At 39.0% G+C, this 144,179-nt stretch overlaps 3 protein-coding genes and 1 non-coding gene across 9 annotated transcripts; 1 reads left to right on the top strand and 3 right to left on the bottom strand.

The window, feature by feature from the left end:
* Positions 1 to 4,869: 4,869 nt before the first annotated feature.
* Positions 4,870 to 38,377, bottom strand: crispld2 (cysteine-rich secretory protein LCCL domain containing 2). The gene is made up of 15 exons (XM_061882397.1): positions 38,219 to 38,377; positions 33,177 to 33,490; positions 30,319 to 30,437; positions 27,299 to 27,431; positions 23,867 to 23,982; positions 23,433 to 23,533; positions 20,305 to 20,484; positions 20,155 to 20,215; positions 18,675 to 18,741; positions 18,464 to 18,597; positions 18,341 to 18,384; positions 18,189 to 18,261; positions 18,013 to 18,088; positions 11,715 to 11,845; positions 4,870 to 6,337 (listed from the first exon to the last, which is right to left on the bottom strand). Exons 2-15 carry the CDS (start codon positions 33,426 to 33,428, stop codon positions 6,286 to 6,288), a joined length of 1,539 nt encoding a protein of 512 aa, XP_061738381.1. The 5' UTR covers positions 33,429 to 33,490; positions 38,219 to 38,377; the 3' UTR covers positions 4,870 to 6,285.
* Positions 38,378 to 69,501: 31,124 nt separating this feature from the next.
* On the bottom strand, positions 69,502 to 121,915 carry usp10 (ubiquitin specific peptidase 10). Of its 4 annotated transcripts, none has more exons than XM_061882363.1 (15): positions 121,640 to 121,915; positions 97,275 to 97,343; positions 91,500 to 91,545; positions 91,130 to 91,189; positions 88,022 to 89,221; positions 86,799 to 86,890; positions 84,030 to 84,139; positions 83,898 to 83,953; positions 83,722 to 83,825; positions 83,353 to 83,473; positions 83,055 to 83,235; positions 80,347 to 80,512; positions 79,706 to 79,850; positions 78,173 to 78,238; positions 69,502 to 71,601 (listed from the first exon to the last, which is right to left on the bottom strand). In XM_061882363.1, exons 1-15 carry the CDS (start codon positions 121,658 to 121,660, stop codon positions 71,414 to 71,416), a joined length of 2,625 nt encoding a protein of 874 aa, XP_061738347.1. In that variant the 5' UTR covers positions 121,661 to 121,915; the 3' UTR covers positions 69,502 to 71,413. The 4 variants fall into 4 exon arrangements, with proteins under 4 accessions (XP_061738347.1, XP_061738353.1, XP_061738364.1 ...); XM_061882369.1 differs by having other exon boundaries at positions 83,353 to 83,452; positions 121,640 to 121,914; XM_061882380.1 differs by lacking the exon at positions 91,130 to 91,189.
* Positions 86,985 to 87,112, bottom strand: LOC133548371 (small nucleolar RNA SNORA24). Its single transcript, XR_009805902.1, has one exon. It is a non-coding gene; the product is annotated as a small nucleolar RNA SNORA24 (small nucleolar RNA).
* A 598-nt stretch (positions 121,916 to 122,513) lies between the features above and the next one.
* marveld3 (MARVEL domain containing 3) lies at positions 122,514 to 142,573 on the top strand. Of its 3 annotated transcripts, XM_061882331.1 has the most exons (5): positions 122,514 to 122,618; positions 123,976 to 124,122; positions 132,585 to 132,834; positions 141,513 to 141,610; positions 141,761 to 142,573. In XM_061882331.1, exons 3-5 carry the CDS (start codon positions 132,599 to 132,601, stop codon positions 142,369 to 142,371), a joined length of 945 nt encoding a protein of 314 aa, XP_061738315.1. In that variant the 5' UTR covers positions 122,514 to 122,618; positions 123,976 to 124,122; positions 132,585 to 132,598; the 3' UTR covers positions 142,372 to 142,573. The 3 variants fall into 3 exon arrangements, with proteins under 3 accessions (XP_061738315.1, XP_061738334.1, XP_061738323.1); XM_061882350.1 differs by lacking the exon at positions 123,976 to 124,122 and having other exon boundaries at positions 132,664 to 132,834; XM_061882339.1 differs by lacking the exon at positions 123,976 to 124,122 and having other exon boundaries at positions 141,761 to 142,489.
* Positions 142,574 to 144,179: the final 1,606 nt, after the last annotated feature.

Below are 144,179 nucleotides of genomic sequence, written 5' to 3'. Positions count from 1 at the left end.
CAGATCTTCTCTTTCAGATCAATTAATCATTGGCTTAGCTGTTCTCTCATCCCCAATTTCGTTTGGAGATGATAATGAATGACATTGAACTGGCATCCTAATTTTAGGTACACTATCCCTCAAAAGTGAATACAGCTTTCGTATGTCAGCAAACATGTTATTACATTTCTCATGTGGCAATTGAAACACACACTTTGCAACCCGAGAGGTAATCATAACCTGCGTCAAAATGTCACAGTACAGGTTGAAAAACATGTTTTCCTTAATAATCCACTGCTGCCAGGTGCCGGCAGCACTTTTGCAGCCCTACACCATGCTTGACCCTATAATCATTCATTCTTGACTGCAGACAAGACACAATTATTGTAGTGCAGACTTGTGTTGCCAGCTGTCTTGACAAAAATGGCAATTTGTTGAGTCATTTTCTTAGGCTATAGCTGTGAATGCTGTACACTGACTAATCTTAAGTACTGTATGTCCATGTCCTCAAATGGGGTGGTGCAATTTCCTAGTGGGTAGCTGGTTGGCTGCAGTGTCTGGAGATCAAGTGTTTGAATCTTTATTTGGTCATCTCCGTGTGGAGTTTGCATGCTCTTCTCAGTCAATCACTTAACGTTTACTGCAAAGGGCTGCACAAGCCACAACAACATCCTTGGCTCAGATCTCAAATCAGGGCAAGAAAAAACTCAACTCAATAGGAATAACGAGAAAAAAGGCCGTTTTAGTAACATTCTTAATGTGTAACTCAAACGAGAGAATTGTGTCGAAGATAATACTGAGATTTTTTACCGAGTTGTTTTGTGTAATTGTTTTGTTGTCAAATGTTAAGGAGGTATTATCTAATAGGTGCCCGTGTCGAGCACGACCGATAATCAGAATTTATTTGTTCTTAGCGTTAAGATGCCAAAACTTGCTGGTCATCCATTGTTGGACTTAATTTCGACACGCCTCCAGCTGACTACGAACCGGCGTGTTGGTCAGCTTTAGGAGAAGTAAAATTGGGTGTCATCAGCATAACGAAAGCTAACACATATTTGCGTATGATGTCACCTTGCGGCAGCATGTAGATGCTGAAGAGTGCGGGGTCAAAAATCCAACCCTGTGAAACTCTGCATGTTACCTTAACATACTCCAAGGTCACATTTTTATGAGAGACACACTGCATCCTGTCAGTAAGATAAGAGTTAAACCAAGGAAAGGCTAAGTCTGACATACCAATATGTGTTTTGATGTGTTCTACTAAAATGTTATAATTGACGGAATCAAAAGCAGCGCTAACATCAATTAGCAGCATCATGGATGACGCATCAGCATCTATAGTTAGCAAATTATCATTAGTCATTTTTGCGAGGGCTGTCTCCGTAGAATGATTCGCCCTGAAACCGGACTGAAAGGGTTCACAGAGATTGTTAGACGCTAAGTGTTCAATTAGCTGCTGTGCAACAATTTTTTCAAGGATTTTCGAGATAAAGGGAAGGTGGGACACCAGCCGGTTGTTTACCAGGGCAGCAGGTCAGAATCAAGGTTAGGTCTTTTGAGCAGAGGATGAATAATCACTTTTTTTAATGCCAGGGGAACAGTACCAGAGGAAAGTGATACAAATATTTAGCACTGTTGGATCTTAATATTGGGCAGCATGGTGGAAAAGGGGTTACTGCGAATTCAAAGGCCCTGGATTCGATCCCCAAGCTCGGGTCTTTCTGTGTGGAGTTTGCATATTCTCCCCGTGACTTCGTGGGTTTCCTCCTGGTACTTCGGCTTGCTCCCACGTCCAAAGCATGCACCTGGAGATAGGTTAATTGGCAACACTATAATTGGCCCTAGTGTGTGAAAGTGAGTGTGAATGTTGTCTGTCTATCTGTGTTGGCCCTGCAATGAGGTGGTGACTTGTCCAGGGTGTACACCGCCTACAGCCAGAATGTAGCTGAGATTGGCTCCAGCAACCCCCGCGACCCTGATAGGGACAAGTGGTAGGAAATGGATGGATCTTGATAAATGACACAGCTCCATGATAAGTTTTCCAGGAAGTGGGTCAAGTAAACATGTTGTTTGTTTTGTCTTTTTTTTTTTTTTTCTTTTTTGTCATGAAAAAGGGACGTTTTTGTCAGGAAAAAGGGAGGTTTTTGTGGTTGGTGCACTAATTGTAAGTGTATATTGTGTTTTTTTATGTTGATTTAATAAAAAATATAAAGTTACTGTTACTGAGTAGCTTGTAATGTAGCTAGCTACAATTCTCCGGGGATAGCTCCGCGACATTTAATGGAGAGTGACTTGTAGCTCAGCTTATTACATTTTCCAAGTATCTTGCCGATCCCTGCTAATTATGATTACACATGTGTTTTAAATCTACAAACCCCGTTTCCATATGAGTTGGGAAATTGTGTTAGATGTAAATATAAACGGAATACAATGATTTGCAAATCATTTTCAACCCATATTCAGTTGAATATGCTACAAAGACAACATATTTGATGTTAAAACTCATAAACATTTTTTCTTTTGCAAATAATCATTAACTTTAGAATTTGATGCCAGCAACACGTGACAAAGAAGTTGGGAAAGGTGGCAATAAATACTGATAAAGTTGAGGAATGCTCATCAAACACTTATTTGGACCATCCCACAGGTGTGCAGGCTAATTGGGAACAGTTGGGTGCCATGATTGGGTATAAAAGCAGCTTCCATGAAATGCTAAGTCATTCACAAACAAGGATGGGGCGAGGGTCACCAATTTGTAGGCAAATTGTCAAACTGTTTTAGAACAAAATTTCTCAACGAGCTATTGCAAGGAATTTAGGGATTTTACCATCTACGGTCCGTAAAATCATCAAAAGGTTCAGAGAATCTGGAGAAATCACTGCACGTAAGCGATGATATTACAGACCTTTGACCCCTCAGGTGCTATTGCATCAAAAACCGACATCAGTGTGTAAAGGATATCACCACATGGGCTCAGGAACACTTCATAAAACCAATGTCAGTAACTACAGTTGGTTGTTACATCTGTAAGTGCAAGTTAAAACTCTACGATGCAAAGCCACAGACATTTATCAACAACACCCAGGAACGCCGCCGGCTTCACTGGGCCCGAGCTCATCTAAGATGGACTGATGCAAAGTGGAAAAGTGTTTTGTGGTCTGACGAGTCCACATTTCAAATTATATTTGGAAACAGTGGAAGTGGTGTCCTCCAGAACAAAGAGGAAAATAACCATCCGGATTGTTATTGGCGCAAAGTTCAAAAGCCAGCATCTGTGATGGTATGGGGGTGTATTAGTGCCCAAGGCATGGGTAACTTACACATCTGTGAAGGCACCATTAATGCTGAATGGTCCAATTAGGTTTTGGAGCAACATATGTTGTCATCCAACCAATGTGACTTTGTAGTAAAATAGTGCGGGTACTTTCCTGGCCCGCCTGCAGTCCAGACATGTCTCCCATCAAAAATGTCTGGCATATTATGAAGCGTAAAATATTACAGCGGAGACCCCGGACTGTTCAACGACTGAAGCTCTACATAAAACAAGAATGGGAAAGAATTCCACTTTCAAAGCTTCAACAATTAGTTTCCTCAGTTCCCAAACATTTATTGAGTGTTGTTAAAAGAAAATGTGATTTAACACAGTGGTGAACATGCCCTTTCCCAACTACTTTGGCACGTGTTGCAGCCATCAAATTTTAAGTTAATTATTATTTACAAAAAAAATAAAGTTTATGAGTTTGAACATCAATTATCTTGTCTTTGTGGTGCATTCAATTGAATATGGGTTGAAAAGGAATTGCAAATCATTGTATTCCGTTTATATTTACATCTAACACAATTTCCAAAGTCATATGGAAACAGGGTTTGTACATTACCTTTTAAAAATATATAAAATGTACAGTACCTTTACCATGTTTGCATCAATCGGTGTCAGCATCATGAAAGGGGGTGAGGGACTTCCATTGGACCAACACAAGCTGTTTTTCAACGCATTCTTGGAGTTGTAATATTTGTGGTACATGTGTCAAATGGTAAATTCTCAGATAGTTTCTTGTAACATACTTCTCGCAGCACAAGCAATTCATATTGCTTTTGTCCATCACTATGAAGACAAGAGAGAGGAAAGTGCATTTATTATTATCTTTATCAAGCATAATGCTTAGCAATTTTTGTATTGGATTGGACAATGTGGCTGGTGATTATTTTTCCTCGCATACTTATTTCACAGTCCATATCAACTGCTATAAAAATATCATCACATCGCATCATCTGGATTTGATGATGAATCTGGAATCGCTATTGCATATTTCTGCCTGTGCCAAGAGGTCGTGTCTTGATTATAGAGGCACAGTGCTACCGCTCTTCAATGTGTTCACAATTTTAGTTGTACAAAAAAGCTCTTAGTATAAGGCAGTCCAATAGTATACCACCTGACCCTAAAACTACATAAATAATCAAAGCTGTGATTGAGAGAATGATAATATTGATAAAGGCAGATGTTATGATGGATTTGTCATGATCTCACATGTTAGTTTTGAACTGATGCATTCGCTCATTTCCTGTCCTGGTGTTCCTATTCTGGTTCTACTTCCTGTTGGATTCCACTTTCTGCTCTTAACCTCTTTTCCATTAATTAATGTAATCTTTTTTTGTTTCACCTGTTGCTCCTCCCTGGTGCTGGATCATTGTGCTTTGTACCTCCACAAGTGTGTGTCTTCTATGCCCTTTCATACTGCACTAGATCTGTTTTGCAATGTTTTTATATTACCCTAAATAAACAGACTTCTAGCCTGCACATCCCCTTCCTTGCTCTGCAGACCAGAGATATGAAAAAAATTGGAGTACCTAATTTTCTGGCTGATATAAAAACAAATAGGAAACACTGACTGTTGTTTAAATGTACATTTTATTTTCAAATTGTGCAAAAACAAAATAGAGAAACCGTTTATACATGCCTGCATATAAGTAACACGTAACCATGACTTTGCTCCAAAAAATACACATTGATATTATTAACAGTTCCCGTAACTTTACAAAAGCCACCATACTTGCTATTACAACTGCTATATGTTAAAGACCTAAAGGCCAAGCATAGCGATAGGACTGAGGTAGAATACGGATATAAGCTTTACTTAGTGGATTTAGCGATTGTGTCCAATTTTCTAATAAGGATACAAATCCAAGCACACACAAGACATTGATACAACGTTGATCATACATACATGTCCTTTAAAACTGACTTTGAAACAATGTTGCAAAATAGTTGTAAATATAGACAATGTTGGGTGCAGGTTGAGAAATGACCATATTTCAATGGTTAAATCAACGTCACAACCCAACATTGATTAAACGTTGTTGTCTCAACATTATGTTTGAGTTGTTCAAAATCCGGACCTAATTCAAGTTCTCAACGTTCTTTTAATGTCTTGTGCCTGCTGGGTTTGAATGAATCACTGTGTAAAACATTACAAAAGTGCATATACTGATAGAATATCAGTATATTTACCAGTATGGAATTTATCAGTGATACCTAATGACAACACCAGGCAAACAATTCAAATTATGACCTGACATGAAATGCTTATGTGACACATTCATCTGTCTTGTGAGGGTAGGGAAAGCTAATCTAGCATTTTTTCATGACATAAGAATTGTAAAAAAAGAAAAAAAAAGAAGCAAAAGCGACTTATGGTCATGAAATATATACAGAAGACATACTTGAACATTCTTAACATCTGGCATTTATGGACTACGCATTACACAACACCTTCTGTGCATCCTGTGAACATATCCAATGTGTTGAAACATACTCATACATTTCAAAATAAAAGCATGGTCATTGCATTACATTTTACAGTTGGCAAATAAAGAGTGTCCAGCAGAACAAGAAGGGACAATAAAAGATAAACACAAAAATGTTATTATACTGTATGGTATTCTTTTCAAACAAAAACAAAATATCATATCCTATGTACACGCTGATTAAATAAAGTATACATTCCTGCGTAAGAAAAAAAATGAAATTAATGTAAACATAACTCAAAAATGACATAGACCCAGCACCAGCTGTTCAATTCATTATAATTTACAACCTCACTCACACATTAGGCATTTCAAAAGATATCTCCATGTGGAAAACCACATAATTTTGCACTATGTATCTACTTAAAGAGGGATAGAGTCACCGAATCAAGACACTCTGCTTCCACTGAAAGCACGTGGTTGGCTGTGGAATCAAACCTATGAGCACGTCCTGATCCTCATGAGCTGCTGAGATGACTTAAGGAAATCTTGACGGACGTCTCACTCCCTCACGGCGAAGACACGGAAGGAACCTCCATCTGTGTTGCTCTTACTGCAATACAGCCAAGATATTAGAATTTGGAAAGCAGTATGTGATTTGCAAGAATACATAATCTCTCAAAAAGATGGTTAAAAAAACGTGGCATCCCTTGAAGAGAGTAAGGTGAGTACTGTGCATGATAAGGATTGTCAGAATGCTTCCCCTGGCTGCCGTCAACAAAAGAGTAACTTGATAAGCTAAGCTAAGTCAGTCTTTTTTCATTGTTCTGTTTTTCTGTTTGTGAGCGACCAAAGAAATTTAAAAATCACACCCATACTGTTATTTTGGTGGTTAAAATATTTTATGAATTGTTCTTGAAATATCTATTGTAGCCATTAATGTCCTTTAATTTGATTTATTTTATTAAAGTTATCTTAGATTTGCATATACTAGGAAAATTGTCATTTTCATGAACCGTTTTCATTATTGCTCTCAAGGGACAATGCTATAGAAATACAACGTAGACATACTTAAGAGTAGTCCGTGTACAGCTTGCATAGCAGTATGAAATATATATGATTTCGGCGGTACCATTATTTTCTTTTTTGTTTACATTGCAATAAGTAACTGTTGAAATTGACTTTTTGCATGCAATTTTTTTATTTCATTTAATTTGTTTGTTTTAGGTATTTAAAATGTAGTTAAATTTTCTTCTTTTTATTTTTATTTATATTTGTATTTTAGTGTAGTTGTTTATTTTGTTACGGTTATTTTATATTTGTATATACTAGTCCATTATGTGGCCTCCTTTTTATTATTTATTTCTTATTTTCTTTGACATGCTTAAGAGTAGTCATAGTATTAGGGTACATTAATAGTTATAGTGTACATTAATAAGTAATAGTCATAGTGTACATTTTGCATAGTAATAAAAGATATGATTTTGTCTTTTTTTGTCTAGATTGCAAGATGTAGCTGTGAAATCAATGCAATAAAGATTTTTTTTAGTTTATTTGATTAATTTAAATTAATGTTACTTTAGTTTAGCTGGGGGTGTGACAGCTTGACTGTGAACAGAATAATCGGTAGAAAAGGTTTATTGTATTCTATTTTATTCCATTCCATTCTATTATTTACCTAAAAGTTACAGCTTCTCTCTGAGCCTGAAGAGCAAAATAGCTAGTAAAATAATATTTAATTAATTTAATTTATGTCATTTTATTTGAAGTCATTCCATTGTATTTCCAAAACCAAGTTCAGTCTTTGTGTTATGAAAATTATTTATGTTTATGGTAGTATTTTCAGTTTATTTTATCAAATGTAGGTGTATAATTTTGTATTAACTACCAAATAAGCTGGTTACGAATTGGCACCGCATCTTTTGACCAACAATGCAACAGCATTGCAATTTGTATGTTACCTTGAACAATAGCTCTGGTTTAATGCAAAATAAGTACAAACCCCGTTTCCATATGTGTTGGGAAATTGTGTTGGATGTAAATATAAACGGAATACAATGTTTTGCAAATCCTTTTCAACCCATATTCAGTTGAATGCACTACAAAGACCAACTATTTGATGTTCAAACTCATAAACTTTATTTTTTTTTTTGCAAATAATGATTAACTTAGAATTTCATGGCTGCAACACGTGCCAAAGTAGTTGGGAAAGGGCATGTTCACCACTGTGTTACATCACATTTTCTTTTAACAACACTCAATAATCGTTTGGGAACTGAGGCAACTAATTGTTGAAGCGTTGAAAGTGGAATTCTTTACCATTCTTGCTTGATGTACAGCTTTAGTTGTTCAACAGTCCAGGGTCTTGTTGTCGTATTTTACGTTTTGTTGATAAATGGTTTTTGCGTTGCATCGTAGAGTTTTAACTTGCACTTACAGATGTAGCGACTAACTGTAGTTACTGACAGTGGTTTTATAAAGTGTTCCTGAGCCCATGTTGTGATATCATTTACACACTGATGTCGGTTTTTGATGCAGTACCGCCTGAGGGGTCAAAGGTCCGTAATATCATCACTTCCGTGCAGTGATTTCTCCAGATTCTCTGAACCTTTTGATGATTTTACGGACCATAGATGGTAAAATCCCTAAATTCCTTGCAATAGATCGTTGAGAAATGTTGTTCTAAAACTGTTCGACAATTTGCTTACAAATTGGTGACCCTCAACCCATCCTTGTTTGTGAATGACTTAGCATTTCATGGACGCTGTTTTTATACCGAATCATGGCACCCACCTGTTCCTAATTAGCCTGCACACCTGTGGGATGTTCCAAATAAGTGTTTGATGGGCATTCCTCAACTTTTTAGGATTTATTGCCCCCTTTCCCAACTTCTTTGTCACGTGTTGCTGGCATCAATTTCTAAAATTAATGATTATTTGCAGACAAAAAAAATGTTTTTCAGTTTGAACATCAAATATGTTGTCTTTGTAGCATATTCAACTGAATATGGGTTGAAAATGATTTGCAAATCATTGTATTCCGTTTATATTTACATTTAACACAATTTCCCAACTCATATGGAAACGGGGTTTGTATTTCCAACATTATTTAATCATGTTCGCCAGAAGAAACAAGGCCAATGTGGTAAATGGGACATATTACTGGCACTGACCTTACCAGCTAACACATGTTGTATGTTGTCATAATGACTTTATGATGAGTTCATTAGTTTAGAGACCTTGAAGCAGCACCTTTGTTCATGATCGAGATATGCCCGCGCACCTGGTATCATATCACACATAATTATTCTTATAGGAAAGCACTGATTAGGTGGTTGACAGCCTCAAGTAATCAGATACACTGTGAGTCCTGCCAAGCTGCCATGATGCTGGCCCACAGCATCGACTTCCACTCAGCCATTTACTGACCCCCTAGCCGGATGCCACAAGTGTGGGCTTTTACGCTCTCATTGTAGTCCAAGCAGTTGGAGTATTTTGGCCCAAACATCACTTTGCACACTCCATTGAAATACCAGGCTATAAAGTAAGCACAGATCCCATGTGTGGCCCATCCACGCAGCAAACCACACCATTACTCTTACGGCAGCACCGGCCACAGGGCCTTCCTCGCCTACTTTTGCACCGTCTGAGCTGGCCACAGACTGGGAAGGATGTGAGAAACATGCAGGAAGCCCTTGTATAGTTCAAGAAGACATTAATCATGATGAATAAAAGCATCTTTCTTCTGCGCACACCTCAAATGAAGAACCATTTCCAAACCATTCTGTGTCCACAGAAGTTATTTGGCGGCACATGAGTACGGTTCTAAAGATAAATATGATGTTGGATTTTGTGACTTGTGCAACGTTCCAATGGACAGCAGCATCAGAGCTATGTATATCTCTGGGGTTTACTTTCTAGTATGCTGACTCCCGGTTTCATCCGTTGCGTTCTCCATGTATTGAATGTGTTTTGGACGGTGCTGCACGTTCACCCCACACTTAAGTGTTGTGTTTTGTGAAGTTGCATGTCTTTTGGTGGTTTGTGAGTGTTTTGGACGTTGTTGCGCCTGTACCCCGGTCAGTCACTATTAATTTCGCCGGGAGCGGCAGTCAGGTTCTCACCTTGTGGATTTCATCATACAAATAGTGCGACATGAATTTAATTTGACATGCAGTTATTGTTGCGTGTTGCGTGCAACTTCCACAATGTGACCTGTTGTCATTGTTTCAATAGAAACGTGGGGCTCCTTGGCTTTTTAACATATTTCTTGCGAAAAAAAATTGTAGAATTGTTAATAATGATAATAATGAAGATATATTCAAGTACAATCCTAAGGCCAGAAATTATACATTTGAACTAGAATTTGTTTTAATTTTTTTTTTTATCATAGAGTACTCTGAATTAAAATACTGTTGAAAATGTCAAAATCCCACAAGACATGTATTATTTATTTTTTATAATTTCAGTCCAGCACTCCTATTTTTGTTCTAGTTCCTTTTTGCCTCCATTTGCCACCACTCCTCTTGTTTGTGCAATGGCTCCCTCACCTGTCCCTGGTTGCCAATCAAGATGCTTCTTATGTCTTTTGGATGGGACCGGATAATTTTGCTTTGCTCTTCATACACATGCTTGCTCTTTGTGCACTTCCCAACTGCACATCTATGTTTTTTTGTGTTAAGTTAAGTTCAAGTTCAAGTCCCAACACTAGGTGAGGTGAAATTAACCTCTGCATTGACCCATCCCCATGTTCACCCCCTGGGAGGTGAGAGGAGCAGTGAGCAAGAGCGGTGGCCACGCTCGGGAATCATTTTGGTGTTTAAACCCCCAATTCCAACCCTAGACACTGAGTGCCAAGCAGAAAGGCAATGGGTCCATTTTTATAGTCTTTGATATGACTCGGCAGGGGTTTGAACTCACGACCTTCTAGTCTCAGGGCGGACTTTCCAACCACAAGGCCACTGAGCAGGTACTCTTAACTGTGTGTTCCCTAACAAAAAAAGCTTATTTTCTGCGTCTCTGTATCTTGGGGTCCAGACCAACACAGATAACAAAGCCTGATAATGTGTATCTATTGGGGCAGCGGGCTAAGAGTGAGGGACACAAACAGACTGGACAAGTTGGTAGAGAAGGCCAGTAACGTGGTGGGAGTGGAGCTGGACTCTCTGGCGGTGGTGTCAGAGAGTTTAGTTTAGTTTAGTTTAGTTTAGTTTATTAAGGATCCCCATTAGTCTACACCGCAGTGGAGACTATTCTTCAAAATGGCTAGCAAAACTCCTAGCCATTATGGACAACACCTTCCACCCACTACACTCGGACCTTGCGGAGAGAATGAGCACATTCAGTGGAAGGCTCAGACTCCCTAAATGCAACACGGAACGACACAGGAGGTCCTTCATACCGACAGCCATCAGACTGTATAATGCACATGTTCCTTGACTGCACTTAAATGTAGAATGTATGTAGAATATATTTATACTATTCATATATTATGTATATATGTTATATATTATTTATTATTATTATTGTCTATTGTGAGCGAACTGTGGAGCTGAATTTCCCCCAGGGATCAATAAAGTACTTTCTATTATATACTATTTCTATTTATCTGTACAATTTACTGCATTATGCGTACAGTCACCTGACTGTTAAGGTAAATGAATCAAATGAGCAGAGGTAACATCTGCAATAAAATATAAAACCAGTTAAATTTATGAACTCCATTTGTAAAAAGAAGACTCCTCAGGCTGTGTGCTACTCAAAACAGTGAGGAAAAAAATGCAGGACTGAACAGATCTTGCCAAGGCTGAACAATCCTCATTTGGTTGGTGTACACATTCATATTACTAACCTGCTTGTCATTTAAGATTATTCACAGAGAATGAGACTTGCAAACAAAGTTCAGGGCCAAAATAAAAAAAGGCTTCTTTTTTTTTGTTACAAGGTGAACAAAATGAAGGGTGTTAAAAACATTACAAATGTTCAAATTACCTTTCAGACTGGATGCCATTTTTCAAGACACCAACATAATTCTTTCTCTTGTCCAGAGGCAGGACGTCCACAAAGCCCCCGTCTGGTGGGATCACCCCTGCATGGATGGCTGCCTTACAAATACTGGAGTTCTGTCAAGAAAAAGAGGGAACATTTTAGCACCAGGTCCACATATTTCTGTTAGAACACAGCTCCGCTCATACATCCCAGGTCACATTTGCAGCCCAGTGCTGGGATGTGTTGACGGGCAATGAGGTGGACAGTCCAGCTGTCCCTGAGCGACTTTGATGTGCAGCCAGCTGGATGTCATCTCAAGGAGAAGCTCATACCAGGTAGGAAAAAAAAAAAGGAAAAAGCCTATGAAACTTCACATAGACGTGATGTGTCAGTGCCAGTCGTAAACTCAACATGCTGCGTCAGGAAGGTGACGTGAATTTTTGCACATCACTGTTTAGTCTGTTTCGCACTCAAGCAATCCACTTTCTACATGTTTTTTACAAGAAGTCGCAATGATGATGGACAAAGAGTATTTGTGTTGTTTCCGGCACAGGAAGTCATGTCAGGTCGTCATCGCTTCTCAGTATTCTTCTCCCCTTAAAGGGGAACTGCATTTTGGGGGAATTTTGACCATAATTCACAAATCTTATGAGGGACAAGAACACATATCTCTTTTTTTATGCATTCTAACTAGTACATAAAAGGCAGCTTACCAGGGAGCCATGACGTCATTGTGTCTCTTTTGTTTATTCAAATCATGAAACCCAAGAAATAACCATCCAAAAAGTGGCAATAATACTGCATTTGCATTTCATGACTTGAATATTAAGTACAAGTATTAATGATATTGTTATTATAAGCACACATATTAAGGACCTATTTTTAGCAGCGCATTGATCAGAGAAAGGTAACTTCCTTTTGCTACTGTATTGACATCATCAGCTGCTGAGCTGCTTTCTCACCTCAGAGCTCGAGAAATTTTGTTCTTGATTACAAATTAGGCCTTTCATCTGGATAGTAAAATGATGTGGACATAAACTCAAAAAGTGGGTACACTTTGACAGCCAATTTAGACCAGGCAATGGAGAAAAAGACCCAACAAGAGGCTTGTTTCCACCCCCCTTTTTTCTTCGTGAAGACTATACTTCATCTAAACAGGAATATATAAACATTGTATGGCATCCCATTAACAGCAGATATTGCATAGTAAGTGGTGTTTTATTATGTTTGTTGGCTCTCATGAAGTCTACAGTGAGCAGTAATAGGTGATGTTGAAGGAAAAAGCAAATTTTGTGATGCATTCGTGAAATTAATGTGCCCCTTATGCCTAAAATGATCCAAATATGTAAATATTAAATGTTAATATAAATGTGCCTGTTACTACATTGCATATATATTTACATCATGTATATAAAACCCTGATGGAGGTGTTTGGATGTATTTTAAGCCATTTAATGTGTGCTGTTTCACACAAAGACTGGGAAGGCTAGAAAAAATTACAAAAAAAAGTGCAGTTCACCTTTAAAAGATCATTTAATTTTAAAATATTTCAACTCAAGACTCCAATTACTATGAATGTTGTCTCTGACTGGGACACAAAGGAAACTCTACTACAGTACAGTACACTGTACACATACTTTTTATACTACTGTACACTGTACTGTAGCATGGAAAGGTACTGAGTCAATGTCTTAATCCGGCTTAATCCACATGATGGTCAAGCAGTTTGAGCGTAGCCTCAAAACAAGTGAGATTGCTGAAAGGTCCATACAGGTTTTGGAGCAACATATGTTGTCATCCAAGCAACGTTATCATGGACGCCCCTGCTTATTTCAGCAAGACAATGCCAAGCCACGTGTTACGACAGCGTGGCTTCCTACTAAAAGAGTGTGGGTACTTTCCCTGTCCGCCTGCAGTCCAGTCCTGTCTCCCATCGAAAATGTGTGGCGCATTATGAAGCGTAAGATACGACAGCGGAGACTGTTGAACGACTGAAGCTTTACATTAAACAAGAATGGGAAAGAATTCCACTTTCAAAGCTTCAACAAATAGTTTCTTCAGTTCCCAAACGTTTATTGAGTGTTGTTAAAAGAAAAGGTGACGTAACACAGTGGTGAACATGCCCTTTCCCAACTACTTTGGCACGTGTTGCAGCCATGAAATTCTAAGTTAATTATCATTTGCAAAAAAAAAATAAAGTTTATGAGTTTGAACATCAAATATCTTGTCTTTGCAGTGCATTCAATTAAATATGGGTTGAAAACGATTTGCAAATCATTGTATTCCATTTATATTTACATCTAACACAATTTCCCAACTCATATGGAAACGGGGTTTGTAGATGAATAAATCTCTTGTAGGCTCAACATTAAATACTGAACCTTGATATTTCTATATTGCTGAACAACAGGGGCATCTATAGCTAAATGATGAGACAAAACATGAACTTCACAGCATGAAAACAACTGCAGACATGAATTGAAGAATAAACTAATATTTGCAGAAGGAAATCAACTGCAAACTAACTTATCCATTTTCTCATTAGTGTCACGATAACAGCAGCACAGCACTCGTTATATCAATCAAATACATTACTTAAATATATTTTTCTTAAGAGAGTTAAATTCCACTCCATTCATTTTCTACCGCTTGTACCTTACAAGGTTCACGGTGGGTGCTGGAGCTTATCCCAGCTGCACATGGGTGGAGAAGTCGCCTCCTCATCACAGGGCCAACACAGATAGACAGACAACATTCACACTCACATTCACACACTAGGGCCAATTTAGTGTTGCCAATCAACCTATCCCCAGGTGCATGTCTTTGGAGGTGGGAGGAAGACGGAGTACCCGGAGGGAACCCACGCAGTCATGGGGAGAACATGCAAACTCCACACAGAAAGATCCTGAGCCCAAGATCGAATCCAGGACCTTCGTATTGTGAGGCACACATACTAAACCCTGTTACACCGTGCTGCCTCCACTTCATCCCATTTTAAATATTGTTTCATGATCGCTTATATATTTGCCACTAAACCTTTCAAAATACACCCAAATCTGCAGCGATTCAGGTAAATAAACAGTAGCATAATGGGACTCCAGACCATCGCCTGAAACCCGAAAAAAAAAAAAAAAAAGAATATATATATATATATATATATATATACATATATATATATATATATATATATATATATATATATATATATATATATATATATATATATATATATATATATATATATATTTTACAGTCACCTTATAATCAGCGCTGTGCTGTGTAGCGAAAACAGAGTCATTATGTGTGCGTGCATGCATGTGAGTGTGTTTTGTGTGTGCTGGCAAGCAAGGGTCCATATGACAGCGTATTGGCAAATTACCACAAAAATTTGACTTTATTGACGTATTTTATACTGTATTGTTTTATGTTTATCATGTTTGGCAAACTTCCCTCTTCAATTTGGTATTGAATTAACATCCAGGACCTTGGTTCTTGTGAAAAAAAGCATCTGTTTAAACATGATCAGAACACACACTCTCACAGTTGAGCACAATATGGAATAAATGAGAAGGAATCATAGTTTTATCCTTGGAATTTTAAAGTAAAAGTTACCGTGACTTTCCTTTAGACAGTTCTAAAGTTAGTGTAGTAATTTAGATATTAAATTTACTTAGATACTTTATCTAGTTTTATTTCTAATTACTTTACAGCCTCTAATATATACACTGTATATATATATATATATATATAAAAATATATATACATATATATATATATATATATATATATATATATATATATATATATATATATATATATATCTGCGATGAGGTGGGGACTTGTCCAGGGTGTACACCGTCTTCCGCCCGATTGTAGCTGAGAGAGGTACCAGAGCCCCCCAGAACCCAAAGGGAATAAGCGGTAGAAAATGGATGGATATATATACATATATGAATGGCCCTGCGATGAGGTGGCGACTTGTCCAGCGTGTACACCGCCTCCCGCCCCATTGTAGCTGAGATAGGCACCAGCGCCCCCCGCGACCCCAAAGGGAATAAGCATTAGGAAATGGATGGATGGATGGATGGATATATATGAATGTTGTCTGTCCATCTGTGTTGGCCCTGCGATGAGTGGGCGACTTGTCCAGGGTGTAAATCGCCTTCCGCTCGAATAATGCAGCTGAGATAGGCGCCAGTACCCCCCGCGACCCCAAAAGGTACAACCGGTAGAAAATGGATGGATGGATGGATTAAATTTACAAAGCGTTTTTCTCGACACTCAAAGTGCTTCACAGAAAAGTGAGAACACATCATTCATTCACACCTGGTGGTGGTAAGCTACATTTGTAGCCACAGCTACCCCAGGGTAGACTGACGGAAGCGTGGTTGCCAGTTCGCGCCTACGGCCACTCCGACCACCACCACCCATCATTTATTCACCAGTGTGACCGCCACTGGGGGAAAGAGCAATGATTTGGATGGCAAGAGGCAGGGAGCGAACCTGCAACCCTCAAATTTCTGGCACGGCTGTTCTACCCACCACGCCATATGTATATATATATAAGGGGTGGGCAAATTAATGCGTTAATTACGAGTTAACTCATCAATCTATTAACGCCGACAATTATTTTATCGCACATTTGCGTATGTTGTTTACATGCTTTTATTTTGTTAACGCCCTTTCTTAACAAGATGGCGTCGCCCGGATGCGTCGAGGGGCTCTTGGTAAAGATGGAACATTCGGCAAAAATACCGGACAATTCTGCAAATTTCATGGCTGGTTTACAGCGTGGTCACTCCGGGATCACTTACGACCGCCAGACAATTCTGAATGTGGATAGATCGGGCCGTTTTGGACTGAATGACGCGTGCTTGCTAGACCGGCTAGCTAGCATGGGAATACTTTGCCGGCTACATCCAGCGGCCTGTGAAGCAGCGGAGTGTATGTGTTGTCTGTCTATTTATGAATAATGCAGACGAGGCGTGTTGGCTGAGTTCTTAACGTTTGCTTTCAGAGCGTGCATATCACAACATACAAGATGCCGTCATGGCGACACATCCTTTACCGGGCTACCGCGCATGCTCGTCACTCCTGTTGCATGCTGGGTAGGGTAGTTCTTTTTTTCCCTGGCTCATAACATCACAATATAGTACCATGTATATGATGCGTTCAGTTTATCAAAGCACTAAGCAAACAATCGGAAAATTCCCATCATATCAATTCCTAGATATGGTCATAATTATCTTAAGTGCACTACGCAGAATAAACAAAACATTATTCATATTGCTACTATGGATAATTTGATCAAAAATTCCCTAAAACAGCCCACTACCTATAATATAGGTTTTTTAAACATAAGATCCCTGATAAAAAAAATGTTTCTGCTGTTACCTCAGAAATTGCCCGTTCAGATGTTATGATTGTGGCTCAGAGATTTGTATGTAGATTATATTTATTTTCCATAAAAAACAGGATAACTTAAATACCCTGGCAGTGGCAATAAGCTTAAATGTTTGTATTTACATTTTTTGAGTTGATTTTCATAAAATATGCTGTTTAACTGCTACTGTTTAACAAGGACTGATTTAAATTGTGTTTGCACAACAAATGTTTTGGCGCTTTTGTTCATGTGGGAGAATATTCCAATAAAGGTGCATTACACACTACTTTTGAATTCATTATTGGGCTTTGCGTATCCAATGCAGTTAATCGCGATTGATCGGAGAAATGGTGCGATTAACTTCGATTAAAATTTGTAATATATATATATATATATATATATATATATATATATATATATATATATATATATATATATATATATATATATATATATATACATATATGTATATATACATACATACATACATATATATATATATTAATAAATATATATATATACATATATACACATACATATACATCTATATACACATATGTAAATACATGTGTATAGATACAGTTTATATGTGTGTATGTATATTTATAATGTATATACAACTTTTTTAAGGATGTTTGACAAAGTTTGTTCTTACTACAAGTTGTGTTATCTTTGAGTTCTTAATTTCTTACTTTTCTAGATTATTGACTCAGTCAGTTATGCAGAGACTCTCTTTAGCCCTCCAGTAAAAATATGTGTACATTACTTTAATAATGCAATTATTGCACTCCAAGCAATTTTTTTTTGTTGTTGAGTTAAACCATTGTACTGTAAAGAGTGCAATCATGTAATTATTATACTATACACCCATGCACCCACTTGGACCCATCGCAGTGATGCCAATACATCATCACTTACGTCCGTGTAGATGTTGTTGCCAATGACTGGTGACCAATAGGAGGGCTGACTCTTGCAGTCAGAAGGACAGATGACCCTGAGGAACCAATCAGATGTTAGAATGGAGTTGCAGCAACAGCAGAGTGTACAATTCTATTCAGCATAAGTTATATTTATGAGGGTATGTGACAATGCACCTTGGACAATGTGACAGAGGCTTTTTGAACGGGCAAATCTCCGCAACGGTGGTGTAGCAATCTGCATTCGTTTCTGTTAAAGACACAAGAAAGTTTAGTTTAGTTAGTGGACGTGCATGGCATACTTTGTTTGTCTGTAGGTGTTCTCTTACCTTGTACTTTGGCCAGCATAAATGCATTTCCTGGTTTATATTTACTGTCAAATACATTAAAATGTCACGTTAGAAAAGCCAGAAATACCAGTAAAAGTGGTTATTCTGTTTAAAATGGACAACCTGAAAGACTCCATCCCGTTTTTGTTGGCTTTGACAAAAAAGGGTAACTTGTTCTCCATCCTGGTAATGTCTACAAGGCCGCCATTGTTGTCGATGGCACCAAAGTGAATGGCAGCACGGCAAATACTTGATTGCTTTACAATGACAAAGAGCCTCTTTCGGTCACTATTGGTTTCAATGAAATGTTCATTTTTCTTGTAAGCACACTCACCACATCATAGTAGAGCGTTCCCCAAACTTTTCCTTTTCTATTTAGGCAGTTAGCAGGGCACCTATATCTGCAAAGTCAGAGACAAAGTCACCTGGTGTAAACATGGATGCAGCTACAATAAGTACACCTGTTCAATCAGATCCTTGTCGAAAGGTGATAATGGTTCAGTTTTGACTAGAGGGGTATTTATTGAACGATATGTTTTTTTATGGTTGTAGCTTGCATTGTACAACAACGACATACTGTGAGCTATTTCTAATGTTTTGTTTATCGAGGTTAATTTTCTTCTTTCTTATACTATGTTATGTTGGAAATCAATTAAATGCCAGAATAAGTATTTATTCTATTACTTAAGAATGCTTAGTTGCAATCGTTAATAAAAATTCATGATTGGAAGACAATGATTAAAATCCTGTATAAATTCAAATTTAAACCTTTTTGAATTTTAAAATGCAAAAAAATAATGTTTTCATTTGTTAACTCATCCATCGCTCAGTTAGAAAAATGTGCCATAATCAATTATTGCTATTTGAACATTGTTAAGTATAAAAAAATTATAAGATAATGAGCTATTGTGTTACAGTTACAATATTAGCAATAATTGATTATTATGACTGCCGTATTAGATGTATATTCCATCCATCCATTTACTACCGCTTGTCCCTTTTAGGGTCGCGGGGGATTCTGGAGCCTGTCTCAGCTACAATCGGGCAGAAGGCAGAGTACACCCTGGACAAGTCACCATCTCATCGCAGGGCCAACACTGATAAATAATTGTTATAGTATTCTAACTATGTTTACTTAATTTTACACTTATTAATTATATTTTCTTTGAACATTTAAAAAAATAAATACATTTGCGTTATTGCAGAACAGTTTACAATATTATTAATAATAAGATAATAATGACTCATTATAAATGTATGTTCATATTTTTTGTTTTTAAAAATTCTAATTATATTTACCTAATTTTTAACTTATCTACCTTATTTTCTCTCTGAACATTTTAAAGTATAAAAAATTATTTATTGCATTACAGGTGACAATGTTAGCAAGAGTTGAAAATAATGACTGTTTATATTTCAATTTTTTTTTTTTTTTATATTTAAATTATATATACCTAATTCAGAAACATATTTCTTCTATTCTCTTTGAACATTTTAAAAAAATAAAATCATAATGAGGATAAGCAATGAATTATATTAATGACTGCAATTTAAAATGTATGTTAATGTTTGTTTAATAGTTCTAAATATCCTAATTATACGTACTTAATATTAAAATTAATTTAAAAGTAATTGGGTGCCGTTTATGTAGCTAAATAAGGTATCTAAAATATTACAAACAGCTGCCATAGGACTTCAATCACAATAACAAACATACTGTTCAGTTAATAACTTTTGGACATTATCAATTCCTTTTTTTTATATTGCATGTCATAAGCTCGTGCAAATATAACTTAGGTGGAAAAAAAGAGTACCTGTTGCAGGTGACTCCTCTGCACTTGTCTCTCAGTCTAGTCTCACACTTTATGCTCTGAGCTGCAAAATAAGTAAAAGTCAAAATAAAGAGATGTGTAACATTGCAAAAGTGGATTTGTGATCATGTCTGGGTGGTGGTTCCTTGGTACCCAAGTAGGTGCTGCTAGGATTCTTTGAGGACGGTGTGCTCGGATCAGACGGCCTGGAGACCGGTTTCCTCGGAGGCGAAGGTTTGGGTTTGGGTGCAGGTTTGGCGGTGGTACGGGGGACGACGGGCACCTGAGGCTTCTCCACCTCGTTCATATCCTCCGTCTCAGAGCGCTGGGATTCTAACATTGGAGAAAAAGCTGGTCAAGTCAAATGAAAGGTACGTAGTGGACTGTCAAACCAATATTTCAATGTAATCAGGAGGGATGGGTACTAAATTCCCTACTTTTATAGGTCCGTCATACTACCTTGTACCGATTCACATAACATCAAACAATATTGTAGTAGGACTGTCAAATGAGGATTTTTTTTTTTTTTATCCGATTGATCACATTTTGTAATTTGGATTAATCATGATTAATCACTTGGTTGCATAATTAAAATGTGTTTAAGAAAAAAAACAATATTTGTACATAAATTACATTTTATTGTCGGAATATCATCCAAGAACATTTTTAAACATTATACTTGAATGCCTGTCATTTACTTGCACAGAAGTAACAATTTTATCTAAAGTTCTTTCAGGCTGGATTTTGGGGTGAAATTTTCCAGCGAGCCCACAAGTCGGAATTTCCTCACTCATATTTGTAATGATGTGTGCATTGGTCTTGCACTGCTTGTACGGTCAAAATAAATTGCAAGATAAAACTAGTTTTCAGGAAAAGAAAAAGAAAAAAAGAAAATACAATGAGAATGTGTTTAATTTTTTGTGCTATTGCACCATCATTTCAAAAAGTTTGCTCACCGGTAGTGCTTTCAACCAGAAGTAGAGTGCCGTTCAGTCTTCAAGCTGTCCATAGAGTTTTTACTTTAATGGATTCAAACAACATTTGTAAGTTTTACAGTATAACTAAAACTGTTAATACTGACTAAACAAGCCCCATGTGTGAGGTCTGTAGGAGTGTTTTCATTCAAATGTTGTATGTGCTATCATTATATAATGATGCTAATGTCGTTAGCATTAGGTAATATGATAGCACGTTTACAGGTGTCAATGTTAGTATTATTAACTTACAACGGCATTCTTATTGTATTGTTTTAGTTTTACAAACTCAGTAAATTGACCAAGACATCACTATCATATTGAGCCTGTTTAGCTGATTGGGGGTCCATGACAGTGACTTCTGTTTTGTTTGATCAACCGTTTTTACTGTCGTGTTACAACAAACGTTTGTTTGTAAATAAACATTGACAGGAACTTTCTGTGTAACTCATTTTGCAACACATGTATACGGAATACGGTATCCATCCATCCATTTTCTACCGCTTGTCCCATCTGGGGTAGCGGGGGACGCTGGAGCCTGTCTCTGCTGCATTCGGACAGAAGGCCGGTTATAACAAAAATTACCACTGTATCAGTTTTGGTCCATATCGCCCAGCTCTACCGGTAATCATGATTATTAATAAGGCATTAATCGATTGCAAAATGTTAACTGACTTTTAAAAAAGACCACAATATTTGGACACAAATGACACTGTATTGTATGAATGTCATACATGAACAGATTTTAAATGTTTTACTTGAATGCAATAAATTGTGCCACCTTTCAGTTAAAAGTAATCCTTTACCTTACCTGAATGTTGGGTCAAAATACTTTGCACGATTAATCTGCTTACATACGTCATTACTGCAATATTTTTGACAGGCCCAATATTTGTATATATATTTTTAATTACTGAACAAATTTGAAAAATATTACCATACAAAGACGCACCAAAATAACGAAAAGAGCTATTGTTGAGAACCGTACCAGCATGTTCACATTAGCATCTTAGCATGCTAACATCAACGTGCCAGCTTTTTGAGCTAATTTCGCAACCGTTTACCCTACAGTCATATAACTTGGTATGTGACACTTGCTAACTGTTAGCATGCTAATATTAGCATGCTAACATTAAAGTGATAACTTTTTGGGGGCAAATTTTACACTTTTTATTCTGATTCCCCAGCCATACACCTTAGAGTCATGTAACTTGGCATGTGACACAAGCTAACTGTTAGCATGTTATCGTTAGCTTGCTAACAGGCTGTGACACCAAATTTCTTCTCCCTACAAAAACCTTCTCCCCCCCCCCCATTTACTTCCAGGGTCATGATTAATACAGACGTTTTGTTAACGCTATATTATAAAAATATAACGCTATATTATAAAAATACAGACGTTTTTTTAACGCTATAGTTTAAAAAAATTTAAAAAACAATTTACAAACACAAGCTATGGGATGACAAGAGGAAACGTGACCCCGGAAGTAAATGCGTCATCCCTTAGCTTGTGTATGTAAATTGTTTTTTAACTTTTTTTATAATATAGCGTTAACAAAACGTCTGTAATTTTATAATAGGGCGTTATATTTTTATAATATAGCGTTAACAAAATGTCTGCATTAATCATGACCCTGGAAGTAAAGGTTTTTGTAAGGGGGAAGAAATTTGGCGTGACAAGGCCAACATTAGCATGATAACTTTTTTTTAGCTTCTTTTGCAACCGTTTAGACCACAGTCATATAACTTGGTATGTGACACTTGTTAACTGCTAGCATGCAAAACGATAAAATGCTTGCAAGCTAATATAGGCTTACTAACTTTTTTGTGGATTTTTTACACTTTTTTTGTATTTCCGCATCCATACACCTTTGAGTCGTATGACTTGGTATATGAAACATGCTGACTGTTATCATGCTATCGTTAACACATGTGCCAAGTGTTAGCATTTTTTATGTAAACACACAACTGTTTTATGCTAGCTCTGTGGCTCGTTTTGTAGTTTTGCATCTAAAACTCACGGATTCAGACACTCGGCACCAACTAATAAGTACGGCGGCTTCCGGAGACCCCAGGCCAGAGCTACAGGCCCCAGTTAGCAGGCCCATCAACATGTTCTTGTTCTTTCTTGTGTTGTGGCACATTTGTTGCCAATCACGCATTCTGCGTTTGTCTTTCAACAGTTATTTCCATATTAACGCTGATTCACTTCTTTTCCTGCTTGTATGCCAGTTTAAAAGTAGAACAAAACAAATTGGACCTTCAGAGTTTCAGTGACTTTTCTCGGAATGCCTTTGAAGAAATCACCTTTGTAGCACAAGTTGTTCCTGCAAACTCCTCCATAACTGGGAGGGCACTGGGAACAAGGGCGTCCGTTCTTGTAAGGAGCTTCCCCGATCCAGTTTCCTCTGCAGGAGCAGGAGACAGAAGAGTTGTCAGTTATCCCTGACACTGCCCAGCGTCCTCGTAATGACTTTAACACTGCGGTCAACCCTCCTAAGAGGCTAATAAAAACCCTCTCCTGGTCTCCCTGCAAGCCATGGAAACATGCTCTTATTTTTCTTTCCCGGTGCTTCATTATTCTTTTCCTGTGTTCTGACTTCTGAAGGAATTTTAACGGCCTGAAAATGTCATTCAGTGCTTAAATGAGCGGTCAAGCCACCATGCACGCACGTTAACGGCGTTCCCTGCCAGGACTTTGTTGGCGGAAAAATGCAAGGCGTCAATGGCAGGAATCTTACTTTGGGGAGTAGTTGCACACAAGGTAGACGGCGTTCTCCCAGATATCTCCCCACACATTCATCCTTGGACACACGTGGACGGCACAGCCCACTCTGCTGGTCGTGGCCCACACCAACTGTGAGACGGCGGTGGATACAGAAGAGGAAACCTTGTGGGTCAGTAGGTCATTCCAGGAGGAAGCAAGCAGGATTAATGAGGCCAGTGGGACATGTGGAGTGGTCTCGCCTGAACACACACATCCTTCTAATGCAAAAAGGAACAAGCCTTAATATTGCAGTCCGCAGCTTCCGAGGTCAAATAAAACACCTTATTAAAGGAAAAACCGGCCGCAGCGGTGCGAGAGATGAATGATGTGCTATTTGAAGGGGAAGACAACACTGGACCTTCCAAAACTCCTCCTCACTTTTCCTCTCGTCCCTTCAAACATATGTTGCTCTCCCTCCTCAGGAATGTTTATCGCTTTTCCTGCTAAAGAGGTTTCGAGGCCACTGGAAGCCGTGAGTCAGCATGCAGACTCATGTGTGCTACTTTCGTTAACCGTCCGTCTTCGGAGGAACAAACGTATGCGCGAGCGCGCGTGCGTTTCATGGAAGTTTTAGACGACACGGAGGAGACGCTGAGTGTCCCCTCGCTGCCGCATCTTTGGAAGAATCCAGGTCAATGAGTGGAAATGGCTACCAGATGGCCCTGATCCGGTTTCAGAGGGAGGGCGGAAGGAGGAGGAGTCCAGATGTTTCTTTAAACACATCCTAGCCGCCACACGGTTTTGTGTAAGTTCATCGACACTCCAACGCCATAACATTAAGTACATCTATATAATCCGGTTTAAGTACCCTACATAACCCGACAAGGAAAATCATGCAGTAATTTCAGTGAAATTATAAATTGATGTTAGGGCTATCTTCCGGGGACGGCGTGGCGGGGTTGGGAGAGTGGCCGTGCCAGCAACCTGAGGATTCCTGGTTCGATCCCCACCTTCTACCAACCTCATCACGTCCGTTGTGTCCTTGAGCAAGAAACTTCACCCTTGCTCCTGATGGGTCGTGATTAGGGCCTGGCATGGCAGCGCCCGCCATCAGTGTGTGAATGTGTGTGTGAATGGGTGAAAGTGGAAATAGTGTCAAAGCGCTTTGAGTGTCTTGAAGGTAGAAAAGTGCTATACAAGTTTAACCCATTTACCATTTACCATTCAAAACAGTCAGGGGATTTGACAATTCGATTCGGAGGAGTCTGATTCGACGATTAACCTCAGAGTCGAAGTGTCTGATATTAATGTACCTCCTGGGAGGATAAACTGATTGCGTACATCATGACTTTTTTAAACGATATTCCGTTTTTTTAGAGGGTAAAAAACAAATCTTAGTCGCTGCTTCCTGCTGTGACGTCCCATCCGTAAAATGAGCTGGCTGTGTTTTGGCCTCCCACATCTCATTTTGTCTACACACAATATTAATGAAGTAATAGTGTGTCGTTAGGACGTTTCTACATGGGGGATCGATGCTTGTTGGGACGCTGTTGGTGCCCGTGAAACTCATCGGAGACTGTTTGAACAGATTTTAAAAGTTGGTCATGTTAGTACATTGCTTGACTTCTTTGTTTAATCTATTACATCATTTGATCCCTCATACTGCAGCTAAAAGTTTTAAGTGTTTAACATGCATACAAATTTTTTGAGTTTGATTTTTTTCTGAGGTTATATTTATTCTTCTTTACTTGTTTCTAAGTAGAAGGTTGTAGTTTGCTTTGTGCATATTTTGAGCTGTTTGCAAATGCACCTAACCATTGAATTTCAATATTTTGGATTCAATAAATAAAGGGTTTGAATTGTCTCTCGCCAACATTGTGTACTAGACATGCACGCTTATTCAGATTATTCACGTTTTTTTTTTAGTTGTTTTTTTTTGACCATGGTCTGTTCTTATGATATGCTTGTAGTGTGGAATGTTTTGTGATTTATGTATTATTTTCTATTATGGCTTGTGTGGTGTTCGGGTCTGTGGGACCCGTTTACATTTTTTATTTAAAAAAAAGTGATACAATTAATTAAATTTTCAAACCAAGACTCACTGACTTTGGCTCATTTTCTGTGAAGAACATATATCAGAATACAAATTTAATGACCACACACCATACCCCCCCACCCCCCTACACATTTCTATTACATATAAGATGTCCGGGTCCAGTGGACCAGGGGCTAACAGAAGTGTGGAAATTGATGTTCTGTGTATCACACGCACCCACCCACCCACACACACAAACGCCGACACACACACACACACACCAACACACACACACATACACTCAGCAGGCCTGGACAGGAGGAGGACAGAGTGTAGGTACACAGAACATCAGAGGGTCAAATGTGCGAGAAAATGAGAGCAGACAGTGTTGACAAACAATGTTGCAACCTTGTGTGGGAACGGCAGCTGCAGAAACATAAAAGAAGAATCCCTGTGTGATGCAGAAACTGGCGGACAAATTTTCCGTGCAACGTTCATATTGTTGTTACTCAGCCAGCGTTTGTGGATCTGATGATCCCGTTGTATTTTGTGGCTTTTAGTGCCTCACAATCAAACACTTTTATGTTCAAATACTGAAAAAATGTTACCTTATCCCAATAAACATCTGTTCAGTATTTGAACATAAAAGTGTTTGATTGTGAGGCATTAAAAGCCACAAAATGCAATGGGTCAATCAGAACCACAAACGCTGGCTGAGTAACAACAATATGAACGTTACACAAGGGTTAACCTGCCTTAGGACAACGGATGACAATTAGCTGTTGTGCAAAGTCTGACATATTTACATTGTTGCTCTATGTTGATGAATATGCATTTCCCTAATTCAAATAAATAAATAAATATTATTCTAAGGGATTTTTTTTGTAACACAGTTAGTGAATTAAGCATATTTTTGTAGTTATTAACTTAAAATAATTCCTTGGATATCGTAAGAATAGCGAACAGTAGAGAATACAGAAAAATTGTTGGTCCAAAACATATTATAAAAATATTTCTTGCCAATTTCCGTTGTATATTTTCTATATGAGATTTCATTGTCACACCTAGAAGTTTTGATTAATTTCACTATCTACTCTTTCATTTGCATTTGTGTTTGACTTTCTCTTCTGCTGTTGCCGAATAGCGTTGTTTTAGTTTCACTGATACTAAAAAATTAACTGGTTTTGTCAAACCATCTATTTCATGTATTAATTTCTTCTGTTATTATTCATATCAGCTTACATGTGTTCTCTCCTGAACAAACTGCCAGTATTGTCTGCAAATACTACCAACTTTAAGCCTTTTTTAACTTTCGAAATGGTATTCATGTATAGATGGAACAATTTTGGTCAGAGTATTGATCCCTGGGGTATACCGCAAGATATATTTAGAGCACAGATTTATTTTCTTGCTTGTATGGTCTTGTCTCACCTGGGTGTAGTGGGTGCACATAGGCCCAGAACAACGATCAGGACACCAGGGGTTGCACTCCTGGGGGTAAGGATAGGTGTAGTCTTTCACCTCATCGTACCAGGCCTGGATGTGTGAGGCGGGGGAGCGGTATCTACATGCACACAAACATTAGGTTCAGTCAAGCACCATCAGTGGCCAGGATGTAGGGGGTATCATATGAGGGTTCTGCCAGGGGCCCTGGCATGACATTAGAAACACCACATGAGCCTCATTACGCTTTTATTCCCCTTCACCGACACGGGAAATTAAATTTAGGTTTAGAAAAACAACAAAGAATCAAAGCAAAACTAAACACAAGCCCTCCGCCTGACAAACCAGTGCGAGGTCGCAATATAAACATGTCTTTTTACGGTATTGAAATGTGCTGAGCTTGATGGGGGGAGTGCAAAGGGAGCGGAAAGAAGGGACTTCACACTGGGTGAGCTGGCACAGGAAGAAAAGATGGGGGGAAGGTGGGAGGGATGCTCGGCTCTGTGAGAATGAGAGCAGATTCCTGGAAGGGCACCTGGTGTCATAGCAACACACTGTCATGCCTACTGTGTGTGCACACACACACACACACACACATTCATTACAGGGTCAACCTTTACACAAGTATGACCACAAGTATTTGGACATTACAAGGAGGCGATATGGAGGGAAAATTTTCTTTTTCTTGGAGGACTTCATACAAGATGTGTGTTACTGTGAACATTTGTGAGGTTGAAGGTCACTGATATTAGACCTAATCCAGGACTGCCGGCTCAGCATCGGTGTTCTGTATTCCTACTAAAGGGGGTTTTAGAGAAGGTCTTTCTGTTTTCAGTGTCCAATACAAAGTTCATAAAGAGTTGCTTGGGGGAGTTTAGGGTAGAAGAGCTTAAAAGCCCCGAGCCCCATTAAACAAACACTTTTGGGACAGACTTGTACAGGAATGGTGAACGCCATATTTACTCATGTCCACTGGGGGATAATATGTGTTCTTCCACACCAAACCACCACAGAAAAGGGCCTTCACCAAACTGTTTGTTGACTAAGTTAAACCATTAATTGTTTAATAAGATTATGAACCATTTTATCAGACTTATAATATTGTTGAGGATTATTTTAAATACATTGGACTGTCAAAAGTGTGTGATAATTGATAATTCCACAAAATTATTAATTTGATCAATCCTGTTGATTTATTGAAATTGGCAACTGACTGCCACTACCCATTGCGCCCAAAACCATCGTACCACACTGATCCTTCTGCCGTACATCCAATTAAAACAGTTACAGTCATCAAATTATTTAGACAAATGCAATAATTACAAATAAACTCAGCCTTATAGTTACTCTAAGCATTCAAAATACACATTTTTGTATTATGCAAATAAAGTAAATAGTCCCCTTTTGGCTGAGTAAACATAAAGCACCATCCATAAAATGTAAATTACCTTAAACAGCATTTAGGCTCCTACAGTAAATTTACAGCCTGATGTACTAAGATTAAAATACCACGCGCTAACCAACGGGTGCAAACCATACAATTGCGTGTACTATCAGTGGACTGTGAGACTGTGTGTACAATTGATGACAAGTGTAAAATTCAATTAGGTTTTTGCATATACTCCTGGCATTTTGTGCCCATGGAAACACTCATTATATTCCACATTAATTTTTATGCTCTCCAACCACTATGCTGTGTTGAACAAACAGCACACATCTCCAGTATAATGTGTACTGTAACACATTCTCCGCAATATAGTATCTCAATATAAACAACACAAACTTTTTTACTAGACACACAACACAACATCGCAATGCATTCATGCGTCAGGAATGATCCAAACGCAAGAATATGTATATCGCAAGACATTTTTTCATGGAGGAAATATATTATAATAATATATTATAATAATATATTTCCTATATGAAAAACTGAACACCGTTAGAAATAAACAGCGCCTTAAGTCATTCAGCATCTATAAGAATACAAAATGGTTTAATTTCTGACAGTCTTCATATCTTGACACACATGTAGGGTGAAGAAATCTCTGTCAAGCTGTTTCTGCAGCACAACGTCCTCCTTTCTCACAGCCGGGTGCGTAACTGTTTCAATTTGCACGTTACTTTCAAACGTGCTAAAATAAATAAAGACACAAAGCAGCGACTGCTGAACAGTTTCAGCATTGGTAAATCACATTGCGCTTGCCGAATGACTGTATTTGCATTTTCGCCTCTTAGTATTGTGGGTGTTCCGATGATCAGAATATATTCTACATATGCATGAAGACAGGCACGTTATATCGATTGTGCTCCTAATTTTGTTCACTTGAGAGACGCCATCCTGTTTGCAGGATCTAACTATATCAGCATGGCTTGTGCTATCAAGTTTGCACATGTTTAAATACATGCAAACCTTTAGTAGATCAGGCCCTATGTATGTTACCTCAGGAACTTTTCTTTGATGTTTCTTGAAATGTGTTGTGAAGGTGTTGGGAAAAAAAATCCATTACCTCACAACATTTTGATGCAAATTCTAATTATCCTGCTGATCCACATTTTTTTTCTCCCTTTAAAGTTTGTTACCTTCCTTCCAAGACATTAAAAGCTGTGCATTAAATATTGTTGGGCTTTGGTTGGTGTCTGCTGATTGTCCCTTTATATTTGCATAACCATTTTACATTCTCACAGTTCTATTAACTAGCACCAACCAATTTTCAATTAACCTTTTGGGGGATAGACCAAGGAAAATCTACTTTTACCTTACAAAGACCTTGTGTACACTACATATTTTTCAATACTTTTTATATTCATTTATTTTTCATTTGGTTTTTAAGTTGAGGTGGTGTAAATGTAAGAGCTCAATGTAGGATCGAAATGACCTACAAACCAAACAGTTCACTTTTGTTAAAAGTTCACCCTTGGTGGGAGTATATGCTTCTGCAGTTACTAAATCTATTTGAATAATTGTATTTTATATTAAAACATGCAACATCTCAGAGCCGTCTTACCTGCCCCAGTGAACTCCCAGGTTCTGTCCGATGGACATGAGCAGGTCCTGAGGTCCGTGATCCCAATGACACACCTCGGCCCAGTGAGTGGCGGACCTCTCCAACTCATCGTCCCACACCTGTTGACATCACCAAACACTTTAGAGCAGGCAAATACACAGTATATTAAACCCTCTTAAGGCCCAAGCTGTTTGTTTACATGCTTTTTTTTATTTCTCTTTGCTATTTGGGCTTATTGGACCCTAATTAGAATACAAACTAAAAATCATCTTTTGATGTGATGTACTTAGTCCATAAGTACACAAATGTGTACTTCATGTATAGTGACATGCTCTTTTTTATTTTTACACTTTTTTTTTCCAAATTCCATTGTATGTTATACTCTTCTTACACAAACAGATGGCAGTATAAGTGTCCACATAAGCAAGGTGCTGTCCACGCATGTGGCCACTAAGGCCTTTAGAGGTTTTAAGGTGGGACCTCAATCTATGAACCCCTCCTATACGTACTTGCAAACAACAGACCGGATAAAAATATGCTCTGTTGTATGAACCTTGTCTCGTGTTCAAACATGTCATCCACCCATTGTATGGCTGCAGAGCAGCCATTTTGAACCAGGCAGCACATTAATTTTTGGCGAGCTGATTGATGTCTAGTGCTGGCGTTAACTACTGTGCTAATTTCTACTTTTGTGGGCTTATAAGCCTTTTTACATTATTTTTCTAGTTTCACTAGCTGAAATGGACAAGTGATGTGTGGTTTAAAACATTTTGGAAGTATCCACAGCGTTGTCAAAACTGCCTTGCTTCCCAATTCCCCTTTTTTTCGCTTACGCCAAGATGATCAACCAACAAGGTAAAGGGGATTTCATTTGTTGTTCCTAATCATTGTAGCGAACTGGCTGTTAAAGTTAGGGAGTTTGTGATTACACCACAGTGCTGGTGACAGTGTGTGGGAGTGTAAGCAGAGTGCCTATAAATAAGGAGAGTTCAGTTTATTGACTTTGTTTTCACCGTATTTTCCAAACTATAAGCCACTACTTTTCCCTACGCTTTGAAATCCGTGGCCTATGATACGGTGCAACTAACTTATGGATTTTTCTTTGCTAACGGCCAAAATGTTTTTTATTCACTCAATAAATAGTTTTCATATTACACTGACAGGGACACAGAAAAGGTGTGTTATTGTTTATTTTATGGTGCCATATTTTGAACCAGTTGGCACACTGCAGGTACCGGGGGTTGAAAATGTACTTCCTGTTTCGTACCTTAAACCGGAAGTATAACCATAATGTTTTTTGCTGAAAATGATTCTTCCTTCATCACTCCAAGCAACGTTTGTAAGTTTTACAATATAACTAAAAATGTTTAAACTTAGGAAACTGTCCCATGTGTGACGTATGTAGGAGTGTTTTAATGCATATGTGTACGTGCTATAGTAAGGTAATTACTATTTTAACAGGTTTACAAGTGCCTGAGTTAGTACTAACCTGCAATGGCATTCTTCATTTATTGGATTATTTTTGTAAATTCCCCAAAACGTCACCATGGAGTTATTGGGTCTGTTTAGCTGATTGGAGGGCAAGATTCCGGCGCTAGCGGGTCCATGACGATGACTGTTTTGTTTGATCAACTGTTTTACTGCCATGTTACAGGCACCATTTGGAAATAATTAAGACATGTAAATAAACATTTACAAAATCTTTCGTACCTGTATATATCTCCAGCTAATAGTCCAGAGCGGTTAAAATATGTACAAAAATGTTTTTCTTCTAAAATTAGTGGTTGCGGCTTGAATACCGGTGTACTCTAAAACCAGAAAATACGTTAAATAGAAATGTTGATTCATCATCATCTTGTTATTTTTGTTTGACATAGAGTAATGTGTAGGGGCGGCATGGTGTAGTGAGTAGAGCGGCTGGCCAGAAACCTGAGGGTTGCAGGTTTCCTTCCCACCTATTTACATTCAAAAAAATCGCTGCCGTTGTGACCATGGGCAGGACACTTCACCCTTTGCCCCCGGTGTCGCTCACACTGGTGAATGAATGATGAATGAATGATTGGTGGTGGTCGGAGGGGCCGTAGGCACAAACTGGCAGCCACGCTTCCGTCAGTCTACCCCAGGGCAGCTGTGGCTACTGATGTAGCTTACCACCACCAGGTGTGAATGAATGTTGAGTCCCACTTCTCTGTGAGCAATTTGAGTGTCTAGAAAAGCGAAATATAAATCTAAATCTAAGTTATTTAATGTTTAACACTTTATACAGTATTGTATTCAAAGTGTAGACACTTTTACTAAAATGGGGACTTTTGTCGTGGCTGCAAGCCGTTATTCATGTTTATATTGTTTCCTATGTAAAAATCTGCTTCAATGTCTGAACTTTTCTATTTACAAACCCTGTTCAAGAACCGGCTACGTTCATAAATCGAGGTTCCACTGTGTTGTCAACATCCACCGAGGATCAGCACGGTCCAGATGTGATTCAGCTGACCCGAATAGCCATAAAACAAAAACCTTCTAATGTGCTGCTGGTCAAAGTCCACCACAAATCAACTAAACTGAGTGGAAAGCAGAGATGACGGCCCAGTAGTAAATTTCCAGCCTTTTGGTGGTCGCACACACACACACACTGCCTAAACTTCAGGGAGTCCCAACAACAATAATTGCCCACTTGTGCCATGCCTGCTCCCCTCCCCTCCCTGGCTGGTCTTCTCCAGCATGAAACAGGCACAAAGTCAGCTTTATTATTAAAAAACTAGCTGGGTAATCATGTATTTTATTATTGCAGTGCTTTATTATTGTACTTTTCTGCTGACATGTTGAAATTTATGTCATGTGCACTTGAAACACCCACTCACCATGTGCTCCATGTTGGAAGCAGTCGGGTACACCGAGGCCCTGAGCTTGTTGTGCAGCTGGAGGATCTCCTCCCGGTCGGACCAGCGGATGGCACGCCTGCTTCTGCCGCCGCCGCCGGTGCTGTTCTGGCCTACTTCTTCCTGGTAGCGGCTCAGCAGCTGCCGGAGCTCCTTGGAGTCGGGCAGGAAGAGAGACGTTGCTGGGTCCAGCCAGGAGAGCAGCAGGAGGCAGAGGAGAGGGATGAAGGCCATCGTTGACACGTCAGGCGTGACTTGTGTGTAGATGAGAGGAGGAAAAGTGGGCCGCACGTAACCTCCAGGGAGAGAACGTTTCATCGGTGACTTCCTTTTTTTTTTTTTTTTTACAACAATTGAGAGATTACACATAGATGCAATGTAGTGTCACGCCTGTTATTGTCAATCATGTCACAGTGTAATATGAGTCATGGGTTCAAACACAGATGGAATTCCAATAAAATTGCAATTGGCTGAAATGAAGATAGCAACATTTGTCTTGTTGTTTAGTAATCACTCACCTTTTGCTACGATATCACACTGTAAACATGTTCATTGCAAATTCACAGCACATCACTGGCTAATGATTGCATTTCTTTGTATATTTCACAGGAACAACTGTTACAAATAACAAATTCAAGTTAAAGTTAAAGTGCCAATGTTTGCCACACACACAATTGGTGTGGTGAAATTATCCTCTGCATTTGACCCATCACACTCACCCCCTGGGAGGTGAGGGGAGCAGTGAGCAGCAGCGGTGGTCACGCCCGGGATTAATTTTTAGGGATTTAACCCCCAATTACAAACCTTAATGCTGAGTGCCAAGCAGGGAGGTAATTTTTATAGTCTTTGGTATGATTCGGCCGGGGTTTGAACACACGACCTACCGATCTCAGAGCAAACACTCTACTACAGTGGTCTCCAAACTTTTTGTATCCGCGGACACAAAAATAGTCATTATTAAGTACTTTTTTTGTTTTTTTTGTTTTTTTTTCTTTGCCATGAAAAAGGGACATTTTTGTCATGAAAAAGGGAGGTTTTTGTGGTTGGTGCACTAATTGTAAGTGTATATTGTGTTTTTTTATGTTGATTTAATAAAAAATTATAAATAAATACATATATATATATATATATGTATATATATATATATATATATATATATATATACATATATATATATATATATATATATATATATATATATATACATATATATATATATATATATATATATATATATATATATATTTTTTTTTTTTTAATAAAAATGAATAAAAAATTATTCTGCGGCCCGGTACCAATCGGGCCACGGCCCGGTGGTGGGGGACCACTGCTCTACTAGGCCAGTGAGCGATTTTAAATTTTAGAATACATTTTTTTCATGTGTTAGTCGCGCCAGACTGCAAGCTTTAGATACGGTGTGAAATTAGTTATTAATGAGTTATGTCAATATGTATTTGCATAACTTAATTGTTGCCTGCCGCTGGGTGAGGAAGTTCGTTCTCCAATCAGCTAACTCCGCAGTGACATTTTGTTGAATTTACTGAGGAATTAGTGAAAATGAAACAATACAATAAGAATACCATTGTAAGTTAATGATACTGATATAGACACCCGTTAACATGTTAGCATTTTAGCTGATGCTAACGATGCAAGCTTGATTACATTACGATTGCACATGCAACTATGTATGAAAACACTCCTACCAAACATGACGGTTTAGTAAGTATGACTTGGTTTAGCACACCTCTTCAGTGTATCTCTGTGTGTTTCATGAACACTATTTGTAGAATACAAAACATTATGGCTGTAGCGAAAATCCATTAATATGCCGCGCCGTTTTATAAGCGGCATGGTTCAAAGCATATAAAAAATAGTAGTGGCTTATAGCCCGGAAAATACGGTAATGTAAATGTTAGTGTGAATTAACAGTTAATTGCTGTGAAATATAAGAGTATCATATTTTTTACAGTCATTTGTTTTAGTGTTACAGTAAATTTTGATTACGATGTTTTATTGTGAGTACTGTGAAACCCTGGTAAACTTTTACAGTGCACAAATCACTACTAACCTATCAGTGGTTTTCTCCTACACTTTTACTCGGAAATTGATCACTTCATCCAACAATTACTTCCCAAGTGAAGATAAATAACCTTTTTTTTTTCAACCCTCAGCGGACAAAGGCTGACTTGTTTGTCCTCTCAGTAAATGTTTGCTCTATTTTGGGACATATTTTTTCAAAATCATCATACATCAATTTTTATGAGAGGGATTTTTTTCGTGTACGATTTTTACATTTCAATGTCCAATTCTGTCCAAAGGTGTACGATTCACTCGCAGTTATTCGACAATCACCCAAAGCCAAATGGGACATAAAAAGCCTTAATTTTTGGGACATTTTTGATTAAATTTCAGATTTATTTTTTCGCTCAGTCAACTTTAGCCTAAACACATAATTTATTTTAACCCTTCGAAGGCCTTTGGATCAAATTAGGTTAGAAATAATAAAGTGATAAATAAAAATATGAAAGATTAAAAAAAAAATTTAAAAATTGTATATCATGGGTTGTTTTCCTAAGTTAATAATAATGTGACACATCTCATCTAAAGGCCTTTAAAAGGGGTTGAAATTGAAAGAAAAATACATTACATAATTGATATTTGTTTTGGACTGAAATCTATTGAGACATCTGAGCAAAAAAATATGAATCTAAAATGTTTTTACACCCTTCAAAAACTTTAAACATATATAAAATTGAATGTCCTCACAGTGTTAATAAATACACAACAAAACAGTCATTTTCAATACCATTAAATTACATGTTGACATTGTATACACACTAAACACAACATTAAATACACCTGCACATGTCAACAATAACTTTAAACAATAAAAACACATAATATATTTCCAATACTCCGAGTTCATATGTGAAGGTGTACCTAATATTGTGACCCATAATGCTCCACCATCTCTTCTGAATATATTTTTTCCCTATTGAAAAAATGTCATCTCATATTCAAGGTTTATATGACACACATGACGTCTCAAGTGAGTCAGAGGTTTTCTTCCTGTCGCTCACATGATCCTGGAGAGACACCGCCGTCTTTAAACACAGTCTGGCATAATAATGATCAATAAAACAGAGTCAAAGTGGTTGTGGTGGTAAACAACGGCGTAGAGAGTTTATGCAGGATGGAGACATCACTAAATAAACAAGACTCACACTTTTGTGCTTCAATCCTTGTATCCCTTCACCTTCACTTTCCCTCAGGCTGCAAAAAAAAAAACGTCAGCTTGAGGTTTGGCATCAGCTGCTGCGCCGACACAGAGTGCCAACACTGACTGGGCACGGGCCTCCAGCGGGGCAGCTGAGCCAGGCACCACACCCTGCCTGCACCGCCGCTCCTGCTGCCCTCTTTTTTCACACTCAACCTCGAGCAGCTTCACTGTTTGGGCCCTTCTCACGCTCTCCTGAGTTTTAGACCCCGGTGACAGACACGGCGGAGCTGGAGCCACAACTGGCCATGAGAAGACCTTCGCTTCACCTCAACGCTACACAAATATGAAGACGTGAGTAGATTGTAGAGATGTTCAAAATAATCCATTCACTTTTTAATAATTACATACTTAAATCGATTTGTTTTCAAGAATCGATTAAAATATTTGGTTTTGGCTATTTATTTATTTTTTTAAATCCATTTCTCGATGAAAAAAAATAAACAATTATTGAGCACCCAAGAAGAGCTATTGTAACATGTCATCTTTTTTCATAAGTTTTTCTTCTAATTTATATACCCAAAAAAATATTCCGATAATCCTGTTAAATTGACACAAAGATTCAAACCTCTTGTAGATTGCACGCATTTTCAGGAAGGTTTGCCCGAGTGGTTTAGTCTTTTTTTTTACACGGTTTACAAAAGTACAATAAAGACTATTACTTGCACATGTCCGAAAAGGAGTTGGTAGAAGCAGAGTTTTTGGTAACTTTTTCGTATGGGGAACATATTCACCATTAATTAGTAGCTTATTAACATGAAAATTAGTAACATATTGATTCTTAATTAGTCATTATTAAGTACTTATTAATACCTTATTCTGCAAGGCCTTATTATGCAACCAGTAAGCCATTAACTATACAATAACCTCAGAATTACTGCTTATTATTAACCCTAAACCTAACCTTAACCCTCAAATGTTGTCCTAGTGCCCAAATAACTGTAAATTAAGTATTTCTTACTTAGAATATGTTCACCATAAAAAAGTGTTGGCTTTTTTTTTTTTTTTTTTTTTTTTTAGTATTTTACCTAGCCCTTTTCACAGATGTTTAACATGTTTTTGAATAGGAATGCAAATACATCATTAATTTCCACATAATGAAGGATGGCTGCGCTTTATCAGGCAAGGAACCATGTTTGGTAACTTTTTTCGCCTCCCAGAGTTCAAACCCCGACCGAGTCATACCAAAGACTTCCCCGCTTGGCACTCAGCATCAAGGGTTGGAATTTGGGGTTTAATCACCAAAAATAATTCTCGGGCGCGGCCACTGCTGCTGCTCGCTGCTCCCCCAACCTCCCAGGGGGTGATCAAGGGTGATGGGTCAAATGCAGAGAATAATTTCGCCACACCTAGTGTGTGTGTGACAATCATTGGTACTTTAACTTTAATAATTACTAAAATAATATGATAACCCTGATTTAGCTGGGGTAGGTTTTAGCAGCCTTTTAATATTTGCAACCATCGAGGTACCATGGTTAAAGGAAGCCGGAGTCTTTTCCCCAGCTGACTAAGGTGGCGAGAAGTGAGCCACCACCTGTCAATCGCTTTTATCAGAGATGCTTACATGCAGCAACATCCCTGCATCCTATATTATAGTATAAGCTAGTACGGTACGTCATAATAAAGCCATTGAGGAAGAGCATCATGATCAATTCTTTATTATTGAGCATCAACTTGAGGATGCACCAAATGCAGAAGGAGAAGGAGAGGTTTACTCAAAACAGCTGAAAAAAGTGTTCTAGCTCACCTCTGATTGTCCCTGGTCAGTATCCACTTGCTGGAGAGTTGTCTTGTATTCCCGTGTGTGTGTGTGTTTGTAAAGATCTACTAAAAGTTGGCTATATGCAGGAGCGTGGCTCTTCAGTCCTTGAGCAGCTCCAAAAGCCTTATATAGAGAAAGGACCCCTCAGGATCAGAGGAGGGTTTGGGAAAAAAAGAAAAAAGAAAAAAAAAAATCTCCCCACTCCCCCGCACCAGCCTCCCTGAAATGTTCCTGGCTCAGACTGCACACCAGCAGCAGGAGCAGCCTCACGTCAGGAGGAAAACTACAACTAATATTAATCACCACCCTGATAAATGAGTCCAGCAGCACTGACTCAGATATCTCCACAGAAGTTTGACAAATATGTTCTTCTCTCTCAATTCTGTTGTGGTGAAAGTCTTATTGGAGGAGTCTGAACAAAAAGATCAACATGAAGTATTCACTATATGTCATTAGGGGACAAACATTTGGAATACGGTCATGTAGTAATGGAGACGATCAAAATATCAATCAATCAAAGCGTATTTACTGTATATAGCCCTGAATCACAGATGTCTCAAAGGGGTGCACAAGCCATTGAGACATCCTCGGCTCAGATCCCACATCAGGGAAAAAAAACAACCTCAACCCAATTGGAATGAGAAACCTTGGAGGGGACCGGAGAGGTGGGGGCGATGTTGAGTGGATCTAGTAAATAGTGTGAGAGTCCAGTCCGTAGTGGGGCCAGTAGGAGATCGTCTTGAATGGAGACGTCCCCAACTGATGCACAGATGAGTGGTCCACCCCGGGTCCCGACTTTGAACAGCTAGCGCTTCATCTGTGGTCACCTGATAACCTCACCACTCAAGAGAGGGGGGCAGAGCAGAAAAAATATGGCAGATCAACTGCTCTAAAAGAGGGGTCGATTTAAAGGCTCGAGTAAACAAATTAGTTTTAAGATGGGACTTAAATGCTTCTACTGAGGTAGCATCTCCAACTGTTACTGGTAGGGCATTCCAGAGTACTGGAGCCCGAATCCAAAATGCTCTATAGCCCCCTATAGAACGTATATTTGTGACGGGGACATATGGTACAATACAATCAGCAAAATAGGATGGAGCTAGACCATTGAGTATTTTATACATAATTAGTAAAACCTTAAAGTCGCATTAAGTTATATAATTACTTCAATCACTACTGGTTTAGTACTCTGTATTATTTTAGGTTTACATCCCAATAGGCATTATTTAAAACAGGGGTGTCAAACTTAGTTTCATTGAGGGCCACATCGCATGACAGACCACATTGAATGACATGTCCGGCCATATTAAATAATGTGGAGTACCACATAAATTGACCACATAATATGACATGGCAAGCCACATTAAATGATGTGGAAGACCACATTGAATTAAACGGCTGGTCACATTAAATGATGTGGTGGGTCACCTTAAATAATGTGAAAGACCACATTGAATTAAACGGCTGGTCACATTGAATGATGTGGAAGACCACATTGAATGACATGGCTGGTCACATTAAATGATGTGGTGGGCCACATTAAATGATTTGGAAGACCATGATGAATTAAATGGCTGGTCACATTAAATGACGTGTTGGGCCACTTTAAATGATGTGGAAAACCACGTTTAATGACATGTCGGACCACAGTGAATGATATAGTGGGCAACATTAAATGATGTGGAATAGCACTTTGAATGAGATGGTGGGCCATATAAAATGAAGTGGAAGGCCATGTTAAATTAAATGGGGCCTTGAGCTTGACATTTGTGATTTAAAATCACTTTTTTTGATATACAGTGGTGCCTTGATTTTTGTACTCCCCACTTTTTGACAAAAATGTCCACCAAAGATTTGCCACGTTTTCCATACATGGTCTCCGTTATCGTACAACCAAACATTGCCTGTAACAAACAAATTATCATTTTTTGCAATTCAGCGTCACCTTTTTTTTTATTGTTTATGGCTGCAAAAGAACGCATTATAGGACCAAAGAAAGTTGCAAGTTTCAGCACTTTAATAAAGAATGTGAGAAACACTGTTTAATTTAAGAAAGAACTCGTAGTAAAGTAGGAAGGTGACATTGTAGTCGCCCTTTTCTCCTCAGCTCATCAGCATCTTTGCCAACAGAAGTCTTCAATAAAAGTAAAATGTACAGTATATAATTTGCAGTGTTCTCTGCACGTAAAACTGGAATTGTTTTTGACAAAAACTTGTTTAGAGTGTCTGGAGCGGGTTAGTTTGATTTGCATTATAATGGTAAAAAAAATACACAGTGATACCTTGATTTACGAACCCCTCGTTGTACAAACTTGTTGATTTACAAACCAAAAACCAAATAAAACTATGTATTGTTGCCCGAACATCGTCTCATTGTGTGCCTCACAGTGCAGCCATTTTGTGCCCGCCAGCACATCCATTGTTGGCGGGCTGATCGATCTTCAGTGTTCATTCAGTCAGCACTGCAATGCTGTTGTTAACTACTGCGTTACTTTGTGTGCTTTATAAGTGGTGGTTTATTTTGCTTTTTTACATCATGTTCTAGTTTTGCTAGCTCAACATGAGTCCGAATAAAGCAACGGACAAGCGATGTGTGGTTTGAAAAATTCAGAATGTAACCACAGCGTTGTCGACACTGCTTACCCCTCCTTACTAATACACACAAAAGAAGATTAACCAACAAGGTAAAGTGGTTGGGGTGTGAATATTTGGGCACCCCATAATTCAATTTGATTCTCGATTCAAAATCAAAACTTTTTTAATAACATTGGTTGCCCGTTCTATACTTAACTACATTCCTCCATGAAGTAAATAAACAGCTGTGATAAACATTTAATAAAGTCGAATACAAATAAAGCAACAAGAGAAGTATTCACAGATTAAATCTGGGCATCTACATCTACAATATGATTTGCCTGCATGGTTGGACTGGACCGATTTTTTAAAATTAGATTTTAGATTTTAGATTTTTTTTTAATTGGATAATAATGGATTTTTTTTGCACTTCTATAAAGTGGATCTATTTCTTCTTCCTAATCATGTCATGATCCGTGGCCTGGATCATGTTTTGTTTAGTTTTGTTCTGTTAGTTACCAGTGTATGTAAGAGCATTTCAGTAGTGTGTTTGAGAGGATCTTACCAGGGTATGTGAGAGCATTTCAGTAGTGTGTATAAGCGACATTGCATTCCGGTTCCGGTCACCAATAATGCCCGCCCCTTTTCATTTTTTTTTTTTTAAAGCCAAGTGTTTTGTGAACAAAATGTCTGCCTAACTGCCGACAAGTAGCTTAACCAAGGCAGGAGCTCTACTTCATAATTTGAGGGCTTCAGCGGAGAATATACGAACACTTTGAATGCAACAAGGGTCGAGCTGCCGCCGTGGGTTGGACCTGCGTGCCACAACACCTGAGCGGACACTTCGTTGTCCCGACAACCAAGCAGCCTGGAGCACTCATTCCGTTGCGAAAGTGCAATGCAGCATTATCAAGCGCAATGACCTTCTAGCTCATGGACTTCGGGGCAAGAGAACAAAAGGTAATTAGACATTATTTATTTCTAAATGATTGTTGAATCCCACGGAATGTAAGGAAACATGGGATTGTAGCCATTAAGCAGTTAGCCCTGTGTGCCTCCACTACAAACAAGTTAGCAACTATGGTTTCTGCGGCTCCTGAAAGTCTGACATCTATTGCAAACTTGCTGTTTGTCTCGGAGGAAACGAAAAAAATATACTGTCAAATCAGCTAATGATGTCTGCAGAGTTGTTGCTATGGTAACATGTCGAAATGTGAGTCACATTGTGGTACGTCGGTAGCTGATCGAATAGTAATAATAATAGATTACATTTATTTAGCGCTTTTCTTTGGACTAGATAAGGGGTCCTCAAACTACGGCCCGCCAACGTCCAACATCCGGCCCGCTGGAATTATTATTTTTTGTATTATTATTTTAAATCAGTCTTTTCTAATCCATTTTTTGATGTCCCCTAGCCGCTCAAGGAAATCATATTGTCTAAAAATGCTTTTTCCCGTATGCCTTATATTGTCTTAGCTGTTTTCATGTGATCTAATTGTTACATTCTTATTTCAGAGACAGCGGCATGACCGTTTTTATCAAGGACAGAATACACAACCTCTGGATTCACAACGCAAGGGGGGCAGACACCACTTCAGATGTGGCATTCAGGTGTCATTAATAATGCAGGAATCCATCCAGCTATAAGCAGCATTTTGATGCTGACAACTACTATGGCATTGATGAAGAAGGTCCACTACCTGAACGCCAGACAAATAATAACATTGTAATTCCAGACATAGATGTAAACATTAGTGAGACGACAGTGAACATTTTTCAACAATTGAACCTACTTGAAAATGATGGCAACTATGGAATAGACATTTTCACTTTAATTCTGTACATTATGCGGTGAGCAACATGGGAATAATATGGTTTGTTAAAATGTTTGCTTCACTTTTGCAGTGTATTCTGCGAATTAAGGTTTTGTTTAAACATTTTGTAAAAAATTTAATAAAAAAAAGAACCTGTTACACAGACCTGTATGAAGTTGCCCACTTTATTATTGCAAATATCAAAATAACACTGCAATATGTTTGTGCTGTAAACATTTGTTTCTAACATTGAGGTTTTTAAGTTATTTTAAAATACATTTTCTGACTAATGATGTCATCCAGCCCTCACCACCACACACACTTTGGTAAAACCCCCCTAAACTTGCCCCAAACGTTTGTGCTACACAATTTTTTATCTTATGATTATTGTATTTATGTTAGGGGCTAGGTGTAAATATTAACACATTAACTGAAACCAGGGGTGTCCAAAGTGCAGCCAGGGGGCCATTTGCGGCCCGCAGCTAATCGTTTACCGGCCCGCCACACATTCTGTAAAAATTGCAAAATTGATAGTATTTCAAAAATAAAAAATAAACATTTAAAAAAAGTTGAATGAGGTGAAATCTAATGAAGAAAAAGTGGCAATGTTGACACAAAGCTGCCACGCAGGCAGTTTTTTTTTCCTTTTGTCTTTATTTAGTTTTTTTCCATTGCTCGAAAAAAAAGGACGAAAAAAATCTATGTTATAATGAATTATTACTTAAAAATTCTCACTTTAAAATGTTTTAAGTGGAAAAAATATTGCACATGTTGTATGGTTGCCATATAAAAACATCAAAGTTTTGACAAAAGAGCATAAAACAAACACAATAATAGTTCAAACTTCAAATTGACAGATATATCGGAAGTTGATCTTGAAATTTAAGTGTTAAAAGTTTTTTTTTAAAACTAACAAAAATGCATCACTTTATGAGGGGGGAACGTTTCGGATGTCAAATATATTTAGTAGGATTTTATTTAAAGGGGAACATTATCATAATTTCAAAAGGGTTAAAAACAATAAAAATCAGTTCTCAGTGGCTTGTTTTTTTTTTTAAGTTTTTAAAAATTTTTTACACCTCCCGGAATATCCCTAAAAAAGCTTTAAAGTTCTTGATTTCTGCTATTTGCGATGTCACTATCCATTTCCCTGTGACGTCATACAGTGCAGCCAATACAAACAACATGGCCGTTATCACAGCAAGATATAGCGACATTAGCTCGGATTCAGACTCGGATTTCAGCGGCTTAAGCGATTCAACAGATTACGCATGTATTGAAACAGATGGTTGGAGTATGGAGGCAGATAGCGAAAACCAATTGAATAAGAAACTGAAGCTGTTGAGCGAATAGCTATTGACGCTATTCGGCCATAGCATGGGTGTACCTAATGAAGTGGCTCATAGCATGGCTACCTTATTAGCATCGCCGGCAAAATGTGCGGACCAAACGATCAGGACTTTCGCATCTTGTGACACTGGAGCAACTTAAATCCGTCGATTGGTAAGTGTTTGTTTCGCATTAAATGTGGGTATCTAGTTTCAAATGTACATACAGCTAGTGTAAATAGCATGTTAACATCTATTAGCATAGCATGTTAGCACCGGTTAGTTGGCAGTCATGCTGCGACCAAATATGTCTGATTAGCACATAAGTCAACAACATCAACAAAACTCACCTTTGTGATTTCGTTGACTTAATCGTTGCAAATGCATCTGCAGGTTATCCATACATCTCTATGCCATGTCTGTCTTAGCACCGCCGGTAAAATGTGCTTACACTCAATGGGGGTCTGGCGGCAGATTTCTTGCCAGTGGTGCAACTTGAATCCCTCCCTGTTAGTGTTGTTACACCCTCCGACAACACATCGACGAGGCATGATGTATCCAAGGTTCCAAAAAATAGTCGAAAAAACGAAAAATAACAGAGCTGAGACCCGGTGTTTGTAATGTGAAAATGAAAATGGCGAGTGTATTACCTCGGTGACGTCACGTTCTGACGTCATCGCGACAATACCGATAAACAAAAAGGTGTTTAATTCGCCAAAATTCACCCATTTAGAGTTCGGAAATAGGTTGAAAAAATACATGGTCTTTTTTCTGCAACATCAAGGTATATATTGACGCTTGCATAGGTTTGGTGATAATGTTCCCCTTTAACTGTTCACTGTGATTACTCAAAACTATTAAATTATTAAAATCAATGGTGTCCTGCATTATAGATCTTTGAGGGCTTTAATTGCTAAATAAAAGGAACTCTCCTGAAGGAATCAATAAAGTACTATCTATCTATCTATCTATCTATCTATCTATCTATCTATCTATCTATCTATCTATCTATCTATCTATCTATCTATCTATCTATCTATCTATCTATCTATCTATCTATCTATCTATCTATCTATCTATCTATCTATATATCTATCTATCTATCTGTCTATCTATCTATCTATCCATCTATCTATCTATCTATCTATCTATCCAAATAATGCATATTTCAGTTTTCCTATAAAAAAACTAAGTTGTCTTTGACAGAAAAGGCATAAAACCTTATTTGTTTTACTTTATATCAACCTCAAGTTGATATAGAGATTTACTTTAAGCATTAAATAAAAAAAATAATAATAACAATTTGACTTATTTTTAACATTTTAGTGACTGAGACCTTATATGCTCCACAGGAGCCCTAAGGATAAAAAAAAATCCATATATTTGTTATGGTTTGAAAATGAAAAATATCAAAATGGCCCCCGCATGCTTAAATTTTTCCGTGTGCGGCCCTCTGTGGAAAAAGATTGGACACCCCTGACTTAAACTATAATTTTAGACAAACGATGTCTATTGTCTGACTACAAGAAACTTTGAAAAGTATATTAATAATAAGTCATAAGGAAACTTTTTTGATCAAAAAAAAAAAGATGTATAATACGTTTATGTAAAATTTATTGTATATTCCAAACAATATCTTTGTGTGCAGAGAAGTTCCATGAATCCAGAGTTTGTGTATTCCGTCCTTGTTGAAATGGTCATGCAGCTGTGTGGTGACTCTGAAATAAGAATGTAACAATCAGATCAATAAATCAATCAATGTTTATTTATATCGCCCTAAATCACAAATGTCTCAAAGGACTGCACAAACCACTATGACTACGACATCCTCGGAAGAACCCAAATAAGGGCAAGGAAAACTCACACCCAGTGTGACGTCGGCGACAATGATGACTATGAGAACCTTGGAGCACCTGCCTTGGTTAAGCTACTTGTCAGCAGTTAGGCAGAAATTTTGTTCACAAACAACTTGGCTTTAAAAAAAAAAGAAAAAAAAAATGAAAAGGGCGGGCATTATTGGTGACCGGAACCGGAATGCAATATTGCTCATACACACTACTGAAATGCTCTTACACACACTGGTAAGATGCTCTTAGACATATAACTGAAATCCTTGCACACATAATACTAAAATTGTTGTCTCTCACACGCAAGTGGTGTGTGTGTGTGTGTGTGTGTGTGTGTGTGTGTGTGTGTGTGTGTGTGTGTGTGTGTGTGTGTGTGTGTGTGTGTGTGTGTGTGTGTGTGTGTGTGTGCGTGGTTGTTTATGTGAGAGCATTTTATTTGTTTATGTGAGAGCATTTTATTTGTTTATGTGAGAGCATTTTAGTTGTTTATGTGAGAGCATTTCAGTAGTGTATGTAAGAGGTAATTCTGAATAATGTCCCTAACTGCCCCTCATAGAAAAATATGCCAGAGCGGACCTTTATTACACTGAAGGAGAAGGCACTACCAGGACACAAGCCGATGAAAGATCGCCTCACACTGCTAGGTTGTGTTAACACCAGCGGTGACTACGTGACTATGTGCCACAATTATTCGCAGGCACAAAGTAAAATTGTTTTTTTTTTGGTAGCACACCAATGATACTTGTGTGTATGTGTGTGTGTGTGTGTTAACATTTAAGTTGGCTGTCATTTGTTGTTTTGATAAAAAAAAGGGGATGTTGAGTCATTACACCTTTGTTGTTTTGGTTAGATATACAGTATACACACAGTGAATATAGACATTATGGTGTCTTTAAAGTATGCATTTTGTTTTACTAAAATAAGGACTTTTGTCGCGTTTAGAAGCAATTACCGTAGTTATTTTCATAGTTTGGCCAGGGGTGCGACTTATGTGTGAAATTATTAACACATTACTGCAAAATATCAAATAATATTATTTAGCTCATTCACGTAAGAGACTAGACGTATAACATTTCATTGGATTTATCGATTAGGAGTGACAGATTGTTTGGTAAGCGTATAGCATGTTCTATATGTTATAGTTATTTGAATGACTCTTACCATAATATGTTACGTTAACATACCAGGCACCTTCTCAGTTGGTTATTTATGCGTCATATAACGTACACATATTCAGCCTGTTGTTCACTATTCTTTATTTATTTTAAATTGCCTTTCAAATGACTATTCTTGGTGTTGGGTTTTATCAAATACATTTCCCCGAAAAATGCGACTTATACTCCAGTGCGACTTAGATATGTTTTTTCCCTTCTTTACTATGCATTTTCGGCAGGTGCGACTTATACTCCTAAAAATACAGTTTTCATGTTTACATTGATTCTTATGAGGAACTCTGCTTCACTATGCATACTTTTCAGTCTGTGAACAATGTTCAGGGACCAATTAAGATTTTAAATTCAGGTTCTGCTGTACTGAGATGGAATCCTGGCCAATTCATTTGTTCTAGTACAAAAAATACATTAAATTAAATTTAAGTGTGATTCGAAAAATATTGAAATTGTTTCACATGAATAAAAAAAAAAGGGTGAAAATTGGGGCTTCCAAGGGCCCCAATTTAGCCCCGGTTTTTGGTGTTAGATTTTCATTCTTTATTTTGGTTGAAAAAAAATGTATTCAAATCAGTTTTTCATACAATTTGATGTAGGTCTAAACTTTTGGAAAATATTTTTCTTTAAGAAAATACAAATTGCTGCTATGAAACAAGTCTACACTTGTTTAGCAAATAGATTTCTAATTCGTATTTGCTGCAATAATTCCACATCAGCTGTGTTCTTTGCACAAAACATACATTAAGTATTTCAGATCGTGTCCTGGATGGAATTTATAGAAAACGCCAATGTCAACAAAATCTGTCTTTAGTGCATTTGAAAGAACCTATCATGTTACTTCCTCTAATTGCAATGTCGTCAGCATCCTGACTTGCTGATGTCATCATGCGTGTGTAAAATCTGAATTTACATTCTTATTCAGCGTTTAACCAAATTACAGCGGTTGCGCAGACTTTCATGGTGCAATGATAATACGTACATGCATGAACAATCTTGTACTCCTAATACATAATTCATAGTATTTCAGTGGAAAGTCTTCTGACATTGTAACGACCTAATCATAAGCAGGTGGCCATGCAGTTTTTCTGAGTGCAGCTTTATTTACACAGGATCTACTTGGACAACCTCGAAACACACCGAGCGTTGGAACATGTACTTTGGTCACATGACTAAACGAGGTGAACAGGGTGAAGGTTGCCATGTGCAGTCCTTCGGAAGTAAAGGTGACAGGATAATCTGTACTTCTTCCGTGTTCTTGCGCTCATCCTGTTCAGGGTGACACGGGAGCTGGAGTCTATCCCAGCTGACTTTGGAAACAGGTATCCCAGTGAGAACATGCACATTCCAGACCAACGGTGAGGCAGACTTGCTAGGACCACTTACTGCCAACATGTCCACATCTGACTGCACATAAGCTGCAACAGCTGTGAGACTCGTCACACAATATCGCTTGGGAACTGGTGTGTGAATGCAGAGAAATAGTTCTTCTGCTCTGAAACACCAAATAAATAATAGGATTTATTAAATACTCCATTGCTTTACTGGCCATGGTTGTGCTTATAATAATGTTGTGTTTATAAAACTACAGAACGGAACCAAACTCTAAATCAGGGGTAGGGAACCTATGGCTCTAGAGCCAGATGTGGCTCTTTTGATGACTGCATCTGGCTCTCTGATAAATCTGAGCTGACGTTGCTTAACACGATAAGTAATGAATAATTCCACATGTGATCACAGTGTTGAAAATAATGTTCAAAACATACAACATGATCATGCATTTTTAATCCATCCATCCGTTTTTCTACCACACCTGTTCAAGAAGTTGCATCTATGGTAAGAAGTTATTTATTTATTATTGGTTAGTGTGGGGCTTGCCCTCTTGGGGGTTCTTCAGACCCCCAAGCACCGACATGAGAGCCTGTTTCAGGGTTACAATATTGTTTTATTTTAGTATTTCCAGCCCCAACCCAGTCTCTCCTCCTGGCTGCTGCTTATAACAGAGCGACAGGTGATTAGATAAGAAGGCCCAGGTGGGCCGTCTACGCACCTGTCGCTGCAGGCCCGCAGGCCACGGCCCCTCCACAGTTAGCTTCAGAATAACAATGTTATTACAAAGAATAAGAGACCTATCATACTCTAGAAATGTTGGTCTTGCTTAAAAATGCACGTGTTTAGTTGTGTTCAGTGTTAAAAAAATATTATATGGCTCTTACAAAAATATATATTTTAAAATATTTGGCTTTTTGGCTCTCTCAGCTAAAAAGGTTCCCGACCCCTGCTCTAAATTAAGGTACAGGTCTAACAAAAAAAAAAAAATTGAATGTCGTTCTCAGCTTTGTTTACTCCAGCAATTAGATTTACAAGGTGAAACTAATACATGACATAGGGTCATGACAGGCAAGTCAAGATATTTCAAGATTCTTTTGACATAATTTTGATGATTCTGCCCCAAGGCAGTGGCTCTCAACCTTTTTTCAGTGATGTACCCTCTGTGTACATTTTTTTATTCAAATACCCCCAAATCAGAGCAAATATTTTTTGGTTGGAAAAAAAGAGATAAAGAAGTGAAACACAGCACTATGTCATCAATTTTTGATTTATTAAATTGTATAATAGTGCAAAATATTTGTCATTTGTAGTGGTCTTTCTTGAACTATTTGGAAAAGAAGATATACAAATATCTAAAAACTTGTTGAAAAATAAACAAGTGATTCAATTATAAATAAAGATTTCTACACATAGAAATAATCATCAACTTAAAGTGCCCTCTTTGGGGATTGTAATAGAGATCCATCTGGATTCATCAACTTCATTCTAAACATTTCTGCACAAAAAAATAAATCTTTAACATCAATATTTATGGAACATGTCCACAAAAAATCTAGCTGTCAACACTGAATATTGCATTGTTGCATTTCTTTTCACAGTTTATAAACTTACATTCATATTTTGTTCAAGTATTATTCAATAAATGTATTTATAAAGGATTTTTGAATTGCTGCTATTTTTAGAATTTAAAAAAAAATCTCACGTACCCCTTGGCATACCTTCAAGTACCTCCAGGGGTACGTGTACCCCCATTTGAGAACCACTGCCCTAAGGTTTATGAATACCTTGAATTGAAAATTTCAGAACATTTGGGTTTTTTAAAAACTACAAGCCGTGATTGTCAAAATCATAGCAAAAAAATGCTTGCTATATGTAAGTTTGTATGTAATGAGTGTATATCACATATTAGTTCCACATTTGAAGTTGAATTGACTTAGACTTAGACAAACTTTAATGATTCACAAGGTAAATTGTTCCACACATTAGCTCAGTTACGATGATGGAAAGTGTAAGCATGGAAAGGACAATGCAGATATAAATAGACTAAATATAGCGATATAAAATATAACATATATATGTAATGTTTACATAATATATCTACAGTATAACATATACTGATATATTATATTATACTATGTCTATATCATATATACAATATATAACAATTACCATGTGCAATATTACAGTATATGTGATAGCTCCAGCACAAAATAGAGAATAAATCCAGCAGAAAATAGAAAATAGACATTAAAAACAAAGAGAAGTAGCTAACATGGAAGGTGTCAAATATCATCTATTGCTGTATGGCGGGTGATTAAACAACTGGATGGAGTACGGAATCTAGGAGTTTTTGAATCTAACACTGTGGGAACGAAGCTGAAGGAGCCTGTTGGAGTATGCACTCCGCTGTCCTTCAATTGTCTGGTGGAGTGGCTGGGCAGGATTGTCCATGATGGCCAGCAGTTTGTCCAGTGTCCTCCTGTCCCTCACTGACACAAACGCCTCCAACTGTGTACCAATAGTTTGGCCGGCTTTCCAGATCAGTTTGTCAATCCGATTTGAGTCCTTTTTGCTGGTGCTGCTCCCCCAACAGACCACTGCGAAGTACAGGGCACTGGCAACAACAGACTGATAAAATATCTCCTACAGGTTGCTGCACACATTAAAGGACCTAAGCTTCCTCAGAAAAAAGAGTATGCTCATGCCCTTCTTGTAAATAGCATTGCAGCTGTTCTTCCAGTCCAGTCTGCTGTTCAAGTGGACTCCAAGGTACTTTTACTGCCCCACTACCAGAGGTGGGTAGTAACGCGCTACATTTACTCCGTTACATTTACTTGAGTAACTTTTGGGATAAATTGTACTTCTACGAGTAGTTTTTATGCAACATACTTTTACTTTTACTTGAGTATATTTATAGAGAAGGAACGCTACTTTTACTCCGTTCCATTTATCTACATTCAGCTCGCTACTCGCTACTTTTTTTTAATCGATCTATTAATGTTTGTTTTGGTTAATGAAAGAGCTTCAAAGTAGAATCTACGCATGCCTGCGTTTCACCAATCACATGCAGTCACTGGTGACGTTGGACCAATCAAACAGAGCCAGGTGGTCACATGACCCAACTTAAAAACGTATTGGGGTTTTACCATTTAGTGGTCAATTGTACGGATTATGTACTGTACCGTGCAATCTACTGATAAAAGTTTCAATCAATCAATCAAAAGTGTAAAGGAAAAAAGACACTTTTTATTTCAACCGTACTTCCCGTCAAAAGCCTGAAGACTGATCGCACAGTTCCTGTCTTCACAATAAAAGCGCCGCTACATCGCGCCTGTGCTAACAAAATAAGAGTCTCCGAAAGCCAGAGCAAACAAGCTAGCAAGCTACGGAGTTTGCCGCCAATGTATTTCTTGTAAAGTGTATAAAAACGAATATAGAAGCTGGACAAATAAGATGCCAAAAACCAACGACTTTCATCTGGTATTAGACACAAAAGAGGAACTTTTTTTTCTCCTCCATTTGAAAACGAGGACGTCTGATTCCCATCATTGCAAGTCACCAGAATCAGGTAATACACCAACTTATATTCTTGTCTTCATGAAAGATAGGAATCTATATGTTAAACATGCATGTATATTCATCAAAACACCTTCAACATGTGAACAAAAACGGCAAAATAAATAAATATAAATTATATACTGTATATATAAATGTATGTACATATATATATATATATATATTCATGTATATTTATATAAATGTATGTGCATATATATATATTTATATATATATATATGATATGTGTGTGTATAAATGATTTGTATGTGTATGTATGTATGTATGATATGTGTGTGTATAAATGATATGTGTGTGTAAACATGCATGTATATTCATTAAAACACCTTCAACATGTGAACAAAAACGGCAAAATAAATAAATACAAATTATATACTGTATATATATATATATATATATATATATATATATATATATATAATATATATATGTACATATATAAATGTATGTACATATATATATATATATATATATATATATATATATATATATATATATATCCATCCATCCATTTTCTACCGCTTATTCCCTTTTTGGGGTCGCGGGGGGCGCCGGCGCCTATCTACAATCGGGCGGAAGGCGGTGTACACCCTGGACAAGTCGCCATATATATATATATATATATATATATATATATATATATTTATATAAATGTGTGTGTATGTATATATATATATATATATATATATATATATATATATATATATGATATGTGTGTGTATAAATGATATGTGTGTGTATATATATATATATATATGTATATATATATATCTATATATATGAGGTAGATCACCTCGATTTGGTCATTTACTAAGTAATTGATAAACGTTGAAAAACTTATTGGGGTGTTACCATTTAGTGGTCAATTGTACGGAAACTGTACTGTACTGTACAATCTACTAATACAGGTTTTAATCAATCAATCAAATCAATCAATGCCTACTGAGCCTATGGTGCTGTTAAGTTATTGTGGCTCAATGTGCCATTTATTTATTTTATTTTAATGTACTATTATTTAATATATATTATTGTTTTAGTTGCTTAAGAGATATTCCTGGCTCTGAATTTGCTCATTGCTATTTTTATGTTTTTGTGCATTATTTGTTGCCGTAATCAGGTTACTCATCAGTTACTCAGTACTTGAGTAGTTTTTTCACAACATACTTTTTACTTTTACTCAAGTAAATATTTGGGTGACTACTCCTTACTTTTAATTGAGTAATAAATCTCTAAAGTAACAGTACTCTTACTTTAGTACAATTTCTGACTACTCTACCCACCTCTGCCCACTACTACCACCTCCCGGCCCTGGATCTTGATTGATCTTGAATTGCTTACATGAATGAACTTTTGTACTATATTCAAACGTATTTAGTTTTATCCATAGGTCAAAAAGTTCTATTTTTGACTAACAGGGTTTTTTTTGTTTTTGTTTTACATATCGTCATATTTTTTTATTTTTGTCTTAAAATGGGCTTAATAAATCAGTTTCAGTGAACTTTTGAATATACGGTACATTTTAGAATCAACATAGGGATGGCCCAAGAAAAGTATTGCAGATGTATTTTTTTTTTAAATTTCAAACGAACATGTTTCTTCCTTTAACTTCCTAAAAAAAAACAACCTTGAGTTGTAGTATTCTGTGATGCAGCTCACACCTAAAAACACTTGAAATTAAATAGATCTAATTGCTGCATGGCACCCTCAGAACACCACCCTAACATGTATTTTAGAAATAAAAACACACATTTATATATATTAAATAATGCAATAGAATGTAGTAAAAACAACTACAGTGTTTTACTTTAGAAAGTGGACTTTGTCGGTATCTGATTCTCCGTCAAATACACCATCTGCAGGGGGGGGGAACAAACCATAACTGGAACCTGTTTCTAAAGGCTCAGTGCCTCCATAAAATAAAAATCTGTGAAATTGATGTTTCATGTTTCCCTCTTACACACATGTAAGAGGGATGTCTGCTACAGCTATGAGTTGTTTTTTCCCTTGGCCTCAGTCTGGACCCCCTCTCCAGGGGCCCAGGCTTAGACCGTTCTTTTTATTTCCACTCCCAGCACTCCACCACCCATGGTAAACAATGGTTTACCTGTATCCTCACCTTTATTGTAAGGGGCGCCGGAAGTTGACAGACCTGCCGGGAATCCTGTTCTGTCTCCCTGTAATGTTTGTCTGATTTTGAAAGGGATTGTGCTGAAAATTTAAATTTCCCCTCAGGGATTAATAAAGTATTTCTGATTCTGATTCTGATCCGTATAATTAGGATGTATTCACAATGGTATTTTAGCTTGTATATTAACAGCAGGAAGTCCTAACTAAATGTGAATGTGTTGATTGCAATGACAAGCTGACATATTACTTAATGCATCTTAACTAGTGCTTTTGAATGATTTTTATTTTTTAAATAACTTTTTAATTTTGATTAATCCAGAATAATTGTGATTAATCACAGGTTTTTACTTACTTGTGTAATTTAAATCAACTGAAAAAATATGTTGACACATATGCAATTTTTGTTGTCAAAATGTTTTACTCAAATCAACGGCATACATTTGCTCAAAACCTGGTAAAAGTGTTATCTAAAGTAGAGTTGGGGTTAATGTTGGGGGACATTTGCCAGTGAGCACATCAGTCGGAGTCTCCCCACTTATCTTTGCACTGATGTATGCATTGACCTGATCACTGACCAGGCATGTACTGTCCAAATTGTATATGTGTATACACATGATTCATGTGAGCATTTTTGTGGTTAATTTACACATTACTCATTATTTTTGACAGCAAAAATCATAACAAAAAAAATGAGCAAGGCACATGAACAGGAAAACAGCCCACTATACAGTTTACGTGATACGTATTTGCATATGAGTATCTATGACAACCCACTCCAAATAGCACTTTTTTGCAAGCATCAAGGCAAACAACAGTGTCCAACTTTGTAGCTTTCCATTCACACTGTAAATGTTTCATTATAAACCCAGTGTGTCAAAGCCAAAAAGACAAATAAAAAAGGAGGTAAGAATTTACAATTTAAAAAAAAAATCTATTAAAAAAAAAAAATCAAGAGCTCACCTCAAGTGCAGCAGTCCTGCTCCAAAGAAGATTATGCAGGTGAGCGCCGATCCTTATTCCATGAATCACCATACCACAGTTTGAAAGAAAGCGCCTTCTGGTGAAAAACTATTGTTTGTATGACAACCAACCCCGTTCTCCCCTATCCTACGAGGCATCTATTTGGTAAATGGGTTATACTTGTATAGCGCTTTTCTATCTTCAAGGTACTCAAAGCACATTGACACGATTTCCACATTCACCCATTCACACACACATTCACACACTGATGGCGGGAGCTGCCATGCAAGGCCCGAACCACGACCCATCAGGAGCAAGGGGGAAGTGTCTTGCTCAAGGACACAATGGACGCGACTAGGTTGGTAGAAACTGGGGATTGAACCAGGAACCCTCAGGTTGCTGGCACGGCCACTCTCCCAACCGCGCCACGCCATCGCTTCTCAGTGATATTCTACGTATAAATGTAGCATTAAAGGGGAACATTATCACCAGACCTATGTAAGCGTCAATATATACCTTGATATTGCAGAAAAAAGACCATACATTTTTTTAACCGATTTCCAAACTAAATGGGTGAATTTTGGCGAATTAAACGCCTTTCTATTATGAGCGATGAGTTGTGATGTCACCTATAGTCAACCGCCATTTTCTCAAACACATTATAAACATAGGGTCAAATCAGTTCTGTTATTTTCCGTTTTTTCGACTTTTTTCCGTACCTTGGAGACATCATGCCTCGTCGGTGTGTTGTCGGAGGGTGTAACAACACGATCAGGGACAGATTCAAGTTGATTTACGTAGAGTGTGCATCTATTAGCACGGCATGCTAATCGATGCTAACATGCTATTTAGGCTAGCTGTATAAACATTTGTAACTATATTTGCATCCAGCCTTTCCCTCCACCCACATTTAATGTCAAACAAACACTTACCAATCAACGGATTTAAGTTGCTCCAGTGTCACAAGATGCGAAAGTCCCGATCATTTGGTCTGCATGTTTTACCGGCGATACTAAGGCAGACATGGCACAGAGATGTGGATATCCTGCAGATGCATTTCCAACGATAAAGTCAACGAAATCTCAAAGGTTGATTTATGTGCTAATCAGACATATTTGGTCGCGGCATGACTGCCAGCTAATCGATGCTAACATGCTATTTATGCTAGCTGTATGTACATTTGTAGCTATATTTGCATCCAGCGTATCCCTCCACCCACATTTAATGCCAAACAAACACTTACCAATCGACGGATTTAAGTTGCTCCAGTGTCACAAGATGCGAAAGTCCCGATCGTTTGGTCTGCACATTTTACCGGCGATGCCAAGGCAGACATGGCCAAATAGCGTCAATAGCTATTCGCTCAATAGCTTCAGTTTCTTCTTCAATTTCGTTTTCGCTATCTGCCTCCATACTCCAACCATCCGTTTCAATACATGCGTAATCTGTTGAATCACTTAAGCCGCTGAAATCCGAGTCTGAATCCAAGCTAATGTTGTTATATCTTGCTGTGCTATCCGCCATGTTTGTTTGTATTGGTATCACTATGTGACATCACAGGAAAATGGACGGTGGCTCCACAGATAGCGAAAATCAGGCACTTAAGCCTTTTTTCGGGATATTCCAAGATGGGTAAAATTTTGAAAAAAACTTCCAAAAATAAAATAAGCCACTCGGAACTGATTTTTATTGGTTTTAACCCTTATGAAATTGTGATTATGTTCCCCTTTAACAATAGGGGCGTCCCAATACTGTACAACTTTTTCATTTCCTATACAATACCGATATTGGAGTCTTGAGTATTGCTCGATACCGATATTAATCTGGTGCAATATAAGCAGGAATCATATATACATTTATTTTGTATCGTGGAACGTTAGAAAGAGATTGATCAAATTACCTCCCACAGAGAACAATGGCATGTATGAAAACCTGCTAAGTGGCCTCGTGGTTACCAAAGACTATAAAAATTGGACCCTGCTTGGCACTCAGCATCAAGGGATGGAATTGGGGATTAAATCACCAAAATGATTCCCGAGCGCGGCCACCGCTGCTGCTCACTGCTTCCCTCACCTTCCAGGGGGTGTAAAAAGGGGATGGGTCAAATGCAGAGGGTAATTTCACCACATACAGACTATCAGTGGTACTTTAACTTTAAAAGCACTAAACATATGACAAACTTATGCTTTTGAACTTGAATGGTAATTTGTGTTTTGGCGACATCTAATAGCCACAACAACCCATTAAATTAAATTTATGATACAGCAAAATTGAATGATGCGGACACATTTGCCTTGAGACTTTGTGTGTTTAAGTAATGACTTGATACTTGGTCATGTTGACAATAGTGCTGTTTTAGACTGCAATATTGTTCAACGAAGGACGCTTGTGCTATTGTCTGCCTAGCTGTTGTGTAGCTGCTAGCTCCTAGTAGCCTTTCGCCCACCTTGTGGGATGGTTTCCTGTGGACGGGACTCTCGCTGCTGTCTTGGATCTGCTTTGAACTGAACTCTCGCGGCTGTGTTGGAGCCACTATGGATTGAACTTTCACAGTATCATGTTAGGCCCGCTCGACATCCATTCCTTTCGGTCCCCTAGAAGGGGGGGGTTGCCCACATTTGAGGTCCTCTCCAAGGTTTCTCATAGTCAGCATTGTCACTGGCGTCCCACTGGATGTAAATTCTCCCTGCCCACTGGGTGTGAGTTTTCCTTGCCCTTTTGTGGGTTCTTCCTAGGATGTCGTAGTCGTAATGGTTTGTACAGTCCTTTGAGACATTTGTGATTTAGGGCTATATAAATAAACATTGATTGATTGATTGTTTACCTTTTTGTATGACTAAATTACAAAATTAAAATAGTGTGCTTATTAAGGACATTTAGATGTTAAATGGCTGTTCAGCTAGGCTCGAGTAAACACGCTGCAGGACTGCTTGTAACAGATATTAAACATGCAAGCCGATATAGTATATTATAGTATATAATGATATACCAACGGTTTTAAGTGTTGTATGCCCGTACAACACTTAAAACCTTTAGTATATCAGTATGTGGAATTAAATTATGGAACGGATTAATCAAAGAAATCAAACAAAGCATCAATATGATTCACTTTAGGAGACGGTTCAAACTACAAGTGTTCACAAAGTACACAACAAGAATTATGATGAACTTCTTGAAACCTTTTTTTTTCTATTGAGACGATTATGTGTGTATTTAATAATTGTATGCTTACTACGGTATATTACTTATTTGTTTACTGTTTTGTTAAGGAAATCGGATACAATTGCTATGGTATGAAAAGGGGTAGGATTAAATAAGCTGTGCTTCTTCATACTCCTTTTCAGACGTGCTGTAATGAAACAACTGGAAACATGTGATCTGTAACATTGTATTGAATGCATGCTTGAAATAAACTGAAACTGAATAAACAAATATACTTGTTTTTTTTTTTTTTGCAGATATTGGATTAATATCAGATATCGAATAAGGTAACCCCTAGTTAATACCAGCATTTATAAGGTCCCCTAAAACAAACCGCTAACTTTTTGTATGGCAAAATGCCCTTAGTTCAAATGTAAAATGCATGTACCGTGTTTCCTTGATTAGCCGCCGTGCTTGTGATACGCGCCTGACTTGAATTACTGCCGGGTTAAACTTGTTCCCCAAATTTATTAGCGCATGTTTACTTTTACCGCCGGGTCAAACTCGTGGCGTCACAAGTACACTTCCCCTACCATCATTTTCAAAATGGCGGTGGAGTTAAATTTTGCCTCTACTAGGGGTCTTGTTCCACAGCCGTACAGATCACACTAATGGTTGTGATATAAAACAATTTTAAGACTCTTACTAATAGGCGCCACACTCTGTGAACCCTAACCAAACAAGAATAACATTTCTGGAGAACATTGGCTCTGTAACACATTATAAACGCAACATAAGAATTACCCAGAATTCCAATGCCTCCATGACTCTTGGCTATATTATACACCCGCTAGCACCAACCCCCCCCAACACTCCTCTCCATGCGTCGGTTGAGGTGGGCGGGGTTGGGGGCATGTGTATAATATAGCCAAGAGTCATGGATGCATTGGAATTCTGGTTAATTCTTATGTTGCGTTTATAATGTGTTACAGAGCCAATGTTCTCCAGAAATGTGTTTGTTATTCTTGTTTGGTTAGGGTTCACAGATTGTGGCGCATATTAGTAAGAGTGTTAGAGTTGTTTATATCACAACCATCAGTGTAAGCGGTACGGCTGTTGACTAAGTATGCATTGCAATGTCTCATGTGAAGCAGCAAAATGCATGGAGTAAAGGTGAGCATGATAACATGTTGTAGAGCAGTGGTCCTCAATCACCAGGCTTCAGCCTCAAAATAATTGTATACTATTTATTTAAAATCACACTGAAATTGTGACTGCATATCATTGGTAAGCGCAGAGATGAGAAGAGATTTTAAAATGATAAATGCCTGCTTACTTTTGTCGCATGCCTTGAATAAGCGCAGGAGTGAAAAGAGGTTATAATTTAATTAGCGCCCGGGCGGCTATTCACGGAAATACAGTACATGCTACATGTACAACCTCAGTTTTTCCAGGCACGTGAATGAACATGGTAGTGAAACCCAAGCTTTCATTTTCAAATAAGACACCATCAACTCCTGTACATTTACATTCTTGCAGCTCCATTATAACAAACCACTTGCTCAGCTTTCATACAGCAAACCCCCGCAGGGTTCCTGGCATTGCATTCCAAGGCCTTTTTGTGGACACTTGAAGTGAAAGGTGATGCCAACTTCAAGGGTGCACTGGTGGTCACATCACGAACATCAGAAGAGATTTGAAAAAGCTGTAATTATTCACGTGTAGTTGATGAATTCAGGCTGACATTTTGGGGAATGCTCTAGTTATATGTCGCGCTGACGTGATCGTTGGACTTGCTGGGCCCACTTAGACAGCACGGTTGGCAGGCGACATCAGACAGGTCACAAGACTGTATTCTTCCTTTTGAGACGCTATAAACAATCTGTCAAATTGCAACGTCAATATTATATTTGTGTACATTATCCCGAAATGAAACCCTTTAATGATGTATACACACGTGTCCTGTGGTGGTTCTGTTTGTGGACCTCATGGGCTATTGGCCAGGGGGCGCCGCAAAAATGGGGCAAAAAAAAAAAAAAAAAAAATCACATTTATTTGCACATAGCGCTCAGGCTATTCGCTTTTCGGGTCTGAATGCTTGTCAGATGGGCGCTCTGTAGGACGGTGAGTGATACAGGTGGACTGCAAACACATTTTAATAGTGTGGATTTCTCTCGGCTTTGCAACTATCTAAGTAATGTTTTAAGTAGATGACGCCACAGAAGTAGATTTTCAACAGTCTCACAAGAATATTAATAAATGTCGTTTAAATAGGTTGTTGTTAATTTGTATAATAAATAAATAAAGTAATAGTCATATTTTGTCAGAAGTTTGAGCGCTAGCCAAGTGATGGTCAGGTTTTGCTTAAACTTTTAGGAAGTGATAGTGATAGATTTCGAGGAGGATGCAAATTTTTTCTATTACGTTACAAGGCTCAACTTTCCTGTGTTTATATACTATAGCACAGGTCACCAACCTTTTTGAAACCAAGAGCTACTTCTTGGGTACTGATTAATGCGAAGGGCTACCAGTTTGATACACACTTAAATAAATTACCAGGAATAGCCAATTTGCTCAATTTACCTTTAATATATATATATATATATATATATATATAAATGGGTATTTCTGTCTGTCATTCGGTCGTACATTTTTTTTTTCCTTTTACGGAAGTTTTTTCGTAGAGAAAAAATGTTGAAAAAAACACTTGATTGAACGGTTTAAAAGAGGAAAAAACAAGGAAAAACATGAAAATTAAATTTTTAAACATAGTTTATCTTCAATTTCGACTCTTTAAAATTCAAAATTCAACCGAAAAAAAGAAGAGAAAAATTAGCTGATTCGAATCTTTTGGATAAAATTTAAAAAATAATATATGGAACATCATTAGTCATTTTTCCTGATTATGATTAATTTTAGAATTTTGATGACATGTTTTAAATAGATTAAAATCCAATCTGCATTTTGTTATAATATATAACAAATTGGACCAAGCTATATTTCTAACAAAGACAAATCATTATTTCTTCCAGATTTTCCAGAACAAAAGACTTTGAAATAAGATTTAAATTTGATTCTACAGATTTTCTAAATTTGCCAGAATATTTTTATTTTATTTTAATTATAATAAGTATGAAGAAATATTTCACAAATATTCATCATCGAAAAAACAGAAGCTAAAATGAAGAATTAAATAAAAATGTATTTATTCTTTATATAAATTTACTTGAACATTGATTTAAATTTACTTGAACATTAATTTAAATTGTCAGGAAAAAAAGAGGAAAGAATGTAAAAGGTATACGTGTTTAAAAATCTTGAAATAATTTTTAAGGTTGTATTTTTTTTCTAAAATTGTCTTTCTGAAAGTTATAAGAAGCAAAGTAAAAAAAATAAAAGCATTTTTTTAAACAAGTGAAGCCTTTAAAATATTTTCTTGGATTTAAAAATTTTATTTGAGTTTTGTCTCTCTTAGAATTAAAAATGTCGAGCAAAGCAAGACCAGCTTGCTAGTAAATAAATACAATTTGAAAAAATAGAGGCAGCTCACTGGTAAGTGCTGCTATTTGAGCTATTTTTAGAACAGGCCAGCGGGCTACTCATCTGGTCCTTACAAGCTACCTGGTGCCCGCGGGCACCGCGTTGGTGACCCCTGTACTATAGCATCCCCAGCTCCACCCTAGTGTTGTCCCCATTACAATATCTTGATACTTTTCGGTACCACAAACATAATGGCATTATTGGCTTTATTTGAACAAAAAATCTTAGGGTATATTAAACATATGTTTCTTTTTGCAATTTAGTCCTTAAATAAAATAGTGGAAATACTAGACAACTCGTCTTTCAATCAATCAATCAATGTATTTTATTTCGGCAATCTTCACATAAAACAAAGAACAACAACAAGAAAAGAAAAACAAAAAACAAAAAAAAACAAACAAAAAAAAACACTCATTTGAGCAATGATTGAGCCGAAAGGGTGTAGGTTGAAGCAACGCTTATATAAACCTACCCCATCACAACAAGAACAAGCTTCAAAATATATAAAATCTAAAACATGCTTCACTTATATTACTTTTTTTTTTTTTTAAACAATATATAAGCAACATATATGTAGCACACGTCTCATATACATAGTTTAACATTTAAATCAAACATATACATTTGTACACTTATATATATATATATATATATACATATACATACACACACATATATATATATATACATATACACATACATACATACACACATATATATATATATATATACATATACATACACATATACACACATACATACATACATTATACATACACAATTCATTTAAATTCCATATAAAGTGGTAATATATACATTTTAATATAACCTATATGTATAATTATGAAATCATACATTGTATTTATATACATATATATTATTGTCTTTCTAAAACAATGTTTGCTCTTCTTTCTTATATTTACTAATGATAAATGATTTAAAAAGCTTTTTAAACTGGTTTATGTTGGTGCTGTGTTTTATTTCATCCTTTAAACAGTTCCATATTTTAACCCCTGCTATTGTTATACTCATTCGTTTCTGCGTTGTTCTACAATATTGGATCTTAAAAAGTAGTTCTCCTCTTAAATTATAATTCCCTTCTCTTTGTAAAAATCTTCTCTGTAACCCTGTTGGAAGTAAATCTTTACTTGCTTTATAAATCATTTGGGCAGTCTTGAGTTGGATGAGATCTGGTAGTTTTAAATCAAATGTTTTTATAAATAATCCATTAGTGTGTTCTCGGGGTCCTGTGTTATGTATCAGTCTGATGGCCCTTTTTTGCATTATGAATAGTGGTTGGATGTTCGTCTTATATGTATTTCCCCAAACTTCTAGACAGTAACTCAAATATGGTAAAACAAGTGTACAATAAAGAGTGTGTAATGTTTTTTGATTAAGAATGTGCCTTGTTTTACCCAGGACAGCAATACTTCTGGCCAACTTCCCTTTGATGTATGTAATGTGTGACTTCCAGCAGATCCTTTGGTCCAAGATCACACCCAAAAATTTGATTTTGTTTACTCTTTCTATACTAACATTGTCTATATACAATTTTACATCTATATCATTTCTCTTATTTCCAAATAACATAAAGTTAGTTTTATTTAGGTTCAATGATAATTTATTAGCATCAAACCATTTTTTTAGTTTATACATCTCCATGGTGACGGTCCTCAGGAGCTGCTGCAAGTCCACATCAGAACAGAGTACATTGGTGTCATCCGCAAATAACACATATTTAAGGTTTTCAGTTACTTTACAAATATCATTTATATACATGATGAACATCTTGGGCCCTAAAACTGACCCCTGTGGTACCCCACATTTAATATTTAACCAGCATGATTTGTTTTGTGATATCTGTACAAACTGCTTTCTATCAGATAAATAACTTTTTATCCATTCCAGAACAATACCCCTAAAACCATATTTTTCCATTTTTCTAAAAAGAATACTATGGTCTACTGTATCAAAAGCCTTCTTAAGATCTAAGAATACTCCTATTGTATATTTATTTTTATCAATACTATCAGTTATTTCCTCAATTAAATCTGTTAATGCTTGTGCTGTTGATCGATTATTCCTGAAACCATATTGCCTATCTGTTAATAATTCATTTTTTTCTACAAAGCCATCGAATCTATTTATAAATATTTTTTCTAATATTTTGGAGAACTGTGGTAGTATTGAGATTGGTCTGTAGTTTGTGAATAAGTGTCCGTCTCCCGCTTTGTGAATAGGAACAACTTTTGCAATTTTCATTAGTTGAGGAAATACTCCCATTTCAAATGAAAGGTTAAATAGATACGCTAATGGAGCACTAATTCCATCTATCACACACTTTAAAGTTTGCATGTCTATATCATCCACATCTTTGCTTGTTTTGTTCTTAAAACTTTTGACTATGTCCCTGATTTCTCTTTCTACTACTGGTTTTAAGAACATTGTTTTAGGGTTTGGGTTGATATAATCTGCTGCATCTATTTTTGTCCCTTCTACCTTTATCTCTTCTGCTAGTTTCGGTCCAATATTTATAAAATACTCATTAAATGTATTTACTATCACCTCCTTATCCTTAATCATATTGTTATTTTCCATAAAGTATGGTGGGTATTGATTATCATCATTTTTATTTCTAATAATACCATTTAATATTTTCCATACACCTCTTATATTATTCTTGTTATATTCCAGTTTATTTATATAATAATCTTTTTTACACATTCTGATTATATTGATTAGTTTATTTTTATATTTTTTATATTTATTTTCATTTACTAAAGTTCTATTTTTTATAAATTCCTTATATAAAATATTCTTTTTTTTACAGGCATTTTGGAGTCCTTTAGTCATCCACGGTTTAAACTCGCCGTACTTTGACTTCCTTTTATAATTTACTACTGGACAATTTCCATCATATAGTATTTTAAATGTGTTTAAGAATTCTTCATAAGCTGCATTAACTTCTTTTTTATCATAAATAGTATTCCAATTTTGCTTTTGTAGTTCATTCTTGAATTTGTTGAGCGATTTCTCTGTTATGATTCTTTTATAGACAGTTTCACATTCATTCTTGATTTTAATTTTACTGGCACAGTTGTAGACCACAAAGACTGGGAGATGATCACTTATATCATTTATCAAGATTCCACATATTAGGTTGTCATCCATTATATTGGTAAATATATTGTCAATTAGGGTGGCACTATGTGATGTGATTCTTGTTGGTTTATTTATCAAAGATATCAAACTCATACTGTGCATTGTGTCTATAAATTCTGCTGTTTCTCTATTGCTACTTGTATGTATTAAGTCAATGTGAAAGTCTCCACTAATAAATATTTCTTTGTTATTCAATTTATAAAATAATCCCTCCATAGCTTTGGTGAAGATTTCTATTTTGGATCCCGGAGTTCTATATATACAACTAACTAGGATATTTTTTCTTCCTTCTCTTATAATCTCTACCGTTATACATTCCATTACTTGTTCAATGATAGATGTCATATTTTCAACTTTAATAAAGTTTAGATTTTTATCAATATAGAGTGCTACTCCTCCTCCCTTTTTATCTATTCTATCCAAATGCACAAATTCATATCCATTCAGACCAAAATCTACACTTTTTTCTTGAGTTATCCAAGTTTCTGATATTGCTATAATGCTAAAAGGTTTTACAAATTGACTTAAAAATTCCTTTATATGGTGAAAGTTTGCAGACAGACTTCTACTATTAATATGTATAATTGTTAATTGGTTACTTAATTTTATACTGTCATTATATTGTTCATCTGTATAATATTTGCAATTCATTGCTATGCCATTGAATAAATTTTTTTCAGGGTCTATATCGTTTTCAAACATAGTGCAAAGTTCATATTTCACTCATTCATTTGCTGTTATATTAACATTCAATTACCAAGTTGGCAACATGATTACTGGTTTCATCATTTGTACTTTTCAAGCTCCCCCATTTCTCTGATTACTAGAACCTTTGCTTCTTCAGGCGTGCCCTGTAGTTTTATCCAGACTTTGCAATTCCGTGTCCACGTGGACTGAATTTTCCCTTGTTTCTTTAGGGCCCTAGCCTGTCTTGCTATGTCCGAGTTTTTTTTTGTTAAGTGCTCATTAATGTACACTGCCGTACCTCTTAACTTTTTAGACTGTCTCAAAAGATCAGTTTTTACTTTCCTGTTCGTAAACCTTACAATAATTGCTTGTTTTGCCAAGTTATCCCTTCGAGGGAGGGTATGACAGGCAGAGATAGCATTACTGTCTATTTCAATGTTCTTAGACTGAAAAAACTGCAGGACCTGTTGCTCCAGGTTTTCTAGCTCCATCGTGGACTCATCCCCACCATTCTTTTCACCTGCAGTTGCTCGAGCATATGAGCGGTGTTTGGTGTTCAAGCCACTGACAATCACATCATCCATTCTTGTGTATTGTTCAAGTTCATCAACACGTCCTTCCAATATTTTAATTGATTTGTCTTTTTCTACAATTATTTTTTTTAGCTCTCTAACTTCCTCCACTAGTTGACTAAGAGCAGTTTGTTGGTTTGCCACTCTGGACAACTCTTCAGACATAAAGTTAAGCGAGAGTTTTATTTCTTCCAGCTCGTCAACCTGTGCCTTCCTAGGAGGCATTGTTACTGTTGGTAGTTTAACCTTGCAGTACCTTGATCAGCAGGCTTTATGGCAGTCTGCTTGATATGTTGGTGGTAGGTGCTGCTGTACTGGAGTTGGAGAAATTGATGTTTGTGAATGCTTGCTAATTCCTCAGGGCAGCAACAACAGCAGTGTTAGCCTCCTCAGGGCAGCAGCAACAGCAGTGTTAGCCTCCTCAGGGCAGCAGCAACAGCAGTGTTAGCCTCCTCAGGGCAGCAGCAACAGCAGTGTTAGCCTCCTCAGGGCAGCAGCAACAGCAGTGTTAGCCTCCTCAGGGCAGCAGCAACAGCAGTGTTAGCCTCCTCAGGGCAGCAGCAACAGCAGTGTTAGCCTCCTCAGGGCAGCAGCAACAGCAGTGTTAGCCTCCTCAGGGCAGCAGCAACAGCAGTGTTAGCCTCCTCAGGGCAGCAGCAACAGCAGTGTTAGCCTCCTCAGGGCAGCAGCAACAGCAGTGTTAGCCTCCTCAGGGCAGCAGCAACAGCAGTGTTAGCCTCCTCAGGGCAGCAGCAACAGCAGTGTTAGCCTCCTCAGGGCAGCAGCAACAGCAGTGTTAGCCTCCTCAGGGCAGCAGCAACAGCAGTGTTAGCCCCCTCAGGGCAGCAGCAACAGCAGTGTTAGCCTCCTCAGGGCAGCAGCAACAGCAGTGTTAGCCTCCTCAGGGCAGCAGCAACAGCAGCGTTAGCCTCCTCAGGGCAGCAGCAACAGCAGTGTTAGCCTCCTCAGGGCAGCAGCAACAGCAGTGTTAGCCTCCTCAGGGCAGCAGCAACAGCAGTGTTAGCCTCCTCAGGGCAGCAGCAACAGCAGTGTTAGCCTCCTCAGGGCAGCAGCAACAGCAGTGTTAGCCTTTCCAGGATCCGCCGCTCCACGCTCCTTCGCTTGCGCCTCTTGTCCGGTCCAGACTTCCGCCTAAGCAAAGTCATGCGGGAGTCTTTGTCCCAGGATCTTTTGGAAGCTGTGGCACCCTTACTCTCTGAGCCACACCTCCATGCTTTGGACCGACGCCTAGCAGCTGTCTTCCTGAGGGCGTTTCAGTGTTATGACTTCACCTTTGTTGTTAGTTTTTAGGCCGTTCTCCATTTTCTGTCTACACAGTGTCTGCTTGTAAGTACTCTGTGATTGTGCGCTGCCGAACATGCTCCTCTGCTCGTAAAACCGGCAATGACTCGACGTGACAACGCAGGTGCGGGACCGGTACAATTCAGAGGCAGTATAGTACCAAAAATTCTTCATTAGTATTGCGGTACTATACTAATACTGGTATGCCGTACAACCCTAATACACACAAAGAGAAAAACAGTAGCTGACTTGACAAGAGATTTTAATCAGTTTACTTTTATTTTGCAATTGGGCAATTGCACCCAGATGCTAAGCCAAAGGCAAAGAGTGAACCCTCTTGCAGCCTGTTAGGAAGCGACAGACCAACAGAAAAAATAGTTATTCTTTGATCCCGGAGGGGTTGTTTATATATCAGTTAGCTGAAAATGTTTGAAACTTTCAGGAAATGTCATAAATGGGGATAAGGAAAGAAATGATTACATTTAAGGGATAAATTGGATCACCATCTAGATCAAGGCTTTTTTATTTTTAAATGCTTTACAATTGGGGGATTGGGATTTACCATGAATTGATTAACGTGGACCCCGACGTAAACAAGTTGAAAAACTTATTCGGGTGTTACCATTTAGTGGTCAATTGTACGGAATATGTACTGTACTGTGCAATCTACTAATAAAAGTTTCAATCAATCGATCAAAAGGGCCTGGCCAGTGCTTTTGTTATGGAAAATAAACTACAGCAAAATTTGGTTTAAAATAATCCCAATGTCATATGTTATTGAATATGTGATTATCACAGTCCAAGAGTCTCAAACACATTTTTACTACCAAAATGCTGAATAGCAAACATGTGTGAATTATGAGTAAATGTGAGTTTGTTTATAGCCTTGACTTAATTTTGAGGTGTCTACTAAGCGATGGAAAAGAGGTCTAAGTTTGCCATTTAAAGAGGAGACATGCCAAAAATAAAAGGCATTAAGTCATGTCATCACTTTATTTACATTGTAATATGGATTTATAGATCATTACTTGGTGTCACCTTATGCAACGGTTTGTGGCATGCGCTTTCTGCCAGAATCAAATAAATGGTGCTGTAAAGTGTTGTAACATGTCCTGGCACAGGGCACCATTGACACTCAGACCACTTTTGTGCAAGAAGACCCACACCAATGTGACTACGACAGTTTATATGGTATGCACTGCACTTGCCCTTTCCTACGTATGTGCCATTGATGAATCTATGGTCAGTACTATCTATCACATTTCATTGCAATCACTGGTACCCTTATGTGGCAGCGTCACAAAAACACATGACAACTTGAAGACTCATGTTATGCATTATGAGGGTTTCAACTCACAAGATTTGACTTTTGAAGGAATTATTTTCAGACCATTTCGCTTGATTGTGCACAAATTATATTGAAAATGATGGGGACTGCTGACAACGGAGTTTAGAAGGATTTACATTCCAAGAAATAATGCAAAGTAATTAGAAAAAAAATACATATATGGTGATACTGAAGGGAGCTTGTGTGGGATTCAACTGGTTTTCTTTTATGTGGTTGTGGAACTGCCTTCTGTTGTCAATTACATGTACAGCATTAGCTCACAAACAACTTAGAAAGTGTGTGTTTTTCCCCTCACAAGACATCAGCCAAAAAAATGGTCAGGTTTGTACTGTACATTGTTCCTAAAGGTGCCTAAGCGACTTCACTGGACACCATCACTTCAGAATGAATAAACATTGGCATCAATCAAACCATGCATTTATTTACGCTTGACTATCAGCAGCAGAGCAAAGCCACATTTTAGGACAGCCTCGGTATTGTAAGGAAGGAGTAAATAGGATAAAAATTTAAAAAAAGCTGACAGAGCAGATTTTTCAATGATGGGTCTGCTTTCCATTACGCATAGGCGAGCTGAGCCACAGGCCCCAGAGCACTGCGAGGCAGCCAGGCCGACCGCAGTCTAGAACCTGCTACAAGTACGACATGTTGACAAGTAGAAAAGAGGACCAGCTTGCAGTGAGCATCACGCCAAGACACTGCATTGTTAGCGTCTGGTTCCCATTTGTTGAAACAAATAAGACGGCACAAGCAAAACTGTTTTTTTTTGTGGTCTCCATCTCATTAGCAAACCGCTTCTTTGCACAATCCTTTATTTTGAACAACAAAAAAAAATGCTGGAGGCTTGAAATTAAGATACAGATTGAATTGTTGGAAAGCCCCAGCACTCAATAGTGCTAGCACGTCGTCAAGACACATGTTCACCGTCCTAACAAGACCGCAACAAAATGCACGTCAGAAAGCTTGTCTGTTTCAAAATCCCCACATTTGGTGACTCTTTTTTTCTTCTCAGGGGAATAAATATGGAAATGAAAAACAAGATGACAGTTTAGGGAGAAATCACAACAAACTTGCAGCACAAATCCATCATAAAGTTAGCTCTAGGAAGCAGGGTCCAATATGACATACTTTGGTTTAGGTTGGCAAAGGTTTCAAACTTTGAAAGGAAAATGACATCAAGATAGACCTTAATGCAAATGAGAAGGTTTTCACCTCGGGTACATGGCTGGCGCTTAGATGGCACATTGTGGCAACTGGAGCTGCTTTGTAGCAAAGTGAAATAAATATGGAGAAAATGACGGGTTCATCTTTATTCATTGTTGTGCTTTAGCCTGTGTCATTTCCTTCTAAACACCAATTCAAACGCAGGCAATGTCAAAGTGGAGCATGAGCGTGAGGACATCCAATAAAGCCAAAACAAAACATTTTTTAGTAGCTTGGACAAACAAAAATCATTACAATCAATGAACTACGCAAAAGTTATATTTTCAACAAAAGCAAACACTGTCTCCATTTGTGCATGTCTGAGCGCTGGTGTAGTCTCACTTTTCCAAATTTTGACATACATAACGGGGAAAACACGCCAGCCCGATTCAGGTGAATCATGAACGCTCGCAGATTAAGTTTGGGGGTTAGATGGGTGACTCTGACAAACGTGGACACAGGGTGAGGACAGAGACAATGAATAGTTTGAGAAAGAAATGTACAAAGTAAACAAGCGCAGCTCTTGCAGTGGAATCTGTCTTGATTAGTTGCCATCTCTCCAGTGCAAACAATCTAAAAACAAGTGGAATCCTTAGGGACCACGCATGCTTTCAGTCAGCATTTATTTTTGTGGGTTATCTTTTTTAACATTTTTGTCTAAATATTTGCCAGCCATATCATAAACATCAGTTGTGCAGAGAAAGCTGTTTACCTAAAATTCTAAAGCGCATTAGACTTTTAAAATTTTCTTCAATACTCTTTCTAGAGCTATAGACCCAGACAGTGTTCAGGTCTTATCGTCACCGCCGCACTTCCCTGCGTGTTTGGTGGCTCAAATCGTATGTACCAAGGTAAAGGGAAAAGACGGAGGGAATGAAGACAATCAGGCTGGGGGAGGAGATGCTTGTGATGATGATGATGATAATGCTGGTGCTAGGCCTCGACAATGCACTCATTCTAAATACTGCCACCATTTTCACTTATGCAAAATCCCTCGGGTGGCCCAAAGTCCTACCACTGAAAAGGCAAAAAAATGATAATTATGTGTAATTTCATTAAAAAAGGGCCACTCTGCAAAAAGAAATTACCCCATTGGTACACTTGTACGGTTCACTGAGCTTTAAGTCCATCTCAGGTCCAAGCCTTGACCTCCACCTCCTCTACTCCGTAAAGTTCATCTATGCCACTTTTTGAGCAATACGAGAAAAAAATAACAGCAGTGGTGCACCGAGAAAAGCGAGCAGTTGCAAGGAATTCATGATGAATGCAACTTGTGTCTCCTCTTGGGAGAGACGAAGGGCAGAGGTGCTGGAAAAAAGCTGGTTCTCAAGGAAGAAGGGACCGGAGGGAAGGAAGAGGAAAATCTTGCAAGAGAACAAAGTTGGGCAGTGTTTCTGTGTGTGTGTGTGTGTGTGTGTGTGTGTGTGTGTGTGTGTGTGTGTGTGTGTGTGTGTGTGTGAGATGAGGAAGCATGTGTGCGTACTGTATGCTGTTAACGGCGTGTCTACAATAGGTCAAAACGGCGGTAGTACAGCAGGTAAGCGGTTCGCTCTGCAGTCTGCTTCACCACCATATACGGGTTGATGACTTTCACCGCCTGGTCATCAATGCGTAGCCAGCCGTTAAGACCGATGTGGAAGACATCCGTGGTGTAGTGGCCACCTGTTGCGCTGTTCCCATGGTGATAGACCGCTGGCAGGGGAAAAAGATGGAAGAAAAGATGTGGGGGGGGAAATGTTTTTAAACTTGGAGCAGAGAATTGGTGGTTTTGAAAATACAGAATATTGCAAATATAAGAGTAAGTGTAGACAATAAAGTGTCCATATTGTACAGATGTGATTTGTAGGTTACTATTTCATATCCCTTTACAGGGTCTCAACAGGTCAAATGTAAGACAAAAGCTTTTAAAGACCACATTGAATATAATTTAAGACCTCCTAGGGGGAAAATGTTTTTAAACTTGGAGCAGAGAATTGGTGGTTTTGAAAATACTAAATATTACAAATATAAGAGTAAGTGTAGACGATAAAGTGTCCATATTGTACAGATGTGATTTGTAGGTTACTATTTCATATCCCTTTACAGGGTCTCAACAGGTCAAATGTAAGACAAAAGCTTTTTAAAGACCACATTGAATATAATTTAAGACCAATTCACATTTTCACAGTGGTACTTTAACTTTACTTTAAAGACCACATTGAATATAATTTAAAACCAATTCACATCCATGCGGACAAAAAAGTACAAAGTCAAATAGGAAAATCGGAGGGCCAGAATTAATTGTAGGATATGAATTTATTCACTGCTCTTTCACATTGGAAAACAGAAAGGTTAAACTAACTAATTACTCCAGAAGCCTTTCTATTGTAAACTATTTGGAAAAAATTTTTTGCTAACATCAGAACAGCCATTTTATAGATTTGCCATTAAACTGTTTTCTTGTGAGTGTGCTTCACATGAAGTGTTTTCATGTAACAAGCAGAATGTCACCAATGGTAAAGGAAAGTACAACATTGTATTGTTTGTGAAAGAGACTGCAAGCATCTCTGCAACAGCTAAATGAATAACTTCTGCAATGTTTTTGGAACTGTCAGAATTGAAGAAACAGATAAAAACATCTACAGTACTACTACTGTATCTGCACAAAGTTGTGAAAAACAGAATGTGCAGAAAGAGCGATCGTCTCAAAAGAAAGCTATTATGGCTGGCAAGCCTAACATTCAGATTTGCTCAGCTCATTTAGTATCTGCTACGTATGAATACATATTTATCAGTTTTTGTGACTTTTTTTAACATATTGCAAAAATAATAATGAATTGAATTATAGTATAATAAACAATAATTATTTTTAATTCAAGCATGACAAGAGGACATTCCTTGTTTTCCTCACTCACAATCAACTGAGCGTAAACATTAAACGGACCACTTTTATAGCTTTTAATGTCAGTTGCTGTATAAACTTGGAGGAAAGATTATGCATGAGAAACTGACCTGAAAATATTGAAATAAATATACAAGAATTAAGTTTTCTTTAATAGTTTTACTATAAAAAAGGCACAAATTTAGAGTATGCCTACTGTGTATAATAGAATGATTTCACTAGTAAAAATCGGTTGGGTTATTGATCTCCTTCAGCAATTGGCGCCACTTTAACCATATAATACTACTTTGGGGGGGTTAAGTTGATCCTTGTGTAGTTGTGCAAATGTTTGTAGCATTTATTCATCATTTGACATGGATTTATGCCAGATTTTTCACTTTTACGTCATCATTCTATTCACATCACCGCCATGATTACAAACGCTTCCCTCATCGATGTCTCCACATCCAGGTCCTAAACATGTAATGTTTCCATCTACCGGCTTCAAGCGTGCATTAAATTGATCGTTCTGGAGTCAAAAATCATTCAACTTGCACTTACCCATCTTATGCAAATAAGTCGGCTTTGTTTTGGGATTTCAAGTTTTCTTTGCCGCTATGCTAAGCTGACCACACCAATGCGCGCTTACACACTAGCTGGTGGTGTGCGATACATTCTGACCGGTTTGAGAGTTCGGTTTTCTACAAAACCCAAAACCAGTGAAGTTGGCGCCTTGTGTAATTTGTAAATAAAAACAGATTCAAATGATGGCAAATCCTTTTCAACTTATATTCAATTGAATAGACTGCAAAGACAAGATACTTAATGTTAGAACTGAAAAACTTCATTTTGCAAAAAAATCATTCACTTAGAATTTAATGGCAGCAACACATTGCAAAAAAGTAGGCAAAGGGGCATTTTTACCACTGTGTTACATGGCCTTTCCTTTGAACAACACTGAGTAAACATTTGAGAACTGAGGAGGCCAATTTTTGAAGCTTTTCAGGTGGAACTCTTTCCCATTTCTACTAGATGTGCAGCTTAAGTTGTTCAACAGTACGAGGTCTCTGTTGTGTTATTTTACGCTTCATAATGCACCACATATTTTCAATGGGAGACAGGCAGACCAGTCTAGTACCCACACTCTTTAACTATAAAGCTACACTGTTGTAACACGTGGCTTGACATTGTCTTGCTGAAATGAGCAGTGGCGTCCATGATAACATTGCTTGGATGGCAAGATATGTTGCTCCAAAACCTGTATGTTCCTTTCAGCATTAATGGTGCCTTCACAGATGTGTAAGTTACCACACCGTCACAGATGCTGGCATATCAACTTTACGCCTAGAACAATACGGATGGCTCTTTTCTTCTTCGTTCCGACCAAGGTTTCCAAAAAAAACAACTCAAATGTGGACTCGTCAGACCACAGAACACTTTTCCAATTTGTATCAGTCCATCTTAGATGATCCCGGCCCAGCGAAACCGGTCAGAATTTCTAATAAATGGCTTTCACTTTGCATAGTAGAGTTTTAACTTGCACTTACAGATGTAGCGAAAAACTGTAGTTACTGACAGTGGTTTTCTAAAGTGTTCCTGAGCCCATGTGGTGATATCCTTTACACACGGATGTCGGTTTTTGATGCAGTACCGCCTGAGAGATTGAAGGTCCGTAATATCATTGCAGTGATTTCTCCAGATTCTCTGAACCTTTTGATATTACAGACCGTAGATGGTGAAATCCCTAAATTCTTTGCAATAGCTCATTGAGAAATGTAGTTCTTAAACTGTTCAACAAATTCCTCACACATTTGTTCACAAAGCGGTGACCCCTCGCCCTATCCTTGTTTGTGAATGAGTGAGCATTTCATGGAAGCTGCCTTTATACCCAATCATGGCACTCACCTGTTCCCAATTAGCCTGTTCACTCGTGGGATAATAAATGTTTGATGAGCATTCCTCAACTTTGTCAGTCTTTTGCCACTTGTGCCAGCTTTTTTGAAACATGTTGCAGGCATCAAATTACAAATGAGTTAACATTTGCCAAAAATAAAGTTTTCCAGTTTGAACATTAAGTATCTTGTCTTTGCAGTCAATTCAATTGATTATAGCTTGAAAATGATTTCCAAATCATTGTATTCTGTTTTTATTTACGATTTACACAAGGTGCCAACTTCACTGGTTTTGGGTTTTCTCGTTACATTATAGAGCCCTCAAAAATTGTAATGTTTTAAATAGGGGTGTAACGGTATGTGTATTTGTATTGAACCGTTTCGGTATGGAGGTGTACCGAACGACACAGACATATAAGTAGCGCACCGCACGTTGTGTAAACAGTGCACACCGAGGCACCATGAATTGATTTAGGTGGACCCCGACTTAAAGAAGTTGAAAAACTTATTCGGGTGTTTTACCGAATATGTACTGTACTGTGCAATCTACTAATAAAAGTTTCAATCAATCAAAAAAACAACACACGGCATGCTAGCAACGACTGGGCTATGATAGACTGACCACACCTCCTCTTTTCACCGGAAATGTCCTCTTTGCGGAGCTGTCAAGGTGGAGTTTCTTAAATGCCTCGAATGTCCGGGATTTTAAGTTATGGTTGCGTGTATTTTCAATGTACGTTCAGGGTTAAGAAGGGGTTAAAAACAAAACAAAAAAGTGGTGCACTAAGCGTTAACATTCGTGAGGGAGGGGCAGAGACAGAGAGCGAGAGAGTTATGATAAACGCGCATGCGTCGCCAGGCTCTGCTTTTTATCCTTTGATTAATCAGATTTATTTTGTTATTATCTATATTAGGGGTGTCAAAAGTGTGCCCCGGATGCCATTTGCGGCCCACAGCTAATGTTTTAAAGGTCCACGGCACATTCTAAAAATACTATTAAAATAAACAAAAACATAAACAAAAGTGAAATAAAAAAGCTTAAAGGCTAAATGTAATTTAGGAAAAGTTGCAACGTTGACTAATAAAACAAAGCTGTTTTTTTTTTTCTTTCAAACTGTCATTGCTCAAATCATAATTTTGAATCAAAATCAATGCTATTATGAATTATTGACCTATCCAAGTTTCCGATTACTTCACATCAAATATTCCACTAATAAAAATATTTTTGGTGGAAGATTTAGCAAATTTGTTAAATAAATAACCAAAAAATGTATATTTAGTTTTTTTCTTACTGTACCGAAAATGAACCGAACCGTGACCTCTGAACCGAGGTACGTACCAAACCGAAATTTTTGTTTACCGTTACACCCCTAGTTTTAAAGCAAGACTAACGTTGACGCATGTTTTAAATAATAGCAACGTTAATAGATTAAGACATTTCTTAATCGTATTTAAGAACTTTTATGAAGATTTTAGGAACATTTTGGATTTTTTAAGGCGTTCAATTCAAATTGTTGTATTTAAAAAATGTTAAGACACTGCGGATACCCAGCGTTAAAATGAATCGTGGCGATTTTTCAGCTAAAGCACATGTGTTAAATTCAAGGCCTGGGGGGCCACATAATTTTAAAAAAAGAATAAAAAATAAATGTCTGCTTGACACCTTGACTTCTGATTTCAAAGCAAGTATTTTTTTTTAATAGTTAAATGCAAAGGCAATTGTGCATTCCTGTTAAAGCAGCCCTATGAAGACAGATCTAACACTGGCCTGCAATGAAAGTTTCACACCCCTTACTTGTGTGGGATCCGAGTCAAGGATGTTGGGGCTTGGCAGCCCTTTGAGACACTTTTGATTAAGGGCTATATGAATAAACTTTAAAATGTATTAATTCAAGGAAGGTAGTACAGTCAAGTAGGGCTGGGCGATATTGGCTTTTATTGATATCGCGATATTTTTATGCCATATTGCGATATACGATATATATTACGATATTTCGCCTCAACCTTGAATGAACACTTGATGCATATAATCACAGCAGTATGATGATTCTATGTGTCTACTTTAAAACATTCTTCTTCATACTGCATTAATATTGGCTACTTTTAAACTTTCATGCAGAGAGGGAAATCACAACTAAATCAATTGACCAAAACCGTATTCATTAAATACTCTTCATTCTCTCACGGGTGACTTTCTAAATGAAAGAACAAATTAATAGTGTTGCTACCTTTTTGTAGTAACACTTCTGCTGCATACTTTGCATTGATTGATTGATACCTTTTATTAATAGATTATACAGTACAGTACATATTCCGTACAATTGACCACTAAATGATAACACCCGAATAAGTTTTTCAACTTGTTTAAGTCGGGGTCCACGGTAATCAATTCATGGTACAAATATATACTATCAGCATAATACAGTCATCACACATGTTAATCATCATAGTATATACATTGAACAGCATATTGCTGTTGTCTGCTGAATATCTTCCCACTTGGAGCCAAACCACCGCCAGATGATGGACCCCCTGCTCTTCATGTTGGGCATTTATTGTTCTTCCTCCATTTGTGATAGGTTTCGCACCATCTCTCTCTTGTATTGTCGCAAGCTCCGCTCGCTCGACCTGGCTCAGCTAACGTTAGCCATGCTGCTACCTTTCTGATCGGCGAGAGCTATGACGCTAGACACGCGAGAGTATGTGATGTATGTAGGAAGGCGGGCTTGTTTTCTGTATCTGTGAGAATGAGAGACGAGGAGGAGTGAGAAACGCCTGTTGTGTGATGCACGCAGCTAAATGCAACTCGACCTGCCTCAGCTAACGTTAGCTCTCGGCGAGAGCATATGACTCTAGACGCGCTCTAGTATGTGATGTATGTAAGAAGGCGGGCTTGTTTATGTCTCTGTGAGAAGGAACAGATGAGAAGAGTGAGACACGCCAGTAATGTAATGCACACAGCTTAAAGCAACGATGTGAGAACATATAATCGAATATTACGATATAGTTATTTTCTATATCGCACAGAGACAAACCTGCGATATATTCTATATATCGGTATATCGCCTAGCTCTACAGTCAGGTAAAGCATAAATGCTACTTTAAGTCACCATAAGCAGTGGCAAAACACGCAACAAATTGAAAACCTCAAAATTTGGGGTTTTCAAAAACTGTGTGCCATGATCAAAATTATTAAAAATAAATGCTTGAGTATTTCACTTTGGATTTAATGAGTTCATAGCACATTAGTTTTACATTTGAAGTTGAATTACTGACATGAATTAACTTTTGCACAATATTATTTTGGGTTGCACCAGTAATCTTACGTAAATTCTCATGAAAATGTCATTTAAGAATTCTGCATTTATATTAACAGTGACCTTTTTGAGTCAGTGAAATTTCAGCAAAAACATCATGGGCAAGACTTGGTGTGACAATGATGTGTAATTGGGTAAAATTCAAACCAACCTATAAATTGAAAGGATTAATAAAAATGATGAAGAGAACTTACCAGCGAAGAGCCTGTATGTTCTTTGGCTCTTTAAAACTTTGCCCTTCACTCCAGACGACAAGAGGTCTGAAAGGACACCATGTAAAAAGCTTAGCAGCGTGACCAAATGGCATGTCTATTTGTAAGTAAACCCACTGATGTCCAATTTAGAGGCCTACTGAAACCCACTACTACCCACCACGCTACCACCCGAAGCATGGAGGGTGGAAACATCATGCTTTGGGGCTGTTTTTCTGCTAAGGGGACAGGACGATTGATCCGTGTTAAGGAAAGAATGAATGGGGCGATGTATCGTGCGAAATTGAGCCAAAACCTCCTTCCATCAGTGAGAGCTTTGAATGGTTGACCAAATACTTATTTTTCACCATAATTTACAAATAAATTCTTTAAAATTCCTACATTGTGAATTCCTGTATTTTTTTCACATTCTGTCTCTCACAGTTGAAGTGTACCTATGATGAAAATTACAGAGCTCCGTCATCATTTTAAGTGGGAGAACTTGCACAATCGGTGGCTTACTAAATACTTTTTTGCCCCACTGTATACACACATTTAAAAACATAAGTTATCAGTAACTAGCATATGTTTTACATATATTTTTTATCATGTTGACTTATTTTCATATGTTACTGCTTATTCAACAATGTGCTTTGTTGAGATTTTTTCAAGTGTTTCAAGATAGTTTTGACTTTTTTTAAATTAAAAACGACTAGCAGCATATCCAGCGTCTTCTTCTGGTGCAGTTGCACTTTTTTCGGCTTATAACCCGCAACCGTCCTCTCAATATTTGCATATTTTGTGATGGCTGTCTGCGGTCATATCTGGGATATTTACAAATTACGTCCACATGCGTTTTGTTTACATTCGGTTTCGACAACACGTTTTTCTGTAATCAAAGTACGAGGTTGAGTCTTCGGTAGATCACTTGTCAATAGTTTGCCAATAATAGGCTATATATCAATTCATACTGTAACGACCAGATGGTGGTAATGTTTTATGTCCGTGTGGTTTAGATTTGATGTCAGTTTTTCCCATGTTTTCAAACACACTGTACGTGCCTGAAAGGCGATTGGTGGAGAATGAGGAAGTGTTGTGTGTCTGGGAAAGCACAGAGATGAAAATTTTTGCACAGGAAGTAAAACATGTGTAGTTTGTTATCTTAAGTTTGGTAATAAAAAGTAAAATCAGTGTTAGACTTTGTGTGAATTCTTCTAGGGGCTACAATATACAGTTTTTAAGTACAAAATAATATTTTAAAGGCTTGGTGGTAATGAAAATGACGTGAAAATTCTGCAATGTAACCCACCTGGTCCAGCCCCTCTTTTAGATTCTACCTGGGCTTGAACCTGGGTCTTCCTAAATGAGATGAGCATTGTAGGCACTGAGCTAAAACCCCATTCTCTTAATTCAGTGTCCAGCGCAAGCTTTTAAAGTGTCAGGTAGTGGGGTTTCACACAGCGGCACGCCCTGGCCTTTGTAACATTGTGAACATGTCGTTACACCCGTCAGGTTCAATCATCTCCCCAGGCCTACCTTTGCTAATTTCCAGATCAACGGGATAATCAATGATCTTGTTGAGTTTCTGACAGCCTCCAGTCTTTTCAAACACAAATCTCTTGAGATGCAGTACGAGAACAGGAGGCAGCTCCTCCAGAGTCACCCTCCGACTGATCTCAATCTGTGACAAGGAGCACAACGACACACATTAGCAATTCTAACAAATGTGTGCGTTAGACAGCTGACTTGAAAATAAAGAGCTTAAGATAAAAAAAAGATGCAAATTACGGACATAGCAACAAAAAATTAGAACATTTTGAGCTAGCCAAGTGACGACTTATAAATCACTTTGCAAACACACAGGCATTTGAAACGCAAAAGTAGTTGTGGCGTTTCCAAGGCTAAAGAGGGAGCAGCAGGTTGAATGTAACCCAGACAAATCACAGCATGATTGTTTGCAGGCAACTAGTGACACTAGACAATTTCACACACAAAAACATCCATGATTCTTAAAGTTGCCTATGGATGTGCTTATTTTTCTTGTATTACATAGAAACTATTTTATTTTCTTAGTTCCATGCAAAAATCAAGAACACCACCAGCTTATCCGGAGCACTAATGATAGCACATCTTATGTTAAATAATGCATACACTCCATATGCGATTTTTTTCCGTACCTCCTGCTTGGTTTTTGATGTGTAACCCTGGACTGACTCTCGGGCAACCAATGTTTCCAGAGCCTCCTGGACTGTGCGGATTTTTTCGGACTGGATGTCCAGCTGCAGAGTAAAGAAGGGCTGCAGTGTGGCTGATTCCTTGGAGTTCTGCTGGTACACCACCGACCTTTGGATACAATGACGACAGATGAGGCACAACAGATTTGGTCAAATTTGACCTTCCTTGATTTGATAAGTGCAGTTTGTTGGAGATCAATCACAATACCAGTAACAATCATATCAACATTACCAGGGTTTGCCATTAATTGATTGTGGCGGCCCGCCATGGCAAAATATTAGCTGCCCCACCTTAAAAATCGGGATTTTACGTGAAAACAATTTAGCAAAGTAACATAATCTAATGTGTTGTAGCTTCCAAAGAAATACTGTGGATTATTTTCAGTTGAATTTGTTTTCCATAATTTCAACTATACAAAGGGAGGTGGCGACTGTCAAAGTCCGAAAGTTAGTTTAACTTTTATTGTCAATCTTATGCGGAAAACTAGCCCACTTTCAACAAATAATCCCACCCATGCATACACGTCCGCCTTCCAGGCACTCAATTCCACGACATAGTGAAAATGCAAACAGCTAAAATTTTACACAAAGCAAATTATAACCTGCTACCCAAGAATATACAACAATTCTTCTCAACAAAAGAGGAGAAATATAATCTTAGACAAAAATGTAATTTAAAACATTTGTATGCACGTACAACACTTGAGACCTTCAGTATATCAGTATCTGGAATTAAATTATGGAATGGATTAAGCAAAGCAATAAAACAATGTACTAATATGATTCACTTTAAGAAACTCTTCAAACTGGAAGCGTTTACAAAGTACAAAAAAGAAGAACTAAGATAAACAGTCTAAATTTATTCACCCATTCTTAAAATAATCTTACTTATCTCATCGTATGGAATAAAACTTACTTCACCAATTATTTGTTTATTTATTTTTATTGTAATTACTTATGGAGTATATTGTGATTACATTGAGAACAGGAAATGATCAAAAAATTTAGCAACTGTTATGTAAAAGAAAAGGGGTAGGATTAATAAGCTCTGCTTCATCCTACTCCTTTTCGAACATGTTGAAAAAAGAAACTGGAAATTGTCATGTATCACGTTGTATGCTTGCATGTTCGAAATAAACTTAAACTTAAACTCAACTCAACTCAATCCCACGTCCTCATTTTCCGCCAACACTGTGTTCAAGACTATGGGAACAATGACCATCATAACACACAAACATACACATTAACACCAGCAGGCCGTTACAATATGAATGAATACACATAGTTTATTTGCGCACTATTTGGCCACCAAAAAAAAAAGACTGCCAGAACCGCAATGCCAAAACAGAATGTTGTGATGATGTGAGGACACACAGGGTTGTCTGGAGCGAAGGCAACATGTCTTGGATGTGGACGTACTTTAATATATCAAATATATACCCGTGGACAGGGATCTATAAAATGTAAGGACAGTGGCAGCTTTAAAGGAGAGGGAGGCTTGCAGCAGCACAAAGCAAGAGTGACATCAGGCTCTGTGCTGCTTGCGGTTCATCCTGAACACATAGCGACAGAAGTAGTCTCTTAACACAAGTACTGTCTTCATTAACATTAGAAAAATATGGTAGATCTGTTGCTAGGAATTTTTAATAAAGAAAAAATGACTAAAAGGATTGGAGAAATCTCTAGGAAATTTTTTTTAAATTACAATAAGCAGCAAAAATGTAAGTATAGATCAAAACGACATTCTGAAAATGTATGTTAATACTAATTATCACGTATTTGTTTTAAGTGCATGTATACATTTGTTTGCCTTTTTGAAAAAATGTTTTGCATCACAGAAAATTATACAATGTCACATCGAACAAGCCCTGCCACGCTCCCACCATCACAGGTAAATTGGCAATCTGGGGAAAACCTTAACTACTCTATTTTGCCAAATAAACTCCAAACATCTATTATTTACACGTATTATAATTTACTAGTGCCGAAATGAGTTTACTCCTGACGGGTGATGGGTATTTCCCTTATAGATAGGGTGAGAAGCTCTGCCATTCGGAGCTCAAAGTAAAGCCACTGATCCTCCACATCAAGAGGATCAAGATGAAGTGGTTTTGATATCTGGTCAGGATGGTCCCTGGACACCTCCCCTGGGGAGGTGTTACAGGCGTGTCCACCCAATAGGAGGCCGCAAGGAAGACCCAGGACATGTTGAAAAGACTGTTTCCACGCTGGCCTGAGAACACCTCGGGATCCCCCAGGAGGAGCTAGATAACGTGGCTGGGAAGAGGGAATCTGGACTTCTCTACTTGGGACTGCTGCCCCCTCGACCCGACATCCGATAAGCGGAAAAAGATGGATGGAGCCTGACATAACGTAAAATAACAGACCGAATGGCTTACAAATACACCTACAGTGAACTGTTTTTCTGCTCAAAAACAACTGTGAAATTATCTATAAAATGAGAGTATACCAAATTGCAAGACCACAAGGTCAAAGAACATGCTATTAATGTAAGCTTCGCTCAGTTTTGTTTGTTTCAAGTAGTCCATAGGTTATGTGTGTTTGTGAGTGGATATCACACCTGTTGTCACATGTGACATTTATCCAAACCTTTTTTCCCCTCCTAACAAGTATTGATTTTGACGATATACCTAATGTGTCCTCCAAATATGTCAGTGATTGGCGTGCGGACAAAGTCAGCTTGTCGAGTGATGGAAGTTTTGTTGCGGGGTCCAACTTGCTCCCACTCATCTTCACTCCCTTCTTCCTCCTTGTCAACATCATCTTCCTCTGCACCTGGCAGTGACTCAGGACCATTAGGTGTGAAGGCTTCTGCTCAACGCAAATTAGTGAGAAAAGACATAGTGAGCGTTGAAACAAAAACAAAACATTTCAGCAAAAAAACAGTACAAAGTCGAGGTGACGCGTCTGAGTGACCAAAGTGCTTACTCTCTTCCTGAGGTGAGATTAGTTTTTTCAATGACAGCATCTCCTCGTGCAGCCCATTGAGAGTGAAGCCAAGATACTCCTCTGCATCTTCCTGTCTACCCTGACAGGAGATTATTAGCACCTATTAAAACACATTCAAAGAATGCCTGCTACCACAGAAAACACTCAGTTATCAACACATATGGTGACCTAATTCATTAAACCTCTTAGTATTGATAGATTCAGCACATTCCATGTGTGAGACTTGCCTTAATTCTTGTGCCGAGTCAAATTCCAGCAAATTAATTGGTGCATTTTGTGTACTGTACTGTCTGTTCCAAGGGCCATCATGAAAAACCAAGTAACATAGAAGATGTTGAGGTAACTTACCTTCTCTGAAAGACTTGACTTGATGAGCGTAAGGAGTCTGTAAATGTAGGTTGGCTCAAATGGAACACCAGGCCGAATGTCTCTCACCGGCTTATCCCCAACCGCTGCGGACATTGTCTTCAATCAGTGATGCGGCAAAAAATTACAATAAGCAAGTCGAGGTCATTACAGCTCACCTTGTTTGGGTTTTGTTGGCATTTGCATGGTGGTGAACTCATTTACCAGCCTCACACTTCACATGATTGGACAAAGAACGATACGTCAGTAGTGTTTTCTTATAGTTAATACGAAAGCAACACATTACTTACAAGTTGTCTATCATGGGAGTGGAGGTACAAGGTCTCTGTGTTTCACTGTGCAGAGGAATGGCCTTCATTAGGTGATACATTGGAGGACATGCAATCAGGGCCTGTAGAGTCTGAGGCCTTAAAGTCAAGAAATAACACTTCCATTATCCTTAATATAAACCAGTCCTTAAATTTTTCTGTCAAGCGCCCCCAAGGAAGAAAACAAAATTCCCCGAACCCCGCTCTTCCATCGTGACTACAAACAGTCATTTGTGCAGACAATTGTTGCAACTATACTGTACCTCTGCATAACATATTAAACTAACGATAAAGGACACACGCAGCTCTTTCCTTATCTCCCACCGTAGTTACAGTGAAGCCAAGTGCTACATACGCATCATCGTATTTGTGTACGGCAAAACATGTTCCCCGAGGTCACACGTGTCTCCCTTGGCATCGAACCACACTAATTAAGACGAACGGATGTAAATTAAGGCACAAAATAATGCAAAAGGCCTAAGCATAAGCAAATAATTAATTACTGTAAACCTTTAGGACGGATCTAGATGTATATGTAAATTGTTATCCCTATTGATAACAATACAATTAATATCTAATATTTTTTTAATTAAATTAAACTTCTAAAAAGGTATGGACAAAAACACAATTATTCAAACATATGTAGATACAAGGGTTGTCCCGACACCAATAATTTGGTACCAGTACCAAAATGTATATTGATACTTTTCCAATTATAACTACAAAAAAGTGTCAATTTTGGCTTTATTTAAAAAAAAAAAATTTTACAATACAATGTGTTTCTATTGCACTCAAATTTAGAAAGTTAAAATAAAAATAAATGGAATTAAACACATTGCATTTTTCTTGTTGCAATCAAACAACAATTTTCCATATTACATGTAGTGTGCCATCATCAAAGATTAGATTAGAATATAATAAAAATCTTTATTGACATTGTATTAAATGCTTCATGATTTATGGTTGCCAATCCTGGCCTGTGCTGTAAGACAAATACACATTTTAGTAATTATTAAAAGCAAAACTATGGATATATGTACCTAGATAAGTCATGGAGCAGGTAAAACACAAATTGTTAAAGATAAAACACGATTTTTTTTAGAAATTTAATACTAAATTAGATGGGCGGTCCTAACACCGCTATATTTGGCATCAAGCCAAGCAGCTGTGTGCACGTCTACATATCTACATGTTATGTATCTACATGTGCACAACATGGCAGCTGGTTTACTTATGAGCGAACAGTATGTGTTTTCGTGAGCATGTCAATGTGTTGGCTGAGCGACGTCAGTGAGTGAGTGGGCGAGTATAGAGATTGGGGAGTGCACGCACTGCGCAACAAAGTGATGAACGGGTCCGGATGTGTCCTGCAAAACTAATAATAAAGCAAACAGATTGTCACAAATCAGCGGCATCAAATTCTGACCGGAAAGCAGAGTTTAGCTGACCCATTGCGGGGAAAAGTGAATTGAAGGGAACGTCTCCCCTGCGCTCCGCTGCTACGGTCTGCACTGGAGCCAAACAGGTAAATCAACTACATTATTACATGTCACTTTGTAACTCTTTGTATTATTTAAATGTTTACTTGAGGTCGAATCAAAGGTGTTAATACTAATCGCCACATTTGGCGAGGTGTGTTTTAAAGCAACACTTGAAGCATGGCACTTCCTTGTTTAAAATTTCAGCTTTATCGTTGTTTTTGAAGCACCAATACCTATATATTGCGCTTCACACCCCTTCTTTATCAACCAGTATAATTTTCCTCTCCAAGATGTTATTGTTTGTTTGCACTTTCTGCTCTGAAGTCACCGCCACAGATGAAAGAACGGTAACGGTACTTTTCAAAGAATTAGTATCGCGGTACTTTATTAGTACTGGTATACCGTACAACCCTAATACATACATGGGCGCACACATACATACACAAATGCAGTACATACATACACACTCAAAATTCATACATACACACGGACATTCCCTGTAGAAACATACATATAGTGTACATATACAAGCACATATTCACATATACAGTCAGCGATATAATCACGTTTCATTAAACATATATCAATGTTGTTCCCCTAGGGGGAAACCGGGTAACACGCGGCATACTGAAAAAGCTTAATCTATTGTTACTATAACAATCCACAAGGTTAATACAGTTCGCTTCTATTTTTTCCCTTCCATTTATCTGCATCATTTTGTATTTTAAGTTCTCATTACATATATGTATGGCTGATAAGAGGTAATTATTGTTATTATTCGTTACTAATAGTGCTATTGGTATTTGTATTGCTCCATTATAAATAAATAAATTAAAAGGTATGTACTCTATTACCATTTCGTGCCATTAAGCAGCATTTTTCTTTTCATGCAGATTGGGGACTGTCAAAGATAATTCATTATTTCATGTGGTTAATCACAAATAAATCTGCATTAATCATGTATAGTTACATGTTAATCACGCAATTTAGTTAGATTGTGTCTAAATATTGTATTCTAAGTTAATTAAAATTATGCGAGCGAGTAATTAATCATGATTATAAAACAGTATCATTTGACAACACTACTTAAAACACGAGCCCAGGAGAAAACTGATCATTTCCAGACATGCAAAGAAAATACATCTTTCAAGCGGTTACTATGTGTTGCTAAACTAAACTTCATGCATTAGTTACATAGTGGCAACAAGACAAAAGAATACTATTTAATTGTACTATCAGACATTTGTGAAGACAGGCAGTGAAAGGATACAGCGTTGATGTAGCACCAGTTGCCTTTGTTGACAAGTCCTCTCGGCTGCAAAGACACTGGTTTGTGAATCAACTTCACATTCTCAATAAGCTCTGGGGATTTAAAAAAACAGCAGTCTTTGAAAAGTAGCCTTGTTTCACACTTATCAGTGAAATGTCAATATATTAGGTATTCTTGTATAGTAACACATGTTCCTTCTTCCAGCCATGCGTCTTATGACAACACAAGAAACAGTGAACAAGAACAAGGAAATGCTGTACCACGCCTAGGAAGGGAGACTGCCATGAAAACACAGCTCCCATGGTAACGTGGATATGTTAGCTAACTTAACACTGATGAAGGAAGGCAAAATAAAGACTTTAGTGATGTAGCTAAAGATCATTTTGATCAAAACAGGTCTCAACCACAACAACCTAAATGTGTATTTTTGTTATGAAAACAAACTAATCCATAAGCCATTAACTCAAACTGCCCACCCACCACTTATAAATCAAGTCTGTCATTATGGGACTGCCCAACAAAACTCATGAAAACCTTCTTACACACAGTCTGTGTTCTTCTGTTAAATTGAAAGCACAAACAGCCTAATGTTTTAAAGAAAATAGTACAAATATGTTCTACGTCTGTGAGAACTTAAAAATTGTCCCATTGGCTAGAGAAGGAACCTACAATCAAAAACATCTTCCAGGCACACTAATTCATACAGTAGGGACACATTTCCTTGTTTGTCAGACACGTTTTTGTGCAATTGTACAATCTTAACTCTGCAGCAGAATGTGTCCTTTAAGATAGTCAATGGATAGATATGACCTGCAGTGCAAGGCAATGTAGTTCAAAGCAAACTGCTTCTATTTTTCTTTACCAACATTTATACATTTAAGAAGAGTTGTAATCATGTCTCAAAAACTGTGCTTGCTGACAGTTTACCAATAATTGCAATGAGACTACAAAAAAATAGCATAAATTGTTAATTATTACTCTTCAGGAAAACTGAAAACACAACATAAATAGAAGTGTCTTCAAAATTAGAGTTAAGCAAAGCGCTTTCTGTAATGCAAATATTGCCTTTAAAGGTTATACTTTTTTAACGTTTGGACACGTTACAAACAATATATATGTCTTTATACATACCTATGGTGAGCAGTCACAAGAAATATATAATATATGGCTAAAGACTGCCATCCAGTGGTCAAAAAGTGAACATTTTTCCCATAATTGAATACCTGCAAGTTTGGGAGCCATTGGATCCTCTGACACATGGACAGGACCTTCTCTGACCTCAACCGGTTTCTCCTCGGGTGTCTCTAACGTGAGAAGGGGTGGTGCAACAACCTCCACAACATTCTTAACCTCTACAAAAGCCTGTGGGCTGCCAGGAAGAGGCTTGGAGTTGTGGAAGAGACTAGCCCAAGATTTGGGCGGGTTGGCGGCAGGTGCAGTCGGAACTGCAGGTGTATGGGCAGACTCTGTAACAACTGTTTGTGCAGTAGAGTCTGGAGAACCCTGGTGGGTCAACTCTCCACTCTCACAGTGTTCTTTGTGTCCATCTGCACTGACATGAGTATCAGACACTGCTAGCCCATTGACCACCCTGCTGTCTGCTACCTCTCTTTCCTCCAGTTCAGTAGTAATAACAGGGATGGCCATAGCAGCTGAGGCAGGAAGAGGTGATTTTGAACGAGGGCTCTCTGTAAGTTCAGGGGTCTGTGAAGCCAAACAATCTGGCTGCTGGTCTACAGTCCGTGGCCCCTCTTTCATCCCTCTGCATTGAGATGAGGATGAAGAGGAGCATGTTGCATTGTTGCTGTCTGATAATGAGGGAACCCCGCTTGTTAAGTCCAAAGAGGAGGAGACAGTGGTATCAAAAGTCCTCTGATTGGTAGTGGATGTGCTGGCAAAAGTAGCTGATGTCACGGCAGCAGTTGCTGTGGAGACAATACCAGGTGAGGAAAGGCCAGTCCCTGATGTTTTACAGTCAACATCCTCAGCATTGTGTTGTGTCACACCGAGTGCATGTCCATTCACAAGTGGGGTCACAGGCGTCTCATCTGCAGCACCGTCGTCGTTGCCAGCTGATGGCTCGAGGTAGTTGTAGTACCCCGGCGGCCGTTTTTTCTTTTTCTTCCTCTCACGTTGTCCCAAACTGCCAGGAAGCCCGTCCAAGTCCTGACAAGCCTGATGATTGTCCAGAGCCGAAGCCTCAGATTCAGGCCCGTCCACAGTGTTAAAGTGGGTTCCATCAGGAGTGTCCCCCGCTTGAGTCGTCATCTTTTGGGCCTTCTGGACTGACTGACAGCCCAGGATGAACTCTGGAGCCTGGGGGTTAAGGGTGCTCGACACCTTGTATAAAGAGTCGTTCACACCAGTAGGCTTGGAATCAATCACCTCGTCAACACCAAACTTAATGCGCTGATAGTCTTCTCCTGCAAAGAACAGCATACATACAAATCAATAAAATAGCATGGATAACAAAGCTGTCTCTTCAAATACGACAGATTCATTGAAATATAATAGCATATCACAACATTTCTGATCATAGTCTTCTAACAAAACATTACAAATACCTACTACTATATTACACTTTAATGAGCCAAATGTCTTAGTGTTTATTGGGGACCTATTAAGATTCTAATCTACATTTAACAAACGTATTCGTGGTCTAGCTATGTTTTAGACATACTTTGGTGTACATCTTGTTCCAGTCACATGAAACGTTTCTTCGTTTTGGGTGTTCCCTTAGATCAGGGGTGTCAAACTTAGTTTCATTGGGGTCAAAAATTACCCCAGAGGTGGTTGTTTTTCAAAACCTTTAAAATTAAATGTTATTTATCTTCCAGGTATTTCTCATAAAACATGTTTGTGACATAATGCCATTTGCATTTTTTTCATAAATTTTTGCATCACTTTTCCACAAGCGGGGTCAAAGATGACCCCAACCATTTCCAATGAAATCTTCTATGAACCTTTAATTCAAAGTTACTCAAACTATGTACTACTTACATACCTGATGTAACTTTGGCTGTCAATTCTGTCCAACTTACACATCTGATGTCAGCAGTCTCACCACCCAGGAGGTAATTTTTACACATCTTAATTAAAAAAATAATACAAATGCAAATGGCCTCATGTAAATCATGTTTTTTTTAAGAATACCTGGGATATGACAATTTATATTGTAATGTATTTACTACAACCCTTCATTTAGGATTTTGAAGAATAACAACCCAGTTTATTGGAAAAATGCATTTTGACCCCATTTGTGGAAGAATGTAGGTATTTGTTGGTTGTGCATTCAAGGATTAAAAAAATTCTCAGAATTTGATACAACAAGTGGAAAAACTACAATGGCAGTCCATTGGTGGCTTAGTTTACATTAAGCTAGCACTTAATGTAAACAGCCAAGAGACTTGGAGAAGAAGTGGGGGAGCTTTGTGGGCTGCATACAAAAATGCCCACATTAATAGATGTGTCAATCTGTGACTTCACAAATAGCCCACTCCAAAACTATGTGAAAGCTCACGGCCAAATGAATGAACCTTATGATTTGACCCTCAAGGGTTGTTTAACATGAGTATCCAACAGTGTATAAAATCTATAAGTCGTAAAAGATGAAAATCTTCATAGGTCCCCTTTAAAAATTGACAGCACTTCAAGTGGGTGTTCAAACATTGGAAATAAATAAACTGGTAACAATGTATACATACAAATGTCATCAATAGTAAACAGTTTAGTTCCTTCTACAGTTATAATGTACTGCCTAGCTATTGTGTGGTGTGACATCCAAAATAAAACAATGAAAAAACAGAAAGAGTGCGTGCAAATTAGGGGCGTTCGGTCATAATGACTAAGCAAAAAGGCAAGGCAGAGTACACAAAGCAGTGTCCTTCAATGGTCAACTGGGCATAAAGACTGCAGTATACCTGCTCTGATCAGATTAGGGAAAAGCCCTCTCTGTTAGTAGGACTGAAATTACACACCTTATGTGTAAAATGCAATCAGTAGTAGAACAAAAGTTCACAACTGGCAGATTGGGAACACAGGTGTTAGGAACACAAAACCATTCATATGCCCTGTTAAATCATGTCATGTTAACCCAGATGTTTTTAACAAAATTGGCGTCATCATAGGCTTTACAGAGGTGAAATGCATTATGCAAGAGAAGATAAGATAAATTTGAGCATGCAAAGCTCTATAGATTTTACCAACACACAGGAGAAAGAATACAAGTGTAAAGGTTTAGGAAGCCACCAGTTATGAAGGCTGGATTTTAAGTTTTACAGCAAATGCACAAGAGCTAGTCAAGCCACAACATGTCGGGCTGCTCAACTCACCGCAACCCTGCAGTCCCATTGACTCCATAATATATGGTACAGCAGGAGTGCAGTAACCTCCTAAATAGTCAATACAAATCAAGTTATAGCAAATGTCATATGCAAACGTGGCTGGTAGTTGGTGGCTTCAATTTATTCTATTATCGTCCAAAAAAGTTTGCAAAGATATAGGTGTACTGGTATCTTTCATTGTGAATAAAGGTGTGTACGAATACATTAATAAAAAAATGTTAAATTCCACTTCCCTGGCAGGGGACACCAGCCCCGCCTACAAATTAAATAGTATTAAAAGTTTTCAAGTTGAAGCCTTTGAAACAATAAATGGCTACACAAGTCTTAAAGGGTAACAAAGTGTTTAAAGTGTGCATACCAGAAGACTGACTGAGGCACGGCACTTTGTCGTTGAACGGAGGAAGCTGTAAAGAGACACAACCCAAATCAGATTTATGCAAATGGTGAAAAACATTCTTTAAACCAGAAGACTTTGTTATAAACAATCACATGCATCCCCACTGGACAACTTGTGGATTTTCTCATGCATTTCAATACACAAGGAGACTGAGGCATAATAAAATTGTGTTTTTTCTAGCTAGTGGGTAGAATTAGTTTAATTAAGTAAATAAAAAGGCAAGTAAGTTAAGTACATTTTATTTATAAGGCGCTTTTCACAGATAAAATCACAAAGCGCTCAACAAAACATAGGTAGATTGCACAACAATTCAATTTAAAACAGGGGCAACATCACAAAAAGGAAACAAAGGTGATAAAAATGATAATTAACCTTTTTTTTTGGACAAAAAATAAAAATCAGGACTTTTTCAAAATCAAGACAGCTGCATTAACAGTTTAGTCTTATGTTGACATTTCAAGTATCTATCCATCCATCCATCTACTTCAGCTTATCCAACCAAGGTTGTGTCGCGAGCCTAAGGAGAGAAGCTCACACTTCCCTCTCCCCAACCACTTTCTCCAGCTCCTCCCAGGGGATCCCGTGGCGTTTCCAGGCCAGCTGGGATACATAGTCTCCCCAACGTGTCCTGGGTCTTACCCTTGGCCTCCTACCGTGCCCTTAACAGTCTTCCCCAGGGAGGCGTCCAGGAGGCATCCTGACCAGATGCCCATACCACCTCATCTGGCTCCTGTCAATGTGGAGGAGCAGTGGCTATACTCTAAGCTCCTCCCAAATTACAGAGTTTTTCACCCTATATATAAGGAAGAGCCCCGTCACCCGACAGAGGAAACTTCTGCCATTTTTAACCTTAATCTTATCCTTTAGGCCACAAGCCATAGCTCATGACAAAAGTAAAGAACAGGAACGTATATCGACCGGTAAATTGAGAGCTTTGCCTTCTGGTTTAGCTTTTTCTTCACCAAGACGGATCGATACAGGGTCCACATCACTGCCGATGCCGCACCGATATGCCTATCGATCTCACAATCCACTCTTCCCTCACTCGTGAACAATACAACGAAATACTTGATCTCCTCTACTAGGGACAAGATCTTGCCCCAAACCGAAGCTGGCACTCCACCCTTTTCCGGGCGAGAACCAAGGACTGAGACTTGGACGTAATGATTCTCATCCCAGTTGCTCTACACTCGGCTGAGAATCGATCTAGTGAGAGCTAAAGATCCTGGCCCGACGAAACCAGGAACACAATCTCAAGTAGTTATAAAATACCATAACTAGTGTTTTGCACATTTCTGCAGCAGTTTGAGTTGCAAACAATATATACTGCCAGGAGCAGTATACATTTTCAATTGAATGCACTACAAAGACAAGCTATTTGATGTTTAAACTTATACACTTTTTTTTTTTTGCAAATAATAATTAACTTAACATGAAATGGCTACAACACATGCCAAAGTAGTTGGGAAAGGGCATGTTCACCACTGTGTTACATCACCTTTTCTTTTAACAACACTCAATAAACGTTTGGGAACTGAGGAAACTAATTGTTGAAGCTTTGAAAGTGGAATTCTTTCCCATTCTTGTTTTATGTACAGCTTCAGTCGTTCAACAGTCCGGGGTCTCCGCTGTCGTATTATATGCTTCATAATGCGCCACACATTTTCGATGGGAGACAGGTCTAGACTGCAGGCGGGCCAGGAAAGTACCCGCACTCTTTTTTTACGAAGCCACGCTGTTGTAACACTTACTGAATGTGGCTTGGCATTGTCTTGCTGAAATAAGCAGAGGCGTCCATGAAAAAGACGGCACTTCGATGGCAGCTTATGTTGTTCCAAAACCTGTATGTACCTTTCAGCATTAATGGTGCCTTCATTGTAAGTTACTCATGCCTTGGGCACTAATGCACCCCCATACCATCACATATGCTGGCTTTTGAACTTCGCGTCGATAACAGTCTGGATGGTTTGCTTCCCCTTTGGTCCGGATGACACAATGTCGAATATGTCCATAAACAATTTGAAACGTGGACTCGTCAGACCACAGAACACTTTTCATCTTTGCATCAGTCCATCTTAGATGATCTCGGGCCCAGAGAAGCCGGCGGCGTTTCTGGATGTTGCGTAGTTGAGCTTTAACTTGCACTTACAGATTTACTGTAAATGCATTCAGTGACAGTATTTAGTGACAGTGGTTTTCTATAGTGTTCCTGAGCCCATGTGGTGATATTCTTTAGAGATTGATGTTGGTTTTTGATACATTGTCGTTTGAGGGATCGAAGGTCACGGTCATACAATGTTGGTTTCCGGCCATGCCGCTTACGTGGAGTGATTTCTCCAGATTTTCTGAACCTTTTGATGATATTATGGACCATAGATGTTGAAATCCCTAAATTTCTTGCAATTGCACTTTAACAAATTTTGTTCTTAAACTGTTAAACTATTTGCTCACACAGTTGTGGACAAAGAGGTGTACCTCGCCCCATCCTTTGTGAAAGACTGAGCATATTTTGGGAAGCTGTTTTTATACACAATCTTGGCACCCACCTGTTCCCGATTTGCCTGCACACCTGTCGGATGTTCCAAATAAGTGTTTGATGAGCATTCTTCAATTATCAGTATTTATTGCCACCTTTCCCAACTTCTTTGTCACGTGTTGCTGGCATCAAATTCTAAAGTTAAGAATTATTTGCAAAAAAAAAAAAAAATGTTTATCAGTTTGAACATCAAATATGTTGTTTTTGTAGCATATTCAACTGAATATGGGTTGAAAATTATTTGCAAATCATTGAATTACGTTTATATTTACATCTAACACAATTTTCCAACTCATATGGAAACGGGCTTTGTAAATAACCCCAACAATTTAACTAAATTTACTATGTTGTGGACTCAACATCAAACCCAAGTGTGTACAGGAGATCAACACAATAACTGTTTGACTCGTCGACTAATCATGAAAAAAAAAAATGCTGACAAGTCAACTATTAAGATAATTGTTAGTTGTAGCCATCCAAGCAATTCTATTGAAAACCCAGTGTTGTGCAACTGGTACAGCAGCTGATAGCATAGAACAAAGTAGGGATGCAAGTTATACCAGTACCAATAAAGTACTGCAGTACTAATTAATCACAAACTGTACAATAGTATCTTTGAAAATACCGGTTCCCTTTGTTACATTTTTTTTAAATAACGGGCATGACGGCGCTCTGTTGTCACGTCATGACATTGCTGGTTTTACGAGCAGAGGAGCATGTTGAACAACGCACAATCACGGAGTACTTACAAGCAGACAAGGTAAGACGACAGACAATGGAGAATGGACGCATTTTAATGGTGAAACTATAACAATGAAACATGGCTAGCTAGCTAGCTGATAACGTCCATCCACAGTCAGCAGTGTTTTAGCTACTTCTAAATCACAAATTCTCGCTTCCATGGCAACAAACAAATTATGTTTCTTACAAATATCATACCCGCAGGACGAGGAATAGCTAAACATGCTTCAGTACACACCGTAGGAGGATACAATAGCTCACCAGCGTCACCGCTAACAAAAGCTAGCGCTCCTCAATGTAAACAAATGCAATGGGTCGATCGACACCTGACATCCACTTTAATGATACAAAGTACAAGTACAAGAGCATATCTAGTCAATTCTACAATGATTACGCTACGTGACAACCAACTTTTTTTAAATGTATATTATGTTTATAAACTCAGGAAATATGTCCTTGGACACATGAGGACTTTGAATATGACCAAGGTATAATCCTGTAAGTACTTAGTATTAGATCGATACCTAAATTTGTGGTATCATCCTAAACTAATGTGAAGTATCCAACCAACAGAAGTATGAGTGTTAATTACATTTTAACAGAACATGTTTAAACAGAAAACCAGATATTAACAGTAAATTAACAAGTAGATTAATAATATTTTTTTTACAGTTTATCCTTTATAAATTTAACAAAATAATATAATAGGAAATGACAATATGTTACTGAATATGAGAGCAGCCAAATTAGGAGCCTTTGTTTGCTTACTTTCAAGTAAGCAAACAAGTTTGTTTTGCCTAAGACAAGGTGTCTAGTATGTTCAGTATTTTATTTAAGGCCAAAAGTGTTCTTTGATTGCAATAAGAGACATTCCAGAAAAATTCCAGTCTGGTTTCCCTATTGGCCACAGCACGGAGACAGCTCTGGTCAGGGTCACCAATGACCTGCAGATGATTGCTGATGCTGGCTCACCACCTCTTCTCATCTTCCTTGACCTCACTGCAGCATTCGACACTGTTGATCACCGCATCCTCCTACACCGCCTACACTCCACCACCGAACTCTCTGACACTGCCCTATACTGGTTCACATCCTACCTCACCGATAGAACAGAGTTTGTCTCTCTAGGAGAGGCAAAGTCGGACACACTCTCTGTCACCTGTGGTGTCCCACAAGGATCAGTCCTCGGCCCCACCCTTTTCACACTGTACATGCTCCCTCTTGGCCATGTCATCAGCCAGCACGGAATATCATTCCACTGCTATGCCGATGACACTCAACTCTACTTGAAAACAAACCCAAACCCCTCTGCAGCCCTGCCATCTTCCACACTTACCAATTGCCTGGAGGAGATAAAGGTGTGGATGAAACACAATTTTCTTCAACTGAACAGCTCCAAAACTGAAGCCATTCTGGTCGGCACCCCACATCAGACTCAGTCGTACACCATCACCAGCATCACCTTCTCCGGCCACGACATTCACCTCTCACCCTCAGTCACTAATCTGGGTGTTAAAACGGACCCTCACCTGACCTTTGAAGATCAAATCAAACAACTGTGCAAGACCTGCTTCTACCACCTCAGGAACATTGCAAAACTCCGCCCCTCACTCACTCTCTCTGATGCCGAGAGGCTCGTCCACGCTTTTGTGTCGTCCAGGCTCGACTACTGCAACGCACTTCTTGTCAGGATCCCCAGCAAGAACATCCAGAAGCTGCAGTACATACAAAATAGTGCTGCGAGGATCCTGATGAGAGTGCGGAAACATGACCACATCACACCAACTCTCAAATCCCTTCACTGGCTTCCTGTTCCATTCAGGATTTAATTCAAAATCTCCCTACTAACTCACCAGTGCCTCCATGGAAATGCCCCCCCTCTACCTCAAGGAACTGCTCACCCCAAAATCCTCCACACGACACCTCCGCTCCATACAGGCTAACCTCCTCCAACCTCCACGGACAAAGCTTCGAACAATGGGAGACCGGGCTTTCTGCTCCGCTGCTCCCAGTCTGTGGAACGCTCTCCCTGACCACCTGAGGGCACCTCTCAGACTGTGGATGCTTTTAAAAAAGGCTTAAAAACCCATCTTTTTAAAAAAGCCTTTCTATAGACATGCATGCTGGTTGTAGCCTTTGGGCTGTTTCTAGTTTTATATTTTATTTATTTTTATTATTACTATTTTTTACACTGTGGCACTTTGAGGTTGTTTGCTCAATGTAAAGTGCTTTTTACAAATACAATCTATTATTATTATTATTACATTTGTTTAATGTACCGTAGGATTTTTTGTTAAAATAAAGCCAATCAAGCCATTTTTTGTGGTCTCCTTTATTTAGAAAAGTATCAAAATACATTTTGGTACCAGTACCAAATTATTTATATCAGAACAACCCTAGAACAAAGTGATGGAGCCATTTCATCCCAACAATACAAAAGACAATATTGACCTCCTTACCTCGACATAACATCGTGGAGTCACAAAGAACCGATCTATCTCTTCGGGGCTGAATTCGCCAAAGATATACTGTGGAGACAAATGAGTAAAAACATTAATTTGATGGAGTCACCGTTTAGCATACATTTTTTTAATGTGTTTGCATGTGCATGCTGATAGCTTTGGTGTTTTCATACAATTGATTATTTAAAACATCAGGAATAAAAAGTCCAAAGGCCAGCAAGAAATGGGTAATGATTTTCATTTAAAAATATTAGCAATATTATCTTGCAGCTTACCACCACTAAGGTGTGACTGTTAAATGAATGAATGATGGCTTCTCAGTTCTCACTGTACTTTGAATGTCTACAAAAGCACTGTACAAATTAACCATAATGATAATTATCTTTAATTGTTGAAATGAAATCCAAGGTGACTGGCTAGTTGTTTGGTAGTGGCCAAAATGGCATGTGACAAGACTGTGTACAGGTGATCATGTCAGTACTGAGCTGATGCAGAAAGTTGAAACAGCGCTCGTCTTGTCTGCTAAAAAGGTTTCTTTAGTTAGTTACGATTTTAAAACATGAGTTGTTCACGATGTATCGTTTTTCATGGTAAAAATAAGGTGTGTCCCAGAGACGCACGGATAGTAAGTTTACTGCTTACTTTTAGATATTATTGTGTAACCGGCCATTGCCTAGCGAGGAACTTTCATACTCTTCTGGTGTTTGTGCAAGTTTGATGTACGTACTCCTAGGGGGGTAACGGTACCCAAAAATTTCGGTTCGGTACATACCTCGGTTTAGAGGTCACGGTTCGGTTAAATTTTGGTACAGTAAGAAAACAGCAAAATATTAATTTTTGGTTATTTATTTACCAAATTTGTAAACAATGGCTTTATCCTTTTAACATTGGGAACGTCATAATTCTGCCCACGTTAATCAACATTAAACTGCCTCAAATTGTTGCTCAGATTAAATAAAATTACAAAACTTTTCTTCTACATATAAAAAGTGCAACATTAAACAGTTTCAAGTCAACTCATCAAGCTTAATTTATCACAGCATTTGGGAAGCCTGTAGTTGATTTTTATTATGTAAATGTTATATTTTTATCAACATGTGATAGCAGGGACCATGCCATTCAAAGCTTTTCTGTCCGTAAAACACACGAGTAGGGGCCGGGTCGCTGGAGCCTGTCTCAGCTGCATTCGGGCGGTAGGTGGGGTAAACCCCGGAGAAGTCGCCAGACAACACTCACACTTACCCACTAGGGCCAATTTAGTGGCAATATTCATTTAAGATAAATTGTGGCTTACAGAGATGAGTCCATTTTATTTTTTAAATGTATTTATTTAGGATAACTAAAGGTGATTTACCTTCTAATTACAGTACAATGGTTAACAATTCTACAGCAATGCAGGGTTTCCGCTTAATGCAAATGTTCGTGAAAGCCCGTCACCGAAAAATAAAAGATGCCACATCTTAAAAATGTGGGGTTTTATGTGATTTTTTAAAGCAATGTATGAATTGGATATATATATCAATCAATCAATCAATGTTTACTTATATAGCCCTAAATCACTAGTGTCTCAAAGGGCTGCACAAACCACTACGACATCCTCGGTAGGCCCACATAAGGGCAAGGAAAAATTCACAACCAGTGGGACGTCGGTGACAATGATGACTATGAGAACCTTGGAGAAGAGGAAAGCAATGGATGTCGAGCGGGTCTAACATGATACTGTGAAAGTTCAATCCATAATGGATCCAACACAGTCGCAAGAGTCCAGTCCAAAGCGGATCCAACACAGCTGCGAGAGTCCCGTTCACAGCGGAGAGTATAGTGTATTATGTCTGGGGGATTTTTATTGGTGTTAGGTACAGGTGACACAAACATTAGCGTGGATCTACTTAGCTTTATTTTTAAACTGTCTTATGTGAACAACTTGCGCAATGTATGCAACTGCGCCACAGAGTACACATCAATTCCGGTCCTTTAACACCTTAAAAACTTAGTGTTCCATCCATCCATCCATCTTCTTCCGCTTATCCGAGGTCGGGCCGCGGGGGCAGCAGCCTAAGCAGGGAAGCCCAGACTTCCCTCCCCCCACCCACTTCGTCTAGCTCTTCCAGGGGGAACCAGAGGCGTTACCAGGCCAGCCGGGAGACATAGTCTTCCCAACCTGTCCTGGGTCTTCCCCGTGGCCTCCTACCGGTTGGACGTGCCCTAAACACCTCCCTAGGGAGGCGTTCGGGTGGCATCCTGACCATATGACCGAGCCACCTCATCTGGCTCCTCTCGATGTGGAGGAGCAGCGGCTTTACTTTTGAGTTCCTCCCGGATGACAGAGCTTCTCACCCTATCTCTAAGGGAGAGAGCCCCGCCACACGGCGGAGTAAACTCATTTCGGCCGCTTGTACCCGTGATCTTATCCTTTCGGTCATGACCCAAAGCTCGAGACCATAGGTGAGGATGGGAACGCAAATCGACCGGTAAATTATAAATGATAAATGGGTTGTACTTGTATAGCGCTTTTCTACCTTCAAGGTACTCAAAGCGCTTTGACACTACTTCCACATTTACCCATTCACACACACATTCACACACTGATGGAGGGAGCTGCCATGCAAGGCGCCAACCAGCACCCATCAGGAGAAAGGCTGAAGTGTCTTGCTCAGGACACAACAGACGTGACGAGGTTGGTACCAGGTGGGATTTGAACCAGGGACCCTCGGGTTGCGCACGGCCACTCTTCCACTGCGCCACGCCGAGAGCTTTGCCTTCCTGCTCAGCTCCTTCTTCACCACAATGGATTTGTACAACGTCCGCATTACTAAAGACTCCGCACCGATCCGCCTGTCGATATCACGATCCACTCTTCCCCCAACGTGAACAAGACTCCTAGGTAATTGAACTCCTCCCCTTGGGGCAGGGTCTCCTGCCCAACCCGGAGATGGCACTCCACCCTTTTCCGGGAGAGAACCATTGATTCGGACTTGGAGGTGCTGATTCTCATTCGCTTCACACTCGGCTGCGAACCGATACAGTGAGAGCTGAAGATCGAGGCCAGATGAAGCCATCAGGACCACATCATCTGCAAAAAGCAGAGACCTAATCTATCGGCCACCAAACCAGAACCCCTCAACGCCTTGACTGCGCCTAAAAATTCTGTCCATAAAAGTTATGAACAGAATCTGTGACAAAGGGCAGCATTGGCGTAGTCCAACCCTCTCTGGAAACGTGTCTGACTTACTGCCGGCAATGCGGACCAAGCTCTGACACTGATCATACAGGGAGGGGACCGCCAAAATAAGACAGTCCGATACCCCATACTCTCTGAGCACTCCCCACAGGACTTCCTGAGGGACACGGTCGAATGCCTTCTCCAAGTCCACAAAGCACATGTAGACTGGTTGGTCAAACTCCCATGCACCCTCAAGAACCCTGCCGAGAGTATACAGCTGGTCCACAGTTCCACGACCAGGACGAAAACCACGCTGTTCCTCCTGACTATCCGGCGTAACCTCCTCTCCAGTACACCTGAATAGACCTTACCGGGAAGGCTGAGGAGTGTGATCCTACGATAGTTGGAACACACCACCCCGGTTTGCCAATCCAGAGGTACCCCCCCAATGTCCACGCGATGCTGCAGAGTCTTGTTAACCAAGACAGCACCACAGCATCCACAGCCTTAAGGAACTCTGGGCGGATCTCATCCAAACCTGGGGCCTTGCCACAGAGGAGCTTTTTAACTACCTCAGCCCAAGAAATAAGAGAGCCCCCCACAGATTCCCCAGGCACTGCTTCCTCATAGGAAGAAGGGTTGGTGGGATTGAGGAGGTCTTCGAAGTATTCCTTCCACCTATCCACAACATCCGCAGTTGAGGTCAGCAGAACACTATCTGCACCATACACGGTGTTGACAGTGTACTGCTTCCACTTCCTGAGGCGGCGGATGGTGGTCCAGGATCGCTTAGAAGCCGTCCGGAAGTTGTTTTCCATGGCTTCCCCGAACTCCTCCCATGTCCGAGTTTTTCCACCAGCGACTGCTGAAGCTGCACACCGCTTGGCCTGTTGGTACCTGTCCACTGCCTCCGGAGTCCTATGAGCCAAAAGAACCCGATAGGACTCCTTCAGTTGACGGCATCCCTCACCGCTGGTGTCCACCAACGGGTTCTAGGATTACCACCCCGACAGGCACCAACTACCTTGCGGCCACAGCTCCAATCAGCCACCTCGACAATAGAGGCGCGGAACATGGTCCACTCAGACTCAATGTCCAACACCTCCCACGTCACATGTTCAAAGTTCTTCCGGAGGTGGGAATTGAAACTTTCTCTGACAGGAGACTCTGCCAGACGTTCCCAGCAAACCCTCTCAATGCGTTTGGGCCTGCCAGTTCTGTCCGGCATCCTCCCCCACCATCGCAGCCAACTCACCACCAGGTGGTGATCGGTAGAAAGTTCGGCGCCTCTCTTCACCCGAGTGTCCAAAACATAAGGCCGCAAATCTGGTGACACAACTACAAAGTCGATCATGGAACAGTAGCCTAGGTGTCCTGGTACAAAGTGCACTAATATACACCCCTTATGTTTGAACATGGTGTTTGTTATGGACAAACTGTGACAAGCACAAAAGTCCAATAACAAAACACCACTCAGGTTCAGATCCGGGCGGCCATTCTTCCCAATCACGCCTCTCCAGGTTTCACTGTCGTTGCCAAAATGAGCGTTGAAGTCCCCCAGCAGAACAAGGTAATCACCCGAGGGAGCACTCTCCAGTACTCCCTTGAGTGTACCCAAAAAGGGTGGGTACTCTGAACTGTTGTTTGGTGCGTAAGCACAAACAACAGTCAGTACCCGTCCCTCCCACCCGAAGGCCGAGGGAGGCTACCCTTTCGTCCACTGGGTTGAACTCCAACGTGCAGGCTTTGAGCCGGGGGACAACGAGAATTTCCACCCCAGCCCGTCGTCTCTCACTGCCAGCAACGCCAGAGTGGAAGAGAGTCCGGCCCCTTTCGAGAGAAGTGGGTCCAGAGCACTTGCTGTGCGTCGAAGTGAGTCCGACTACATCCAGCCGGAATTTCTCTACTTCGCGCACTAGCTCAGGCTCCTTCCCCCCCAGTGAGGTGACGTTCCACGTCCCAAGAGCTAGCTTATGTAGCCGAGGATCGGACTGCCAAGTGCCCAGCCTTTGGCTCCCGCCCAGCTCACGTCGCACCAGACCTCTATGGACCCCTGCTATGGGTGGTAAGCCCATTGGAGGGGGGACCCACATTGGCTTTTCGGGCTGTGCCCGGCTGGGCCCCATGGGAACGGGCTTGGCCACCAGGAGCTCGCCATCGTGCCCCAACTCCGGCCCTGGCGTTAGAGGGGGGCCCCGGTCACCCGCGTCCGGGCGAGGGAAATCTGGGTCCTCGATATGTCTTCTCACTACAAGGTCTTCGAGTAGGTAAGTAAGTAAGTACAAACTTAGTGTTGATACATAAAAAACAACAACTTTGTATTATAATTGCTAACAATAATGTAATTTATCAGCAATAATTTGTGGGACAATATACCGTCCAGCAATTTATTTATATATATATTTATTATTATTATTTTTTTTTTTAACCCGCCTAGGCCTAATTGATTGCATACAATTCAATACATTGCCACCGGTGCTCTTATCTTAAATGAACTGTTAAAGCGCACATAATTGTAACAGAAAGTTGCAACCAAAGTGTCCACATACAAAGCCACAGTGCAAAGGTGACTCAAACTCACGATCTGTGCAGCTGGCTAATTCCTCATGGTAAAATAAACAGCAAAACGTGAACAGGGAGATGCAGAGCAAATAGAAAATGCAACTCAAGCATATGTAACGCTTTGCAAATGAGGCCCCGCGCGAGGGAAAGCATTGCTGAAATTGCACTACGGGTGAGAAACAGACAGCCATAATCCGACGGCTTCAGAGTGGCTAATACAATGACAACAGAGTGAATGTTGCTTTTCCTTCCCATGTACAATAGGCGTGTCACACTTATCTTGCTAATTTTTCTTTGCTGTTGCTTTCGACCAAGGGTTACAGCAAATTAGCCACCTACATTATTTTCACAGGTTAGCGAGAGCTGCACACATATCTCTGGGAGTGTCCAACATGACATCATGAACAGAAAAACATGTGTCAACTGTCATCCACACTGCCATTTGAATTTGTTTATGAGCAAGGACGAAACATTAAGCACGTCCCTAGAACGCAAAAAGAGTAAGGCTTAATTCGATTTCTTCGTCCACCTCTTCTACTTGACCCTCCTCTTTGGCTCTTGCATCTAGGCAGGGGTGTCAAACCTATGGCCCGAACATTTCTAATCCGGCCCGCAAGATGAGTTTGCTAAGTATAAAAATGAGCTGCAATTTCTTAATCAAAGAAACTGATGTTCTAAATGTGTCCACCGGATGTCGTAATCGCAATTCAATTGTAACCCACATCACACTATTTAAAAATGATGTCAGCTGATTTTAAAATGCCCTCTGGATTAGCTGCCACTACTCCATTCAGCGCAGGTGCAAGCAATCAGCTGCTCCTGTTGTGGCTGGCAGCAGACTAATGCTGCAGCGGCACACAATAAATTCTTTAATTGTAATTTATCAACCCAAAAGATAAAATAACATAACGGTAAGATACATAGAGTTAAGTCAACATGACCATCATCTTTGTAGTTCCGTGCACCGCTCGCAACTGGTTGACAGCGCAATGGGCACCCTGAACTCTATTGTAAAAATGTGTGTTTTTACATTTGTTGTTTGTTTTATTTTATGCTTAATCTAGCATGTTCACATTGGTTAAATTTGTAATTGTGTTACCTTTAATTCGGCTAGTGACTCAACGCACTTTACATAATGAAACCCATTATCGAAGTTACATTTAAACCAGTGTGGTTGGCACTGGTAATAGGTAATAGGCAGTGACAAACATGGCGGAAGCGGGGATCGAACCTGGAACCCTCGAATTGCTGGGACGGCTGCTCGACCAACAGAGCCAAGCCTCCTCTTTTTCTCAGATAACAGCCATAATAAAAAGTTTTTTCCCAAAAAAAAATAAACAAGCAAATTCACCTAGAAAGTGATATTGTTTGTGCTATGCACGAGTTTGCTCACTGCAGGTGTCCATTTACAGGTAGTGCTTTCTTCGTTTTTCCGACCGTGCATAGCGTTCAACTCGTGTGGATTCTTTATTCATCACTCCAAGCAATTTTTGTAAGTTTTACAGTATAACTAAAACTGTTTATACTTACTGAACTGTCCCATGTGTGATGTCCGTAGGAGTGTTTTCATGCATATTTGTACGTGCTATCTTAATGTAATTACGCTAGTGTCGTTAACTTGAGCTAATATGCTAACACGTTTACGGGTGTCTGTGTTAGTATTATTACCTTACAATGGCATTCTTTTTGTATTCTTTCAGTTTCATAAATTCCTCAGTTAATTCACCAAGACGTCACTGTAGTGTTATTGAGTCTGTTTACCTGATTGGAGAGCTAGCTTCCGCAGCTAGTGGGTCCATAACGATGACTTATGTTTTGATTAAAACATTTACAGAATCTTTCTTTGTAAATAACTAATTTCACAACGTATATATCTGTGGCTTATAGTCAATCCATTGTGCTCTACAGTCAGGAAATTACGTACCGGTACTACTGACTCTTATTTCTTGAGTTTCTAATCAATAACAAAAACGACAAAAAAAATAATATGATCAAAAAAATATTGATCTTATATACTGAAATGAGACATGGTATCATTAGCTTCAATTTTTTTATTGATCCGCCTCTGCCTGGGCAAATAACAAATTTTGCTCGACAAAATATTGACCTACAAATTGTCGATAAATAGACCAAATTAACTGCTGGTGTAATGTTAATACATAACGCAAATATATCCTTTCAAATGCGGCTTGGGCGATGGGGAGGCAGCACGCGCACAACTCACTTTGCACATTTTCCAGACCCACCCAGCCTTTAAAAGCCAATCGTTGCCCTGAAGTTATGGATCTGACTTGCTGACTTCTCTTACCCATCGCATTGTTTTAACATGTGATTTCAGATATAAAGCACCGGCGTTTGCTAAAGACTGCAAGGGCAGTTCAGCTTCCCCTAAAGCAGGGGTCACCAACACGGTGCCCGCGGGCACCAGGTAGCCCGTAAGGACCAGATGAGTAGCCTGCAGGCCTGTTCTAAAAATAGCTCAAATAGCAGCACTTACCGGTGAGCTGCCGCTATTTTTTAAATTTTATTTATTTACTAACAAGCTGGTCTCGCTTTGCTCGACATTTTTGATTCCAAGAGAGACAAAACTCAAAAAAAATTTTAAAATCCAAGAAAATATTTTAAAGACTTGGTCTTCACTTGTTTAAATAAATTCATTTATTTTTTTACTTTGCTTCTTAGAACTTTAGAAAAGACAATTTTAGAGAAAAAAATACAGCGTTAAAAATTATTTTAGGATTTTTAAACACATACACCTTTTTACCTTTTAAATTCCTTCCTTTTCTTTCCTGACAATTTAAATCAATGTTCAAGTATTTGTTTTTTTATTGTAAAGAATAATAAATACATTTTAATTTAATTCTTCATTTTAGCTTCTATTTTTTCGACGAAGAATATTTGTGAAATATTTCTTCAAACTTATTATGATTAAAATTCAAAAAAAATATTCTGGCAAATCTAGAAAATCTGAAGAATCAAATTAAAATTTTATTTCAAAGTCTTTTGAATTTCTTTTAAAATTTTTGTTCTGGAAAATCTAGAAGAAATAATTATTAGTCTTTGTTAGAAATATAGCTTGGTCCAATTTGTTAAATATTATAACAAAGTGCAGACTGGATTTTATACTATTTAAAACATGTCATCAAAATTCTAAAATGAATCTTAATCAGGAAAAACTACAAATGATGTTCCATAAATTATTTTTAGAAATTTTTCAAAAAGATTCGAATTAGCTATTTTTTCTCTTAATTTTTTTCGGTTGAATTTTTTATTTTAAAGAGTCGAAATTGAAGATAAACTATGTTTCAAAATTCTATTTTCATTTATTTTGTGTTTTCTCCTCTGTTAAACCGTTCAATTAAGTGTTTTTTTCATCATTTATTCTCTACAAAAAGCCTTCCGTAAAAGGAAAAAAAATGTACGCCGGAATGACAGACAGAAATACCCATTTTTTAATGTAAATAAATGTATTTATTAAAGGTAAATTGAGCAAATTGGCTATTTCTAGCAATTTATTTGTGTATAAAACTGGTAGCCCTAAGCATTAAACAGTACCCAAGAAGTAGCTCTTCGTTTCAAAAAGGTTGGTGACCCCTGCCCTAAAGTATAAAAAAAAGTGGTTGAATGTTTTATTTTGTGTTTACATTTAATTGACTAAGATGACCTGTCTGGGCTGAATCCCTTTTTGATTGACAGCAAACAGCAATCTTCAAATAAAAAACACTGCCAAAGCATTTTTCTACTTTCATTCCTTTGTTCCTGTTGATGTGGAGATATTTATAATTTTTAAGTGAAGTTTTCTTCTTAAAATCGAGCATGTTTTTATCTTTTATCAATTATTGGAGACTGTACTCATGTTTAAAGAGAAGCTGAAAAACAGCTTGCCCAACTTGAAAAACCAGACGCTGCCAGCGGTATACAGCCTGTGTTAAATTGTACAATAAACCATCCATAACAGTTACAAAAATAGAGCAAAACGATGTAACAAAAATATGTTAATACTATATATTAATAACACTAGGGGTGTAACGGTACGTGTATTTGTATTAAACCGTTTCGGTAGGGGGGTTTCGGTTCGGCACGCGGGCGTACCGAACGAGTTTGTATGCAAATGTCTTCACAAGCTGCTATGCTTTCTGCCTCTGTCTCAGCAGCAAGCATTATACCACCCACACAACCGTCTGATTGGTTACATACAAAGCCAATCAGCAGTGCGTATTCAGAGCGCATGGAGACAATGCTTCAGTGTCGAGCAGATATTCGTTTAGCAGGGTAGCAGCAGACATCGTACTCTCCCCAAATGATAAAAAAAAAACCTCCCTGTCACAACTATTACAAACATCACTATGAGCCCGTTGACCTTCTAGAAACTTAAAACTGCAGCTCAGCTCGCTCGCAGTTCTGGCTTGAGGTGAAGGCTAATTAGCTATTAGCATAACGTTAGCTCATTTTGCTGTGCGTGTGTGTGTGGGTGTGTGTGTGTGTGCGTGCGTGTCTGTGTGCGCGTGCGTGTGTGTTAGGGGCAGCAAAGCCCTGTCTGTCTGTTATTTCATTGAACTCCATGGTGTTCAGGGATGAATAGTCTCACCTATTGTTATTGTACTATTTTTTTCAGCAATAGTTACATTAATCAGTAATGTAGCGGCCTAGTTTTGAATGGCAGGGTCCCTGCTATCACATGTTGATAAAAATATAACATTTACATAATAAAAGTCAACTACAGGTTTCCCAAATGCTGTAATAAATTAAGCATGATGAGTTGACTTGAAACGGTTTAATGTTGCACTTTTTATATGTAGAATTTTTTTTTTAATTTCATTTAATCAAAGCAACAACTTGAGGCAGTTTATTGTGGATTAACGTGGGCAGGATTATTATAGTGTTCCCAATGTTAATAGGATAAAGATATTGTTTACAAATTTGGTAAATAAATAAGCAAAAAAATTGTATTTTGTTGTTTTCTTACTTTACCGAAAATGAACCGAACCGTTACCTCTAAACCGAGGTATGTACCGAACCGAACTTTTTGTGTACTGTTACACCCCTACTACAAAGCCAACTATAACTTACTACCTAAGAATGTTCAACAATTTTTTTTAACAAAAGAGGAGAAATATAAGCGCGTCACATCTTGTTTATGTTTTACTCTGAGTACTAGCCTACCAATGCCGCTAACGAAAATAGATTGTCTCACATTTATGGCAAAAACAAGTCCACAATTGCTATCATTATCAATAAGAGGTGCATATGGTTGCGGACTTTGCCAAAGGAGTTAAATAACTTTGCAATTATGGGAAACACGTGCAATGGAAGGTGGAAAAGTTGTCGCTCATGTAGCTACAAACCCCGTTTCCATATAGTTGGGAAATGGTGTTAGATGTAAACATAAACTGAATACAATGATTTGCAAATCCTTTTCAACCCATATTCAGTTGAATATGCTACAAAGACAACATATTTGATGTTTAAACTGATAAAAAAAATGTTTTGCAAATAATCATAACTTTAGAATTTGATGCCAGCAACACGTGACAAAGAAGTTGGGAAACGTGGCAATAAATACTGATAAAGTTGAGGAATGCGCAATAAATACTGATAAAGTTGAGGAATGCTCATCAAACACTTATTTGAAACATCCCACAAGTGTGCAGGCTAATTGGGAACAAGTGGGTGCCATGATTGGGTATAAAAACAGCTTCCCAAAACATGCTCAGTCTTTCACAAGAAAGGATGAGGCGAGGTACACCGATTTGTCCACAAATGCGTGATCAAATAGTCAAACAGTTTAAGAACAACGTTTCTCAAAGTGCAATTGCAAGAAATTTAGGGATTTCAATTTCTACAGTCCATAATATCAAAAGTATCAGAGAATCTGGAGAACTCACTCCACGTAAGTGGCATTGCCGGAAACCAACATTGAATGACTGTGACCTTCGATCCCTCAGACGACACTGTATCAAAAACATCAACATCAATCTATAAAGGATATCACCACATGGGCTCAGGAACACTTCAGAAAACCACTGTCACTAAATACAGTTTGTCGCTACATCTATAAGTGCAAGTTAAAGCTCTACTATGCAAAGCAAAATCCATTTATCAACAACATCCAGAAACGCTGCCGGCTTCTCTGGGCCCGAAATCATCTAGGATGGACTGATGCAAAGTGGAAAACTGTTCTGTGGTCTGATGAGTCCACATTTCAAATTGTTTTTGGAAATATTCGACATTGTGTCATCCGGACCAAAAGGGGAAGCGAACCATCCAGACTGTTATCGACGCAAAGTTCAAAAGCCTGCATCTGTGATGGTATGGGGGTGCATTAGTGCCCAAGGCATGGGTAATTTACACATCTGTGAAGGCACAATTAATACTGAAAGGTACATACAGGTTTTGGAACAACATATGCTGCCATCTAAGAGCCGTCTTTTTCATGGACGCCCCTGCTTATTTCAGCAAGACAATGCCAAGCCACATTCAGCACGTGTTACAACAGCGTGGCTTTGTAAAAAAAAAAAAAAAGAGTGCGAGTACTTTCCTGACCCGCCTGCCGTCCAGACCTGTCTCCCATTGAAAATGTATGCCGCATTATGAAGCGTAAAATACGACAGCAGAGACCCTGGACTCTGTAATGACTGAAGTTCTACATAAAACAAGAATGAGAAAGAATTCCACTTTCAAAGCTACAAAAATTACTTTCCTCAGATCCCAAACTTTTATTCAATGTTGTTAAAAGAAAATGCGATGTAACACAGTGGTGAACATGCTCTTTACCAACTATTTTGGCACGTGTTGCAGCCATGAAATTTTAACTTAATTATTTGAAAAAAAAAAATAAAGTTTATGAGTTTGAACATCAAATATCTTGTCTTTGTCGTGCATTCAATTGAATATGGGTTGTATTCCGTTTATATTTACATCTAACACAATTTACCAACTCATATGGAAACGGGGTTTGTAAATGAGAAGCAGCTAGCCGAAATGAGAAGCAGCTAGCCGGCAACTGCATTCCTGAGGCTATCATTTAAGAGAAGGCTGGCCATCTATATGGCCACTTGATGTTAAGAAGTTACCATGCTGGAACAAGCAAAAAGAACAATTCAAGGCGAACTGTGGGTGTTTGAGAAAGTTTCAAAAGAGCAGCCGTCATTCACAGCTGATGCGGCGAGACCACTCGGACAACGATGACTCCTCAACTTGGATTTTATTCACGAGGGGAGATTTATACATTTCTTTTTAACTGTGATACTAAAGCCAGACTTTTTGGGGAAAATATGCCAGAGGGATATTTTTTGCCAGAACACCATAACACAAAAAAACGATGGAGTACCGCCTCGCACTGCTAGTTTATACCAATGCTACCAGTGGCTGGGACATGTGGAAGGTGACGCTACGCTTGTTTACGTTATCCCAGACGGTTCAACAAATATCACAAATATTCAAAGTCACATAGTAAAATAAATTTCTTATTTTAGTTTTTTATTGCAGTAACATTGTTTGGTAACATTTTGAAGTGCATCAAATGGGACTTTGTGTATGCGTGTGTGTGTGTGTGTGTGTGTGTGTGTGTGTGTGTGTGTGTGTGTGTGTGTGTGTGTGTGTGTGTGGACGCATCGACTGGTAATCTGGCTGCTGTTGTTATGTTTCAATTTACCAAAAAAAAAAGATTGTTGAGCCATTACCCTTTTGTTATGTTATTTTGATACATACATAGTAGGGCTGGGCGATATATCGATACACTCGATACATTGCAGATTTGTGTCTGTGCGATATAGAAAATGAATATATTGTGATATTCGAGTATTTGTTCTCACGCAGTTGCTTTTAGCTGCGGGAATTAAATTGCATGAGTTTCTTCTTCTTTCTTGTCTCTCCTTCACACAGACACTTAAAAGAAATGCATCTTCTTACATACGTCACGCGTGCCACGTCACACGCCCTCCCCAAGCAGAGAGGTAGCGGCATGGGTAACATTAGCTGTGATGCTAACGGTGTGTTGCGAGTAGGGTTGGGTATCGAGTATCGATTGGAACCGGGGCTAACTTTCCGATTCTCCCGGAATCGTTCAAAAATTTAAATTTCGATTCCTAGTTTCGGTACCCAGTCCGCCAACCGGAAAAAAATAAGTCCGCCAACCCGGAAGAAGAAGCCGCTGAATACCAAAGAAGAATCAATCAATCAATGATCAACCAATGTTTATTTATACAGCCCCAAATCACAAATGTCTCAAAGGACTGCACAAATCATTACGACTACAACATCCTCGGAAGAACCCACAAAAGGGCAAGGAAAACTCACACCCAGTGGGCAGGGAGAATTCACATCCAGTGGGATGCCAGTGACAATGCTGACTATGAGAAACGTTGGAGAGGACCTCAGATGTGGGCAACCCCCCCCCTCCAGGGGACCGAAAGCAATGGATGTCGAGCGGGTCCAACATGATACTTTGAAAGTTCAGTATCATGTAAGAAGCGCCCACCGCCGGAGGTGTTAGCATAGCCGAGCGAGTCAGTCAAGCATGGATAGCAGGCGTCGACGGTCGAAAGTGTGGCTTTATTTTACTAAAAAAAATGAAATATCGGCGAAATGTAACACGTGCGACAGGACTGTTTCGTGCTTAGGAGGGTGCACGTCAAACATGATGAAGCACCTCCGAGTTCATGGAGTACAAATAAATGCGTGTCCCGTCTTCGACAGGATAGGGCTGGGCGATATATCGATACATAAGATATATCGCAGGTTTGTCTCTGTGCAATATAGAAAATGACTATATCGTAATATTCGAATATACGTTCACACGCAGGACTTTTAGCTACGGGAGTACACTTCAGGCTTTCCTCGCTCTTTCCTGTCTCTCTTTCTCTCAGACAAGCAGGCTTACATACATCACACGTCACATACACGGCCTCGCAGGGCAGAGAGGTAAAAAAAAAGGGCAGACAGGTAGCGACGTGACTAATGTTAGCTGCTAACGTAGCCGTACAAGGGTAAGAAGGTGCGGATCTGGTAACAAATGAAGGAAGACTTAATTCCCAAAAACAACAGCAGGCTTTTTATCGTCTGGCGGTGGTTGGGCTTCAAGTGGGAATATGTCGAGCAGACAACCGTAATTTGTCAAGTGTGGTGGTGGTGGGGGGCGTTGCTATAAAAAGTAGCATTACTGCTAATATGTAGCATCGTTTGTAAAGTCACTCGCTAGAGAATGAAGAGAATTTCATAACCTTAGTAACCTACCACATAGTGAAGGACGAATACTATTTGATTTCCTGTTATGCTACTCATTTTTATTTGTCACTTAAAATGTCTGACAAGCTTACAATTTATGTTTTGGAAATGACTTGAATGTTTGTGCCATTGCTTAATAACTTTAATACATACACTTTTGTTCAATTGACTTAGTTGGGATTTCCCTCTCTGCATGAAAGTTTAAAAGTAGCATATATGAATGCAGTATGAAGAACAATGTTTTAATGTAGACACATACAATCATCATACTGCTGTGATTATATGCATCAAGTGTTCATTCAAGGCCAAGGCAAAATATCGTAATATATATCGTATATCGCGATATGGCCTGAAAAATATCGCGATATTAAGAAAAGGCAATATCGGACAGCCCTATGACAGGAGACACTATCTGCCCAGAACGCTCACGCATCCGGCCTGAAAAGGCGGATATGGTCATTTTCCTAAACAAGAACTGTCTATGATTTTATACTGTACCTGCTGCTAATCTGGACTGGATTTCGCAAGTTCCATCCATCCATTTTCTACCGCTTATTCCCTTTTGGGGTCGCTGGCGCCTATTTCAGCTACAATCGGGCGGAAGGCGGGGTACACCCTGGACAAGTCGCCACCTCATCGCAGGGCCGATTTCGCAAGTTGTTTCTTAATATTTGCTTTTCTGCACCAGGTTAGCCCATCAGTGGGAGCACGGTAACATGTTTAAGTACTTGCAGCATCATACACTTGTGTGTGTAAATGTGTTTTCATGAGGTTTCCTGCAGCATCATACACTTATGTGTAAATGTGTTTTCATGAGGTTTTTTAAAAATAAAGCCCTCTTGATGAAAGTGTACCCCTGTGAAAATGTATTCATAATTTATAATATTTATATTCAAGTTCATAGATTTGATATATATATTCTAGTTGAAAACAGCCCTGTGAGGAATTTATAGTAAAGTTCATAAAAAGTTAATAGAATTAAAATTGATGGAGAATGTCAGACTATTTCATTCAGAAAGACTGTAGGTTAGCTAGCGCATCTAAAATATCCTAAACTTTTTTTTTGACCCTGCCTTTTTTTTTTTTTTGTTAAAGAAAGAATCGGAATCGAGAATCGTCAGGAATCAGAATCGAAACAAAAAATCAGAATCGGAATCGTTCGAATTCAAACGATACCCAACCCTATAAATGACCATCATGTGCTATCTTGCTAAATGTTCAGATTTATCTTCATGTTATTTTGTTTCTGTCATATTACTTTCTTTATGTTTGTGTTGCTTTCGCATGCCCATTCAATTTCTACTTGAGGTACATGAAACAGTGTTCTTATCGACAATGTTTCATCCACAAAAAAAATCATTTTGAATGTTTTTAATACAACTTTCTTAAAGTACTTTTAAAAAAGTTTAAACACATTTAACGAGAATCTGCACCTTTTTTTTGCCTATCGTTCACAATCATTATGAAAGACATGAAAGATAATTTTTTTTAAATATTAAAATTTAAATATTAAATAAATGTTTAAAAATCAGCTTACAGTGCAGCCAATGTGAGCTCCACTATTTCGCCCATAAAATCCAATAAATAGCAATTAAAAAACAGCCAACATTACTCCATTTACATTTTGTGACTTAAATATTAACCAAGTATTAGTGATATTGTTATTATAAGCGCTAATGCAGGCAAACTATTTATAGCGGTGCCATGATCACTAGTGTGTGTCCCTGGGTTTACGTTAGGGGTGTGGGAAAAAATCAATTCGAATACGTTGAGATTTAGAATTGATTCTCATTTTTTTTTTAAATCATTATTATTTTTTAATCAATCCAACAAACCACTACACAGCAATACCATAACAATGCAATCCAATTTCAAAACCAAACCTGACCCAGCAACACTCAGTACTGCAATAAACAGAGTAATTGAGAGGAGACACAAACACGACACAGAACAGACCAAAAGTAGTTATAATTTCAGCATAGCAGTGATTAAAAATCCCTCATTGACATTATCATTAGACATTTATTAAAATTAAAAAAAGAATAGTGTCACAGTGGCTTACACTCGCATCCCATCTCATAAGCTTGACAATACACTGTGTCCAATGTTTTCACAAAGAAAAAATAAGTCATATTTTTGGTTCGTTTAATAGTTAAAATAAATTTACATTATTGCAATCAGTTGATAAAACATTGTCCTTTATAAATATAAAAGTTTTTTTTTTTTTTAAATCTACTACTCTGCTAGCATGTCAGCAGGCTGGGGTAGATCCTGCTGAAATCATATGTATTGAATCTGAAAAATATCGTTTTTGAATCGAAAATCACGTTGAATCTAAAAAAAAAATCGATGTATTATCAAATCGCGACCCCAAGAATCGATATTGAATCGAATCGTGGGACACCCAAAGATTCGCAGCTCTAGTTTACATCATTGAGTGGTCTTCTATATCCTCGCTATCTTGCTCCTGTAAGTTTATTCTAGATCACAAATCATGCATCTCACCTGGACAAAAGAAGTCTAAGTAGGTATTCCGACAAGTTGGTACACTTTGACAGCCATTTAAGACCTAAAAATCACCAGAATGACACGAAAAGACGCCTGGTGCCCTCAACTCTGCCGCCACACCCCGTATCTTTGCAAATATTATGAGTGATTCTTCACCTAAATGGGAATATATAAACATCCTAACAATCGACATCCTAATGACAGCATACATTGTAAAGTAAGTGATGTTTCATTATGTTTGTTGGCTCTCATGAAGTCTGCAGTGAATAGTAATCAGTGATAAAAAAATGAAACAAAAGACCTGATTCGTTTTTTAAATTAATACGCCACGTATGCTTAAAATTTGAAAATATGTAAATATTAAATGTTATTACAAATGTGCCCATTACTACCTAACATATATACTTACATCATGTATATCAAACCTCAATGGGGGTGTTTTGATGTTAAGGGCTTTGTAGATGGAATTGCGCGGCTCCCATAGGCTCCATTGTAAACTAACTTTTGATCGCATTTGTTTAATATTTATAATACAAAAAAAGTGCAGTACCCCGTTAAGGTGGGTATGCACACAACTAATATATATATGGAGGTCTTGGGGAAATTTTTTTAAAATAAACTGTAGCCCTGAGAAGTGTTTCTATGTTCTACCCTCGTTGGTTCCCTATTCGGATATACGAACACAGGTAGGAATTAAAGTGCAGGGCTGTAAAAATAAAACAAATGACAAAATATAACATATGTGTTGCATTAAAATAATACTAAGTTGGTCCAATAAGATTTAAAAATTACTGTACAAAATTCCTTTCCATACATAAATAAGAATAACAGCCCAAATAAATATTGAACAGCCATAACTTCCTGGCACTAAACCTGCATAAAATAACTTTTCTCAAGTTTACATTTTCACACTTTATCACATATTTCCAGCTACTACACTTTAAGAAATATATAAATATATCTTATTTTAGCACCTTAATATAAATATGTTATTGTTAAGTGTTTGTGATTTAGAATTTTGTTTGCATTGATTTGAGCGTTTTACATGGTTTTTTTTTACATTTTCTTTCCTTTCTGCCTTTTTAGCTTAGAGGATTATAATCAGGGGAAGGTTACAACTAAAATAAAAATGGTCACATTTAATCAGTTTTTTTCCTGGTCGTTATTTTCGATAGATATTTATATTTTAAATGACCTATCGATATCGACCAATATAAAACACTTTTATCTTGATACAGTTTCAACCATATTGCCTCGCCCTAGCGCACAGACTAGAGGTGGGCAATATGACAACTAGGGCAGGGAGATATATTGAGGTACTCGATATATCACGGGTTTGTCTGTGCGATATAGAAATTACTATATCGTGATATTCGAGTATATGTTCTCTCACAGTTGCTTTTAGCTGCGGGCATTACACTGCATGCGTTTCCCACTCTTTCTTGTATCTCCTTCTCACAGTGACAATAACAATCGCACCTTCTTACATACGTCGCGCATGCAACGTCACACACCCTCCATGAGCAGAGCGGTACTTACATGGGTAACATTAGCTGTGATGCTAACGGTGCGTTGCAAGTGGTATTACGAGAGAGAGAAGGTGCCAATCTGGTCCCAATGAAGAAATAATTAATTCCCAGGAAAACCGCACAGGGTCCATCGTCTGGCGGTGGTTTGGCTTCCAGCGGGAATATGTTGAACAATTATGCGGGAAAAGCGTTGCTACAAAAAGTAGTAGCACTGCTATTTGATTTCCTATTATGCAGATAATTTTTATTTGACACTTATCTAAATATCTTGTGTGACATCATGCACAAATTGCACTTTATTTGTTTTAGACTATTGCAGTGGTGTTCTGTACAAAAAGTACACTTTAATTTTGTGTTGTTTTGACATGTCATCTTAGTGACATCATGCACAAAAGTGCACTAATTGCTTGTTTTAAAATGTCTCTGACAATCTTGCTCTTTCTGTTTTGAAACGACATGAATGTTTGTGCCACTGCTTAATAACTGTTTAATCAATACAGTTTTGCTAAATTGACTTAGTTGTGATTTCCCTCTCTGCATGAATGTTTAAAAGGAGCATATATTAATGCAGTATGAATAAGAATGTTTTAATGTAGACACATAGAATCACCATACTGGTGTGATTATATGCCTCAGGTGTTCATTCAGGGCTAAGGCAAAAATATTGTGATATATATTGTGTATCGTGACATGGCCCAAAAATATTGAGCTATTACTAAAAGGCCATATCACCCACCCCTAATGAAAACGAAATGATTATTTTTTTCATATCATCCGATCTCAATTAATATAAAGATTTTTTATTTATTTAAATAAAGCGGATTATAGCGAGTACTGTTGCATCCCTACTGTTAACTACCACAGTATTTTGAAACAGACATTTCTGCCATGTTTGATCAAGGTAATAATATATCCTAACAGCTGAAAATTGTAATTTTGTTTATATCATATGATTGTGTTTACTAAAGGTGCAACAGTACAGGTAACCCACGCTACGGTCCGTACTTGGTTTTAGAGCTATGGTTTAGCTTTTTTTTGGTACGTTTTGCGGGGGTAAAGAGAAAACTTTTTTCCTGTCAAAGATATTTAGTTTCTTTTGCTTGTCATTACAAACATTTTGAAGTAAAAGTATCAGTGGTGTAGTGCAGTGTTTCTCAAATGGGGGTTGAAGGTATGCTAAGGGGTACATGAGATTTTTTTTTTAAATATTCTAAAAATAGCAACAATTCAAAAATCCTTTATAAATATATTTTTCGAATAATACTTCAACAAAATATGAATGCAAGTTCGTAAACTGTGAAAATAAAGGGGCAGTGGGAGAGTGGCCGTGCGCAACCCGAGGGTCACTGGTTCAAATCCCACCTAGAACCAACCTCGTCACGTCCGTTGTGTCCTGAGCAAGACACTTCACCCTTGCTCCTGATGTGTGCTGGTTGGCGCCTTGCATGGCAGCTCCCTCCATCAGTGTGTGAATGTGTGTGTGAATGGGTAAATGTGGAAGTAGTGTCAAAGCGCTTTGAGTACCTTGAAGGTAGAAAAGCGCTATACAAGTACAACCCATTTATAAATTGTAAACCAAGTTGTGGTAGTAGTTTAGTCAGTAGTTTAGTTGTGGATGTACACTGTACAGTATACTGATGAATCCAATAAACATTTATTTGATTTGACATTAAATTTGCAAATTGCGCCCATTGGTATTGTGCTTACAGCAGTCAGCATCAAGGGTTGGAAATTGGGGTTAAATCACCAAAAATTATTCCAGAGCACGGCCACTGCTGCAGCTCACTGCTCCATTCACCTCCCAGGGGGTGGAACAAGGGGTCAACGTGGGGCAAATGCAGAGGGTAATTTCACCACACCTAGTGTGTGACAATCATTGGTACTTTTATTTCAAGTTAAAATTTACTAAACAACACTTTCAAATGGTAAATCTTTATTTGTATGCTGTAATTACTTGTATACATTAGTGCTTCTCGCCAGTGCTTTGGCAAAAGACATGCAGTGACCCACATTGTGGAGTTTTTTTTAAAACCCAAATACTGTAGTTTATATTTAATGAAATTACATTAAAGTGCAGTTTGAATTTGAGGTATTGTAAAATAAAAACAAACAAAAAGAACACAAAGTTTCTGTCTACAGAGGTGTTATTATACCGGTACTATTGTGATTGTTACTCCAACAGCAGGGAACAAGTTTTGTCTAGAATGTGTTATATTAGGATTTGATTTGGCTATGATTTGACATTAAATTTGCAAATTGCGGCCATTGGTATTTTGCTTACAACAGCAGTCAGCATCAAGGGTTGGAATTTGGGGTTAAATCACCAAAAATTATTCCAGTGCACGGCCACTGCTGCTGCTCACTGCTCCCCTCACCTCCCTGGAGGTGGAACAAGGGGTCAACGTGGGGCAAATGCAGAGGGTAATTTCACCACACCTAGTGTGTGACAATCATTGGTACTTTAACTTTGTTTTAACATTGACACATTAAATACTTTGTGCATTTTAATGATCAGTAAAAGCCCTTTATAATAAAATGTTCTTTACAATAATATGTACATGTTTTCGGCTATATATAAGCCACCAAAAGCAGGTATTTCTTCCTCTTTGATTAAAAAATGTAAACAGTGGAAATATTAGCGCAGCACTATTTGCGGCTAAAAGTCGTCTCTTTTCATCGCGCAATTAAACAGTATTTTGGACATCTGTGTTGCTGAATCTTTTGCAATTTGTTCAATTAATAACGGAGAAGTCAAAGTAGAAAGATGGAGTTGGGAAGCTTTAGCCTTTAGCCACACAAACACAAGGTGATGCCTTGTTTAAAATTCCCGGAGGTGAAGCTTTACTATGGATCAGAGCGGTTAAGCGAACATGGTTCCTGACCACTTGTCAACCGGCAGGTTTCGGTGAGAAAATTGTGTTAAAAAGTCGCCTCTTACCGGAGATCTGTGGAGTTTATGCCGTCCTTGTATCTGCCGTGACTTCCCTCAGACGCTGGCCTCAAGACATCCGTGGACACACCCCTCCGAGTATCAGGTACTATTTAATCTCACTAAAACACTAGCAACACAATAGAAAGATAAGGGATTTCCCAGAATTATTCTAGTAAATCCGTCTAAAAACATCTGAGTCCGTCCCAATGCAATCACCTTTTTTTTTAAATTTTATTTATTATTTTTTTTTTTTCTAGTCCTTCACTATCAATATCATCATCCACAAATCTTTCATCATCGCTCAAATTAATGGGGAAATTGTCGTTTTCTCAGTCCGAATAGCTCTTGCTGCTGGAGGCTCCCGTTATATAAACAATGTGAGGACGTGAGGAGCCCTCACCCTTGTGACGTCATCGTCTGCTATTTCCGGTAAAGGCGAGGCTTTTTTATCAGCACCAAAAGAAAATCTCATTTCAGTAGGCCTACTGAAATGAGATTTTCTTATTTAAACGGGGATAGCAGGTCCATTCTATGTGTCATACTTGATCATTTCGCAATATTGCCATATTTTTGCTGAATGTATTTAGTAGAGAACATCCACGATAAAGTTTGCAACGGTCGGTGTTAAGAGAAATGCTCTGCTTCTACCGGAAGTTGCAGACAATGACGTCACACGTGTGGGGGCTCCTCACATATTCACGTTCTTTTTAATGGGAGCCTCCAACAAAAAGTGCTATTCGGACCGAGAAAATGCCATTTTCCCCATTAATTTGAGCGAGGATGAAAGATTTGTGTTTGAGGATATTAATAGCGAAGGACTAGAAGAAAACATTTTCAAAAATGAGTTTTAAAAAAAAAAGGCAAATGCATTGGGACAGATTCCGATGTTTTTAGACACATTTACTAGGTTAATTCTGGGAAATCCCTTATCTTTCTATTGTGTTGCTAGTGTTTTAGTGAGTTAAATAGTACCTGATAGTCGGAAGGGTGTCTCCACGGGTGTCTTGACGCCAATGTCTCAGGGGAGTCGACGGCAGCTATGGGCGGCACAAGCTCAGCTTTTCTCCGGTAAGAAGCGACCTTTTAACCACAATTTTCTCACCGAAACCTGCTGGTTGACATTTGGTCTGGACTCATGTTCGCTTGACCATAGTACATTTTCACCTCCGGGAATTTTAAACAAGGCATCACCGTGTGTTTGTGTGGCTAAAGGCTAAAGCTTCCCAACTTATTGAACAAATTGCAAAAGATTCAGCAACACAGATCTCCAAAATACTGTGTAATTAAGCCGTTAAAGCAGACGACATTTAGCTGTGTGTGTGCGTAGCGCTCATACTTCCTAAAAACGCGTGACGTCTTGAGTACACGTCATCATTACATGAAGTTTTTAAAACTAAATTTAAAATTGTAATTTAGTTAACTAAAAAGGCCGTATTGGCATGTGTTGCAATGTTAATATCTCATCATTGACATATAAACTATCAGACTGTGTGGTGGGTAGTAGTCGGTTTCAGTAGGCCTTTAAAGGTGCCATATGCTATAATGTGGCCAGAAATGGTACTGCAATCACAGTCAAAATTCTGTAGATCTTTCCCTCTCTCCCTGACTGAGGTTGGAATTTAGCATTTTAAAATATCGGAATAGACCCCAAAAATTCCATATCTATCGGGCCCAAGCTATAACACCCAAGCTTGCTACACTCCATGTAAACCCTCAAACTGTAAGATGTCAAGTGCATAAGTGATAATATTAGACGAAATATAATAAAACAACTGTGTTCGAAGATTAAAGCAAGTAAGCCAACATGCAGGGCACGTTACACCCCCACCACCTGTGAAAAGCTGCTCGCTAGCTGACGGATAAATGCACAGTAATGTACGTGCTTTAAAGCCCCCTTTTGCAACCTAAATGCATTTACGTAGCAAACAAGTAAAAACTGCCTCCATCGGACATCGTGAACAGAACAAGAAGCAAGTAGACTAACTAGTGACTAGGAGAAGGCCCCTAGCCAGAGCAGGTGGGCCATACACACACACGCAGCACTTTTCACTATCACTTGTCTGGAGGACAATAAATATTAGACACTTACGGCTTTTCACCTCAAAGAGTAACCAGCGTTGAGTAAAACCAGCCCTTAAAATAATTAACATTTGAAACATCTTACAAAAAAGTTAATCTGTTGAAGGAAACGGACGTGGGGCCTGTTAGCCTGCCATGCTGGTAGCGTTTCAATGAGGCTTAAGAGGGGCATTAGCAAGCACTTTTCGACCCTGGCGATATCAACGCCAAATTGGATACTTGGCTACATTCATGTTGCTTTTGTCGTGATATATGTTACCGCTGCGGTGTTTGTTTGGCCGTGCACACCGCGGCGAGGTCTATAAAGAACGATGCATGAAGATGCTAACATTAGCCTGCTAACATTAGCCTGCTAACTAGCGACCTGGTTGCTGTGAGAAGCCATGCTCCCGGTGAGAGTCTCCTTCCTCCTCCCTGACAAGATGAACAGTCCCCCGGGGAGATGTTGGAGCGTGGCGGTGGTCCTACTTCGACACCATTGTCATTTTTTTTCCCGCCGCGTTGTCCTGGTAGTTGCAGGTTCGGATCCACGTACTGTATCAGCACCTCATGCCGCGTGACTAGCCGTCACCGCCATTTCTGTCGAGCATCTTCTCCTGCTAGTCCAACGAGCGCGGGGAGGCTTGTCTGCACGTCCGGAGCACAAGGAATAACAATAGATACTTCCGGTTTTGGGGCAGCTTTTGTTTTTCATAATAAAATCTTCACAGCAATATAATCCACTGTACATTGACGCTAACAATTGCTGCATTATTTATTTGTTATACTTTTGCAATCAGGCACTCAAATTATTGTGCTTTAATTTTCATGCACAACCCCCTGGATATAGTCGAACGATTTAATGAGCTACTATTATGAAGGCGCTTCAATATGGAAAGCGGAACAGCCAGAGTGTCGTCGTACACAATGACGACAAACTTTATTTTAAAAACGCAGTCTTCGTCCATGTGCGATCGCATTTCCATGTCGTATTGACAACAATTTACAACCAAAAATGTATTTCAAAAAATCTACATACTTTCAAAATAACCAGTATTTGAGTCAAACACGATTGCCGGATTCACAAACAAAAAAAAAACGGAAGTGCAATAAAATATGTTGGGCAACAAACAGTGGGCGTGGCCCACAACAGGTGGGACTTCCATCCATCCATCCATCCATTTTCTACCGCTTATTCCCTTTTGGGGTCGCGGGGGGCGCTGGCGCCTATCTCAGCTACAATCGGGCGGAAGGCAGGGTCCAAACCAGAAGTAAATTGCACTTTTTCCCTCGCATTACACTTTTTCCCTCGCCGTAGTCGGAAAAGGACACCACCAGAAGCCTAGTCTACTGTTTACACAAAGGTAAGAACGTTTTGCATCGGGCTTTTCGTTTCATAATGACGTCAGGACACACGCCAATCTGACAAAAAAAAACTGTTGCATGTTTTTTAATGAGATTGCAACGTGTGACGTATTTGTGTTACTTGAATTATACATTCTAGAGTTGCCATCCATCCTCTACCGCTTATTCCCTTTTGGGGACGCGGGGGGCACTGGCGCCTATCTCAGGTACAACAGGGCGTAAGGCGGTGTACACCCCGGACAAGTCGCCACCTCATCGCAGGGCCAACACATTCACACACTGTTTCCAATCAACCTATCCCCAGGTGCATGTCTTTGGAAGTGGGAGGACATGCAAACTCGAGACTGGTATTGAACCCAGGACTGCAGGACCTTCGTATTGTGAGGCAGACGCACTAACCCTTCTGCCACCTTGAAGCCCTAGAGTTGCTCCTTTAGGTTTAAATTTCACATAAAAACAACAGTAGCTACATGTTGAGGCTATTCCAGGTAGGCATAATATATTGGGCAACAAACTCAAATCCTGAGTTCAAACCTGAAATGAGTTGATTTATGGGAAACACTATAGTGTTGGGTTTCAAAACAGCTGCTGTGATCAAGTTTATGCAATCCTATATACTCTGAGTTAAAGGCCTACTGAAACCCACTACTACCGACCACGCAGTCTGATAGTTTATATATCAATGATGAAATATTAACATTGCAACACATGCCAATACGGCCGGTTTAGTTTACTAAATTGCAATTTTAAATTTCCCGCTGAGTTTCTTGTTGAAAACGTCACGGACTGTCAGTAAATATTAGCGCAGCACTATTTGCGGCTAAAAGTAATCTCATTTCATCACGCAATTAAACAGTATTCTGGACATCTGTGTTGCTGAATCTTTTGCAATTTGTTCAGTTAATAATGGAGAAGTCAAAGTAGAAATATGGAGTTGGGAAGCTTTACCCTTTAGGCACACAAACACACAGTGATTCCTTGTTCAAAATTCCCGGAGGTGAAGCTTTACTATGGATCAGAGTGGTCAAGCCAACATGGTTCCCGACCACTTGTCAATCGGCAGATTTCGGTGAGAAAATTGTGTTAAAAAGTTGCCTCTTACCGGAGATCTGTGGAGTTTGCGCCGTCCTTGTATCTGCCGTTACTTCCCTCAGACACAGGCCTCAAGAAACCCGTGGACACACCCCTCCGACTATCAGGTACTCTTTAATCTAATTAAACACTAGCAACACAATAGAAAGATGAGGGATTTCCCAGAATTATCCGAGTAAATGTGTCTTAAAACATCTGAGTCCGTCCCAATGCAATCACCTTTTCTTTTTTTAACTTTATTTTTTTATTGTATTTTTTTTCTAGTCCTTCGCTATCAATATCATCATCCACAAATCTTTCATCCTCGCTCAAATAATGGGGAATAGCGCTTGCTGCTGGAGGCTCCCATTTTAAACAATGTGAGGATGTGAGGAGCCCTCACCCTTGTGACGTCATCTTCTGCAATTTCAGGTAAAAGCAAGGCTTTTTTATCGGCACCAAAAGTTGCAAACTTTATCGTGGATGTTCTCTACTAAATCCTTTCAGCAAAAATATGGCAATATCACGAAATTATCAAGTATGACACATAGAATGGACCTGCTGTCCCCGTTTAAATAAGAAAATCTCATTTCAGTAGGCTCTTAAAGGTGCCATATGCAATAATGTGGCCAGAAATTGTACTGCAATCACAGTCAAAATTCTGTAGATCCTTCCCTCTCTCCCTGACTGAGGTTGCCAGATACTTAGCCGAATCCAGTTCAATCGACTGAGCCACTCCAAGGAACTTCAAATTTCCACTGCCTCTTTCAAGGGGTTGAGGTGCTGGGACCATATTAGCTGAATAGACAAGCGTTTTGTCAATAACAAATCTCTAACCAACTCATTCTACACAGAAATTAGGCGATTTTTAGGAAGAAACATGCCATGCCTGCGTACAATATCACAACAAATGGCAATCATATGGTTATTGTCAGTACTATCAGAAAACAAAGTGAAGTGAATTATATTTATATAGCGCTTTTTCTCTAGTGACTCAAAGCGCTTTACATAGTGAAACCCAATATCAAATTTTCACATTTAAACCAAAATGGGAGCAGGTAGGTAAAGTGTCTTGCCCAAGGACACAACGGCAGTGACTAGGATGGCAGAAGCGGGGATTGAACCTGCAACCCTCAGGTTGCTGACATGGCCGCTCTACCAACCGAGCTATACCGCTAAGACTAAAACTAAAGACTAAAACGAACTACAAACCCCGTTTTCATATGAGTTGGGAAATTGTGTTGGATGTAAAGATAAACGGAATACAATGATTTGCAAATCATGTTCAACCCATAGTCAGTTGAATATGCTACAAAGACAACATATTTGATGTTCAAACTGATAAACCTTTTTTTTTTTGCAAGTAATCATTAACTTTAGAATTTGATGCCAGCAACACGTGACAAAGAAGTTGGGAAACGTGGCAATAAATACTGATAAAGTTGAGAAATCGCTCATCAAACACTTATTTGGAACATCCCACAGGTGTGCAGGCTAATTGGAAACAGGTGGGTGCCATGATTGGGTATAAAAGCAGCTTCCATGAAATGCTAAGTCATTCACAAACAACGATGGGGGTGAGGGTCACCACTTTGTAAGCAGATTGTCGAAAAGTTTTAGAACAACATTTCACAACAAGTTATTGCAAGGAATTTAGGGATTTTACCATCTATGGTCCGTAAAATCATCAAAAGGTTCAGAGAATCTGGAGAAATCACTGCACGTAAGCGATGATATTACGGACCGTTGATCCCTCAGGCGGTACTGCATCAAAAACCTACATCAGTGTGTAAAGGATATCACCACATGGGCTCAGGAACACTTCATAAAACCACTGTCAGTAACTACAGTTGGTGGCTACATCTGTAAGTGCAAGTTCAAACTCTGCTATGCAAAGCAAAACCCATTTATCAACAACACCAAGGAACGCCACTGGCTTCGCTGGGCCCGAGCTCACCTAAGATGGACTGATGAAAAGTGGAAAGGTGTTCTGTGGTCTGACGAGTCCACATTTGAAATTATATTTCGAAACTGTGGACGTGGTATCCTTCGGAACAAAGAGAAAAATAACCATCCGGATTGTTATAGGCACAAAGTTGAAAAGCCAGCATCTGTGATGGTATGGGGGTGTATTAGTGCCCAAGGCATGGGTAATTTACACATCTGTGAAGGCACCATTAATGCTGAATGGTCCATACAGGTTTTGGAGCAACATATGTTGTCATCCAAGCAATGTTATCATGGACGCCCCTGTTTTTTTCAGCAATGACAATGCCAAGCCTCGTATTACAACAGCGTGATTTCGTAGTAAAAGAGTGTGTGTACTTTCCTGGCCTGCCTGCAGTCCAGAACTGTCTCCCATCGAAAATGTGTGGCGCATTATGAAGCGTAAAATATGACATCGGAGACTCCAGACTGTTGAACGCCTGAAGCTCTACATAAAACAAGAATGGGAAATAATTCCACTTTCAAAGCTTCAACAATTAGTTTCCTTAGTTCCCAAATGTTTATTGAGTGTTGTTAAAAGAAAAGGTGATGTAACACAGTGGTGAACATGCCCTTTCCCAACTACTTTGGCACATGTTGCAGCCATGAAATTCTAAGTTAATTATTTTTTGGAAAAAAGGTTTATGAGTTTGAACATCAAATATGTTGTCTTTGTAGTGCATTCAACTGAATATGGGTTGAAAAGGATTTGCAAATCATTGTATTCCGTTTATATTTACATTTAACACAATTTCCCAACTCATATGGAAACGAGGTTTGTACAACCAACGCTAGCAATGGTTATACTGGTGAAAATAAGTGGTGCATGTTTAGCAGCCTAATATACGGCCAAAACTATCCATCCATCCATCCATTTTCTACCGCTTATTCCCTTCTGGGGTCGCGGGGGGCGCTGGCGCCTATCTCAGCTACAATCGGGCGGAAGGCGGGGTACACCCTGGACAAATCGCCACCTCATCGCAGGGCCAACACAGATAGACAGACAACATTCACACACTAGGGCCAATTTAGTGTTGCCAACCAACCTATCCCCAGGTGCATGTCTTTGGAGGTGGGAGGAAGCCGGAGTACCCGGAGGGAACCCACGCAGTCACGGGGAGAACATGCAAACTCCACACAGAAAGATCCCGAGCCTGGATTTGAACCCAGGACTGCAGTACCTTCGTATTGTGAGGCAGACGCACTAACCCCTCTGCCACCGGCCAAAACTAATGAAGAGACATTTTACCAAGGTGTGCCTATAGGCTACATGAATGAGGAATTATTTTATCATGTGATTGTCTCTATATGTTTCACATTGCCATGATGTCAGCCGGTGATAATGTCGGAACCCATTTCGTCAGCATATTGAAAAAGGAAAAAGTCACATAGGTTTTATTTGTCGAAAATATATTTTGCCCTGGGCTTCACGGGGGAAGAAGGGTTAGTGCGTCTGCCTGACAATACGAAGGTCCTGAGTAGTCAGGGTTCAATCCCGGGCTCGGGATCTTTCTGTGTGGAGTTTGCATGTCCTCCCCGTGAATGCGTGGGTTCCCTCCGGTTACTTCGGCTTCCTCCCACCTCCAAAGACATGCACCTGGGGATACGTTGATTGGCAACCCTAAATTAGCCTTACTGTGTGAATGTCGTCCGTCTATCTGTGTTGGCCCTGCGATGAGATGGCGACTTGTCCAGGGTGTACGCCGCCTTCCGCCCGATTGTAGCTAAGATAGGCACCAGCGACCCCCGCTACCCCAAAGGGGAGTAAGCGGTAGGAAATGGATGGATATTATGCCCCGACAGTTCGAATACACATTGATATACAGGCTAACGGGCATATATTTTCCCCGTTAGCCTGCATGTCGATGGGTCATTGAATTACACTAGGCGCTAAGCACCATCACACAAAGCCTTCATTGCATGAACATACTAGCTTGGTTGGACAAGATCATAGACTGTATTGGACAATATAGTTTACATACCAAATTCCATTTCCATTTATTACAAGTAATAAGAAAGCGTAAATGCCTGACTTACCTATCAAGGAGGAAATTAGCAAGTTTGGCATCAGATGAAAAATCTTCTCTGCCTTCTATCGTCTACATCTTTCAAAGGCATCCCCAGATACAAATCCTCATTTTGTTCCAGGCTTTGTCAAGAATAAGTGTAGAATCGCAACGACGCCTTTTAGATTTACTAAGGTCTGACATGTTTAGTAACTTTACCAGTGGCAGTAGCCAGACAAAGAGGGCGGTGCGTTACTGGCAACCTGGATGTGACACACTTACAGACATTCGAATTGGTCGAACTGTAGAGGGTGGGACATCGAAATGAAAACGATACAAATATTTTGGGGCTGTAAATCTAATTGAATATATATGTGTTCTCATTTTGTAGAGGTATTAAAAAATAACATGATTTATTAATGCCTTTTGACATATTGGGGCCATTTAATGATGACTTGACATGATATTATTACATATGGCTCCTTTAAGGCCAATATAAAAAGCCATTATCAATGGAGCGCTGATTCTACGAGTCACCTTAGCAACTGGGGACAGAAAAGGCCACCTTTCTTTACGCAGCTGGATCTGAAAGTGTGAGGCCCAATCCCAATACACCCCCTCACCATACTTTTTAGCCCTATCCCTACATTTTACGCGTTCCCGTGAAAATAGTGTCCCAATGACTCTTTGCATGTTTGAGTCGTGGGCATAACGAGGAGCAGGGGGTATGAATCTAGCCCTTCAGAGTGAAGCATTTCAGATGCTGATTCACTCAGGTCGGACCAGAGAAAAATGCTTTATTTCTGCATAAGTTACTGTATGTAATATATTACATGCTAGTTTGGAACGGGGCTTCACGGTGGTAGAGGGGTTAGTACATCTGCCTCACAATACGAAGGTCCTGAGTAGCCAGGGTTCAATCTCGGGCTTGGGATCTTTCTGTGTGGAGTTTGCATGTCCTCCCCGTGAATGCGTGGGTTCCCTCCGGGTACTCCGGCTTCCTCCCACTTCCAAAGACATGCACCTGGGGATAAGTCGATTGGCAACACTAAATTGGCCCTAGTGTGTGAATGTGAGTGTGAACGTTGTCTATCTGTGTTGGCCCTGCGATGAGGTGGGGACTTGTCCAGGGTTTACCCCGCCTTCCGCCTGATTGTAGCTGAGATAGGCACCAGCGCGACCCCAAAGGGAATAAGCGGTAGAAAATGGATGGATGGATAGTTTGGAACGTTAGTTTGTAATGTTAGCCAGCTAACGTAAGGCTAAAATACTAAATAATAATACTAATATACTAAAAACTTAAAGCTTGCAAATGTGAAAACATTCTAATAAAGTACCAGGGTACTAACAAATTAAAAACGGGAACATCACTGTTTTTTTTTTTTTTAATCCACATATGCTGCCCTGCGCCGGTGATGTTGCTGAGCCAAAGCGCGGCGCATTCGTGTGTCAAAACACAAACACTGAGTGCATACAATCCAAAGGAATGATATCAATATAACAGCAATACTACTGGTTAATAAAAATAGTGCGTGAAAGACAATATTAAAGTATCTGGGTTTCGAAACTGTCAATTAAGATAACGCTTTAAACACAGAAGTGCCACGCTGCAAGCACTTCTTTAAAACATGCCTCGCCAAGTGCGTCAATACAGCATTACCACTGTTGCTTCAAATTTAGGTAAACATTTAAATAAAAATCATTCAGACCTGGAACAGCACAGTGACACAGGGGTTAGTGCATGTGCCTCCTGGGTTCGATCCCCAGGCTCAGGGTCTTTCTGTATGGAGTTTGCATGTTGTCCCCGTGACTGCGTGGGTTCCCTCTCGGTACTCTGGCTTCCTCCCACCTTCAAAAACGTGCACCTGGGGATAGGTTGATTGGCAACACTAAATTTGCCCTATTGTTTGAATGTGAGTGTGAATGTTGTCTGTCTATCTGTGTTGGGCCTGTGATGAGATGGCGACTTGTCCAGGGTGTACGCCGCCTTCCGCCCAAATGCAGCCCTATCCTTGTTTGTAAATGACTGAGCATTTCATGGAAAGCTGCTTTTATACCAATTTATGGCACCCACCTGTTCCCAATTAGCCTGTTCACTTGTGGGATGTTCCAAATGAGTGTTTGATGAGCATTCCTCAACTTTCTCAGTCTTTTATGCCACTTGTACCGGCTTTTTTGAAACGTGTAGGCATCAAATTCCAAATAAGCCAATATTTGCAAAAAATAAGTAGGTTTTCCAGTTCAGATGTTAAGTATCTTAATTTTGAAAGTATATTCAATTGAATATAGGTTGAAAGGGATTTGCAAATCATTGTATTCTGTTTTTCTTTATGATTTACACAACGTGCCAACTTCACTGGTTTTGGGGTCTGTAGTATACAAACCCCGTTTCCATATGAGTTGGGAAATTGTGTTAGAAGTAAATATAAACGGAATACAATGATTTGCAAATCCTTTTCAACCCTTATTCAGTTGAATGCACTACAAAGACAACATATTTGATGTTCAAACTCATAAACTTTATTTTTTCTTTGCCAATAATAATTACATTAGAATTTCATGGCTGCAACACATGCCAAAGTAGTTGGGAAAGGACACGTTTACCACTGTGTTACATCATCTTTTCTTTTAAAAACACTCAATAAACGTTTGGGAACTGAGGAAACTAATTGTTGAAGCTTAGAAAGTGGAATTCTTTCCTAATCTTGTTTTATGTAGAGCTTCAGTCGTTCAACAGTCCTGGGTCTCTGCTGTCGTATTTTATGCTTCATAATGCGCCACACATTTTCGATGGGAGACAGGTCTGGACTGCAGGCGGGCGAGGAAAGTACCCGCACTCTTTTTTTACAAAGCCACGCTGTGTAACATGTGCTGAATGTGGTTTGGCATTGTCTTGCTGAAATAAGCAGGGGCGTCCATAAAAAAGACGGCGCTTAGATGGCAGCATATGTTGTTCCAAAACCTGTATGTACCTTTCAGCATTAATGGTGCCTTCACAGATGTGTAAGTTACCCACGCCTTGGGCACTAATACACCCCCCTGCCATCACAGATGCTGGCTTTTGAAGTTTGTGTCGATAACAGTCTGGATGGTTCGCTTCCCCTTTGGTCCGGATGACACAATGTCGAATATTTCCAAAAACAATTTGAAATGTGGACTCGTCAGACCACAGAACACTTTTTCACTTTGCATCAGTCCATCTCAGATGGTCTCGGGCCCAGAGAAGCCGGCGGCGTTTCTGGATGTTGTTGATAAATGGATTTCGCTTTGCATAGTAGAGCTTTAACTTGCACATACAGATGTAGCGAGGAACTGTATTTAGTGACAGTGGTTTTCTGAAGTGTTCCTGAGCCCATGTGGTGATATCCTTTAGAGATTGATGTCGGTTTTTGATACAGTGCCGTCTGAGGGATTAAAAGTCACGGTCATTCAATGTTGGTTTCCGGTCATGCCGCTTACGTGGAGTGATTTCTCCAGAGTCTCTGAACCTTTTGATGATATTATGGAGTTTAGACGTTGAAATCCCTCAATTTCTTGCAATTGCACTTTGAGAAACAATGTTCTTAAACTTTTTGACTATATGCTTACACAGTTGTGGACAGAGAGGTGTACCTCGCCCCATCCTTTCTTGTGAAAGACTGAACAATTTTTGGGAAGCTGTTTTTATACCCAATCATGACACCCACCTGTTCCCAATTAGCCTGCACACCTGTGGGATGTTCAAAATAAGTGTTTGATGAGCATTCAACAACTTTATCAGTATTTATTGCCACCTTTCCCAACTTCTTTGTCACGTGTTGCTGGCATCAAATTCTAAAGTTAATGATTATTTGCAACATAAAATATGTTGTCTTTGTAGCATATTCAACTGAATATGTGTTGAAAAGGATTTGCAAATCATTGTATTCCATTTATAGTATTTACATCTAACACAATTTCAGAACTCATATGGCAACTGGGTTTATAATAAATATCTAAATAATGTTTCCCTATGCTAAATATTTTTAATCCAAACATCCATCCATTTCCTACCGCTTATTCCCTTTGGGGTCGCGTGGGGCACTGGTGCCTATCTCAGCTACATATGGGCGGAAGGCGGGGTATACCCTGGACAAGTCGCCACCTCATCACAGGGCCAACACGGATAGAAAGACAACATTCACACTTACATTCACACACTAGGGCCAATTTTTTTTTTTTTTTAGTGTTGCCAATCAACCTATGCAACCTAGATGCATGTCTTTGGAAGTGGGAGGAAGCCGGAGTACCCGAAGGGAACCCACGCATGCACGGGGAGAACATGCAAACTCCACACAGAAAGATCCCGAGCCCGGGATAGAACCCAAGACTACTCAGGACCTTCGTATTGTGAGGCAGACGCACTAACCCCTCTGCCACCGTGCAGCCAAACACATACGATTAATATGAATGATTTTCAATGTTTTTAAATGATTAACAAAATATTTTTACATAATTGTAAAATTTTCTTTTACCATTAATATTGATTCTTTGATTTGGTTTTAATATCGACTGGTTACAAAGTAACACACACACACATTATGTCTGACAGTTTGCCTCACATTTATAAGAAGGGGAGGAGACATGAAAACCTCCAGGTTTGTTCAAGAAAACCTGCTTGCAAGCATGTTCAGTTCACAAAGTTACCACGGTAACTGAAAGAAAACTCTGACATTCCATTGTTTTCTTTGAAAAACAGTGTGTCTGATTGACATTGAAGTTCTACCTAATGTCGTGGCCAGTAAGGGGTACAAATTGACCAACTACGACTGCATAAATGAGAGCAATCACCCGGCTATTGATCCAATTGAGTCAATTACCTAAATTAATGTTTAGTTTCAAAGGTCCTGCATGAAATGTTTTATTCTTAATTTAATTTTTCAGCCACACAGAGAAAGATGCCAGAAAGGAAGAGTGATGTGAATGGAGCGTATAAGAATAGAGACAGGGATTTCTCCCGCAGTGCAGACCACTGGGATAAGTATGACAGCAGAGATGGCGACTCCAAAGCCAGAGTGGGTGACGAGAGAGGTTCTGCTGGTGACAGGAGGTCCAGGCAGATGGAGATGAGGAGTTCTTCTCCCAAAAAGACGCCTGCTTTCAGAGACCACCACCATCAAGGACCTTCTACGCTGTGAGCAACTGCATAACACGTTCCTCTTACACTGGTTGTGTTAACTTAGCAACAATGTTATACATAGTCATTATCCACAACATTATCCTCCAATAGACTTTTTCTTAACCATAGGGCCAGGAGCCCATTGCTGGGTAGCGAGCCCCTCCCAGATGGCTGCCAAAAATTATTTGTTCCTCAGCCTTGGTCCCTTTGGGCCGCAGTGGTACTAAGTTGTAATTCACTTTTCCACCATTTGTGGCAGTGATGAAAATGTCAAACTGAATAAGTTTGGCGCTAAAGTCACACTGACATTTCTTGAGCACAAAAATTATGACCAAATTAGTGAAGCTGTGTTTATATTTGCACTTTCCTTTTATTCACAGTTTATTTAAAACACATATGATTATCATTATTATTGATTGATTGAAACTTGTATTCGTAGATTGCACAGTACAGTACATACAAATTTAAATTTTCCTGAAGGAATAAATAAAGTACTATCTAATCTAATCTAATCTAATATTCCTTACAATTGAACACTAAATTGTAACACCCAAATAAGTTTTTCAACTTGTTTAAATCTGGGTCCATGTTAATTAATTCATGGTATTAATGTTATAATGTATTTATTTTAGAACAACATAGTTTATACATTTAAATAAATAATTGTAATCTACATCAGTCTCTCTCTCTCCCTCTGTCTCTCTTTCTCTTTCTCTCTCTCTCTCTCTCTATCTATTTCTTTCTCTCTCTGCGTACATATGTATATATATGTATATTTATATGTGTTTATATATGTGTGTATGTATGTATATATATATATATATATATATATATATATTTATGTGTATATTTATATACAAATATATATATATATAATATGTTTATTTATGTGTGTATATGTCACGCCTGTTTAGTTTTTTGGACATTTAAGTTCTCTCTTGGCATTTCCTGGTTTGTTTTCGTCTCCATGCCAACTCATTACTTTTCACCTGTCTTGTCACGTGCCAACTCATTACTTTTCACCTGTCATGTCAAGGATGATGTGGGATGAGTCAGGCATGAATGTAAGTACATGATATTTATTAAATAAACAAACAAACTACAAAAAGGCAAACCAAGGACGTGCTCTGTGGCGGATAGTAATCTATACTAAACTTAAAACAGCACAATGGCATGACTATATACAAATAAACAAAAGATACTATCTCATGGCATAAATAACAAAACTTACTCGGTGTGGACCAAAACAAACAACAAGGCATGAAACAGATTATCGAGGTCGTGAAGGAGGTGCAGCATGGGTAGGGTGCGTGCGAGTGTGAAGATCCCAGAAAGCAGACAAGAAAAAGAGTGACTTAAGTAGCTGTGATGATTAGTGAAAACAGGTGAGGCTGAGAACAGGGACGTGAGATGACAGGTAATGAGTTGGCATGGAGACGAAAACAAACCAGGAAATGCCAAGAGAGAACTTAAATGTCCAAAAAACTAAACATAACCTGACCAAAACCAAAACATAAACTTACAGGCGTGACAGTATATATGTATGTATATATATATTTATATGTATATTTATATATGTGTGTATATATTTATGTATCTATATGTGTGTATATATGAATGTACTTATATGTATATATGTACACATATACATACATACATACAGTCGTATATACACATATATGTATGTAAATATGTATGTATGTATGTATGTATGTATGTATATATATGAGGGCCCATTAGGGACATTATTCAGAAATACCTCTTACATACACTACTGAAATGCTCTCACATAAACAACTGAAATGTTTTTCTCTCACACACACTACTGAAACACTCTTATACACACTACTGGAATGCTCTCACATTCACCACTGAAATGTTTTTCTTTAACACACACTACTGAAACACTCGTGTACACACTTCTGAAATGCTCTCACATACACTACTGAAATGCTCTCACATACAATACTGAAACACTCATATACACACTACTGAAATGCTCTTACATACACTACTGAAATGCTCTTACATACACTACTGAAATGCTCTCACATTCACTACTGAAATACTCTTACATACACTACTGAAATGCTCTCACATACACTACTGAAATGCTCTTACATACACTACTGAAATGCTCTCACATTACCCTACTGAAATGCTCTCACATAAACATCTAAAATGCTCTCACATAAACAACTAAAATGTTTTACTCTCACGCACACACACACACACCACTTGCGTGTGAGAGACAACAATTTTAGTAGTATGTGTGCAAGGATTTCAGTTACATGTATGAGAGCATCTTACCAGTGTGTATGAGAGCATCTTACTAGTATGTATGAGCGACATTGCATTCCGGTTCCGGTCACCAAAAATGCCCGCACCTTTTCAGTTTTTTTTATTTTTTAAAGCCAAGTTGTTTGTGAACAAAATGTCTGCCTAACTGCCGACAAGTAGCTTAACCAAGGCAGGAGCTCTACTTCATAATTTTAGGGCTTCAACGAAGAATATAAGAGCACTTTGAATGCAACAAGGGTCGGGCTGCTGCCGTGGGTTGCACCTGCGTGCCGCGACACCTAAGCTGCCACACAGCGGTGCTTTGTCCTGTCCTGAGCGGACACTTTGTCCTCCCGACAGCCAAGCAGCCTGGAGCACTCGTTCCGTTGCGAAAGTGCAATGCAGCATTATCAAGCACAACCTTCTACCTCATGGACATTGGGGCAAGAGGAGGAAAAGGTAATTAGACATGATTTATTTCTAAATGATTGTTGAATCCCACGGAATGTAAGGCAACTTGGCATTGTAGCCATTAAGCAGTTAGTCTTGTTTGCTTCCACTACAAACAAGTTAGCAACTAGTGTTTCTGCGGCTCCTAAAAGTCTGACATCTATTGCAAACTTGCCGTTTGTCTCGGAGGAAACAGAAAAAGTACACTGTCAGTTCAGCTAATAATGTTTGCAGAGTTGTTGCTATGGTAACATGTCGAAATCTGAGTTACGTCGTAGTACGTCGGTAGCTGATCGAATAGTAATAATAATAGATAACATTTATTTTGCGCTTTTCTTTGGACTAGATAAGGGGTCCCCAAACTACGATTACGGCCCGCCAACGTCCAACATCCGGCCCGCTGCTGGAATTATTATTTTTTTGTATTATTATTTTAAATCTGTCTTTTCTAATCCATTTTATGATGTCCCCTAGCCGCTCAAGCAAATCATATTGTCTAAAAATGCATTTTCCCGTATGACTTACGTTGTTTTAGCGGTTTTCATGTGATCTGATTGTTACATTCTTATTTCAGAGTCACCACACAGCTGCATGACCATTTCAACAAGGACGGAATACACAACCTCCCGGAATAGATGTCAGACTCTTAGGAGCCGCAGAATCACTAGTTGCTAACTTGTTTGTAGTGGAGGCACATGAGGTTAACTGCTTAATGGATACAATGTAATGAATTCCGTGGGATTCAACAATCATTTAGAAATAAATAATGTCTAATTTCCTTTTCTTCCTCTTGCCCAAATGTCTATGAGGTAGAAGGTTGTGCTTGATAATGCGGCGTTGCAACGGAATGAGTGCTCCAGGCTGCTTAGCTGTCGGGAGGACAAAGTGTCCTCTCAGGTGTCGTGGCACGCAGGTGCAACCCACGGCGGCAGCCCGACCCTTGTTGCATTCAAAGTGTTCTTATATTCTCCACATAAACCCTAAATTTATGAAGTAGAGCACCTGCCTTGGTTAAGCTACTTGTCGGCAGTTAGGCAGACATTTTGTTCACAAACAACTTGGCTTTAAAAGAAAAAAAAATTGAAAAGTGGCGGGCATTATTGGAGACCGGAACCGGAATGCAATGTCGCTCATAGACACTAGTAAGATGCTCTCATACACACTGGTAAGATGCTCTCATACATATAACTGAAATCCTTGCACACATACTACTGAAATTGTTGTCTCTCACACGCAAGTGGTGTGTGTGTGTGTGCATGAGAGTAAAACATTTTAGTTGTTTATGTGAGATCATTTTAGTTGTTTATGTGAGAGCATTTCAGTAGTGTATATGAGAGCATTTCAGTAGTGTATATAAGAGCATTTCAGTAGTGTATGTAAGAGCATTTCAGTAGTGTATGTGAGAGCATTTCAGCATTGTATGTGAGAGCATTTCAGCATTGTATGTGAGAGCATTTCAGTAGTGTATGTGAGAGCATTTCAGTGTGTATGTAAGAGCATTTCAGTAGTGTATGTGAGAGCATTTCAGTAGTGTATGTGAGAGTGTTTCATTAGTGTGTACAAGAGTGTTTCAGTAGTGTGTGTGAGAGAAAAACATTTCAGTTTATTAGAGAGCATTTCGGTTGTGTATTTAAGATGAAATTCTGAATAATGTCCCTAATGGCTCGTTATATATGTACGTGTACATATATGTATATACAATGTATGTGTGTGTGTATATATATATATATATATATATATATATATATATATATATATATATATATATATATATATATATATATATATATATATATATATATATATATAGTGTGTGTGTGTATACAATGTATATTAGGGGCTGTGTATACAATGTATATTAGGGCTGTCCAAGTTAGCGGGTTAACTATACATTTCAATAATGACTCCATTTTTTTTAGGGGGCAATTAATGCACACTCGTTTTGACCCTCGGGCTTTGCCGTAGCGGGGAAACTTGGCTGCAGTTCACTTGCTACTGATGAGCCACAAGCAGTGTGCAGAATGACGGTTTTATTATTATGTACTAGTAACGAGTAAAATTAATTACTTTCAGGTCCTGTTGACATTTTGGAAGAGGCACCATTACACTGTAACACAGCAGACAGCAACATACGCAAACATACACAATGGGACTATTAAACAACAAATCAATGATTTAAGTGACAAACTTGCCATCCAAAATATACCCCGTTTGTTAACAAGATATGACAATCGATGCACATTCAATCACTCTATTAAGCGGTGAGAAGATTCAAAAGAGATGGTGTCAGAGCTGACGAAGTGCGCTGTTATTAAAGCTCAAAAGCACAGCTCTGTTGAAACCCTTGATGACGTTACATGCCACTATGGCAACAGCCCCCGCCTTTTAAAAGCACAGACCCCGCACACTGCTCGCATAATAAACATCTCTCAAATGCATATACCAGAATTTTTTTTGTTAGTAACGTATAAATTACTTTCCATAGTAATTAATTACATTTACTAAATAGTAATTCTGTTAGTAATTCAATTAGTAAAGTAAAGAGTAACTATAATGAATTTATGGATGAAATAGTGGAGGTCCTATTGGCTGCGCTGTAAGCGGACATTAATTTACGGGTTAGAACGCATAAAAAAACCATCGGTCTGGAGTCATGTCTCTCATGATCGTGAACGATAGGCAAAAGGCCTCAAAAATGTGCAGTTCCCCTATAACAACATTTATAAGTCAGAAAAGAGGAAATTCATTATAGGTCCCCTTTAATATATTTCAATTGTGTTAAAGTGATTGCGAAAGTTCACTGCATGACTGTTGATTCAGCCAACTGAGTGTCGTGTAGGAAGAGAGAATGTCCAACGTAACATCAGGCGCCATGACTGCTACAAAGGACGTGTGCGGCTGTGCCCAAATGCATGCAAATGCTGTCAATTTTAAGTTAGTTTTTTCTGTCGAAATTAAAATATGTCTATATATACTTCTAAACATACTCCAGCTCAGAAACTTACAATAAAACATGCTTTAATTTTGTGAAAGTATAATTTTGCCGCCGAATTTGAGCACTCTGCTGCTACATTCTTGCAGTGCTTTATGGACCAGCAGGCTCTCTATCACGCACCGAATGGCGCTATAAACAGAAAAACAATACGCAGAACAACCAAAAAAATATCTTACTACCCTCATTTTGCCAACATTTTTATTAGCTTTGGAACAACAATCACATAGAAATTGTGAGTTTTGTGTGAAGTATGTCAACTTATCATGTTAGACCCGCTCGACATCCATTTATTTCGGTCCCCTAGGGGTGCGGGGGGTTGCCCACATATGCGGTCCTCTCCAAGGTTTCTCATAGTCATCATTGTCACTGTCACCGACGTCCCACTGGGGTGAGTTTTCCTTGCCCTTGTGTGGGCTCTACCGAGGATGTCGTTGTGGTTTGTGTTGTGGTTTGTGCAGCCCTTTGAGACACTAGTGATTTAAGGCTATATAAATAAACATTGATTGATTGAACTGTGGTGGCTGCCTCTAATGTATTTGTAATGACTGTATTTATCTTCATCATGTATTATTCTAACTCATCTTTCTTGTCTTTCTTTTTAGTAACATCCTAAGTGAAAAAGAGTAATTTAGTTATTTGCCAATATTCCTGCACAGTATCTTAAATATGGTAAAGAGAATATGGAATCATTTTTGGTCCAAAACATATTTTGCTTTATAATTATGATTTAATTTATTTCGAACATGTGAACAGATACAATGTGATACATCATATGATAATTATATATGTTCATTTCTCATTACATGTTCGAAAAGGAGTAGGAAGAAGCAAAGCTTATTTAATCTGCCAGTTATGATTCACATATGAGATGACTAATATCTCGTGTTCAACAAAGTTCAAGATGTTTGACAATATTTTTCTTTTGTAGTTTGAACAGCCTCTTACCTGGATCTTATTGATATTTGTTTGACATCGTTGCATAATCCGTTCCATTATTTATTCCCTATACTGAAATGCTTGATAACCTCTCGTGGAACTCTGAAGAAACTGCCTAAAACAGCCTAAAACAAAGTAGGGCATTTTACTTCGAGAAAGGCAAAATGTCCCCCGAACCCGCTTACAACAGACGCTCGCTTGACCACCACTTTGAGTCTCACATACAGTATATTGCCAAAAATATTTGGTCACCTGCCTTGACTCACATATGAACTTGAAGTGCCATCCCATTCCTAACCCATAGGGTTCAATATGATGTCGGTCCACCATTTGCAGCTATAACAGCTTCAACTCCTCTGGGAGGGCTGTCTACAAGGCTGCGGAGTGTGTTTATAGGAATTTTCTACCATTCTTCCAAAAGCACATTTGTGAGGTCACACACTGATGGCTTGGCTCTCAATCTCCGTTCTAATTCAACCCAAAGGTGTTCTATCGGGTTCAAGTCAGGACTCTGTGCAGGCCAGTCAAGTTCATCCACACCAGACCCTTTCATCCATGTCTTTTTTTTACTTTGCTTTGCACTGTCCTGTTGGTAGAGGAAAGGGCCCGCGTGCAATTGATCAAAACGTTTTTGTATCCAAAATGGTTTTGTACCCTGGAGCATTCAAAGTTCCTTTCACTGGGACTAAGGGGCCAAGCCCAACTCCTGAAAAACTAACCCACATCATAATTCATACTTGCTATCCCTTCCAAATTTTCCGGGAGACTCTTGAATTTCAGTGCCTCTCCCGAAAACCCCCCGGGACGACCATTCTCCCGAATTTCTCCCGACTCCCAGCCAAACCTGAGTGAGGACAGCCTGTCGTCAGGCCCACTTTTCCTCCATATAAACAGCGGCCCAATCACGTTAAAACATCTACGGCTTTTGGAGAGTGCACAACTGCACACACAACAAGAAGAAGACTATTATTTATGTCTCCGTTATCCATGGGTTTATTTATAACCCATAAAGTAGGCAGGCACGGAGCTATTTCTCAGCATGTGTTTATTCCAGCCGGCCCGTTAATACACTGACACACAACATCCGGATTCCCATAATGCATTGCTTCAAAACTACGGCAAGTAGTTATGTACAAAAAAGATAGTGACAGAGAATAGAACGAGGATGGAAAATTCAACCCTAAAATCACTCCTTCCCTGCAAATTATATGTCACAGATGCTGCCCATACCTATGCTCCTTCAAAGGCTTTGCTACTGACTGCAAACCATTGCACTTTCAAATACAGCAGTGAGTTGAGAGGAGTGTTGTGTGTGTGTATATGTGTAAATAAATGAACACATGTAAAATAAATATATATATGTATATAATATATATATGTGAAATACTAGAACTTCAGTGAATTCTAACTATAAATATACTCTTCACCCCTTAACCCCGGCCCGCTCCCACCCATCACCAGAATTCGGAAGTCTCAAGGTGGGCAAGGATGCCATAATTCCTCCTCCACCAAATTTCACACTCATACCACTTTGTGGCTGAGTTGCTGTTGTTCCCAAACTCTTTTATTTTCTTATAATAAATCTGACGGTTGACTTTGGAATAATTAGGAGCGCGGAAATTTCACGACTGGATTTGTTGCACATGTGGCATCGTATGACAGTTCCATGCTGGAAATCACTGAGAGTGGCCCATTCTTCTACAGATGTTTGTAGAAACAGTCTCCATGCCTAAGTGCTTGATTTTATACACCTGTGGCTGGGCCATGTGATTAGTACACCTGATTCTCATCATTTGGTTGGGTGGCCAAATACTTTTGGCAATATAGTGTATTTAATGAGCAGTAAGTCACATCCGGTGAATGCAAGGAATTGGAGAAAAATTGCAATAGATGATACAACATACCGCTACAATTAAAATCAATGTTTTTGAATGAATACAAATCACAATTCACATTGTCGGTAAAGGCATATTGTTTAATGCAGCTGTTTACACATTTGTGTCAAGAAAATGATCTAATGTCTTCTTCGCAGGTATGAACAGTCTCCTGTGTATCCTCCTGAGAGGGAGTTTTACGAGCGACAGGATAGAGAAGCTCTTTACAACCTCCGATACATCCTCACCACTCGAGGCAAGTTGTGCTACTGTAATATGGACCATCAATTAGGACAATTTTGCTGGAAGCATGATTCATTTGTGTGAATTATTATTTGTCTTTTGCCCTGTGATGATAATTTTCCAATTTGTTGATTAACCACACCAGTCATAATCTGCCTTCCAGGTCTTTGCCAGTTGATGGAGGTTTTTGTCAATCTTCTCATCATCATCTGCGCCGGCGTGCCACACAGCAACAACGGAGGCTACCGTGACTTGGCCAGCCTGGGGGGCGTCTACTACTATCACTTTGGGGGAGCCAACGCCTTTAAAGGGGCCGAAGCAGAGCGAGTGATTGAGCTGGACCGGTTGTTCAACGATCTCAAGAGGCCTCCGTACGCTTTCGCCATGGCGTGCGGCGGGATCGTCATGATCTACGCTCTGGCTATGTTGGCACTGGGGATTTTCCGAGTGCCTTACCGCTACCCGCCCGTGCTGCTAGGGGAGGCTGCGGTAAACCTGCTGATCGGCCTGGGATACATCGCCGCACTGGTCTTCTTCTTTATCAAGCTGCAGGACAACTACAGCAACGCCATCTGCAAGGAGAGGGAGCAGATGTACAAGAGCAGAGGTCACAAGGGCTTCGAGTGCCAGTTTCACGGCGCAGACATAGCCGGGGGCCTCTTTGGCGTTCTGGGCGTCTTTGTGTTCATCTTTGGCGCCGTGTTGGCCGTTAGAGCCTTCCGAACCGTGCGGGACATGAAACAGCAAAAAACTCCCCAAGATGATCGCTTTTAAGCAGATTAAATTAGATTAAAGATATTATAGTGCAAACTGGTTTAATAGGATCATTCTGTAAGTAGAACTCTTTTATGCACTTTCTGAACATATTTTGATATAAATGTTTTACTCTTTGCATGTTCATGTTCTTTTTAAATACTTTCATACACTCAGCTTTTTTTTTTTATAAAATACAACTTAATTACAAATTATAACTCAAGTGGTTTTGTTTTCTTAATCAGCTAACATCTAAAATGTCCAGCCATCCATCCATCATCTTCCGCTTATCCGAGGTCGGGTCACGGGGGCAACAGCCTAAGCAGGGAAACCCAGACTTCCCTCTCCCCAGCCACTTCGTCTAGCTCTTCCCGGGGGATCCCGAGGCGTTCCCAGGCCAGCCGGGAGACATAGTCTTCCCAACGTGTCCTGGGTCTTCCCCGTGGCCTCCTACCGGTTGGACGTGCCCTAAACACCTCCCTAGGGAGGCGTTCGGGTGGCATCCTGACCAGATGCCCGAACCACCTCATCTGGCTCCTCTCGATGTGGAGGAGCAGCGGCTTTACTTTGAGTTCCTTCCGGATGGCAGAGCTTCTCACCCTATCTCTAAGGGAGAACCCCGCCACACGGCGGAGGAAACTCATTTCGGCCGCTTGTACCCGTGATCTTATCCTTTCGGTCATGACCCAAAGCTCATGACCATAGGTGAGGATGGGAACGTAGATCGACCGGTAAATTGAGAGCTTTGCCTTCCGGCTCAGCTCCTTCTTTACCACAACGGATCGGTACAACGTCCGCATTACTGAAGACGCCGCACCGATCCGCCTGTCGATCTCACGATCCACTCTTCCCTCACTCGTGAACAAGACTCCTAGGTACTTGAACTCCTCCACTTGGGGCAGGGTCTCCTCCCCAACCCGGAAATGGCATTCCACCCTTTTCCGGGCGAGAACCATGGACTCGGACTTGGAGGTGGTGATTCTCATTCCGGTCGCTTCACACTCTGCTGCGAACCGATCCAGCGAGAGCTGAAGATCCCGGTCAGATGAAGCCATCAGGACCACATCATCTGCAAAAAGCAGAGACCTAATCCTGCGGTTACCAAACCGGAACCCCTCAACGCCTTGGCTGCGCCTAGAAATTCTGTCCATAAAAGTTATGAACAGAATCGGTGGCAAAGGACAGCCTTGGCGGAGTCCAACCCTCACTGGAAATGTGTTCGACTTACTGCCGGCAATGCGGACCAAGCTCTGGCACTGATCGTACAGGGAGCGGACCACCACAATAAGACAGTCCGATACCCCATACTCTCTGAGCACTCCCCACAGGACTTCCCGAGGGACACGGTCGAATGCATTCTCCAAGTCCACAAAGCACATGTAGACTGGTTGGGCAAACTCCAACGAAAACCACACTGTTCCTCCTGAATCCGAGGCTCGACTATCCGGCGTAGCCTCCTCTCCAGTACACTTGAATAAACCTTACCGGGAAGGCTGAGGAGCGTGATCCCACGATAGTTGGAACACACCCTCCGGTCCCCCTTCTTAAAGAGAGGAACCACCACCCCGGTCTGCCAATCCAGAGGTACCGCCCCCGATGTCCACGCGATGCTGCAAAGTCTTGTCAACCAAGACAGCCCCACAGCATCCAGAGCCTTAAGGAACTCCGGGCGGATCTCGTCCACCCCTGGGGCCTTGCCACCGAGGAGCTTTTTAACTACCTCAGTGACCTCAGCCCCAGAAATAGGAGAGTCCACCACAGATTCCCCAGGCACTGCTTCCTCATAGGAAGATGTGTTGGTGGGCTTGAGGAGGTCTTCGAAGTATTCC

The sequence above is a fragment of the Nerophis ophidion genome, linkage group LG02 (assembly GCF_033978795.1).
Source record: "Nerophis ophidion isolate RoL-2023_Sa linkage group LG02, RoL_Noph_v1.0, whole genome shotgun sequence".
In the NCBI taxonomy this organism is placed as follows: Eukaryota; Metazoa; Chordata; class Actinopteri; order Syngnathiformes; family Syngnathidae; genus Nerophis; species Nerophis ophidion.
This window is presented reverse-complemented; position numbering and strand designations above follow the sequence as displayed.

What these genes read in the sequence shown, in the direction of transcription:
- marveld3 (XM_061882331.1), top strand. Translation starts at nt 132,599, where the DNA reads ATGCCAGAAAGGAAGAGTGATGTGAATGGAGCGTATAAGAATAGAGAC. An exon ending in CATCAAGGACCTTCTACGCT is followed by an intron (nt 132,835 to 141,512) that starts GTGAGCAACTGC and finishes TCTTCTTCGCAG; the next exon opens with GTATGAACAGTCTCCTGTGT. An exon ending in ATACATCCTCACCACTCGAG is followed by an intron (nt 141,611 to 141,760) that starts GCAAGTTGTGCT and finishes TCTGCCTTCCAG; the next exon opens with GTCTTTGCCAGTTGATGGAG.
- usp10 (XM_061882363.1), bottom strand. Translation starts at nt 121,660, where the DNA reads ATGGCTTCTCACAGCAACCAG. An exon ending in AATCTCACCTCAGGAAGAGA is followed by an intron (nt 83,236 to 83,352) that starts GTAAGCACTTTG and finishes TGCGTTGAGCAG; the next exon opens with AAGCCTTCACACCTAATGGT. An exon ending in CATCAAAAACCAAGCAGGAG is followed by an intron (nt 79,851 to 80,346) that starts GTACGGAAAAAA and finishes TCCTTGTCACAG; the next exon opens with ATTGAGATCAGTCGGAGGGT.
- crispld2 (XM_061882397.1), bottom strand. Translation starts at nt 33,428, where the DNA reads ATGGCCTTCATCCCTCTCCTCTGCCTCCTGCTGCTCTCCTGGCTGGAC. An exon ending in AACGGGATGGAGTCTTTCAG is followed by an intron (nt 18,385 to 18,463) that starts GTTGTCCATTTT and finishes TGTATTTGACAG; the next exon opens with TAAATATAAACCAGGAAATG. An exon ending in GCAACAACATCTACACGGAC is followed by an intron (nt 11,846 to 18,012) that starts GTAAGTGATGAT and finishes TTTTCTTGACAG; the next exon opens with AACTCCAGTATTTGTAAGGC.